Here is a 106033-nt window from a genome sequence, read left to right on the forward strand (position 1 = left end):
AAAAAAAAAAAAAAGCCATTTTAACCTTTTGTGTCATTATTATTATAACTTTTCACCATTAGGTGAGGGGAAGCCATCTGCTACAGTAGAAGGAAGGAATTAGGTTTTATAGTCATAAAGTCCTGGGTTTAATTATGCTAGGCAAAGTTCCTGGGTATGGTAATATGTTGTTTATGATCTAATAAAGCTTGCCTGGTGATCAGAATGCAAAGCTAGTCACAGCCATAGAAGCTGGGCAGTGGTAGCACACACCTTTAATCCCAGGACTCAGGAGACAGAGGCAGATGGATCTCTGTGAGTTCAAGACCACCCTGAGCTACATGAGATTGAATCAGTCTAAAAGAGAAACAGAGCTCACACAAAGGTGATCCCAGTAATTGGGATCACAGGCCTTTAATCTCAGTACTAGGGAGGTGGAGACGGGTGATTTGGCAAAGGAGAGAGGACTATAAAGTGGGAGGAAGTGAGAGAGAGCCGTCTGAGGATTCAGAGAGACCGGTGCAGTCTGAGGCAGCAGTCTGAGGACAGGATCACCCCTTTGATTTGAGCATTGGTAGAAATAAGAACTCTCTAGTGCCTGGCCTCTCTGCTTCTCTGATCTTTCAGTTTTTAGCCCCCTGATAACTGACTCTGAGTTTTTATTATTAAGACCAAAGAGAATTTGTGTACAAATCCCAGCACTGAGGAGGTAGAAGCAGGAACCAAGAAAGCCATTCTTTGGCTATAGCAATTTTTGAGGGCAGCCTGGCTGCGTGAAACCCTTACTCTAAGACTGACCATCTTTGTATTTTGTATTTTGTGATGTGTATGTGGGATGTAGGATGGGGTGTAAGGCATAGGTGTCCTGGGATCAAACCCAGGGTCTTAGTTATGCTAGGCAAGTGCCCTACCACAGAGTTTCACCCCGCCCCTCCCATTTATTTTAGGCCAGGGACTTCTCTTTTTTACACACAGTGCTGGGGGATGGTCATCCCCACATCTGGAGCTAATATCTGTAGTGCTGCAGAGGAAGCTGCAGCTATTTCTCTGGCTAGTGTGCTCCACAAAACTAATTCGGCTCAATAAAATCTCAGCCTTAAAGATGTCAGCATGAATTGGAAAAAAAAACAAGATCATGCGGTTTCTTCTGGAGTGATGAGCCACACACACATTAGTGTCAAAGTGAGAGCGCACAGCTCTTCCCACCAACACAATTTAAAAAATACTGTAATGGGGGCTGGAGAGATGACTCAGCAGTTAAGAACACTGGCTGCCTTCCCAGAGGTCCTGAGCTCAATTCCCAGCAACCACATGACAGCGCACAACCATCTATAGTGGGATCCAATGTCTCTTCTGGCATAAAGTTGCACATGCAGATAAAGCACTCATATACATAAAATAAATAAACCTTCAAAAAATAAATTTCTAAAAAAAAAATCTCCATACAGTGTGACACCATTTGATGAGACTGTTGTCAACACAAAAATAATGGCGCTTTATGCAAAATTAGCCACGACCCAGGCTCAAGACCTGAATGTATATGACTTTGGGTAGAGAGGACCTCACTCCTTTCCCCATTTCTCCAAATCTCAAACAAGACTGTTATTTGTTTAGAGCGGCTTACCAGATTGCTCAGTCAGTAAAAACAGCTGACAACTGACTTGAGTTCAGCCTTCAGAAGCCAGGATGGAGGGAGACAACTCCTGGAGGCAGTCCTCCGATCTCTACCGTGGGCACTGTGGCATAAGTGCACCAATACACACACAAGACAACAATGACAATAGCAAGTTTCTAAAGAGCACAACTTCGTTTATAAGACAATCCGTCTTCCTGTATCCTGCGATCTAGAGTTTTTACTTTATCAGGTCCCCTCAGGAGTCACTGCAGATAATAACCTACCCAAATCCTATATATCACTTGTAAGGACAGCAGCCCTCCCTCTCAGAGAAGTCCACGTGAATGCTCAGGGGTGTGTCATATTTACTGAGTGTTGCCCTCTCTTTCATACTGCAGAATCCAAACTCTCTCTTCTAAGTTGAAGCTACAATCTCCATTTGGCCCGAGTCGAGGTCCCTAAAAGATTTGAGAACTCTAGCTGGAGTAGGTGACAATGAAATGTAGCTCCTGCCTCTGTCCCCTACATCATTGACACAAAACCTCCAAATCTTCCAGAGCCTAAAGTGTTAATTGACAGCCAGGCGTTGGTGGCGCATGCCTTTAATCCCAGCACTTGGGAGGCAGAGGCAGGCAGATCTCTGTGAGTTTGAGGCCAGCCTGGTCTACAAGAGCTAGTTCCAGGACAGCCTCCAAAGCCACAGAGAAACCCTGTCTCAGAAAAAAAACAAAAACAAAAAAAACAACAAAAAAAAGAGTGTTAAGTGACTGGATTGTCGGCCAGTCAGAGTCAAACACATGGAATGGAATGAGGCTTGAAAAGCATTTTCACAATCACAGTTCTCACGTCTCTAAAAATAACAACTTCCAACAAGCAGAGTGGAACTTACCAGTAAACCTCAGCTGAAATCTTGGCTGTGATTCATGAGACAAGTTGTTTAGACTAGAAAGAAACTCGGCATGTCTACAAAGGGCAAACACAAGAATAGAGGACGGAGTCTTCGTATTTATAGCTTGCTAGTGTCAGGGATCTTTTTCCAGATAGAGGGCGGTTAACACTCAAGACATTACAACCTTGAGTCCAGTTAATTTTGAATGTCTGGCCATATCTCTTCACACATTCGAGCGTCCAGGCAGCCACCGCTTTCACTCACCATGGGCCCCAGCTGCTATTGCAGCCCCCGTGAATCCCACTCACACTCCTAATGCTGAGCACAGACGAACCCTCTGCTGCCCAGAGGGCTTTGCAAAGTGTCCAGTGCTGTTTGCACAGGGCCATCTGACCCGTTGCTGCCGCACCTGATGTGGGGACCATCCCAAACCACCTGTAAACAGAGTAATGTCTACCAATCTATTGGTCTTTTACACCTCTTTTTTAAAATGAAGTATGTAAGTGATAGTAAAGTTGGACATGATTGTTTAAATAATGTTTTATGGGGGTGGGGAAATGACTCAGCAGCTAAGAGCAATTGCTGCTCTTTCAGGGGAACCAAGTTTGGGTCCCTGCACACCTGTCAGGTGGCTCACAACTGCCTTTAACTCCAGCTCCAGGGGATCCAGCATCCTCTGGACTCCTGACGCACCTGCGTTCACTTGGCAGACACACAAAGAGACACACATGAACCCAAGTAATAAATATTTTAACTTAAAATTCTGAACAACACTACCCATCACCATTAGGGCACGTAGAAGAGTGTTTGGCAGGAGAGACAGATGTAACGCTGGGTAACACCGCCTTTGCCTCTAGGCATTGTAAATACACCCTTGTTTGTTTTGTGTTGTTTTCCAGACAGGGTTTCTCTGTAGCTTTGGAGTCTGTAACTCACTCTGTAGACCAGGCTGGCCTCAAACTCACAGAGATCCACCTGCTGGGATTAAAGGTGTGCACCACCAATGCCCGGCTAACAGTAGCAAGTTTTACAGTTATTAAGTAGCAATGAAAATAATTTTATGGTTGGGGGGTCACCACAACATGAGGAACTGTATTAAAGGGTCACAGCATTAGGAAGGTTGAGAACCACTGGTCTAGAATCTGCTCCAGGAACCTTAAACTTGGTGAGATTGCACCAAGATGCACCATTGCCCCCTCCTCAGGAGTCAATGCAAGCAGGCCTGTCAATCACCGCCTAGACAGAACCAAGTCCCTTGGGAAAGGCTGCTTGTTCTGGGGACTGGTGCAGTCGAGGTCCCTTCAGCTGGTGTCCAAGCCCTTCAGAGTGTGCTAACCTCTACTTTTTGATAAATTCTGCCCATATTTCACACTGTGTTGTGCGTCTTGTCTTTCGTTGAAGATGACAAAGTGTGAGGAGCTAAGGCCAGTCCAGCCTGAGATCGCATTAATACATGCTGTGTAGGCAGGTACACGCATTAATACATGCTGTGTAGGTAGGTACATGCATTAATACATGCCGTGTAGGTAGGTACATGCATTAATACATGCTGTGTAGGTAGGTACACGCATTAATACATGCCGTGTAAGTAGGTACACCTTATCTCCAAGATAAAGAAACAAACAGAACCTACATGCAAAGGTTTGCTAAAAATTGCCGACTGGTGGTGGCTCAAGCCTTTAATCCCAGCATTTGGGAGGTAGAGGCAGGCTAATCTTTGAATTCAAAGTCATAATGGTTTACAAAGTGAGTTCCATCCAGGACAGCCAGGGCTACAGAGAAAAATCCTAACCCCCCCAAAAAAAAAGTTTTGCTAAAAATAAATTTCCTATCCCTCTTTAGTTCACAAACCTACCAGAGATCCCAAAACAAAATCAGCTTAAAGAGACCATGATCATTCATGTAAGCCAGGGCTGACATTGTCGTGCCTGGCTACCTACCCATTTGGCCATTTCACTTAGCTCTGACACCCTTCTTCCGGATGATATATGCCTTCTGCTGTGAACTTCCAGCGGAAAAGGGGAAGAACTAGAGTATCTCAGAAGACCTCAGGGCTCTCGTTAGACTCCGCCATAGCAGATAATTGGCTGCTGGTGATGGGGCGAGCAGGTGCCAGGAGCTCATCCAGTCGGCAAGTCCTCAGCAGTGCGTTCTCAACGCCACACAGGAGTTGAGCTCACTGAGAGTGGTGGACAGCGCGGTGACAGGGTACCAGCTACCTGGTTTCTAATACAGAATGACAGGACATGGGGTCACTCGCTCTTTCTCCATACCTGCCTATCGTGTACGTATACCTGGAAAGGCAACACTCTGCCGCTCCGACTCATGTCCCGACAGCCACTCATCCCTATCTCACCCCTCTTCCTGGCTAACTCATCAGCTGACTGAACCCTGAAAACGCCATCTTGGGCAGGGTATGTAGAAACCCCAGGGGCAGGGCCACCTCGGCACTCAAAGGCACTTGCTGAGCCACCCCAGCCCCGCCATATGTATTTATTATGTGTCATAAAATGTCCCCAGAAAAGCAAGCCAAAGTCAAGGCTAGGGGTGTATGCAGGTAGTGGAACATGCATTCCGAATCTATGAAGCCCTACATTCAGTTCCCAGTGCCCCCAAATTAATGAATCAATTTAAAAATTGACCATTTTTTCCAGCTCTTAATTTGTCTGGGTTTTTGTTTGTTTATTTGTTTGTTTGGTTGGTTTGGTTTGGCTTGTGTTGTTCCTGTTGTTTTGTTTTGGGTTTTGTTTTTGTTTTTCCAAGACAGGGTTTCTCTGTGTAGACCTGGCTGTCCTGGAACTCACTTTGCAGACCAGGCTGGTCTTGAACTCACAAAGATCAGCCTGCTAAAGGTGTGAGACACCACTGGCCAGCTTGTCGGTCTTTTCTAATCCTTGGAAAAGAGTGCCACCCCAAACTCCTGTTCATGTCCCGTTTATGAGCCATATATTAGAGTCTGCAGAATAACCTGTGCTGTACATTCAGCACTCAGGAGGGTGGGAACGGATTTTGAGTTAAGGCCAGCCTGGTAGTGTGTTGTGTGTGTGTGTGGGTGGTCCTGTTAAAAAAAAAAAAAAAACAACCTGCTCTAACACCTGTCTTTTCTTGGGCTTCAGAAGAAATCTGCGGGAAGGGCCCCCTGCAAACCTCTTCCATGGCAGCTACACTCTCCACTTGCCCACCAAGTCCAGACACCTCTACCTATCTTTACACTTGTAGGAATAACACATTCTGCCTGCGGGCCCCTGCCTCCGAGGTGCTGGTGTTACAGCTTGCATTACCACGCCCAGTGTTTGCTGTGCGGGCCTATCAAGCTATGACAGCACTCTACCCCCTGAGTCTCGCATCCATCCCAACCCACTAAAATACCAGGTTTTTTCCAAGGTTGTGCTCTCTCCAAAAAAGGAATACTATTTTTTTGTATGACTTCAAACACTGATAAACTTGTTGAACAAAATAGGTCAAAGGAATATTATGTTAGATATATGTCCAAGGTATTATTTTTGTTACATCATCCATTCCTGGAAGGAGGCCTGGAAGGAAAGCGAGCCTGAACGCCAGGTCTTTACTGTACCTACTACGCACTAGCCACACTTTTAGGACCTTGTCAGTGTAAACCGTTGATCAAAACTAAAATGTTCGTTTCCTGGAATCGCGGCTGGAACTCAAGTGATAGCGCGAGGAGGGGGGCGGTTGCTAGGCAACTAGAGAAGCAAACAACAGGCGTTCTTTGACTGAGACACCGAGCGTGAGCGAGCGGATAGACCAGGTGAGGGGATTCCGGTGGTGGGAGCCTCCTATGACCACCTCCTAACCCAGACCTTTGGCCGGTGTATTGATTGAAGCCCCAAAGGCGGAGCCTGAGTAGGGGAAGGGTCCTGCTGGGCACTAGACTCTGACCCCGGCTCCTCCTACCCGGCAGCCAACCCGCTCCTCCTCCGTACCAGGGCGGGGCAAGGGACCTGGTGCCCTCCCTACCCAGGTAGCTGGTTATACCATCCTGGAAAGGAAACAACACTTCTTCCCCCAGCTCCCCCGTGGGCCTGGCCCACAGCCTGGGAAAGAGTGATTGTTGGAAGTAGGGGGAAACAGGACTAGGGGTACGTTCTCTGCCATCCCTTCACTAGGCACACACACACACACACACACACACACACACACACACACACACACACACACACGCTCTCTTCTTTCCACGCCCCTGGATCTCCAGGCTCCAGGGCTGAAGATGGACCACCGAGGAAATACAGCTGATTGTTAATTCCTCACAGGAAGTTGAGCTGGGGACTGAATTGGAACGCTTCCCAGCAGACTTCGGGAAAGGGCTTAGCGCCAAAAGGACAGAATGGCACTTTGCTTTTCTTCTGCAGGTGGTGACCTGGAATAGGCCAAGGGTTTCAGACCCGCGGCTCCGTCCGTAGCCATGGCTACACTCAGCCTCAAACCCAGCCAGCGCTACCAGCTCTCGGACTGGCGCACCAATAGCTACCTGTTGTCCACCAATGCCGAGAGGCAGCGGGATGCTTCCCACCAGATCCGCCAGGAGGCCCGGGTCCTCCGCAATGAGACCAACAACCAGGTTGGGGGACCGCTCAACCCCATGGGCCATGGGATAGCCCTCAACCACAGACACCCATTTTATTTGGTTCTGTCTCTTCCAGACTGTATGGGACGAGCATGACAACAGGGTTCGCCTGGCAGAGAGGATCGATACTGTCAACCGGTGGAAGGAGATGCTGGACAAGTGTCTGACAGACTTAGATGCTGAGATCGACTCCTTGGCACAGGTGTCAACACCCGGGCTGGGTAGCAGTAGGCTCTGATGCGTAGGCCTGCCCCTCCCACCCCACTTCCGGGTCTGGGACGCCATGCTCGCCTCTGGCGAAGTGAGGATCGGAGCGATCTGGCAGTGCAGGGCTCCACCAGTCCCTGTGCCCTTCCTTTCTAGGTGAAAGAGTCTGCCGAGCAAAACCTGCAGGCCAAGAACCTGCCTCTGGATGTGGCCATCGAGTGCCTGACCCTGCGGGAGAGCCGGCGAGACATTGACGTCGTGAGGGACCCTGTGGAGGAAGAGCTGCTGAAGGAGGTGGAGGTCATTGAAGCCACCAAGAAGGCCCTGCAGCAGAGGGTCAGCCAGGCCTTCCAGCAGCTCTGGTGAGGCAGAGAAGGGCCTGCGCACGCTCACGTGCACTCGAGGCATCACCGGGTTGTGGGCAAGGAGCACCTGGCTGGATGCTGCTTTCTGTCCGTCCTGGCCTTGTGACAGAAAGCACTGGTGGTTTACCGCATGCTTTCCACGGCCTACTCCTCGTTAGGATGCTGCTCTAGGCAGCCACTGCTCCGTGGCTGAAAGCACCCTCTCAGTGCGTGCACGCACGCGATGCCACGTCCCAGCGCCTTGTGTCCGAGGTTCAGCGGCACCTGCGCTGTCATCCTCACACGCCACAACCCCTCAAGTACCCTCACTGCATCCGGGAGCCCCGGGGGATGGCTCCAAGGCAGTCTCCTTCCCCAGTCTCTTGCAGGAAGTCCGGCAGCAGCTCTGCTCTGACCACCGGGACAAAATGGAGTCACTGGATATCGACAGGGGCTGCCTCTCTCTCAACCTCACTTCCCCAAACATCTCTCTGAAGATTAACCCCACACGAGTCCCCAAAGAGTAAGAAGATTATGCCGGCCAGCCCCTCCTCTGCCCCTTGGAGGCTGCACCCTGCAACCCGTTGTCCCCTTGCTCCCACAGCTCCACCACGCTGAAGGAGTGGGATGACTTCAGCAGGTTCAACAAGAACCACGCAGACGCTGAAATAAAAGCGTCCATAGAGCTGAGAGAAGCCGTCGCCCTAACTATTGCTCAGGTGCCTGAGCCCAACGCGCCCTTTCTCTTTCCTTCCGCGCTGACCCTGTTAGTCCTTCACAAGGCCATGACCTCGCTCTTGTCACACAGACCAACAACGAACTTGAAGCTCAGCGGGTTGCAACGGAATTTGCCTTCAGGAAGCGGCAGCGGGAGATAGAGAGTGTGTACAGCGAGCTCAGGTGGCAAGAGAAAAATGTGAGTCTCACCCTGCCCTCCCTGCCTGCTGTGAGGCAAGGCTCAGGGGGTGTAAAGCTCACAGCTGGGGGCCCAAGTGTGAGTCTTGCTGGTGGAGAACAGTGTGTCTGCCACAGACCTTAGAGGAGATAGAGCAGCTGCAGGAGGACATCCGGCGCCTGGAGGAGGACCTGCGCAGAAAGATGATGAACTTGAAGCTTGCACATACCCGGCTGGAATCCAGGACCTACCGGCCCAATATTGAACTCTGCCGGGACCAGGTATGAGGGTCCCAAGTGGGAGCCGCCCTCTGCTAAGAAGTCCTCATAATTATCCCCGCACAGCTGAAGGGCAGTGTGGCCGGACTACAAATCCCACCCTGCCCCTCTGCTTCCAGACACAGCATGGCCTCATTGATGAACTCCACCAGTTGGAGGCAACCATCAGTACCTTGAAGCAGAAGCTGGCCCAGATTCAGTAGGTTTAGAGAGTGGGCAGGAAGGGTGGGAGACATTGCCCAATCATGGGACCTCACTGGCTGCTGGTCCCTCTGGGCTTTACGCTGGTGAAGTGGTCTGGCCCTTGAAGCCTCACACAGGGCTGTGAGCTCTCGATGCCTCCTCTACAGGGATGCTCTGGATGCCCTGTTCAAGCACCTGGCCCGGCTGCAGGCTGACATTGCGTGCAAGACCAACACCATGCTGTTGGACACCAAGTGTATGGATGCCCGACGCAAGCTGACCGTGCCGGCTGAGAAGTTTGTGCCCCAAGTGGACACCTTCACGCGCACGACAAACCGTACACTGAGTCCACTCAAAACCTGCCAGCTGGAGCTAGCCTAGCCTGGCTGACTGAGGGAAGAGAAAAGGGTGGGTGGGAAGTGAGGAGGGGCAGTGAACCTAATAAAGATGGAGTTCTCGGGTCAGGCTCTTCTCTGCTACCCATTAGGGTGTCATGAGACACTCCACTTGGGGGATGGAGTGGCCTAGGCTTCATAGGCGTCAAGAGTCCAAAGAGACTCCAGAAGAAGTGTGGACAGGGGTTTTCACCCGCGGGCAGCAGCGGCTTGAAGTAGGCAACCTTCTTGTTCAGGTTCTTTTCAAAGGGTCCTTCACGATGCTTTACGGAGCTATCAACCCGATTTGTGGCACCCTTTACAAATGAGAGAGTAACCGGGCGGTGGTGGCGCACGCCTTTAATCCCAGCACTCGGGAGGCAGAGGCAGGCTGATCTCTGTGAGTTCGAGGCTGGGCTGGACTGACAGCCTCCAAAACAATACAGAGAAACCCTGTCTCGTAAAAACCAAAAAAACAACAACAAAAAACAAATGAGAGAGTAGGGGGCGCCAAAGCCAAGCGTGCGGGGAGCGCGGAGCGCAGCGGCTCCGAGCCGCTGGGTGGCGCTGTAGGGGTGGGACGCTTGCTGAGACTCCAGGCCACGAGAGGGAGCTGTGGGGATGCGAGGAAGGATGACCGCGGAGGCGTCGGCATCGGAGCCGGAAGTGACGACAAGTCCTGCGCAGATGGCGGCGGCGGCGGCGATGACGGCGGCGGGCGGCGGCGGGGCTGGTACGGCCCGCTCTCTCTCGCGCTTCCGAGGCTGCCTAGCCGGCGCGCTGCTGGGAGACTGCGTGGGCGCCGTCTACGAGGCACACGACACCGTCAGCCTGGCGTCAGTCCTGTGTCACGTCCAGAGCCTGGAGCCGGACCCGGGCACGTCGGGCAGCGCGCGGACAGGTGGGCGGGGCGCCACCCGCGGGGTCCCCACACCTGGTCGAGGGACGAGTCGGAGGGTCCCCGCAAAAACTGCAACCTGAGTCTGGGTGCTGGCCCTAAATAGGGGAGTGGCAGCAGGCGACGGGTGGCTGATGGTTACCGTCTGATAAGGCAGGAGGGCAGTCACCTGGGCTGGGACAGAAGCAAGGTGGCTCCCTCAGGAAGATCAGGGCACAGTGAGCAAATGGAGAACATCGTTCCCCTCACCCACAGGGACGTGACTGGGGATAGCAGACCAGGACAAAGAGCCTGCCCCAGTGGACTGCCATGGCCTTGACCCGCTACCAGGCTGGGGGAGACTGGGAACATGGTTACTTCTATGAAGTTAGGATATAGAGGCCACCGGAGAAGAGGGGAAATGGAAGGAGTGAACTGTCTATTTGAAGGATGAGGGAGGCGCTCATCAGGAGAGTCCATTCTCTGTAATTGTCTTTTCTCTGAGTGAGTCCAAGTTGCTGTCCCCAGCAGGTTAGGAGCCTCTTGAGTGTGGCATGTTAGAAATGTCAGAACGCAACTGTGTAGGGTGTCACACACCTCTAATCCCGGTATTTACAGCAAGTTTGAGGTCAGCCTGGTCTACACAACTGGTCTACAGTTCTAAGCCAGACAGAACTACACAGTGAGACCCGTCTCAAAGACAAAACAAACAGGGCTGCAGAGATGTTGCAGCAGTCAAGAGCACTGGCTGCTCTTCCAAAGGACCCAGGTTCAATTCCCAGCACCCACATGGTGGCTCACAGCAATCTGGTAACTCCAGGCTCAGGGGATCCCACACCCTCTTCTGGCTTCCCTGGGCACCAGATGTACAAGTGGTACACAGACATACATGAAGGCAAGGATAGGCAAGTAGATTCTAGAATACCTGCAGTTAGGGGGAAAGGCGGTGGGGGATGGGGCAGCCCTTGCTGAAGGACTTGACCCAAGTGCAAGAGGACCAGTGAGATGGAAGGTGCCGAGGGAGAGGGGCCGAGCTGGGAAGGATTTGGATACCGAGCTGAGGCCTCTTCCTGAAGGCACCAGACAGCCGTTTTCATCGGAATGAAAGGAAGAGGGCAGCATCTTACTGAGGGATTTGGCGGCGCTGGGATTGAGAAGCGGTGGAGCCCGAGCGGGCCGTACTGAGATAATTAGTAGTGAAGGGAGAAGGGAGCGGAAGGTTCCCCTCAGAAATCTGCAGGTCTTGACCGCTGTGTCCGAGGCGGTTGCTGAAGACTAAAATCTGAACAACCCGAGCCTGCAGGAGGAAGGGGAGAGAGGCCCAGCGGGGTCATGAGGAGTGAGTGGGCATCGGGCCTGAGCCCTGTGGGTTGCTCTCACCCCACCACCCTCTTTCCTGCAGAGACACTGTACTACACGGATGACACCGCCATGTCCAGGGCCCTGGTGCAGTCCCTGCTGGCCAAAGAGGCCTTCGACGAGGTAGACATGGCTCACAGGTAAGGGATGTAACACTGGCATGAGGTCCCTCAAGAGAGACGTAACACCTGTGCATACTCAGTACCCCCTTTCTCAAGGCTGACAGCAGCTCCCCAGCCAAAAATTGCAATGCTGTTGGTACAGGCGCCCCAGGCACCTAGCCTCCCCTTTCAACCCAGCCCAGACTTTTCTTCTAGCCGAGAGAGACATCTTTGAGACTCTCGTCTGCCTTCTCTCTCTTCACCAGGTTTGCACAAGAATACAAGAAGGACCCTGACAGAGGGTATGGGGCTGGAGTCATCACTGTCTTCAAGAAGCTCCTGAGCCCCAAGTGCCGTGACGTCTATGAGCCTGCCCGGGCCCAGTTCAATGGAAAAGGCTCCTATGGCAATGGGGGTGCCATGCGGGTAGCAGGCATCCCCCTGGCCTATAGCAGTGTCACAGATGTACAGAAGGTACTGGGCAGGCTGGTCACAGGTGCCCCTTTCCCTCCTGATCTGTAGAGACGTGACAGTGACTCCTCCTCTCCGCAGTTTGCACGGCTCTCAGCCCAGCTGACCCATGCCTCCTCCTTGGGTTACAACGGGGCCATCCTGCAGGCGCTGGCTGTGCACCTAGCTCTGCAGGGTGTGTCATCCAGTGAGCACTTCCTTGAGCAGCTTGTGGGCCACATGGAGGAGCTGGAAGGTGATGCCCAGTCGGTCCTGGATGCCAAAGAGTGAGTATGGGCTGGAGCCAGGGGTGGGGTGGGGCGTCTGGCGCTGCTGCACAGCTAACTCTTCCTGTCTTCACTGGGAACCGTATGGAGTGGGAGAAAGAGTCCCCTTTGCCTCAGTGGATTTCTGGCCCTCAGTGTCCCAGAGAACAAAACGTTTCTGGCCCTCTCCCAACACTGTTAAGGCGTGTGCACCTGGGTGGGACCTGATGCCCCTGATTCCTCTTCTGAGTCCCTTCCCCTGTGTGTCTGCCTGCTCACTCTGACCTCTGAAATCGCTTCCCAAACCCCAGGTTGGGTATGGAGGAGCGTCCATACTCCAGCAGGCTGAAGAAGGTTGGAGAGCTGCTGGACCAGGACGTGGTGAGCCGAGAGGAAGTGGTGTCTGAGCTAGGTGGGTGGCCCCTGGCTAATGTGTACCCCAGCTGACCTCAGAGAGGCTGCGGGACAGCTAGAGCTCCTCGTTGCAGGGCCCTGGCAGGCCTGTGACCATGGTGCCTGCAGCCTGAAGGATGGAGTCCCCAGAAAGGGCCAGTGTGATTACGGGTGTTGGTTTACCTGGTGCCATGGGCACGTGAGGAGTGCTTCAGTGACCCGCTCTCAACAGCTCTGGAAGGGAGCAGGAGTCAAAGCCAAGAACAAGACTAAGTGGGACCGTGCCTTGTGTGGTCCGGGTGTAGAGCCTGGCATCTCAGGCATGGCCCTGCACAGAGCTGGGAGTGCTGGCTCTTGACAAACGGCAGGAAGCCTGTGGCAGGGAGGGAAGTCAGGTTCCTAAGCCCAGCTTTCCCGCAGGGAATGGCATCGCCGCCTTCGAGTCTGTGCCCACCGCCATCTACTGCTTCCTGCGCTGCATGGAGCCTGACCCTGACATCCCTTCCGGCTTCAACAGCCTCCAGAGGACCCTCATCTACTCCATCTCTCTTGGTGGAGACACAGACACCATAGCCACCATGGCTGGGGCCATTGCTGGAGCTTACTATGGGATGGAGCAGGTACCAGAGAGCTGGCAGCAAAGCTGTGAGGGTTATGAGGAGACAGACGTCCTGGCCCAGAGCCTGCATCGAGTCTTCCAAGAGAGAGTGTGAGCTTCAGTTTCAGCAGTCCTGTCAGGCCCCTCAGGACCAAGGACAACTCAGACTGCAACCAGAGTCTTCTGAAGCTGGCTTTCCTGCCCCAGCATTCCCGAGGGCAGGCTGAGGGCACCCTTGGGGCTGGAGTCTTAGGCCAGTCTGTGGAACAGTGAGGAGCTGGTGCCTTCTTGGAGTGGCAGCTCTGGCTTGCTGCAGGGCTGTGTGACACCTGGGGTCCTCAGAAATATGAGGGGTCAGGGCAGTTTGATTTTGGAGGGGTATTGTGGCATTCTTTCCATCTAGGACATGGGACTTGTTAAGGTGGAAATGACCTGTGTTTCCTGTTGGGTTTTAACCAATGTGACTGGAAGCCTCAGGTCACATGACTCTTGAGACTGACATCTACACCCAGTCCATTCATTGCCAACTGGCCTAGCCCCCTCTGGAATGGGGCTCTTTGACAGCTTCTAGTGGAAGTCACAGCAATAAATGTTTTTTATAAATCCCAGCATATCCTGTTTGTTCCCACTGGTGGATTGTCTTAAGTAGTGACTCCTTGCCTGGACTGTATTTTTCTAGTCCTGGGACCCCAAGGCAGTAGCTTTTGTGTTGTGGGGCAGTCTTCTACTTCCTACTGGGAGGAGCAGAGTAGGCCAGATCAGTGACTTTTCTTACTAGAGGTCATACAGTGCTGTCAAGGCATCTAGACAAATGCTTTGCTTGAGACATTGAATAGAAACAGGCCAATTGTTCTGACCTGGCTGAGCCAAGAGCATAGTCCCTGTAGAATGGTGCAGAGCACCCACCTTTGATGGAGTGGGGTGTCACCCCAGGTGTCCCCGTGGACTGTATTGTATGCCTCCTGTATCTTGGGGTGCAGGCTGAAGGCCTTGGCTTGCAAGGAAGTTTTGTACAGATGGGAGTGAGGTGCATGCATTTAATCCCAGCACTCAGGAGGCAGAAGCCAGTGAATCTCTGAGTTCAAGGTCAGCCTGGTCTATGTAGTGAGTTCTAGGAAAGCCAGGTCTACAGAGTGAGTTCCAGGACAGCCTCCAAAACAATACAGAGAAACCCTGTCCTGGAAAACCAAAAAGAAAAAAGAAAAAAAGAAAAGAAAAGACACCTTCCCGCAAACCATGAGAATGATCTCAGGTCCTTCCAGATTCAGTGACGGGACAAGCATGCGCAGCTAGCTCAGTAGTTGGCCTGGGGCTTCAGGAACATCAGGCAGCTGGCTTCCAGCCAAGATGAGGTTCTATCAGGGTAGGCCGATGGCAGGGCATGACTCTTATCATGCCCACTCTCCCAGATCCCCTGAGCCAAGGGCACGAGCATGCTGTTACAGGGCATGGCAAGCTATGAACAGGTGCTTTCTGGGCAGGACAACTCCCCCTACCCTGTCCTCAGCCCTGGGCTCCACCCTCAGGACCATAGATTCACAGTTTCACTCATAATTTGTATCAGATGTTGTAACTTGGCCCTTGGGATCCTGAGCCAACTATCATGCCCCACTGCTCCTGAGAGCTTGTTGGAATGTTCCAGCGAAGTTCAGTCCGGCTCCAGCCACTGCCCTGCTTTGGTTTCACAGAATGGCTCCAAGTTTGCCTGGTGGTGCTGAGGCAGCAGGGAGGAAGGAGTGACTAAGGCCTGAGTGGGAAGCCGAACTCCTCAAGAGGCCTGAGGAGTGCCTGGATGCCCATGAGATATCTCTGTATTGAGGCCAGTGTGGCTGCTGTGTTTCTACAATAGGTTTTATTGGGCGTAGTCAATACAGTCAATACTGTAGTTTTCTTTTCAAAAAGAAATCCCATTTTCCTGATTCCCCAGAGCATTTTCCCTGAACCTGACATGGGGGCACATGATAAGTAGAGAGAAACTTCCTACACCAGGTTAAAAATGTAGTCACTAGTGGAAAAACCTTAATCTTAAAAAAAATTATTAAAAGAGCCAGAATACAAAAATGCACAAGGTAAGTGTAGTTGTCATAGTTAAAACCTGATAATGTTTGTCAAAATTGGTCAGTGACACCTACAGCTCCAATCCACAAACATTTCAAAATCGCCAGTCCTTCCCTAAAGGCTTCAGGGTGGTGGAGTCTGGCGGCTCTGCTCCGGTATAGCTTTTTGGGCTCCCTGGTACCTTATTCAACCCCCAGGGCTTCCTCTGAGAGCTGATTAGAACCCATCCCTAACATCAGATTAGTGGCTTCCACCCAGGAAAGGAGGAGGCTGAGCAAAAAGCCCTACAGGATGCTGAGACACTAGCTGGTTCTCTTGGGTGTAGCAGAAAAGCCGGCTGAGCTCCCTCTCGCTGTCACACGCGGGCTGCCCCCTGGGGGCTGAAGGAAGCTTCACCTAGGCTGCTATGCAGAGGAGGAGGCCCATCTGCCCAGGCAGGTGGATGGGCCCATACTGGAGCTCGAGAAGGGTTGCCTATGGAATGTCCCAGTTTCACAGTTGGCACGTTGACGTGGGCTGACTAGGTGAGGACTGAGGAAGGTCTTGGACCACAGAGAAAGCAGCCATCCTTACACAGGCAGGAGTATCTACCACCCCTGCCCCCAGCACTGATCCCAGCCTGAGCTGGCCAAGGGGCTGGGAAGCAAGCGCACCTGTCTCCTTGCAGGAGAGGGTGTGGGGGCCTCCAGAGCCAGCTCATTCCAGTGGGGCCTGCGGGCATCCCTTCAGAGCCTCGGTCTCCTGGGCCCTACACTGCTTAGAACAGGAAATTGGAAGCAGAGAGCCAAGAGAGAGGAAGCACCCACAGATGAGCCCCTCCAGTAGACACTAAATATCCACAGCGTGGTTCTTACTAAGGAGAAACAGAAGTCTTTACCCACAACCTTGTGTGCCTCTGTGCAGAGGGCCCAGACAGAAGCACTCTGCTTGAAGACACTTAGTTTGGGGTTGGCAAGGGTCCCCTAACAGTGGGCTAGTGAGAAGATGAGCCCACCCCCAGCAGGTGAGAGGAGAGAGGGAGGGGCACTCATGTTTGCCGACCAGCAGTCCTGGTTGGCTCTGCAGTATGTAGAGACATTACAGAGTTCCATCTCAGCCCAGGGCTGTCCACCCTCATGCTGAAAAGCCAGAGTCAATGGGGAGATCCAGGGACATAGAAGAGCTACCAGCCTGCCTCAGAATCCACACCTCTGATGCCTCCCAGGTCCCCACAGACAGCTGCTTCTGGAGTCTTTCAGGGGCCAGTAGCAAGGGCCACACAGCTGTCCCCACCAGGACTGGCCTGAGTCCACAGCATGAGTCCAGGGGTCTAGCCACACTGACCACCTCCATGGTCCCCATTCCCTTCTTCCTTTACCCCAAAAGGAAACAAAAACCTCAGGGAACCTCATATCATATGCTGGAGGCCCCTGGGGGGCTGGAAGAGGCCCTGCAAACACAGGAAGCGCCCCTAGCCCCTTCCATGCCATCTACGGCCAACAGGAAAACCAACTCTCCCAGCAGCTTCCAGGACTCACGAGGGGGCCAGGTTGAGTGCTCTGGGGTGCTGCCTGCAGACCAGGCAGGTCCAGAAGAGGGAACAACCCCCACAGTGCACCGGGGGAAAGGAAATTAGGCCAACCTCTTCCAGAAACGACTTCAGCCTACACACGGGGAAAACAGGTCAGTCTCCTCCAGCCAAGGCCACCGCCGCCTCTGTTCAGCTTTTTGTCGTTTCCTTCAAATGGAGATCTCTGTAACCGGAAAGGTCTCGCTATCACTAAAGAGGAGGCCAGGGCAGCAGGGTCCCCCACGGGTTATGTGGGACAGAGCAAGAATCCTGAGAAGGAGGAGTGGATGTACTCGGTGGAATAGAGGCCGTTGGCCTGGTCTGAGGGCATCTGCACCCACACCTGGTCGTTGGGCCGCAGCTGGAGCACAGCCCCTCCAGACGCCTGGTCCAAATAGCCCTTCTTGTACTCATCGTAGGTGTAGGTGGCTGGCACGTTGTTCTTGTACAAGGCCACCCACACATTGGTGCCCTTGACATGCACATGGTAAGCAAAGTAGTAGACGCCTCCCACGGGACAGGTGAAGATGCCCGTGGCTGGGTTGTAGCCGCTGTGGCCATTGTAGAGGGTCCGGTCAAACCTAACTGGCATGCCTGAGGCAGGGAAGGGGGAGGTGAGCACAGCGGTGAAGGCGGGCGTGGCCGGTGCCGACAGCTCCCCCAGTCCAAACTGTGGCTTCCCTCCCTTGCCCAGCACAGCCCCCTCCACTCCACCACTGGGCAGATGCAGCCCTGCAATACCAGTCTCATCGAAGGCCCCGGGGGCACCAGGAGGCCCAGGCGGCCCAGGGGGTCCGGGAGGACCTGTGAGTCCTGGGGAACCAGGAACTCCAGGGGGTCCTGTGGGCCCAGCAGAGCCAGGTTCCCCCACTTTACCCTCTCCGGGCGGCCCTGGAAGGCCTGGCTCACCCTTCAGGCCTGGCAGACCCTGGGGCCCAATAGGGCCAGCTGGGCCCTGGAGACCTGGAATTCCAGATGGGCCCCTCAAGCCAGGCTGTCCAGGAAGCCCCAAGTCACCTTTCTGTCCTAGGGCTCCCGCCACCCCTGGTCCTCCGGGGCGACCTGTAAAACCTGGCTCACCCTTGGGCCCAGTTGGTCCAGGGGGCCCATGGGCTCCGGGAAGTCCTCTCTCACCAGGGAGTCCAGGCTTCCCTGCCAGACCATTAGGCCCTTGGTCACCCCGAATGCCAGGCACTCCTGGAGGACCTCCAGGTCCCACTTCTCCCTTGGGCCCAGGGGGCCCACGCCTACCAGGAAGCCCTGCAGACCCAGGAAGGCCAGGTGGACCCCCGAGGCCCTGTGGGCCCTGTTCCCCTGGCTCCCCATCCTCTCCTGGCTCACCTCTGTCCCCCAAGAGCCCTGGAGCCCCAGCTGGACCCCTGTCTCCCTTAGGTCCTGGTTTTCCAGGCATCCCATAGCCAATAGGGCCTATCAGACCAGGGGGGCCCCGGAGACCTGGCTCCCCTTTAGCTCCTGCTGGGCCCTGTGGCCCTGGTACCCCTGTTGCCCCTGGCACCCCCACACCATCTACCCCTGGAGGGCCCTTTGGACCTACAACTCCTGGCTCTCCCCTAGAGCCTGGAACCCCAGGGGGCCCAGAATCACCTTTGTCTCCTGGGGCTCCTGGTAACCCATCCAAACCTGGTTTGCCCAAACCAACAGGACCAGGCAACCCAGGGGGTCCAGGAGCACCTGCCTGCCCGGGGGCCCCAGGAAGCCCTGGTTGGCCCACTCCATTATCCCCCTTGAGGCCCCTATCTCCTTGGGGTCCAGGCTCTCCCTGGGGTCCTGGCTCCCCCCTAAATCCTGGAGGCCCTGGTACCCCCTGGGCACCTGGTTTTCCAGGGACAGTAATGCCTGAAGGGCCAGGAAGGCCAGGGGGCCCTGGGGGCCCCCGGAGGCCCTGGTCCCCTCGTATCCCTGGCTCTCCCCGCAGCCCTGGCTGTCCTGGTGGTCCAGCCTTGCCTGGGAGCCCTGGGGGACCAGCCTTGCCCATCCGGGAGAAGCCAGGGGGGCCAGCAGGGCCTGGCTGTCCATGAAGCCCAGGTTTTCCAGTGCCTGGCTTTCCGGGGAAGCCAGGAGGCCCAGGAGGACCCCGAGGTCCCGGCTTCCCAGGAGGACCTGGCTCTCCTTTTAAGTCCATTGGCAGCAGTGGTAGAGGCATTTCTGAAAGAGAGAAGGGGACAGACAGTCAGGGGCTTGGACAATGGAGCTGGGACCCTCATCTACCCATCCCCCATGGCAGTGTGTGGAACACTGGGAAGAAGCAAGGCTTTGGATCTGCTCACTCCCAGAGCTGCCTCTCCATGAAGGAAGGAGTCCAGAGTGGTTCCATTGTTGTTCTGGGAATTGCTATAGGTGTCCTCCTCCAGGGCTCCCAGTATCCAACTAACCAGCCAGGCCCTGCCCAATGAACTTAGAATACTTAGGCCTGTAAGAACTGATGGTGAGATGGCCACCAGGTGGCACTAGTGGCCCACTTTACAGACCAGTCAATCGGCTTCATAACCTGTCTACCTTCCTGCACCCGCATATGAAAACCACCTGCACCAGACAACCAGAGGCAGCTTCTGACCCTCTAAGGCTGGTAGGCTCTGACCTAGCTGTAGGAAGAAAAAGTGGAGTGGGGATTTCTGCTGGTCACTGAGAAGCTGTGGCCTGGAGGGGCCTGAGGGGCTTAGGGAGCTGAGGGTTTGTTTTAGGGAGTGTGGAGTAGGGAGGCTCTCACCCAAGTACTGGCCCTTGCCCTCTCGGAAAGGTGGTCCCACTGGTCCTTTCTGCATGGGCTGCACGTACTTTACCGGGGCATAGCCTGCTGCGCCCCCAGCTCCGCCACCAGAGGACACTCTTGGCCCACACGCCAGCAGCAATAACAGCAGTGCTGGCAGAGCCCCCTGCATGGTGTCCGAGGATGTGCTGCAGGGAGAAGAAGGTGTCACCAAACCAGGACCAGGGGCTCAACTGGAAACTTGGTTGTTATCCAAAAGCAAATCTCAAAGGCAGGGATCTGAAAATACTCTCCGCTAAACCTCTCCCCAGCATCTCCCATAGGCTAGACTCGGCAACCAGACAGAAACTTCTGGAAATTCAGCTTGACCTCAGCACATTCCATGTGCAGACCAGCTTTTGCCAGGTACCACTGGGGCTCTTCAGAGATGTAAATCCTGTCATCCCAACACCAGCATACCGGTGTCAGTCGCCCCCAGATTCCAGATGGAACAGGGGAGGAAGGTCGGTCTAGGATTAGGTCCTCATGACCCCCAGCCCCATCATGTCGACATCATTCTGGATTCCACCCTGCCAGAGCCAAGGCCCTCATTTCAGCATAGCCATCCCTTCCTCCCCCACCAAACTTTACCGTCAGCCAGGACTCTGTACAGGACAACGCCCAGGCTTCGAACTCACAGAGCTCTGCCTGCCTCTGCCTACGGAGTGCTGGGATTAAAGCAGCATGCCACCACTGCCTGGCCACTGCTGCCTCCTCCTCTTCTTCCTCCTCCCCCTCATAGGTTCTTGTGTAATCCAAGCTGGTATCAACTTAGAAGATAGCTGAGGATGACTTAGAACTCCGGATCCTCCTACCTCTACCTCCTGAGGGTTGAGATTACAGGTGGAACCCAGCACACTCAGTTTTATAGGGTGCTAGAGATTGAACCATGGTTTTGTGCATCCTAAGCAAGACCTTTATCAACTAAGCCACACTTCCAGCCTATAGAAGTGCACTTTTTGAAGAGTATGTCCTTAAGAGACGTCCCTGTCACAAAACGCTACCAGCAGAAACATTAACGGGAAAGAATATATAAGGACATTTGTCCCAAAGACACTCCCTTGGAACAGAAGATAAATAAGATAACTGCAGGGGCCTGTGACTCAGCTGCTAAGAGCACTAACTGTTCTTCCACTGGACCTATACTGTGGCTTACAACCAGCTGTAACTTCAGTTCCAGGGGATCCATTGCCCTCTTCTGGCCTTTGTGGGTACTGCATACACACGGTGCACAGCTAAACATGCAGGCAAAACACCCATATACATGAAATAATACTTTTTTTTTTCGAGACAGGGTTTCTCTGTGGCTTTGGAGGCTGTCCTGGAACTATCTCTTGTAGACCAGGATGGTCTCAAACTCACAGAGATCTGCCTGCCTCTGCCTCCCGAGTTCTGGGATTAAAGGCATGTGCCACCAACACCTGGCAAAATATTTTTTTTTTTGGTTTTTCGAGACAGGGTTTCTCTGTGGCTTTGGAGGCTGTCCTGGAACTAGCTCTTGTAGACCAGGCTGGCCTCGAACTCACAGAGATCCGCCTGCCTCTGCCTCCCGAGTGCTGGGATTAAAGGCGTGCGCCACCAACGCCCGGCTCCGGCAAAATATTATTTCTAAACATGTTTAAACTTAAAAAATAGCAGGGCAGCCGGGCGGTGGTGGTGCATGCTTTTAATTCCAGCACTTAGGAGGCAGAGGCAGGCAGGATCTCTGTGAGTTCGAGGCCGGGCTGGACCAACAGCCTCCAAAACACTACAGAGAAACCCTGTTCTCGTAAAAACCAAAAAAAAAAAAAAAAAAAAAAAAGCAAGGCAATGGCACATGTCTTTAATTTCAGCACTTAGGAAGCAGAGGCAGGCAGATCACTGAGATTAAAGCCAGCCTGGTCTACAGAGTAAGTTCCTGGATAGCCAGGGCTACCCTGTCTTGAAAAAAAAAATTAAATCCAGCCATGGCCACGCCTCCTCTGGCCTCCGCATGCATGCATTCATCATCCCTCTCTGCCTAAAATCACCCAGAGCTTGACAGGAATGGAACGAGGGCTGCAGGGAAGGTCCATGGAGCCAGAGCCCAGCTCTGGGGTTCAAATCCCAGCTCCACCACTCACCAGTTCTGTGACCTCAAAGAATCCCTTATTCTCCATGAGCCTCAGCCTGACAGTAGTACCTGTTACTGTAGGTCCCTGGGTGCCAAGCTCAAGCTGACCCTTCTCACGGAGCCCAGTGAGTTCATGCAAAGGCAACCCTTGTGCTATAGATGTGGAAAGAGAATCTTAGAGGCTACTGTGCAGCTTGGTGTTAGGAGGCTTCCCTAGCATTTGTGAGGGCCTAGGTTCCATCCTTAGCAGAGGGAAAAGAGGAAGGAAGGAAGGAAGGAAAGAAGGAAGGAAGGAAGAGAAGGAGGGAGGAAGCGAGAGAGAGGGGAGTGAAGCTACTTAGACTATAAGGGCTTGCTCAGGGGCTGAGGCCTCATCGGGAACCTTCCCTGAGCACGGGTCACCTGCCTCATTGGCTGGGACTGACACCAAGACTCAGGGTCCCTGTGCTGCACAGGTCTGGCTCTTCTTAGACGCTGGTGGTGAATCAGACCAGAAACTTCCCCAACAGCTCACAAATAACACTCACTACAGCCTGTGAGGATGCCTCTGTGGCTCAGAGGAGCGGAGAAGGGTGGAAAGTCTTAATCAACAAGACTACAGTCAGACCCTAACCCTGGGCAGGGACGCCCTTCCCTCTCCCTGCCTCACCTCTCCTGAGCGGGCAGGGCAGGGCCTCTTGCACTGGTTGTGTGAACCAGGGCCCTCAAGAGGGCTGTGCATACCTGTCTAGAGCCAGTTTTGCCTGGTGCACGGACAGGGACTGGGGGGCAGAGGGAAAGCATAGGGGAAGGGACTGAATGAAAAGCAGGTAACAGAGGGAGCCAAGATGGCTTCTGGCTAATTTCAGGCCAGGGTCAAGGTCCATGACACCATCACAAGAGACCTGGAACAGATCTGGCTCTGGAAAGACCAGACCTGTTTCCCACACATGGGAAGTGGTAATGGAGGGCAGAGTCAGGAAGGCACCCAGGCAGGCATGGCACCCAAGGAAACACCCCAGTGCTAGCCAGGAGCAGGGCCTCCAGCACACAGAGCCATCCATCCTTGACTTCTGCTCAGTGTGGATCCTACAGAAGCGCCTTTCCCTCCTCCCCACAGCTCCTACACTTGCATTCCACAAACGTCTACCAACACTAGAGTGTGTGTGTGTGTGTGTGTGAGAGAGAGAGAGAGAGAGAGAGAGAGAGAGAGAGAGAGAGAGAGAGAGAGAGAGAGAGAGAGAGAGAGAGAGAGAGAGAGAGAGACTCCCTCCAGGAGATCAGGACAGATCTGATCCAGGCATATATTTGCAGAGTAAGGAAAGTAATGCAGGAGACATGGCCTAGAAGGTTTTTTGCCCAAAAAATGAGTTACTGTTTGTGGCTCTCTCCACGAGGAAGATGCTGACTGTCAGACCTGTCTGCAGAAGAGGACACAGACGTCCAGAGAAGCACAAGGATGCTTGCACAGGTTGGGGGACATCAACCTGCAACAAGGCAAAACTTCAACCACTGGGATTTCCTGCCATGGAGCCAGGAGCATTCAGGGAGCCAGGCTAGCCAGCAAAGCAGCTAGGGGCAAGCGGGGTCTTTCTTTCAGGCAGGCTGGGCCCGGGCTGGGGAGTGGAGGCAACCCAGTAGGTGGAGCCTGTTCAGGAGCTGAAGGAAGAGGCAACAACCTGGAGGTGACACTGTATGAGCCTGTGAGCCAGGCCCGGGGACACTGCGGGCTCTGCTTACATGCTGGAGACGCCAGGCCCATTGGCTGCCTCACCCGGCCTCTGTCTGTGGGGCCAGGCTCAGCCCTTATGTCCTTGCTTAGTTCTCCTGCTCTCCCGCCCCCTCGTGGCCAAGCTGGCACATAGCGAGGCCCCACAATGTGTGACCAACTCAGTTCAGCATCGAACCTAAAGAACACGTGATGCTAGATATGGTGGCACACACCTGAAAACGGGAGACGGGAGGGAAGCAGAAATGTCATCCTGCCTGCTCAGCAGGTCTGAGGTGAGCATATGTCAATCAGTCATGGAGAACACGGCGGTGTTGCCCTGGCCTTTAATCCCAGCGCTTGGGAGGCAGAGGCAGGAGGATCCCTGAGTTCGAGGCCAGCCTGGTCTACAGAGGGGGTGCCAGGACAGCCAGGGCTACACAGAGAAAGTCTGTCTCGAAAAAAAGAAAAAAAAAAGAGAGAAAACATAGCAAAACTCGCTCCAACCTTTCCCCAGTGACAACCTGAAGAGTGTCTGTCTCCCGCCAGAAGAGTGGCGCAAAGGGGACAATTCATCTGTTACTAGTTCTCCCAGAAGGGACGGTTGGCCAAGTTAGAGGATCAAAAATAAGGTGGAGTCTTGAGGCTCCAGCCATCTCCGCCCACGACTGGCTGTGTGACCTTGGGCAAGTCATCACGCTCTCTGGTGACCTCTCTGGAGGTGTGGGCAGACCGAGGCAGGGCTGGCAGGGGTGCGGAGCCTCGGAGGTGGAACGCGTTCAGGAGACGCTGATTCAGGGGATTGAGTCCTGGCGGCGGCGGGACAGACGCGGTGTTTGGACAGCTGCAAGTCCTTAACGGGGATTTCCCCCCTTTTCAACAAATCTCCGTAAAACACCATTTCGTCCAAGTCAGCGTTTTGGGGCAGCCTGGCCTCCTCCCAGGGAGGCGGAGGAGACGGGCTGTGAGCGGGCGACCCGGGGCTTCCAGACCCAGGCGGGAGAGGGCACTGGCCGACCCCTCCCCAGGGCCGGCCCCAGGTGTGTCCCCGCTGCACCCCCCCACGCCCCCGCGCGCCCCAAACCCGGCCGAGCCGAGGTGCAGAGGGGCCCGAGGGAGGGCACAGGGTGAGGCTGGTGTGACCCCGCCCCGGGGTGGGGGCGGGTGGAACCCGACCCGAGCAGAATCCAGGCCCCAGCACCGCAGACGCCGGCTCCGCGAGCAGCGGCGGGGAGGCGCGGCGGCCGGTCCGCCAAACCACAGGTATGCTGTGAGCCGCTTCCTGTGGTGGAGACGTTCTGCAGAGCCCCTGCCTGGTGCCTGCCTGGTCCGCACTCCCCAGCTTCCCCTCCCTCCCCTACCCCCCCGTCTTCCCTCACCTATCAGGTGAGAGCATTTCCCAGCCCCTCCTAGAGCCAGGCAGCCCCAGGCCTCCCAGAGCAGCTGCTTGGAGCTGGTGACACTGGGCAAGTGACTTAACCTATCTGAACCTCACACGAGTCACCAGACCCTCCAAGTGCTGCCTTGGCTTGTGCTTCATGGACAGGAAGTCCTCCCTTCAGTCCAACCACATACCCTCCTGATGCAAAGTGACATCCTGCCTCCATCCAACGCCTAAGGTCTCGAGGAATGAAGTCTAAATGTCCATTTCCTGCCCTTCTAGAGCTTTCTCTGGTTAGCTGAGAGAGAGAGAGAACACTGACCAGGTTAATCCGTAGAGATCGGGGTACAACTGAACTAAGGATAGGGGTGAGTACAGGAGATGACCCCCAACCTCAGGCCCTCAGCCTCCACTGCAAACTCTAAGCCCTCCCCATTCCCCGAGTCCCGAAAGAAAGGTAGTCTCCTTCTCAAGGCAGACCCTGCCCCAGGGGCTCAGGGTGGACATCAACCCTGTGGCTTCCAGCCTCTTGCCCACGTCCACCCACAGTCCCGCCACACCCCTGCCCTAGCTGAGGCGGGGTCTCTTCGCCCGTTCTCTAACGAGCTTTGCCCCTCCTCCTCTGCCCGTCTGCAGAGCCAGGCTTCCCCCAGGCTGGCTCAGGCTCATGGCCTCTGGACTGTCCTTGCGGTTCCAAGTGTCCCTGTGCCGGCTGTCCACAGCCAGCTCGTTCCAGCACCCAGTCTGGCTCACCTGTCTCCAGCTCCCCCTCCCACTCTTCTGTAGCCCCGCCCTCTGCTGCCATCTCCTCCCACTGCTTCCTTCGCCCGCAGCCCAGGCGCCCAGGATGAAAATCTGAACATCATTGCTGGCCCTTCCTTCCGTCCTTATTTGGGAATGCAGACTCTACACCCCTGCATTGCCTTGGCAGGGTTAGCAGAGACTGCCCCCTTCCTAGAGGCTGTTGTGAGGCAGCCTCCCTGCAAACTACATGCAACACCCCTATCCCTTTCCCTTCAAGCCACACGTCAGTCCTGTGGCCTTTGTCCCCCCATCCCTTTCACTCCTCCCCCACGGCCTCTGCCTGCATAGAGACCCCATACTCCAGAGTGCAGACCAGCCTTTAATCCCAGCGCTTGGGAGGTGGAGACAGGAGAACCAGACATTCAAGGTCATCCTTGACTACATAGCGAATTCAGGAGACTAGGCTGGGCTACATGAAACTCTGTCTCTCTCTGTCTGTCTGTCTGTCTGTCTCTGTCTCTCTCTGCGTGTGTGCGTGCGTGCGTGCGTGCGTGCGTGCGTGCGTGTGTGTGTGTGTGTGTGTGTGTGTGTGTGTGTGTGTGTGTGTGTGTGTGTAACTTTGCCAGAGCCCACTGGAACAGCCACAGGGCTCTCTCATTCTGCCTCCACTTAACTCTGCCCGCCGTCCTCCACATTTTCCTTATGGACTTCAACAACGCTTCTTAAACCATAGTCTGTACCGGGTCATCAGGATGGACGTGGCTGGTGTAGACCCAGCATCTTGGCAAGCTCCTAGGCTATGCCCATGGGTCCTGTCTGTAGACCAGGTTACCACAGCTCTGCCCATGGCTCTCACAGACTGTCTCCTGACAGACTGTCTCCTGACTCCCTAGCACTCACAGGATAAATCCATGTTGTTCTGCCGTCCGTGTGGCTTCCGGAAGAGGGTGCACAGGGTGGGTGGAGCGGCCATCGATGGACTAAACAACCACTGAGGTCCCACTAAGGAGCATACTCCAGGTCTTAGACCTGGGGCGGTGGCTCTGAGGACCATTCCATCCTCTTCCATGTCTGTTGTCACCTTCACATCCCAGTATCTGTCTGTCCTTCCACTCAGCCCTGTGTGCCTGTCACCCCACATCCACCTGTGACTCCTTCCATCCTCTCCCATGCCTTTGTGACAAACTTAGATTGAGTTCCATCTCTGCAAATTGTGTGGCGCTTTGACAAGGACTTCTGCAAGACCAGTGTGGACAGGCCATACCCCTTTTTGCTGGACCTCAGCTGTGTCTGCCTCCATGGAAGAGGTCTGGCTAGAAGTGTGGAATATGTGTATGGGGGCGTGTCTGAGTGTCTACATCTCACTGACTCCGCCCCCTAATTTAAATGTGTGGGTTAAGCTTGAGAGCTACCTGCCACTGACCTCATTGCCCAGGTGGGTGTCAGCTCAGGAATACCCCTCTGTCTGTAAGGGAGACTTGAGGGAGACTGCAGGGTCACTAGGGGGTAGGTGTAGCCATATCTTGCCTGTGCCGTGCCTTTTGGAGGTGGTTTCAGGTGGGCCGTTTAAGATAGAGGAGCGGGAAGGAAGCCCCTTGGGTTTTGGAGAGCATCGGGGAGGCAGGGTCTGCATCCTTGGAGCAGGAAGGCTGTGACCATTACTTATTGTTATCTGTGTAAGTTCATCCCCAACAAACACCTAGTTATCATTCATCTTGGTTTGGTGAACTGATTACAATCCCTCGCCTTCAGGTAGTGACAGATCCTGGAAGTGCTCTGCCATGTCCCATCAGGGAAGGCTGTGCATGCTCAGAAAGCACGAGTTTCTAGAGTGGCAATAGCAGAAAGGCACTAAGTGCAGGTGAAGCCTGGCCTTGTGGGTAGAGTTGGCAGCCATGCTTCCACCTTGGGGGTAAGACAAGCCCACCACAGCCCCGGACACCCTCACCTTCCCATAATTGCCTACATCACCCCTTTTCTCCCTTTGTCTTCCAAGCAAACTTCTCATTAAGTCTCTCCTGAGTGCCTCTTCCTCCAAGCAGTCTTCCCAGCCTCCTGACCTTAGAGCTTGCCTCAACCCTCAACCCTCCCTTCAACCTACTCAAGGGAGCCTGCAGCTGTGGGGATGGGGGTGTGGCCATCTAGCGCTGGTCTCTGTTGTCCTTCCTGGCAGGCCTGGGCCACAGAAGGCTAGCCAAAATGCCCTCCCCCCCTCCCCCTTACAGGTGACTACATTTAATGCCCGGCCCCTGGCCTCTGCCCACTTGAGTCTAGACACCTGCTATCCCCTGGAGGAACATCTTCCTGCCATCCAGGGAGGTAAGAATGTCCAGGCTAAGACAGATGACCCCACGGCCACCGCACCCTCAGGCAGGTGGCCAAGAAAGCTGGCTCCTTCCTTCAGGGGCTATGGGCTCAGCGGGTGGCACGCTGTGCTGGCTTCCAGCAGAGGTCTTGAGCCTCTGACCAAAACAGACTGGAGGGTCTCCAGACGCCTCAACCCCGGCAGGCCGGACCTCCTCAGCCTCCAGCTCTTCGCCTTCTGGTTCCCATTTGCAGCCTTTTCCGGAGCGCCACCCTTGGCCGCTGTCGCTCCAGTCGGCCAAGATTCCTGGGCCTGAGGCTTCCCTGCGTGGTGGCGGCGGCGGCAACAGGAGAGGCCGAGTTGGGCAGGAAGGGAGCCGGCGGGAGTGCGGCCAGGCCACTGCGCTCAGGCAGGGCCAAGCAAACACGGCCGCGCCAAGGAGCCGGGCGAGATAGTTCACAAATGAGAAAAAGCTGCTTCCGACTTGGGCCGGGTTTTTACAGCACTAAGAGCTGAGGTCACCTGCCGGAGAAGCCATGGGCAAGAGCATCCTGGGCCTGGGAGGGGCTGCAGCAGCAGCAGGAGCCAGTGAGTTTACAGAGCGACACACACCTTCCCTTCCAACCTTAGCGTCAGAAAACCCCGCCCAGATCTAGCTTACCTTGTTTGTTTGTTTGTTTTGTTTTTTAGGTGGGAGGGTCCACAAAGGTCTTTCACAGAAGCAGGGCCTGGAACAGGAACGAAGGGAACAGTGAGAGAATGCCTGGAGAAATCGAGGGAAACTCCCACCGGTCCTCATCCTCCCCCATCCTCCCCCAGCTAGTCATGGCACCTGACCAGAAGCCCTGCTGGAGTGGCCCCTCCTCAGCTGGGACTCTCAGGCAGTGCCACACCCATCTTCTCCTCTTTCACTTAGTGACAGTCCTGCCATGAGGCACTAAGGAAGCCCTTTCTGTGCGCCCACTTGCTCTGGCCAGTCTTGTCTGTATGTTAGGACTGGCTGGAGGGACCCCTAAGTTGGGGAGGTGATCTGGCTAGAGAAGTTCATACAAGAAGTTCATTCTCCACTGCCCTGGGAGAGCTGAGAGCATCAATCAAAAGGCCATCACATGATTGACTGGTCCTTAATCTCAGTACTCAAGTGGATCTCTGTGAGTTCGAGGCCAGCCTGATCTACATAGTAAGACCCTGTCTCAAATAAACAAACAACATCCCCCCAACACACATACAATTGGCTAAGGTCCCTGAACAGCACAGAACAGAGATCACTGTCCCTCCACCTCAGAGCGCTCTCCCCTAAGGCTTCATGGAGGAAGGGACATTCCAGCTGGATTCTGAAGGATGAATAGAAATTGGAGCAGCAGATGGGGTGAGTGAAAGAAATTCAGGTGGTAGGAAGCTGCTTGGGAGATACAGGGATGGCCTAGAAGTCTTTGGTGTCAGCAGGGCGGCGGTGGAGCACACCTTTAATCCCAGCACTCGGGAAGCAGAGGCAGGCGGATCTCTGTGAGTTCGAGACCAACCTGGTCTATAAGAGCGAGTTCCAGAACAGCCTCCAAAGCCACCGAGACACCCTGTCTCGAAAGAAGAAGAAGAAGAAGAAGAAGAAGAAGAAGAAGAAGAAGAAGAAGAAGAAGAAGAAGAAGAAGAAAAAAAAAAAGAAGTCTTTGGAGTTAGACACAGGCAGGAACTGGGAGTCAGGTATCAGGGAGATGAGCTTTGAAAACCACACTTGGATCCACTAGGAATCAATAGGGAGCCATTGAAGGTAGTGGAGTGGGGGAGGTAGGTGTGGCCAGAGCTCTGGATGTCAGAACCCAACTAAACATGGTACCAGGTTCTGTCAAAAGCCCTAGTTCAGGTCCAGGATGTAATGTAGTTGGTAGCGTTCTTGCCTAACACACCCGAGGCACTTGGTTCGATTCCCCAGGACTGTGCAAACTGATACTGTGGTCCATGCCTGTCAACCCAGCACTTGCAAGCTAGAGCAGTAGAATCAGGAATTCAGGTCACCCTCATTCACGTAGGCCAGCTTGGGCTACATGAGACCTTGTCTCAAAATATTTGTCAGAATCCCTAGTCTAGGTACATAGAGGAGTTGAGGCTATTGTCCAGACCCAGACATGACTCCTGGGCAGATAAAGAGGGGACACCCAGCCAGCCCACCTGGCAGGAAGAACGGAGGCTTCGTCACTCTCTCCCCCAGCTGCTTGCTTGCCTCTGCCCGATCCCATGGAAACTTTGACAGCCTGGCCTTCTCTGTGGCTGCACAGTCTGATGCCAAAGCCTGCGCTCCTGGCCGACTCCCCCACCTTGCTGAGCCCTGGCTTCAGTAAACACCAGTGGAGGCCACTTTCTGAGCTCCTGGCCTGGCTGCTGGGGCCCGGGTGCGCAGTCTCAACCTCAGTACAAACTACCCGCCCACCCTCCACACTGGGTTTGATCTAGGTTGGATCAGAGTTTTGGCTACTAACATGAAGTTTAGACCTGAAGGTGCGGTGTGTGGCAAAACCCTGAACTTACACAAGAGACAAAGAGGATTCAAACAAACAAGCAAACAAAAAAACCTAGGGAGACAGGATAGTGCTCACTGGCCAAGCATAAGACTTGGGTTCACTCCCCAGCACGACACACATCCGTACACATATACAAACTAGTGCTGGGATGCAGTTTGGTTGGTAGGGTGTTTGCCTAGAATGCTCAAAGCCCTGCATTCAGTCCCAACACCGAATAAACTCAATGTGGTAGCACATGCCTGTAATCACAGGACTCAAGAGGCAGAAGATCAGAAATTCAGGGGCCTCTTCAGCTACATGGTCTACACATGGAGTTCAAGGCCAATGCTGTTTATCACTGAGCCAGCAGCACCCCCTTTAAATCTGTGCCCAGGCTTACATGTACACTCACTCGCTTGAGGTCAAAGGACAACCCGGAGGAATTGATTCTCTCCTCCCACCATGGATTCTGGGGATCAAACTCAAGTCACCGGGCTTCTACTGCAACGATTCACACCTGCTAAGCCATCTCGCTGGCCCAGGCTTCGAACCACCGTCTGTATAGATGACTTCACCTGAGAGCGCTGCCTGGGATCAAGTGAGGAAGGCCTTGAGTATCAGGCCAGAGACCTGGGTCCATCCAGCCCAAAGCTGGCTCCCTTCCTCTACCCATGCCTGCCTAATAACAGGCTCTAAATCCCAAGCACACCTAGAATGATCAAGTCCGAGGCTCGGTCTCCGGCACCACAAATAAATAATAGACCTTAAATCCATAGTATACGCAGAACAGCACTGACCACATCCCAGGCATAACTTTAAAAAACACTTTTATTACATTTTTATTATGGGGGGAGGGTCATGCATGCCACAACTCACGAATGTGCAGGTCAGAAGTAATTCTCTCTCTCTCTCTCTCTCTCTCTCTCTCTCTCTCTCTCTCTCTCTCCCTCTCTCTCTCTCTTTCTCTGTGTGTATGTGTCTGTCTGTCTGTCTGTCTCTCTCTGTCTCTGTCTCTCTCTCTCTCTCTTCAAGACAAGGTTTCTCTGTGTACCCTGGCTGTCCTAGAACTCACTCTGTAGACCAGGCTGGTCTCAAACTCTGAGATCTTCTGCCCCCAGAGGACTAGAATCAAAGGTGTGCGCCACCACACCTGGTGATCAGACATGATTTTCAAGAATTGAATCTCTCCTTCCATCATACGGATCCTGAGATCAAACTCAGGTTGCCTGGCTGGGGTGAAAATAGCCACTGAACCATCTCAACCTCCCCCTTAGTCCCCTCCCCTCTGCATAACTTTATCAACACCTCCCTCAGCCCTGCAAGACTGGGACTGCTCTCCAGTTTCACTGGGGAGGAAATGGAGGCCCAGAGGGGGCACAACCACTCTCCAATGTCCACCTCAGGGAAGGCAGATCTGGCCAGTCCTTCAGGGCCACAGCCCCTATACTTGGGCTTCCGATAGATTAGGGTTCTGCTGTCACCTCCACCCTGTCTACACTACCCATGCTGTCACCTCCACCCAGGTACTAATCTCTAGATAGACAATGCTGGGCACAGAGTGATCAGCTCTACTGAGGGCCTCAGGAGCCCCCTCCCAAGATGCTGCAAAGTAGGAAGCTGGGTGACCGGGTGCACCAGGGCCCTGTCTGAGCCACCTTCAATGGGACTCTGTTCTCAATGCCCTAATCCTCTTCTTCCACCCATCCCCTGGTGACATCTCCCCTTTGCACAACTAAATCCCACACCAGATATGGGAGGCATGGTCTGAATCCCCATCTAGCAGCTTCTGGGAGCTGTAGAGTCCCCAAGTAGGCTAGCCTGGTGTCAGGCTGGGTTCTCACTACAACCTTCTGGACCTGAGGGAAGAAAACTCAGCCCCAGACTGAGGTGGTGCTCACGGCTCATCAGAAGAGGGTCCATTTCTATGGCCCTCTGTGGGCAGGTTTTCCCTACCACCTCAGTTTAAAAGTTCTGGGTTGAGACTTACTTCTTTCTTTTTTTTTTTGAGACTTATTTATTTCTATATGTGTGTTTTGCCTGCAGGTAAATATGCGCACCACCTACACATCTGGTGCCCATGGAGGCCAGAAGAGGGAGCTTGGTCCTGGAACTGGAGTTATGGGTGACTGTGAGCCAACAACCCTGGTCCTATGCAAGAGCAACAAGTGTTCCTAACCACTCAGCCATCTCCCCAGACCCCACAGTCTCATTTGTAAAACTCGTGGGTTCAAGAACTACTCAAGGGCTGCACAACTGTGGTTTTGTTTTGTGTTTTGTTTGAGGCAGGGTCTCCTTACCCCAGTTGGCTCCCAACTCAGCTGTAGCCAAGGATGACCCTGAACCCCTGAAATTCCTGTTCCACATACCGGGAATCTGGTTCTTTTGATTATTTGTTAGTTTGTTTTGAAGCAGAGTCTTGCTATGCAGCCCAAGCTGGCCGCAAGTCCACGATAACCCTCCTGTGTCAGCATGCCGATTATACTGTACACCTTATTTTTTAAACCGCCAGTGTGGCAGTCAGAGGACAACTTTTGGGAGTCAGATTTTTTCCTTCCACCATACGGTCTTGTGCATCCAATTCAGGGCATCAGACACGTTTACTTGCTGAGCTGTCTCGCCAGCCCCCTGAATGTATTCTTAGGACCTCACCAGCCAGTGTTTTGACTCCTTCATCAGCGACATGTAAACAGTCTCTGCTTTGGAGAATTTGTGTGAGGATTAAACATGCTATTTTTGAGTGCACGCCTTTAATCCCAGCACTCGGGAGGCAGAGGCAGGCAGATCTCTGTGAGTTCAAGGCCAGCCTGGTCTACAGGGTGAGTTCCAGGACAACCAGGGCTATACAGGGAAACCCTGTCTTGAAAACAAACAAACAAAAGCCCCCATAAAACCTACTTTTGTATCCTGGGCTTAGTGTAAATTGTCACACAGGAACTCAATACATGTCCACTATAATTATTTAAAGCATCACCACCATGACACCTCCCAGCAGACATGGGCAGTATTCTAAACCCCACTTTACAGATGAGAAACTGAGGCACAGGGGGTCCCTTGCCCAAGTTCATCAACAAGTCAGAACAGGATGGTCCCAGAGCTTGGAGCCAAGCTGGGGTAAGTCCAAAGACAGCCTTCCATCTGGCTCCTCCAGCTGAGACTTAGTGCTCCAGGAGGGGAGGGGATGTCTCCACATCCCCTCAGCACATCTCCAGCTTGGCTAACCCCCAGCACCTCCACCCCCTCCCGGGGCCACGCTGCCACTGCAGGAGGGACCTCCGCATTCCTGGCTAAGCAGCAGATTTGCTGTGCCCCAGGAACTATGAGAAGAATGCCTGCCGCGAACTAATAAGCCCGTGGTCGCCCGTCAGGAGTGTGGCCTGGAGGGCCCACGAAAGCTCTGCAGCAGCCAGCACAGTGGGAGAGAAGGAGGCTAGACAGGAGGGAGAATTTCCTGGTCTTAAGCACTGGGATGCTGGAAGGGGTGGGTGCCAAAAAGTTGGCCTCAGCCAGGCGTGGTGGCTCACGCCTGTAATTCTATCTCTCAAGAGGCTGGGGTAAGAAGATGTCGAGTTTATGGTCAGCCTAGGCTACACAGAGAGATCCAGGCCAGCCCGAGGTACATAGGGCCCCCCCCCAAAAAAAAGGAGAGACGAGTGTAGGCTCCTGTGAGCTCGCAGAGGAAGAATGGCTTCCCACCCCAGTTTCCGGGGAGAGCCAGGCCAGCCTCACAAGCCCGGCTCAGAAGAATGGCCACTGAGGCCTCACAGCAGTCAGTCAGGACTGACAGGTGAGGCCAAGAACCTGGGCTCAGAGCTCCTTGCTTGAAGGAACTGGTGTCCCTCACTGCCAGATGACCCTGCCAGGGGCCACTAGGTGGTCTCAGATACCCTTCCTTTCCAAACCCTCCCATAGGCTTGACTTTCTGGTACCTGCTGCTTCCTCTCTGAAAACCAAAACAAAGCAAAAAACAAAAACAAAAACAACAACAACAAACAAAAACAAAAACAAAACCCTGGGTTAGAGAGAAGCCTAGCATACTAAAGATGCTGAGCCTGAGTGTCAGTTTTCTCCACTCCTTTTCCCAGAGGGAAGGACTAGAGCTGATGCCCTCACAGACCTGAGCAGGAATTCCAGCCACGCACTCAACAAATAGGCTGACAACTGACCCAGCACCCCTTACCCTACTCTTTAGATGAGCCATCTGTCCCTGCCTTGTACTATTGCTACAGGGTTAGAAATACATAACAAGGGATTTAACAAACAATAAACTCTCAACAAACTCTTAACTGTTACATTCTCTCAAAGATACAGAAAGAGAAATTGAGATCACAGGGTGTCTGGCCTGGAGAGATGGCTCAATGGTTAAAAGCACTAGCTGCTCTTCCAGAGGACCTGTGTTCAGTTCCCAGCAACACACGTGGTAGCTCACAACTGTCTGTGACTCAAGTTTCCTGGGATCCAACATCCACTCTGGCTCCCAAGGGTACTGCAAGCATGTGGTGCACAGACATATATTTGGGCAAAACATCCATACAATAAATACTTTTTTACTTATTTTTATTTTATGTGCATTGGTATTTCGCCATGTCAGGTCCCCTGGAATTGGAATTACAAACAGTTGTCAGCTGCCGTGTGGGTGCTGGGAATTGAACTCAGATCCTCTGGAAGAGTAATCAGTGCTCTTAATCACTGAGTCATGTCTCCAGCCCCAATAAATACATTTTTTACAAAAGAGCCGGGCAATGGTGATGCAGACCTTTAATCCCAGCACTAGGGAGGCAGAGGCAGGCGGATCTCTGTGAGTTTCAGGCCAGCCTGGTCTATAGATCAAGTTCCAGGACAGGCTTCAAAGCTACATAGAGAAACCCTGTCTTAAAACAAACAAACAAACAAAAAAACAGAAACAAAAAAGGAAGGAAGGAAAGAAAGAAGGAAAGATTAAGAGTATCAGGTAGTATGATAAGGTTCCCTCCGCCCCAGGCCCCTGCTAACCTGTGAAAGAGGGCAGACTTGTGGAAAACGGCCTAAGCCCAAGGTCTTAGGCTCTGGCTGCTGTGTGACCTTAGGTGGTCCATCCTGAGTCTCTAACCCATCCCGGAGATGGTCAGCAAAGCTGGCCTTGCTCTCCCCATGAGGTGTTCATCAGCTCCCCGCCCCCCTCATAGGCCTTTCTACTCACCAAGAACAGGCACGCCCATCCATAGTTAGTGTCCCCTTCAAAATTTCCTAAGTTTTGTATCTGGATGATACGGAGTCGGTACTCCTATATACTCCAAGATCCAACCAGAGAGGTGGGATCCACACTGGTCAGAGAGTTCTGGGACCACCCTTCCCTCCATCTTTCCACAGGTAAAAAAAAATGGTCGCAGAAAGGGGTTTTGTCGATAGGGAAACTGAGGCACGCAGACAGGCAGTCGCAGGGCCCACTCTTCAAACTGCATGTGTGCTGTCTACACCCTCCTACTCTGGAAATGAGCAGAGAACACAGAGGTCAAGGCTCCTCTTTCAGAGGCCTCGGCTTCCCTGCTCACATCTGTGCACGGGTGAGCACTTTCTGGCCTTGCAGACACACCCGGGCTGCTGTACAAACTCAGTGACCCCCAACTCACGACCGCACCTAGCTCCAGTCCCCAATCATTTACAGTGTATAAGACTGGGAGCCAAAGTCATGTGCTCTGCGCACCTGTCTCCTGTGGGGACAGGTACAGTGCTGCAGCGCAAGGCTCCCAGCCTGCCTCAACTGACTCCACAATTAGAAGAGAGCATCCTCATGACCCCCTCCTCCCATCATCATGGCATCACCCACTTCAGCCCCATCACCCTTCTCCTCACACTGTCCGGCCCTCCAAGATCTCCCTGCCCGGAAGATGAAAATGAAGATGAAAATGCCCCCTCGTCTTTACACAGAGCATCCAGTCACTCCCAGCTCCCTCCCGGTGTCTGAATAATAACCTTAGAAACCTGATGTCAAAATGGTATGGTCCCGCACGGCGGTGGCACACACCTTTGATCCCAGCACACAAATATCCCAGGCGGATCTTTGTGAGTTCGAGGCCAGCCTGGTCTACAGAGCGAGTTCCAGGACAGCCAAGATAAATAAATAGATAAATAATAAAAATAGCATGGTCCCCATTCTCTACTTTGGGGCCCAGCTGACAAAAGCCTATCTTTGAAAGGCTGGCAGAGTCACCCCTGACCCTCTCTCCTCATAAGCACGGCCTTGCCTTTTGGTTCGCATTGTATCTCACCTCCTTGTGTAGCTCAGTGGGCACCCAGGGACCACAGTGGCACCCCATATTTGAGACGTCTGTGCCTCTAGGTTATCCCCCAATTTTGTAAGTGCTTTAGGACTGGCTCCTCTGAGGCCTTCCTTCCCTCTGAACCCCAATGCCTGTCACTGGGGTTCTGGAGTAAGCTCAGGGCCAACAGGGCAGGGAAGTTGGGCTCACATACTTTGGTCTGGCTGGGGCCCAGAGCAGGGAAGCAGTGGGTTTGGGGGCTTGGGCTGACAGCCCTGTGTGTTTGGTATCTTCCCCCCTCCCTCTTGCTAAGGGACACATTCCCTTCCCATTCTTTCCTTTCCTCTGAGCCAGAGTGGAAACACTCATGCTCACTGGGGTAGGCAAAGTGAAACCAGAGAGACCCTAGTGAACATGAAGAGTGTGAACCCGTGTGTGTGCACTATCCTGCGGAAGTATGTCTGGCTGGACCACATGGGGCTGGCTGTATGTCTGTTGGAGACCGCGTGTGCACATGCATGTCATTGTTTTAGCATTTGTGGTAAGAGTGTGGTCGTGTCGTGTGTGTCTAATGAGTCTTTTATTCAGTGTGTGACTGTTTGCGAGTCTCGGGGGAGGGAGGGTGGCTGAATGTGACAGTGGTTTGTGTTCCTTTTCTTTTTAGGGGATTTGTGTCCAAGTCTCTGTCTGGGTTCATCAGTCCAAGGAGAGGCCAGCCCTGAATCTTTGTTCCCACCAAGCCTGCTAGCTCTCTCTGTGGCCCCCACAAAGGGGGTAGGTCCCTTCCCTCAGGATAGTGAGGGTCTGCTATCTTCACTATCTCTACTGAGAGACCCCACCTGGACACCCTCCAGCACCACTGCCCCACGGCCCCCCTCGACTTCTGGGAAGTTGTTTTGCTACGGCAGGTAGGTGCCACAGCAAGGAAGACTGGGCTGAGAGAGGCATTTCTGTGAGAGGAATCTAGCCTGTTCTTCCGTACAAGGTGTCTCTAGGAGATATACTAACACACACAGGTGTGCGCGCACGCACGCACGCACACACACACTCCAAGCAAATTCAGAGGGGTCTGTCATTCTGGGTGCAACTCCAGAAGCCTTCGGTCTGGATAGCTGTTCACTACCTGGGAGTTTCCTGGGACCCATGTGGTGCTGACACCAGAAGCTGTTCCAAGGACCTGGGACCCCAGCCACTCCTGGCCAGGCACAACCCCATCAATCCCTTCAAGTCTCAATGGGAGTGGGGGTGCAGAGCCTCTGGCAGGGACATTCCTCAGAACCTCAGTCTCTGGTGTCGGGTAGAGGCTGCCAGGTTACCCAAAATAGAAAGAACTTGGGGTAGAGACAGAAAACCCAAGTAACTAGGAGGTCGCTGGAGAAGCAGAATGACAGAAAGATGGGGAGAGAGGGCGAGGTGGAAGCTGAGTCCCTCACCTCCCCCTCTCCATTCCCATTTTACAGGTGAAGTGAAGTGACACACCCCGAGTCACTGTCCAGTTTTGGAGAAGGAGGAAACAGGGGATTCTATCTTCATTACAATCCAAGGAATGGGTGGGCTTCTCCCTCATGCTCCGGCTAACCCCCAGCACGAATCACCTCCTGGTCCTGTCCCAGCACTGAGGCCTGAGGCGCCGCGCCCCGTCGGGGCGGGACACCTGACCACATCTGGTCCACGGGTCCCCCAACCTGAACCCCAACAACACTGTCCGCCTTTACCTGCAGGGCTGCCTCAGGGCGACGCTCCAGCGCTCGAGGGCGACCCAGATAGCGCAGGCTCCGGGCTGGGGCGTCGTCGGGGACCTTGCCGCAGGAGCTCCGCGTCGCTCTGCCCACTGCCCCGCGCCCGGGCCGAGTGGGCGGGCGGCGGGAGGGGCGCGGTGGGGCGGGGCCTCCGCCCTGCTCTTTCCACAGCCCCAGCCAAGGGCTCAGGCCCCGCCCGCAGCGCGGCCGGGCCCGCAGCCTCGGAGCTCCGCAGACCCTCTTCCCTAGACGGCTGCCTGTCAAGGGAGGAACACCGGCACTGCAAAGGGGTGGCGTGCATGGAGTGGTCTGTGGAATCCAGAGGAATCCGCACAAGACTCTCCCAACCCCGTGACCTAGGCTGGGCCAGGAAGACTAAGGGAAACAAGAGGAGGTCGTGATGAGCCAGCCGGTTGGCTTTGGGGAGCTGAGCCGGTGTAGCCACGAAGGCAGGCAAGGGCTTTGCTGAAACTGGTTAGATGTCACCTGCAGGGAAATGGGGACCCATGGACACTCTGGAGGGATCAGGTTTGTGAGTGATCAAGTTTGTGCTTTAGAAAGCCTGCTCGCTGCTGTGCAGATAACAGAGAGGGCTACGGGGAGTCCTGCGATGGCCCAATGAGCTAGGCGTGGAATTCGAGGGAGGGTCAACTCTGAGAGGAGTTGAGATAATGACACAGTCAGGATTTGGGTGTTGGGGGAGGTGTCAAAAGGGGGCATCACATGTCACATGTCCCAGCACTTAGCTGTGAATTCGAGGCCAGCCTGGTCTATATAGTGAGTTCTAGGAAAGCCAGGATTACAGAGAGAGACCCTGTGTGCTGACTAGTCTGTGTCCACGTGACACGAGCTGGAGTTATGTGTTCATGAGATCTAACTGGGAGGTGTTTTCTTAATTAGTGATTGACGGGGGAGGGCTCAGTCCATTGTGTGTGGTTTCATCCCTGGGATGGAGGTCCTGGGTTCTATAAGAAAGCAGGCTGAGCAAGCCGTGGGGAGCAAGCCAGTAAGCAGCACCCTCCATGGCCTCTGCACCAGCTTCTGCCTCCAGGATCCTGACTGCTTGAGTTCCTGCCTTAACTTTCCTCAGTGATGAACTATCACTTGGAAGTGTAAACTGAAATAAACCCTTTCCTCCCTTCCCAAGCTGCCTTGGTCATGGTGTTTCATCACAGCAACAGAAACCCTAACACACCCTGTCTCAAAAAAAAAAAAGTCTGAGTTTCTGGTTAGTGGCCTGGGAATGGCGGTTAGAGCCCAGGAAAAGGCCGGGCGTTGGTGGGGCATACCTTTAATCCCAGCAGAGGCAGGCAGATCTCTGTGAGTTCAAGGCCAGCCTGGTCTACAGAGCGAGTTTCAGGATAGCCTCTAAAACAATACAGAGAAACCTGTCTTGAAAAACAAAAAACAAAACAAAACAAAAAGAGCCCAGGAAAAGGAGGGTGGTGGGAGTCTGTGAGATGCACAGAAACCTCTGGGCTAGTATGAGGAACACTTATTGACTTCAGGCACATGTTGCCATGGGGTGTGGAGAATGGGGGCAACTCCACCAGGACACAGCATCCACCCATCACCCATCTAAGGGCAGACAGAAGCCGGGAGTCGGCAAAGCACCGAGAGATATGAGTGAGGTGGGAACCAAGAGCCAGAGAGCAGCAGTCACAAACCAGTGTTTTACAGAAGGCCAAAGAGGCCCACAGGGCCAGGGTTCTCTCCCGCTCCCTTTCGGCTATGGGCAGGTGGTTGGAGTCCGGGACAGGGGTGGCAGCCAGGCTGCAGAGGTTGAAGAGGCACCCAGCAGAGGGTGGGGACAAAGATCGCAGTGGAGGGTTTTAGAGGAACCTAAGCGAGGCAGGGAGAGGTTTGGGTGGGTGCCTCTTCTAAGTTGGAAAGAGCTGAGCGACCCCAGGACAGCAAAAGGAACAGAGAGAGCCCAGGGCCCTCAGTCGCCCCTCCCCCTCCCCCCTGCCCTCCAAGGGCCTCCCACTTCGCTGTCCCCCAGCCAAGGTACACAGCAGCCCCACCACTACTCGGCAGGGCCTCTCACCCCCACCACTCCCGAGCCTGGGCCTGCTCTAGCCCACCCTTCAAATTGGGGGAGCTACCAGGGAGGTCTTTGGGTCTTGCTTCCTGGCCTGAGCCAGCCCAGGGGAAGTCAAGCTGGAGCCTGGCTCGAGGAAGGGGAGGAGGCCTGGGTGAAGGCAGAGCGGCTACGAGGACACTGGCAGGAATAGGAAGCTGGCGTGAAAACCAAGCTCAAGCTGAGGTTAGGGTGGGGGCTGAGGCTCACACAGGGAATGGAAGCTAAACAGCGGGGATTGACAATGACACCGCGGACTCTGCTTGTCTGGGTTGAAGTCCAAGGGCCACCACATTGCTATGTGCCATGGGACCAACCACTGAACATCTCCTGCATCAGTTTCCTCATTCAAAAAGCTCTCATGGACTGCTGTGAGATTCACATTTATTAATCCATGTAGATCCCTCGGTTGTGCAAATGATATGGACAGATAAGGACACGCTGCTGGGAAGGAGGCTCCCACGGGGCTTCAAGAAGGACACACCCTCACTCAACTACAAACCCAGATGGCCCCCCACCCCACCAATTAGGATGTCAATACCGAGTCTCCCTAGAAACTAATTCCCTCCGCTTGTCCCAAGCCCCTCAGACCTGACTTACAGTACCACACACCTAGGGGGCCCTTTCTCCTGACTTGCCCAGAGCTCTGCAACCAGTCCGAAATATGCCACTCTTGGGCCTTGACCTTGGCCAGGCCCTATATCCCTAGATCTCACTAAGCTTAAAGAGCCCCTTATCCATGGGCTCCTGCTGCCCTACTGCCCAGAAACTGAGACAGCCTTGTCCTGACTTCATGGCCATGGTCTCCTCGTCCACCAGTCATTTATTTGTCCTGGGTGAGGCAGAGGCAGTGAACTGTCCCAAGGCTCACCCCTGGGCTGGGCTAGGCCAAACTCCTGACCAGACTGTCCAGCTCACAGCGAGAGGACTCCACCAGACTGTGCAGCTCACAGCGAGAGGCCACCACCTTTGTCTCCCTCTGGTGGCGTCTGGACATCTGTGGGTCAGCTCTGCCTCTGGTAACCTGCTGCATGGCCCTCTCCGAACTTTAATTTCCTTAGCTACAAAAATGATATGAAGCTGGGGCTGTCAATGAGTAGAAGTCTTCCCGTGCAAGACTGACAGCCTAAGTTTGATTCTGGAACCCATGTTTAAAGGGTGGGGGACAAAAACAAAATTTTCCCGTGAAACTGCATAGATGGCAGAGGTACAGAGCCACCTGGATGCCACTGTGGCCTAGCAGGTACTGCTGGGTCAGAAGGGGTGGTTGGGTACTTGGAGGGCATTGACATGCCTGGGAATTTCCACAGAAACAAGTCAAAGTACCTGGCCTTCCTCTGAAAGCTGATGACCACCAATCCCTCTGGAGGCCTGACCACTTCTGAGGCCTGAGTCTCGTTTTCTGGCTCACTGCACTGTGTGAGGCATGCTGTCACACAAGACCAAACGAGGCCAGCCCTGGAACGCCTCAAGGTGTTAGCTGGGCCCTCTGCCTTATGACAAGAAAAAGTGGGTGGTGGGCCCTGTAGCCCTCAAGGTTGTGTAGCTGACGCCTACCAGAAACTTTGCATACCTGGGGCGTCTGGCTCAGGAGGTTGGGTGGAAATACCAAGCAGTTACAGCCACTCTGGAGGAGAAAGGGAAGGAAAAGGCCACGATCCACTATCGAAGAGGCAGCTGTGGAGAAGAAAACCAGCAAGTTCACAGAGGTCCTCAAGACCAACTGGCCCCTGGTGTAAGTCCAAACTAAGTCTTTATTGGGCTATTTGTGCCTCGTGACTGCCCTTCCTCCACCACTGATGGTGGGGGGGAGGTGCCTTAGTCACTGCTGCTGTGGGAAGAGGAACTTTTAGACACCTCTGAGAGCACACCACCTGCTTGTTGAGTTTTGTTTGTTTGTTTGTTTTTGTCTTTTGTTTTTCGAGACAGGGTTTCTCTGTATGTGTTGTTTTGGATCCTGACTGGTCTCCAGCTCACAGAGCTCCACCTGCCTCTGCCTCCCTAGTGCTGGGATTAGGTGTATGCCACCAACGCCCAGCTGCTTGCTGAGTTTAATTGAAGTGGTGACTGTGGAATTCCTTGGGCTTCACCTTTTTTTTTTTTTTTTTTTTTTTTGGTTTTTCGAGACAGGGTCTCTCTGTATTGTTTTTGAGGCTGTCCTGGAACTCACTTTGTAGACCAGGCTGGCCTCGAACTCACAGAGATCCGCCTGCCTCTGCCTCCCGAGTGCTGGGATTAAAGGCATGTGGACCAACGCCCGGCTGGGCTTCACCTTAAAAATGAAATAATGATGGGGCCTGTGACCCAATGCCTTGTTCTGCAGCTGTGAGAATGGGGGCCACACTCCCGGGCTGCCATTTAGAAGTGCACACAGGGAGACAGCCAAGTCACAGGCACAGCCTCTGCTCCTTCCCAAAGCTGATCAGAAAGCATTTTCTTTCTTTGTGCAGGGTATTTATCTGCTAATTAATTATTTGATGTTTAAAGGAGGACACTATGGGGGCAGTCTCTAATGACTGTGACGCTCTGTGAGCACTTTGCCTGTGTTAACTCATTTAGTCCTTAACAACAACCTATGAGGTCAGTGGTATTAATGTCTCCACTTGGCAGATGGGAAAACTGAGGCTCAGAGGGGTTGACCGACTCATTTATGGTCGTGCAGAGGAGAAGGAAGTGAGATGGCTTCCCAAGGGACTTCCCCTGAAGCACTGTGCTAGAGGGTCTCTTTGAAGAGAAGGTAAGCTGTGCCCATTACCCAAGGCTACAAGAAGTTAGTCTATAAGCCCAAACCTGGAAGGTTCCACCAAGAACTTGACTTCCAACCTTCAGAACTGTGAGAAACGAGTACTGTTCAAACAAGAAGGAGAGAGAAAGAGACGGGGAGGGGGGAGGTAAGGATAATACAGGGTTTAATAAAGTCTGGTGCATAGTAATGGTTCAAAAATAATCAGGCACTGAATTGCAATAAATGTCAGGAATCATTACCACCAACATTTAATAACAATTCATGTCAGGAATCCTCATTTCCATGACCATGGTTCCCCATTCCTTCTAAATCTGTTCTGTTTTACCAGTGTAACCCCACAACCCCCAACTCCAGACACTGGAGTTGGAGCCTGTGAAGGACCTGGGTGAGACCCCTTTGCCACCCTTCTGTTTGGCAAACTCAGGGAGGGATGTTTGCACAGATGTGTGGCCCGGGGCAAATAGTGTGGGGAGGGGGTGTGGTGCTGGTTAATGCCTGGTCCACCAGGGTCCAGGGGAGGGGGTGTGGCGCTGGTTAATGCCTGGTCCACCAGGGTCCAGGGGAGGGGGTGTGGTGCTGGTTAATGCCTGGTCCACCAGGGTCCAGGGGAGGGGGTGTGGCGCTGGTTAATCCCTGGTCCACCAGGGTCCACCCCAGACTCCCACATCTGCTAGAGGACCGGACTCCGGGTTCCGAGATTCCTAGGAAGTTCTCTAGGAAGCTGCTTTCAGCCATTTTGGTTGCCAGGGGCCTGTTTCTCCACCGTTGGGGAAAATGGAGACCCCCCCCTTGTACAACTTGCACCGTTCTCTCAGCTTCCACCCCAGGGGCTCTCTTAGCTCCAGCTTCAAAAATCCCAGCAACGCAGTGCAAATTAAAGTTACCTTAACTATTCTAATCTTATAACAATTTTGCTTCAGTCAACATCTAAATGTGACCACATGTGCCCAGACCACCCGGTGGCGTGGGTGATGGTGGGGGGTGAGTTCTAGGGGGATGAAAGGCAGAGGGAGGCTCTCAGGCATGGGCCTGGCTCTGGAGGGGGTCTTCTGGGGAGGGTTGGCCACTGGGTCTCTCTTCTGCTGTCTTCTGACCTGCCCACACTGAGCAGCCCTCCTCTCCTCATGCTCCCTGGGGCAGGCCCTCTACTCTCCTGCTCAACAAGTTGGCAATTGTCCCAGAAGGACCAGGTGATATTCTACACACACCTGGTGTAGTTAGAGATGACTTTGTGGGGGTCCTCTCAGGGCTCCCCATTCACATGGGCATGTGGCCCCGCCAGTCATCTTGAATAAGACAATTTCTGAACAGTGTTCCAATCTCTCTCTCCCTCCCTCCCCCATCCCGTGCGTGCATGCAGGCATGCATGTGTGGTGTGTGTGTGCGTGTATATGTGTGTGTGTGCGCATGCATGTGTGCATGTGTGGTGTGTGTATGCGCGTGCGTGCGTGTGGTGTGTCTATGGGTGCGTGCGTGTGTGGTGTGTGCGTGTGTGTGTGTGTGTGTAGTGTGTGTATGTGTATGTGTGTGTGGGCGTGCATGTGTGGTGTGTGTGTGTGTGTGCGTGCGTGCGTTGTGGTGTGTGTGTGTGTGTGTGTGTGTGTGTGTGTGTGTCTTGGGTGTGCATATGCCATGGTGTGGAAGTGGAAGTCCAAGGATAACCTCTGCTATCTGTCCTTGCCGTCTACTTGACTGAGACAGGGTCTCCTGCTGTTGCACTATCCGCACCGGGACTGTCAGGCCTGCACCATTGCATCTGGGTTTATGTGAGCTTTCCACGCAAATAAACGTGAGGACTTTACCCACTGAGGCATCTCCCTGGCCCCACATTTTCATTTTGCACTGAGTCCCCCCAATTATGCATCTGGTCCTGTGGACCTGCCCACTACTCCTCTTCCCGAGAGCCTTTTCCACAGCCTTATACACAGTCAGTACCCAGTCAATGAACACTTACTGAGCACACACTTGGCACTGGAAAGCTATGCTAGGTGCTTGGGGATACAGAGATGAGCAACATAGATATGGCATCTTCACAAGACTATGCTCCCACAACCCTCCTACACTCGTAAATCCACATAGTGGCTTTGCAAGACAGCTCCCTGGTAACAGCCATAGTAATTATAGGGAATACTCCGTATATGCCAAAGTCCACATATTTTCTTTTGTTTCACCTACCAAACAGCAAGGTAGGCGTTTTCACCCCCACTTTCCCTAAAAACACAGAGGTTCAGCATTCACAACAGCTGTCCAGTGGTCACAAATGGCAGAACTGGGACTTGCTTATCACTAACTTTCTTTCTTTCTTTCTTCCTTCCTTCCTTCCCTTCTTTTTGTTTTTTGACAGGGTTTCTCTGGGTAGTCCTGGAGCCCTCTCTGTAGATTAGACTGGCCTTGAACTCACAGAGATCCGCCTGCCTCTGCCTCCCGAGTGCTGGGATTAAAGGGGTGCACCACCACCGCCTGGCACTTATCACTCATTCTCAGCCTCTCCTCCTCTTACATTGCTTTTGGCTGCTTTCTCATGGGCAGAAGTCTTGGCAAGTAGAATGGAGTCTAGACCAGCTACATGTCCCCAGCCCCTACCATATGGGGTCTACTCTTTTAAAATAAATATCTACTTATTTATTCTTTCTCTGTGTGTGCCTGAGTGCATGTATATGAACCACATGCCTGCAGGCACCCAAGGAGGTCAGGGAAAAAGCACTTGATCCCCTGGAAATGGATTACAGGCAGTTGTGAGCCACCATGTGGATGCTGAGTATTGAACCTGGGTCTTAGGCAACAGCAGTAAGCACTCTTAACCTCTGAGCCCCTTTAATCCCAGGCAGAGGCAGGCGGATCTCCGTGAGTTCGAGGCCAGCCTGGTCTACAGAGCGAGTTCCAGGAAAGGCTCCAAAACAATACAGAGAAACCCTGTCTAGAAAAACAAACAAACAAAAAACCAAAAGCCTCTGAGCCATCTCTCCAGCCCCACAGGTCTATATTTTTATTATATAATGAGTCTTTCTCCATCCTGCCAGTTAGCTCCCAAATAATGATACAAAGCCGTATTATCAATTATGAAAGCCCAGCCTTAGTTTAGGTTTGTCCCACTTGCTCTTATAACTTAAATTAACCCATATTTCTACTAATCTATATTCTACCTTGTGGCTTTTAACTCTCTTTATCTTGCAACTCCTGTTTCCCCTCCCTGTCTGTCTGGCTTCTCTGCCTCTCTTCTTCCCAGAGTTCTCTCTGTGTCTGGAGTCCCCCCTATACCTCCTGCCTAGTTACTGGTCATTTGGCTCTTTATTAAGCCAATCAGAAGACGCCTTGGCAATGACACATCTTCACGGTGTACAAAAAGATTATTCCACAACATGTTTGTTTGTTTGTTTGTTTGAGATAGAGTCTTCTATAACCCAAGCTGGCCTCAAACTCAATAGGTAGCCAAAGATGACCTTGAATTCATGATTCTCTGCCTCCACATCAGAGATACTAGGATTACACATAGAGGTCAAGACACCCATTGCCATCAAGTCTACATTGCTTGTTTTTCATATTTTTGTTTTTATTTTGTTTTGGAGACAGGATTTCTTTGTGTAGCCCTGGCTATCCTAGAAATCACTCTGTAGACCATGCTGGCTTCGAACTCACAGAGATCTGCCTGCTTCTGCTTCCCACCAGAAGTCTGGGATCAAAGGTGTTCACCATCAACTACCCAGGCATTTGGGGGGGTTGTTTGTTTTTGTTTTGTTGTCCCCCCAAACTGGGGTTTCCCTGTGTAACAGTCCTGGCTGTCCTGGAACTCACTCTATAGACCAGGCTGGCCTCAAACTCACTGAGATCTGCCTCTGCCTCCGAGTGCTGAGATTAAAAGCATTCGCCACTCCCACCTGGCTCAATTTTTGTTTGTTTAATTTTATGTATATGGGTGTTTGTCTGAACGTATGTCTGTACAGTTGAGGAGTGAAGTACCCAACCCAGAAGAGGGTATCAGACTCTTTTGGGACTGAAGTTACAAATGGTTGCGAGCCACTCTGTGGGTGCTAGGAACTGAACTCAGGTCCTCTGGAAGAGCAACCAGGGCTCCTAACCACTGAGCCATCTCTCGATCCCCTATTTTCATTTATTTATGTGTATGTGTGTATGTCTGTGAATGAATGCTGCATGTGTGCAGGTGCTCTCAGAGGCCAGAAGGTGTTGGATCCACCATGGGCGATGGGAATTGAACTCTGGTCAACAAGCAACAAGCACCTGTCTAATCCCTGGTTTTTTGTTTGTTTGTGGTTTTGTTTATTTTATTTGAACAGGGTTTCTCTGTGTAGCCGTGATTCCCAAGTTCTAGGATTAAAGGTGTGTGTCTCCACTGCTCTGTTAAAATTTATTTTTTATGTGTATGGGTATTTTGCTGGCATTAAATCTGTGCACCATGTGCATATTTGGTGCCTGTGGAAGTCGGAGGACTCCTATCTCCTTAGAAAGTTGTGAGCTGCCGTGAGGGTGCTGGGAATTGAACCCAAGTCCTCTGGAAGAGCAGCCAGTGCTCTGTATCACTGAGTCATCTCTCCAGCCCTCTGGGCTTTTACATTTTTTATTGTGTGTCGTAGTGCATGTGTGGAGGTCAGAAAACAATTTTCAGGAATTGATTGTCTCCTTCTAGCACATGAGTTTCAGGGGTTAAACTCAGGTTGCCAGGCTTGGTGGCCCATGTCTATGCACACTGAGCCATTGTGCAGGTCTGAGTCTACATTTTTCCAGTATTTTTGCTTGTTTGTTTGTTTGTTTTTCGTTTATGAGACAGGGTTTCTCTGTGTAGCCTTGACTGTCCTTGAATTCGCTCTGTAGACCAGGCTGATCTCGAACTCAGAAATCCGCCTGCCTCTGCCTCCCAAGAGCTTGAATTAACAGCATGTACCACCACTGCCCAATTTACATTTTTATTAAGTGAAAATATTCAAACTGGGTGTGGTGGCACATGCCTGTAATCCCAGCACTTGGGAGATGGAGGCAGAAGGAGCAAGAGTTCAGGGCCACCCTCTACTACATGGTGAGTTTGAGGCCTGAGGCCATTCTGAATTACATGAAACTGCCACAGTAAAGTACAAACTAAAACTTTTAAAGGCTCACACAAAGACAAGCACAAGGAAACAAACTGGTACAAGACAGTGAAATGTTCAAGTCCTGATTATTTGGGTTCAAATCCTTCATTTACCATGTGTTAGCGTCTACCTCAGTTTCTTATTTTGCATCATGGAATAGTGACTAGGTTGTTGTAGTGCTCAGTGAACCTGCTTACCTAGCACTGGCATACAACCACTCTGCCATAAATATTAGCAATTGCTAGAGACCATGTTGGTCAATGCTCACACCTGCTCTCCTCCTGGCCCTTCCTCTGACCCAGCTCATTTGGCGATGCTGGTTCAGGTTACAGTCCTGTCCAAAACCATTAGAAAGAACAGCTGCTTCCCTGCACCTCCTGGGCTAACCTGGGCTAGCCTGAGTGGTAGCAAGGCACTTTGAATACCATCAGAAACTTCCTGGAGGAGGCCTCCACCCAAGCCAGGTAAGGGAGCCAGGTACAGCAAGAGGGTGCTGCCCTGTGCTCTGTGCATTGGCTCCCTTTGCAACTCTTCCCCCCAACCTTTCTGCGGTACCCTCTCCCTTCCCCAGCAGAAACTTTCCTCTACGCCTGCCAGAGTGTAAATTGCCCTCAGGAATGTGCTGCACCCCATCGCTCCCTTAGCAGTGGCCAGCGGCTGTCCTGGGGTCAGGCCTGGCCCCACATCAAAGGCTCGGGAGCGGTAACAGCAGTAACAGCGTGTCTCCGCCTGCCGCCGCTGCCCTCCCCTCCCTCCCACTAGCATTGGCTTCCGAGGCACGGCACATGGTAGCACTTAAACTCCAGGAGGACGGAGGATGCTTTCTCTCCACCCCACCTCCCACCAGCCACAATGAGCTACTTGTTAGGAGACTATTTTAATTTTACTTAATGCGATTTCAGCTCCTAAGGCCTCTGCTGCCGTCACTTCTTGGATCCGGATACTCTGCATAAATGTAAGGGAAGCCAACCTCCCAGGAGGTGTAGCCTAAATATGGAGACTTCACAGAGGTGGGATCTGGGACAGGAAGAGGACTGTTACATCAGGGTCCGGGGTTGGGGCCCTGGACTCCTCTGAGGAACTAAGGGGGACTGGTTAAGGGAGGGCTCAGAGCTAGCTTGTACAATTCAGGAGGCCAACCTGACTTTGGAGTGTGTGCCACCAGACAGCCTTGGCCAACAGATTCTTCCAATGCCTTGAGTTTAGCAGGCAGACAATTAGCCTAGTGGCCATGTGAGCTTTACTGTTGGGTCTCCTGGGGCTAAGTAGAGGAGGATACTCCAAGATCCGGGAAGCTGCTAAGATTTATTCCACTAGGCGCATCTTCTTCTTTTTTGTTTTTGTTTGTTTGTTTTGGGTTGTTTTGTTTTGTTTGAGACAGGATTTCTCAGTGTAGCTTTGTAAACCAAGCTGGTCTCAAACTCACAGAGATCCGCCTGCCTCTGCCTCCCAACTGCTGGGATTAAAGGCCTGCACCACCACCGCCCCGCTTCAGGTGCATCTTCTAACAACAACAACAAAAAAAGAGTCCGTTCAAACAATCACTTCCTGGGACAGTAAGGCAGTGGTCTGGAGACCTCTGGTGGCTAAAGGCTGCAAACTGTGACTTGTCCAAAGCTCTGCCCAACCAGCCTGATCTGAAGGCTGTCCTCTAGAATTCAGTCTCAAGCTGGGCTCCCCAGAACCCCTCCCGACTAGTCAGCCTTTCCCGGAAGAGCTCTTCTGTCATGCTTCATTTTTCTGGAAGAGAGTATACGGCACACCAGGGAGGGCGAGGAATGGCTGAGGGGTGCCCAAACTACATTCCACTAGCTACAGGTGAGTCAGGGCTGGGGCAGCCCCTTTTTCCTCTGGTATCCCCGGTGTGCACGCCACTCAATTGTGGGACTGTAGGTGGGGAAAACCACTAGGGATGCCTGGTTTCCACAGCTTGCAACCCCCATGATGTTTAAGTTATTTCTGGGAAAGGAAATACCCAAAACCTCATATGGAAATGGCTGCTGGGAAGCAGAATGTGGCACACGGAGAGGAAGAAACGGGCAGGGTGGTTGATCTTTTGACAGGGTCCACGAACGCCACACAGGACTTTCCCTGTGAGTCCCAAGCCACCTCCTCAGCCCTTTCATTCTTTCGAATCTGGTATGACCGGACCCAGAATTATATATACTGAATCCTAGCATTCCAGTTACCAAAACAAAGTGCCCAGACTGTATCTGTGGGAAGAGGACAAGAGGCCCTAAGGATGGGCTCCTAGAGGTTAACCCTCCCCCTAGTTGGGAAATAAACATGAGATCACTCCCCAGTGGCCCAACCCAGCGGTGGGGCAAGTCTTGGGCAAACCACCGCCTTGCTGAGGCCTCAGAGTACTGACCCTGTCCTCAGGAATCAGTCACATTTCCAGCAAGATGCACATGTAACTGGCTCTCTTCAGGTCTGTTAACTGAGGAAAGCCTCAAGTCCAGTGTCCCAGTAGCTTCTCCAAGCTCAAGGCCCTGGGCTGTCCCAAAAAAACTGGCCTGAGACAGCCTCTGCCTCCTCCCTTTAAGAGCTGCCTAAGGTCTGGAGAGATGGCTTAGTGGTTAAGACCATTACTCAATGGTTCTTCCAGAAGCCTGTAATTCAATCTCCAGAACCCACAGTGTGGTTCACATACAGACAAAACACTTATACACATAAATCAATTTTTAAAAAATAATTTATCTTATGAGAACTGGTGTGAGGGTGTCAGATCTGCTGGAACTTGAGTTACAGATAGCTGGAAGCAGGGAATTGAACCTGGGTCCTCTGGAAGAGCAGCCAGTGCTTTTAACTACTGAGTCCATAAATCAATTTTTTTTAACTAAAACAGCTGACAATTTTGTTTTCATTTTTCACAATATGAGTGAGAGCAACACTTTTTTTATTATCCCACTTCTCCGCTCTAAAACTGTTCTCTGTTCAGAGGCGGGAAGCCTTCCTTGTCATGCAGCTAGAAAACACTCAAGTTCAGCACCGTGTTGAAACAAAACACGAAGTACCAAACTGATATAGAGCCTTTCTGCTCTTATCTGTCTGGCCGAGTGGGCACCATCATGGGGCGAGCAGGCATCATGGGCGTGTGGCCAGCCATGGGTGGCATCATCCCAGGAGGAGGGGGGCCCATCATTGGCATCATGGGAGGGCCTCCCCTGTGGGGTGCAGGCATCATGCCAGGGTGAGGAGGACCCGGGAGACTGGGGGAGGTGGGATCATGTCCCTGGCGGGAGAAGGAGCAGAGAATGGGCTGGCGGGATACTTCCTTGTGGAAATGCAGCCTTTGTTTAGTCAGCCAGGCTCTGGGCCTGCTCTCCCATCCATTTCTGTAGTAATCATTCACACTTTGTGTGTTTCCCACCACTGCAGTGCGCCTCTCACGGATAGAGAACCACAGGTAAGATACTATCACAGTGTGTCTCTCACTGCAGTGTGTCTCTCACGGATAGATACTACCACAGTGTGTCTCTCACTGCAGTGTGTCTCTCACAGATAGAGAACCATAGGTAAGATACTATCACAGTGTGTCTCTCACTGCAGTGCGTCTCTCACGGATAGATACTACCACAGTGTGTCTCTCACTGCAGTGTGTCTCTCACAGATAGATACTACCACAGTGTGTCTCTCACTGCAGTGCGCCTCTCACGGATAGAGAACCACAGGTAAGATACTATCACAGTGTGTCTCTCACTGCAGTGTGCCTCTCACGGATAGAGAACCACAGGTAAGATACTACCACAGTGTGTCTCTCACTGCAGTGTGCCTCTCACGGATAGAGAACCACAGGTAAGATACTACCACAGTGTGTCTCTCACTGCAGTGTGCCTCTCACGGATAGAGAACCACAGGTAAGATACTATCACAGTGTGTCTCTCACTGCAGTGTGTCTCTCACAGATAGATACTACCACAGTGTGTCTCTCACTGCAGTGTGTCTCTCACGGATAGATACTATCACAGTGTGTCTCTCACTGCAGTGCGCCTCTCACGGATAGAGAACCACAGGTAAGATACTATCACAGTGTGTCTCTCACTGCAGTGTGTCTCTCACGGATAGATACTACCACAGTGTGTCTCTCACTGCAGTGCGCCTCTCATGGATAGAGAACCACAGGTAAGATACTACCACAGTGTGTCTCTCACTGCAGTGTGCCTCTCACGGATAGAGAACCACAGGTAAGATACTATCACAGTGTGTCTCTCACTGCAGTGTGTCTCTCACAGATAGATACTACCACAGTGTGTCTCTCACTGCAGTGTGTCTCTCACGGATAGATACTATCACAGTGTGTCTCTCACTGCAGTGCGCCTCTCACGGATAGAGAACCACAGGTAAGATACTACCACAGTGTGTCTCTCACTGCAGTGTGCCTCTCACGGATAGAGAACCACAGGTAAGATACTACCACAGTGTGTCTCTCACTGCAGTGTGCCTCTCACGGATAGAGAACCACAGGTAAGATACTATCACAGTGTGTCTCTCACTGCAGTGTGTCTCTCACGGATAGATACTACCACAGTGTGTCTCTCACTGCAGTGCGCCTCTCATGGATAGAGAACCACAGGTAAGATACTACCACAGTGTATCTCTCACTGCAGTGTGCCTCTCACGGATAGATACTACCACAGTGTGTCTCTCACTGCAGTGCGTCTCTCACGGATAGAGAACCATAGGTAAGATACTATCACATTAAAACTACCTGGTTCCGCTGGGAAATCCACATAAGTCAATTTTAAAACATTAAAAAAAAAAAAAACCAACCCAGCCAGGAAGTAGTGGCGCACGCCTTTAATCCCAGCACTCAGGAGGCAGAGGCAGTAGGATCTCTGTGAGTTTGAGGCTAGCCTGGTCTACAGTGTGAGTTCCAGGATAGGCTCCAAGACTACACAGAGAAACCCTGTTTCCAAAAACCATAAGTAAGTAAGTAAATAAATAAATAAACAAACAAACAGACAAGATAAAATCCTAGCCAGGCAGTGGTGGCACACACCTTTAATCACAGCACTTAGAAGAGACAGGCAGGAGGATCTCTCTGAGTTTTGAGGCTAGCCTGGTCTACAGAGCTAGTTACAGGACAGTCTTAAAAAACAAAAACAAAACAAAAAGATTCTATCTGGGACCATCGAGATGGCTCAGGAGATGAGGGTACCCACTGCCACACTTGGCCGCCATTTGATCCCCAGAGCCCAGGGGGTGGTAGAAACCAACTCTCAAAAGCTGTCCTTGCTTCAAAGCCTGGTATCCCCCACTTGACAGCTTCTTGAACTCACGCCTGACCTTGGCTCCTCCATGAAAACAGAATCACCAACCAGATAGTACTAGAGCAGATCCAGCATCTGTGGAGTGCTCCCCGAGTGCTGAGTGCTCCGAGCAGGATCCAGCACAGAGCTCACCTGCTCTTTTCTACTCAGATGTCACATGCTGAGCAGAAGGAAAACGTGACACGACTGGGATTTCACTCAAGAATGCATCTTTATTGAAGAATCTGTAAGAAAAAAGGATGGGCCCTCCATAAAAAGAGGAGATGTTGCCTCCAAACAGCAGGGAGGAATGAGACCTGGGTGGCTTCCCAGAAGCCAGTGCTTCCGGCATGACTGGCTTCCGTGGCCTGGCAAGACTACAGTGTGTCACTACAGCCAACAGTTCTTACCCACCCCTCCCCTCCACAACCCAAACTTCCCACAGCCATTTGCCAATAGTTGCATGAAGGTTCATGGGGAGGTGTGTCAGGTTGTCTCTTAAAGGGGTCAAAGTGGCTTGTGTTCTGGAAAATTCACAGGAATGTAAAATGTTAACTCTTTTAGTCCAACCAGGGCAAGTACCTCCTGCCCCTCTGAGGGGAAATGGAGCAGAGACTCCCCCTCTGAAGTGCACACTCGTAGGGAAGCAGAGTAGCCGTCTGCTCTTTATTAGCATGAAGAATGGAAATAAAGTTAGAAGAATATATAACATCGGCTGAAAAGTCACTGAGTCCCGGGGCAGAGGCAGCAGGACCTTTCTCACCCCGGCAGGCGCTGCTCCCGGCTGCTCCAAGCTCTAGAGCTGCTTATTCTTCCCCAGCCGGGAGATTGTCTTCAATCCGCCTGAGGAACCTCATTCTGATCTCTGTCACACCATCTCCCTTCAGAGTGTCCTGGACAAACTTGGCCTCCACAGCCATCTGGACCTGAGGAACAGAAAGGGTGCACGTCTAACCACAGCCCTGGGGAACCCCTGAGGGTGAGGCTAGATCAGAAATGTCCATGGACTGGAGTGTGGGAGTATAAATGACTAAAATTCACTATATAAACTACATATATGTATGAAACTTCCAAAAAAATTTTTTTGAGACAGGGTTTCTCTGTGTAGCCTTGGCTGGAATTCCTTCTATAGACCAAGCTATCCTCAAACTCAGAGACCCTCCTGCCTCTGCCTTCCAAATGCTAAGATTAAAGGTGTATGTCACCACTGCCTGGCTCATTTCCACAGGGATGGGGTTGCCAGCCCCAGTGTTCTAACATCGAAGACAGTGGCCTCAAACTGGGTGTGGTGTCATTTACCTATAGTCCCAGCACTTGAGGAAGGGGCTAGAGGCAAATTCAAAGATATCCTGGTCTACATATTGAGCAAGCTGAGTCCTAAGCTAAGCTAATTGGGGCTAGACTGAGGCTGTCGAAGAAGGAGGAGGGGAAGAAAGAGGAAGAGAAGGAGGAGAAGAAGGAAGAAGAGAGAGAGAGAGAGAGAGAGAGAGAGAGAGAGAGAGAGAGAGAGAGAGAGAGAGAGAGAGAGAGAGAGAGAGAGAGAGAGAGCTGCCTTGGCCCCTGTATGAGCAGCACTATCTCCTTGGACAGCAAGGGGCTGGGGAAAGTCAAAGCCTTTTCTCTCCCATTGAGACAGCATGAACCAAACACCACCAAGCTGGGAGAGGGCTGCACTCACCATCTCCAAGGCTCCCCGCAGCACCCCACACAGGAGGTTGGAGTAAATGAGGGATGAGTGGCTATCGGGAAGCTCCACGAAGTCCACCAATGGGTTATTTTCCAAGATGAGGGAGAATTCATCGCCAGCTGGGCTCCAATTTGTGATGCTTGGAGTGATGCCTAAGTACATCTTGAATGCCACCTGTCAGGGAACGCACAACAGCATTCTGGGGAAGAGTGACAGAACTGTACACCTGGGAAGGTGTTAGCACAGTCACTAGGACAAAACTGTGGCCTCCAAATCTTTAGAGATCTGGGGAAAGAGAAGTGCCCACACGGGACTTCATCTGTCTCCTTCAGGTATCACACAATACTCTAACTCACTATCTGCCCCACGCCTCACCGGAAGGGCAGCTGCCTTCAACGGAAGCCTGAATGAGGACTTAGGCATGAGTCACATCTGGCCCAACATGCGAACTCTCAAGCTTCCTCCACACTCTGCTACACCTCTGTTGTGCTGTTGTTTGTTTGTCTGGCTTTTTGAGACAGGGTTTCTCAGTAGTTATGGAGTCAGTCCTGGAACTCACTCTGCAGTCTAGGCGTGCGCCACCACTGCCTGGATGCGCTATACTTTCAAAATGGAGGAATTTGGGCTTTAATTTCAGTGAGGGACATAGACCTGCTGGCTCTATGTGTTTGTAGGTAGGACCTTGCTATGTAGCCATAGCTGATCTACATACATTCGGTATGTAGGCCAGATGGGCCACAAACTTGCTTCGACTCTGCTGTGTCTGCCTCCCAAGTGCTGGGATCACGGGCATACACCACTACACTCAGCTACAGCAAGGCTGAAATGCACAAGGAAGACCCAGCCTCTTTCATAATCTGTATTTCCAAACCACCAGGAAGGCCTCCTTGATCCAAACAGCTGCCTAATCCGCCTTGGGAGATAGGGACAGTGAGGGTGGTAAGCAGTGCCTCTCAATGGCAAGCTTCGGTGGGGCCAGGTGGCCCAGGTAAATGACCTTAGCAATGACATCCGCAGTCTCCCGAAAGTCATGACATCTTCCAACATTTGAGCGTGCCAAAAAGTCTTCAATTAGCCGGACTCCAATGTTATAACCCCTTGGAAGGAAATCAGAGAACAGATCATTAAGGGGTCAAAATGTCTTTTATACAGACAAAATGTCTTGTACCTAAACATGAGACTGTTGTCAGCTAAGGGGGAGGATGGGGATAACACCAAACACCCTCACAAACGAGCTCAGTGGAAACGGTACCCAAACGCTGGCCTCCCAGGACAGCACGCACGGGGTGTGCTGGGCGCCCGCTGCGCTCTTGTGGGGGAGGCACCCACTCACATTCTGTCCAGCTGCTTGTTGACATCTTCGTCACTCTCATAGTCCTTGCACAGCTGGGTGACAAGAGCGCCATACGTCAGGGTGAACAGCTCAGAACTCTGAAAGACATTCACAAGGCCATCAGGACCCAGCACCACAAACCAAGGTTTAATGAGGGCCTGGATCAGCCTGGCTACAGCCACCAGGGTTCCAAGAGAAGGCCACCTGGATGCCCATGTCTGGAGGCCATCTCCCCGTGGAGTGGCCAGCAGGGCAGGTCTGCAACCACACCTACTACAAATTGCCTACAGAAGGTACATCTTCTAACCCCAAAGGCGGCCTCTGCCAACCCAGGCTACCATGGCGTGGGTCACCTGAACCTGGAGTGGGAGGAACAGCCACTCACTGGATTCTGTGAAAGATGGAGCCAAGGCAGACACTTTCACAGCAGCCTGTGTGTTGGCAGGTGTAGCCAATGGCTTCCTCACACCTTAGAGCAATTGTTCTCAACCGTCAGAAAAAAACAGATATTTACATTCCAATTCCTAACAGCAGCAAAATTACAGTTATGAAGTAGCAATGAAAACAATTTTAATGGTTGGGGGTCACCACAACATGATGAACTGTACTAAAGGGTCGCAGCATTAGGAAGGTGAGAACCACTGCCTTAGAGTGTTCTGACATGGGGCTAAGCTGTGCTCCCGAGGCTTGGGTCTTCTGCTGCTCATGGGAAGAGCTAGCAACTGAGGGACAGACTGGGCTGGCAGAGAAGGAAGTCCTAGAGAGACCATTACCCTAAAGACAACCTCTCCTCAAAGTCACCTACATGGGGGGAAAGTTAACGATCCTTTTGACACATTGCTAAAATATTTCTAAAAAGTGCGTAAATCTAAAAAGAATACAATATTAGAGTGGGGGATAGATCCTCAGTTAAGGGGTCTTATTGCTTTCCCAGAGCACCCAGGTTTGATTCCTAGGGCCCACATCTGGCGGCTCACAACTGCCTATAACTCCATTTCCAAGGGGTCCAACAACCTCTGGCCTCAGCAGGCACCTGCACGCACATGGCGCAAACAGACTCATGCAGGCACACACACACACACACAAGATAATAATAAGTGATCTTTAAAAATAAAATAGTATCCCAGCGGTGGTGACGCATGCCTTTAATCCCAGCACTTGGGAGGCAGAGGCAGGCAGAGCTCTGTGAGTTCAAGGCCAGCCTGGTCTACAGAGCTAGTTCCAGTACAGCCTCTAAAGCCGCAGAGAAACCCTGTCTCAAAACAAAAAAACAAGCTGGGCGGTGGTGGCGCATGCCTGTAATCCCAGCACTCAGGAGGCAGAGGCAGGCGGATCTCTGTGAGTTCAAGACCAGCCACAGAGAAACCCTGTCTCAAAAAAAACAAAAACAAACAAACAAATAAATAAATAAAATAGTAGCCAGGTGGTTTTTGTGCATACCTTTAATGAGTTCGAGGCCAGCCTGGTCTACAGAGTGAAATCCAGGACAGTCAGAGCTGTTACACAGATAAACCCTCTTAAAAAAACAAGTCAAAGCAAGGCAATGGTGGTGCTCACCTTTAATCCTACAACTCCTGACTCTGGGGATCCAAGACCTCGGGCCTTCTTGGGCACCTACACTCAAATGCACATACCCACCAAGGTGGGACACACATACACATAACTAAAAAGAAAGCAAGAAAGAATCCTGCCAGGAATGGGTAGCTTAGTTCAATCCATAGAATACTTGTCTAGTAAGTACTGAGTTGATCCACAGCAACACAAGCGCACACATTAAAAACAGAAAAACGGGGCCAGCAAGATGGCCCAGAGTGTAAACGCCTTTGTCAACGAGCCTGATGACCTGAGTTTGATATCTTAGCTCCCCATGCTGCAAAGAGAGAACAAACCCTACAAATTGTCCTCTGACCCTTGCAACAGACACCATGGCACATGTGTGTGCATGTACATACATAAATAGATAAATGCAAAAAACATTTAGAAAAATCAAAGCCACATATGATTTCAATGTGAGTTCTACCTAGCTCAGCCTTCAGTTCATTCTGAACTGGTGCTGCACCCAGTGATATATTACATGCCCATGGGTTTTGGTTCCCAGTGCCACACACACACAGACACAAACCCACATGCACACACCCATGTGTGCACGCGCACATACACACACACACAGAGTAGTGCAAATACTAAGACTCCAGAATAAAAACACCAGGACTGCTGGCAATAAAAAAGGCACTATTGGCCGGGCATTGGTGGCGCACGCCTTTAATCCCAGCACTTGGGAGGCAGAGGCAAGCGGATCTCTGTGAGTTCGAGGCCAGCCTGGTCTACAGAGCTAGTTCCAGGACAGCCTCCAAAAAAAACAATACAGAGAAACCCTGTCTCGAAAAACCAAAAAAAAAAAAAAAAAAAAAGGCACTATTGGAGTTACAATGAAAAATGTGCTTGTGTCCATGGTGCCCAGGATGAAACCCAGGGCACTGGGCATGCCAAGGCAAACCCTCTACCACTGAGGTACATGCCCATCCCTGAGAAACATATTAACAGCACATTGAGTCCAGTAAAGCAGAAAGCACAGTAATCAATCTGGAAGAGACACCAAGACCAGAACGAGGGATGATGAGCTCAAGGTTAAACAGCTAAGTATTGGAAAAGGAATCTGGGGAGGACAAAACCCAAATGTGTCCCAGGCAGTGTTCACCATATCCACTCTATCCCATGATTGCAATATTAAAAAGCCCCCTCAATCAAAACACATCTTAGATGCACTAGACTCAAAGAAAATCAATTTTGGGAGCAGGAGGTTCTCTGAACTCAACTAAAACAGTCAGATGAGGGCACCTCCAGGAGACCATTTGCCAAATATGGCAATTGAAAGGAAGCTATTAAGGAGGAATGATTTCTTAGTAAAGTCAAGGGTTTGGCACTAGAATGGCCTGAGTATGAATGGATGGAGGCAATCCAGCAGTTACCAGTCCGGAGAGTTGGCACGAATGCATTCAATCAGGAGAGCTTTCCTTCCATTATTAATAAGCCCTTGGATGAAGTCCAAGAGCCTCCGCCCACCACAATTGCCAAATTATATGCAAATCACAACGCTGTGGAGCTAGCTCCCTACACATGCAGCTCCCCAGTTCACCAGCAAGAAAAGGCAGGGTCCTGGACAATTGTGCTCACTGCCACAACACAGCTGTGCCTGGGATCTGGGAATGGGGTTCCTGACTCAGGTTCTCCACATCTATTAATATGCAAGTCTATCTCCAGCTTCAGTCATGAACCTTGCCTATTTAGAACAACAAGTAACATGAATGTATAACTTTAAGGTCTTCATGCATCTAGAACAGAAGTGGTATAGAGCTGGAGAGATGGTTCAGTTAAGAGCACTGGCTGGAGATCCTGGAGTACAATCAAAGTGAGGGAGGAACGATAATATGAACAAAGGAGTCAAGACCACGATGGGGAAACCCACAGAATCAGCTGACCCAAGCTAGTGAGAGATCACTGACCCCAGTCTGACAAATGGGGACCCTGTATAAGACTGAACTAGACTCCCTTAGTATAGGTGACAATGGTGCGGCTGGGACAATATATGATGCCACTGGCAGTGGATCTAAGATCTAACATAATGCACAAAGTGACTTAGTGGAGCCCATTCTATATGGAGAGATACCTTGCTCAGCCTAGACACAGTGGTGTGGGGGTGTTCTTGCCTCAGTGAGATGATGGGACAGACTTAGTAAACTTCCTAGGGAAGGCCTTACCCTCTCAGAGGAGCAGATGGGAGGGGGTATAGGGGGAGCAGGAGGAGAGGAGGGAGGAGGAACTAGGATTGGAATGTAAAAAGTAAATTAATAAATATTTTTAAAAAGTAAGCTGGGCCGGGCGTTGGTGGCGCACGCCTTTAATCCCAACACTCGGGAGGCAGAGGCAGGCGGATCTCTGTGAGTTCGAGGCCAGACTGGTCTACAGAGAGAGTTCCAGGACAGCCTCTAAAGCCACAGAGGAACTCTGTCTCGAAAAACCAAAAAAAAAAAAAAAAAAAGTAAGCTGGTGGTGGTGGTGGTGGTGGTGGTGGTGGTGGTAGTAGTGGTGCACGCCTTTAATCCCAGACTCAGGAGGCAGAGGCAGGTGGATCTCTGCGAGTTCAAGACCAGCCTGTTCTACAAGAGCTAGTTCCAGGACAGGCTCCAAAGCTACACGGAGGAAACTCTGCCTCAAAAAAGCAAAAACAAAACAAAACAAAACAAAACAAAAAAACAGCACTGACTGTTCTTCAAGAGGTCCTGGGTTCAATTCCCACATGAAGGCTTGGAGGTTCACAACTGTCTATAACTCCAGTCCTAGAGGATCCACGGTCACATACATGGTATGCAGACATACATGCTGGCAAAACACATACATAAAATAGAAGTGGGACTATGATATGGTTAAAAACAAAGGAACAACAGAGAAGGGTCACTAAGGTGGTATTTGTGGGAAGACCTGACTGTACACAACGACTAAAAACCCACTAAGATGGCCAGTTGACAATGTCACTTGTGTACTGTCAAGACAGGGTTTTTCTGTGTAACAGCTCTGACTGCTCTGGAACTTGCTCTGTAGACCAGGCTGGCCTCGAACTCATGAAGATCCACTTGCCTCTGCCTCCCGAGTGCTGGGATTAAAGTCATGTATCACCATCACCCAGCTCAGATGGACTATTTCTGTTAGCAGAGACTGAAAAAAAGTAGACATCAGATTACTTGGGTCTCTGAAGGTTTATGTGAAATGCAGCAATTATGTGCTCAAACAGTGAAGAGATGGGCATATCATTACTAGGTACTGGGGCTGGAGAGATGGCTTAGAGATTAAGAGCACTGGCTGCTCCTCCAGAGGTTCTGAGTTCAATTCCCAGCAACCACATGGTAGCTCACAACCATCCATAATGAGATCTGGTGCCCTCTTCTGGTTACAAGCATACATGCAGGCAAAATACCGTATACATAATAAATAAATAAATCTTAAAAAAAAAATACTAGGTACTTTGGCTCGGTAACAGAGGCACCTGATGCAAGCTGTCATCTGACCTCCATACAAATACTGCGGCACGTCCCCATGCACTGGCTAATTTTATAACTGGCTAGAGCCATCTGAAAGGAGGGAACTCAATTGAGAAAATGTCTCCATAAGATCTGACTGTAGGGCATTTTCTTGATAAGGGTTGAGAGCAGAGGGCCCAGCCCATTATAGATAATGCCATCCCTGGGCTGCTGTTCCTGTGTTCTATAAGAAAGCAGACAGAGCAAGCTATGATGAGCAAGCAAGTAAGCAGCACCCTCCATGGCCTCTGCATTAGCTCCTGCCTCCAGGTTCCTGCCCAGCTGGAGTTCCTGCCCTCACTGTTTTTGATAATAAACAGTGAGTGAAATAAACCCTTTTCTCCACAAGTTGCTTTTGATTACGATGTTTCATCGCAGCAATAGTAATCCCTAACTAAGACATCCCCCAATAAATAAGTAAACTTTTGTAAGAAAAAAAAAGGAAGATCTAGGTATGGTGGCACATACCTGCAACCTCAGCTCTGGGAAAATTGAGACAGGAGAAACAGGAGTTGGAAGCAAGTCTGGGATACATAGGAAAACCTTGTCTCAAATGCACACACAAGTGGTGCCTTTAATCCCAGCACTGGAGAGGCAGGCAGAGCTCTGTGGGTTCCAAGCCAGCCTGGTGTACAGAGTGAGTTCATGGTCAGCCAGAGCTATGTAGAGAGGCCCTGGCTCAAAGAAATAAAGCAGAAACAAACAACATCAATACTGATTTCAGGAGAAAAGAAGACATGAAGACTAAGGAATAAATATCTGTCCCTAACTACCAAAAAAACACCTTCAATTTAACACTGTCTCATCTAATCTGAGTATCACTGTCCCCATTTCATAGCTAAGGAAACTAATGTCCCACTGAGAATGCCAAGGAACACATATGCATTTTCTTCGACATCGTTTTCTAACACAGCATTCTCTTCAACTATTATTACTTCTTCCAGGAATTTCGTGTGTGTGTGTGTGTGTGTGTGTGTGTGTGTGTGTGTGTGTGTGTGTGTGTGTGTGTAATGCTTAGCTATATCCTCAATCCCCTGAAAGCAATTCTTAACTTGTAATCCATAGAGTATATTAAGAGGTCTATGATCTCAGTGAGTTTGAGGCCAGCCTGGTCTACAGAGCGAGTTCCAGGACAGCCTCCAAACAAAACAATACAGAGAAACCCTGTCTTGAAAAACCAAAAAAAAAAAAAAAAAGAGGCCCACGAATCCCTGGAAAATGTAAACAAATGTATGCTATGCATATGATGTAAGTTTTTTGCATTTTGTGTTTGCAGTGCTAGGATCAAACCCAGCTTCAGTCACTGAGTATGTGTTTGTGTGTTTAATATTTGTGTAGAGATGATGCATTGCCATCATCGGTTTCTCAAAAGTGGTCTGAGAGAGAAGGGGTTAAAGAACTGGCCTGTAACAGCAGAGCTTCCATGCATTTGTGGTGTCTGTTCCTGGTATAAGATGCGAAGGTTGAGGTGACCTAACCATCCTGTCTACAGTGGAACACCAACACAGGTCCACCTTAGACTGTCCAGCTGGTTTCTGAAGACTGACCTCAACAGTATCCTGCATACGCATGGTGACACTAAGCTACATCCCCACCCTGATGCTCTACCGCTGTGACCCTCGCTCTCCCAAGCCCTCCGTATGTCTGTGTTAAAAAAGATTTCATCTTTTTATGCACTGAAGATGACCCTGAATTCCTGATCCTTTTGCCTCTACCATCCCAGTGCTGGGATTACTGGCATTTGTGACTAAGTCCAGTTCATGTAACGCTGGGAATTAAACCCAGGGCCCTGTACACGTTAGGCAGACACTTGAGCTACAAACTCACCCCAAGATGCTCAATTTTAAATTCCAAAACAAAGTCATAGCAGGGGCAGCATTGCAAAATATACTAAAGAAGCCAGTGGTGGCGCACGCCTTTAATCCCAACATTCGGGAGGCAGAGGCAGGCAGATCTCTGAGTTTGAGGCCAGGCTGTTCTACAGAGTGAGTTCTAGGACAGCCAAGGCTACACAGAGAAACCCTGTCTTGAAGGAAAAAAAAATAAAGAAAAGAAACACCTGCCAGGAAAGCCTCCTATCTTGGAGAAAACTGGTGTCTACCTTACTCTCCAGACCCAGACCAGCCTTAGGGGGGTTATATTCTGTCCCACTACTCCCAGGATGGGAAAGGAACCACAGCGACCCTCCCTTATCCTCTCAACAATAGAGGCTCACCCAGTGCTCAGGCTGGCTCACCCCTTACTGTGTTAGATGGAAAGTCCCCTTCTGACAAGACTGCCATCTAAGCTATTCTCACAACACCCAGAGCACAGCGAGAGACTGTGTACTCAGTCTGAAATATTCTCTCTGGAGGTGGAGAGGCATGGGTTCAAATCCTAACTAACTCTTCCTAGGTGTAAAATTGGGTATCACAATACCTTCCCGGGCTGTAAAAGGCCATAACATTACTCACCTACTAGGGTTTCCTCGTAATGACATAATGTAAGTAATGCCCTAGTGCCAAACACACAGTAAGAGATCAGTAAGTGGTTGTTACTGTTATTGATTACCGTCGCTGTTGTTGGTCTAGTACAGAGCCGCACTCGACCTCGAGACCCCGGCGGAGCGAGCCGGGGCGGAAACTCAGGGGTCCTCCAACCTGCCCCAGCGCTGGACGCTTAGGAACGGACCTATCTCGGGACATCCCCATCCCGCAGCTCACAGCCGGACCCTCTGACAATCTCCTGGAGAGCCAGCGGCAGGCCCTTTCCCAGGAAGCTTCAATTCCGCCCGGGCCGCCGGGTCACCCGCTCAGAGTTACCATTTTCTTGCTCTCGGTGCCACGGTTCGCCTGCCTCGACATGGTGCCCACCGAGCAACGCCGCCTCGCCTCCCCTGGTGACGCCGATTCAACCCAGCCGCGGCCCCTCAGCCTCTGGGACTGACCGGCCCCACCTCACCACGCCTGCGCAATCTGGCGCGGAGCACCATGGGACTTGTGGTTCGGCCGACCAAAATCAGACTACAGCACCCGACAGTCCCACCGGAAGTCCCGCCCATTGCTCAGCGAGCGATGCTGCTCCCGGAGTGCCGGCCTGGCTGCGCCATTCTGACCACTAGGTGGCATCCGCACCTTGTGATAGTCCCATACTGTCCACAGAGTGTCCTTATTTCCCTCCCCCACGATTGGCTCTGAGAGGCTCTGCAAATTCCTCACCCCGGATTGGTCTTGGAAAGTCCCTGTTTTGAACTGGCTTCTTCTGTTGCTGCAGTTCAGCTCCAGAAGCTCCCAGGACGTCCTGGAAAACTTGCAATGGCTCCCACAGATCTAAGTTCATTATAAAATGTTTAGAGTGGGGCCTGGAGAGGTGGCTCAGAGGTTAAGAGCACTGGTTGTTTTCCCAGAGGACCTGAGTTCAATTCCCAACGCCCACATTCCACATGGAAGCTCACAATTGTCTGTAATTCCAGTTCTAGAGGACCTGACATCTTCATAGAGATACTCATGCAGGCAAAACACCAAGGCACATAAAAATAAACTTAAAAAAAATGTAGAGTGCTTGTCCAGGGAATAGTCATTTATCTCTGTGAGTTCGAGGCCAGCCAGGGTAGTTACACAGGATTTCCCTGTCTGGAATAAAACAAACAAGCAAACAGGAAAAAAAAGTTTGAATGACTACATATTCTGTGTCAGGCTAGTTAATGGCTTTCTCTTCAAAACGCCATCTGTTCCCAAACCCCAAACACAGCTAGCCCTGCGTCCTACCACCTGTGGCCTAAGGATTCAGTCTTTAACTAAACTCCAAGTCACTCGTCACTTTCTCACCCTCCCCTCTCTAAAACAGCCACACTGCCTAGTTCCCAGAAAACAAAGACGCCAGCTGTGGTGCCGGTCAGTGCCGAGTTCTAATCCCAGGCTTGCCATCTGAGGCCAGGTGCTGTAGTTCGAGTTGCTACAAAGATTGATTAGACAGGAGCACAGAAACTAGGCCCAGGAAAAGCACGGAGTAACTGGGATTCCCTTCTAGCTATGCTATCAAAACACAGCCTAGCAAATCAAAACACAGCCCAGCAAACGTTGAGGGATGTGCTAAATGACCAAACCCTCCTCCCCCATCACGCAGGCACAGCGCTGTAGACACTGACCCAGCCCTTTGGGTTTGGCTTCGGCCATCTCTCCTTCGTGGTCAACCCTGAGGGCACTGTGATGGGGATTAAGGCCTGCTCCCTTCAGCCTGCTTGCCTGACTCCACAGCAGCCATATACTGTGGTGGCCCCCCCAACCCGGCCTTCACCATGACAACTGATCTGCTAGATACTGAGCTAGCCAGGCTGGGAGAAGGATGGAGGGGCCTAGGGTTCTTCCAGTCTCTCCCTGGGGGTATAGGGCCCATCATTATTATACCCTTCTCGCTGTGGCACAGACATTCTGGGGCCTCCCTAGAGGCAGAGATCCCTGACTCTCCATCATGAGTCCTGACCTCAGGGCTGAAAACGTGAGGATCTGGGACACGAGGGTCTGTGAAGGGGGCGGAGAGCAGGGGTCTGCAGCCTTGGGATACCAGCGCAACTAGACAAGACCCTTCTACAATCCCAGGAGAGAGGACAGCTGAGGTGAAGATTGCAGTTGGCCAGCCTGTCTGTCGGTCTGGGCTCCTCCCAGCAGGCTGCCTTGGCTGCCCACAGAAACCTGAGTCACAGTCAGGGCCAGCCGCCTGACCCCACCCAGCCTGCTGACAGGCAGGGCGGTTCTGGACCGACGGGAGGCGGAGCCTCTCCCTGCCTTCAGATTATTCAACACTTTGCCTGTGATTCCCGCACTTGGCCCTGCTTTCTCTTTGCGACTCTTGGGACTCATCTCCTTGGAGTCATCAGTTTTGAATTAAGGGTGGGGGTGGGGCCTGTGTATTGATCTATCGGGTCTCATCCCTGCTCACAGCAAAACCTAAAAACTCCTTGGGGAGGGGGTTTGGCTGGCTCAGGAGTCAAGTGCATGCTTTGTATGGGCAAGGTCCTGGGTTTCACCTCCAGAACAAACCAAACAAAACAAACTCCCTACACAGCAGGTCCCAAGTTCTCAGGACTGTTTCCATTATTTTTGAACTCCAACCCTTTCCCACCACCTCTAGGGAGTAGGACATTTAGGAAACCAGATATCCCTTCCCACCCTCAACTCCTGTTCCCTAGAAAAGGCAGCAAGAACATAAGAAACTCAAGGTCATCCTTAGCTACACGGTGTGTCCAAGGCCAGCCTGGGCTACAAGAGACACTGTCTCCAGAAAAAAAAAAAAAAAAAAAAAAAAAAGAGAAGAGAGGAGAAGAGAAAGCTCCAGGGTGGATTTCTCCATTTCTCATCCCTAGTAGGAACTCTGAGCAAAGACTTCCTCCACCTCCACGGCACCCAAGAGCTTGACCTCTGTAGACTGAATTTTAGTTCCTCCAGTCTCCAAACCTCTGTCCTTCCTCCTACTCAAGGGCTGGAGGGAGAGAGGCAGCTGGTCACCACTACCCTGAAGGACATTTCCCAGCCCCAGTCTCAAGCAGTGGGCCCTGGAGGCTAAGGACTGTAAGGGCAGTGACAGCCCCTCCTCGTCTTTGTGCCGTGAGGTGGGGGTGGAGTGGGAATGAGAATCTGGTAGCTGTTCTTTCCGCTGCCCCCCAAAGGCTCCGCCCACTTCCTATTTTGTGGGGGTGGAGGCAACGACCCAGGCCTCTGTCCTGAGACGTCTGAGTCAAATTTCCCAGCCATTTTCTTCAGTGCTGGGTGGGTTCGTCCTGGGCTCTGCCCTGTCAAACCTGGGAGGTTGGGGGCGCCTTTGCTCCAGCCTCCCTCGAAGGACGGACGATCTACAAGGGGACAGGGGATATTGTCCTGATCTCCAATCAGACTTGCCCCAGTCCAGCCTCGTGGAGATACTAATGACTCACTGACTCTTGCCTATTTCCGTGGAGAGGGAGGAGACTGCCCTGGGCAGCAGAGACGACAAAGTCCCTGCCCCTCGCTGAATGGGCAGGATATCCTCTTGGGGTTTCAGCCCCAGACGTTACACAAACCCCTGCTTGCACCTTCTCTGGGAAGACCTGTGGAACCCCAAGACCTCTTACCCCAAACACAAAGATATCAGCCTTTGTTTGTGAGACTTTATTTGACAGTCCTCATTGTCCCAAACTAACTTTGTAGACCAGGCTGGCCTCGAACTCACAGACATCCACCCGCCTCTGCTTCACCAGTGCTGGGATTAAAGGTGTGCGTCACCATGCCCAGCAAGTCTTTACTTGACAAATAAGAAAACAAATCATTGTTAATCTTCAAATGCTGGGCTTGGGAACCCTGGTCAGGTAGGGAAAAAAGAGAAATGTTTGCTCCACCTGTCTACCCCAACTGCATTTTGGGCAGTGGCACTGCTCTGGCTCAGCAAGGGATCCTCCTCCCAGGCTCCCTATGGGCCCATCTGCTGTGCCAGAACCCTCTGGCTCTGACTGGACAGGAAACTTGCCCCTCCCATTGTTTAACTCCCAGATACCCTGCTGGTTTGAAGTACCGAAGATTGTGAAGGAGCAAGGGCTCCTCAACTTTGGTACCCTGAGCATTCTTTTTTTTTTTTTTTTTTTTTTGGTTTTTCGAGACAGGGTTTCTCTGTGGCTTTGGAGGTTGTCCTGGAACTCCCTCTGTAGACCAGCCGGGCCTCGAACTCACAGAGATCCGCCTCTGCCTCCCGAGTGCTGGGACTAAAGGCGTGTGCCACCAACGCCCGGCTGGTACCCTGAGCATTCTATGTGTGCTAATGTTTGTGGTGAGGACAGACCGTGTGTTGTAGGATTTTTAAGCCGTATTCTTGTATCCCATTCACTGGATGCCTGTAGCACCCTCAGTTATAACAACCAAACTGTCATTAAACGTTGACAAATGCCCTCTAGAGTGTGTGTGTGCAAAGCTGCCTTTGGTGGAGGACCACTGATGTAGTCTAACACCAGACCCCGGAGGAGCCCGGTGCAGAGAACTCCTCAAAGTCAATCCTGGATAGTTAGGTGCAACTACAGATTTCCAGTTCTCATACCTGAGGAGCCTGGTGCAGAGAACTCCCCAAAGTCAATCCTAGATAGTTAGGTGCAACTGCGGATTTCCAGGTCTCATACCTAGCCCAGCTCAGAATCTCTTGATCTTAAACACCTCCCCAGGATCTGTATCTGCAAGTCAGTGACATTCAGGTCCTCCCCTCTGTTTAAGTCCAGTGCCCCCTCCTTTACTCTGGAACTGTTGCACTCCAGGACTCTTTTTTTTCCCCTTCGAGACAGGATTTCTCTGTGGCTTTACTAGCTCTTGTATACCAGGCTGGTCTCGAACTCACGGAGATCTGCCTGCCCCTGCCTTCCGAGTGCTGGGATTAAAGGAGTGTGCCAGCACTGCCTGGCTACACTCTGGGACTCTTACTACGCCCTTGGATTGCTCTTTTATCTGTGTAATAACCTCAGGCTAAGAGGTAGAAGAGCCACCCTAGGGGTCGGCCCCTTGCTGGGTTCTGCTCCTGAATTATTCAGTATAAACTCTGCAGGGCTCAGTTCAGGCCTGTATCCAGCTCTGGACGATGCAGACCTTTAGCCCTCTGACCTCACAAAGGACAGTCATGGATTCCATCATTCATTTGGTCATCTCATATCTCAGATGACATGACTAACAGCAAATGTGGAGGTCTTCCTCTCTTTTACATTTGAATTCCCCTCATCATCATTACCTTCATATTTACTCACTCAGCACTCCCTAGGTGCCAGGCTCTATGTGAAGTGTTTCATTTGCTTTGTCTTATTTAATTTTACAATGACCCCCAAAACAACTCATGGCACTATTTTTTAAGATTATTTATTTATTTTTGGTAAAGCAAATCTCATGCACGCCAAGCTGCCCCCTACCCAGGGCTTGTTCTTTGTTATAATGCTTTTTTGTTGTTGTTTTGTTTTTCAGACAGGGTTTCTCTGTGTAGCCCTGGCTGTCCTGGAACTTACAGAGATCAGACTGCCTCTGTCTCTGGAGTGCTGAGATTAAAAGCATGTGTCACTGCTGTCTGCCATTATAAGACTTTTTAAAGAGACTTTTCTTTATTATAGCCCATACTTTTAAAAATTGGTGGCGCCAGGCATTGGTGGCGCATGCCTTTAATCCCAGTACTGGGGAGGCAGAGGCAGGAGGATCTCTGTGAGTTTGAGGCCAGCCTGGTCTACAAAGTGAGTTCCAGGACAGCCTCCAAAACAATACAGAGAAATCCTGTCTCGAAAAAACAAAAACAACAACAACAACAAAAAAATTGGTGGCATGTGCCTTTAATTCTAGCACTAGGGAGAAAGAGGAAGGTGGATCTCTGTGATTCTGAGGCCAGTCTAGTCTACAGCCAGGGCTACATAATGAGACTCTCTCTCTCTCCATATATATGATATTTTTTATTTCCACATACAAGTGTGGAGATCAGAGAACAACTTGCAGAAATTGTGCTCTTCTTCTACCACATGGGATCATCAGGTTTGGCTGAAACAGCCTTTACCCAAGCTAGGCAGTGGTGGCTCATGCCTTTAATCACAGCACTTGGGAGGCAGAGAGGTCTAAAAGAGCTAGTTCCAGGACAGGCTCCAAAGATACACAGAGAAACCCTGTCTCATAAAAGCAAAACAAAAACCAAAAGAAAGAGCCTTTACCCACTGAGCCATCTCCCAAAAGAAGATCTTCTGATCCTCCTGCCTCCACTTCCAAGTGCTGAGATTACAGGCCTGTGCCATCATACCTGGTTCATGAGATGCTGGAGTTCAAACCCAGGGCTTTGTGCATGGTAGGCTGACGCTGTCAACTGAGGTATACCCCAAGCTATTACTTTCTTGACTTTGGGGTTTCAGTTATTTAAGATTAGCTCTAGCTGTCAGCCTTTTAGCATCATCCCTTTCTAACTGTACTCTCAGTCTTCAGTCCTCCCAAAGCCCCCCAGGGTTCGCGGTTCCAGCTACTACACCGTTCTAAAGGGGATGGCTCCTAGGTTGCCTGAAACCTCTACCATCTTATTCGCCACTCTGCCCTCTGAATGACTGCTCCATAGAGGAGCTGCTACAAGGAAGGAGGATCGAATGGGGAAGGGGAAAGAGGGGAACGGAGACAGTGCTCCGCTGGCCCCAATGTGTGGACAACTGGAGCGAGCTCTAGGGAACTGACCTCCGGGTCAGGACAAAGAGCAGGGCCAGGGTAGACAGAGCCCAGCTGCCCCTCCCTCCAGACTGATCCTCCCTGCAGCAGCACCTCTGCTATCGATCCACTTTCCCAGCAAGCTCTCCGCACCCTGTCCCAGGCCGGGCCTGACTTGGCTTGAGGCCCTCCCCTCAGCTGGCACGAACCAGGGACATAGGAGAGCCCACTCCAGAGCGAGCAGGGATGTTTTGGGGGAGGAGGGTGAAGAGAGGTTTACTACCCTTTATCGCGACATGCTACAGCTGCATGCTACTGGAGGGGTGGGAGCCTTCTGCAGAGATGCAGGGAGTTAGGGGTCTTCTGATGAAGGGAGGGGCGGTTCAAGGCTAGGACCACCCAGTTTGGACCTGGGAGGGCCCCAGCAGATTAGAGACCTGAGTAAAGAACATTTCAGGGCTGTAATTACCCCAGAGAAGCAGAGAAGACACCAACTCTAGGGTGCAAGGGAAAAGGCGCCTTCGCAGCCATCACCAAAAAAAAAAAAAAAAAAAAAAAAGAGAGAGAGAAAGGATAGCCCTCTGAGGGGTCTCCTTGAAACCGTTCTTCAGATCCTGCAACGTCCCCCAGGAAGATTTTGTCTGAAGCAGGCTTGGGAGAGAATTTAGACTTGATGCCGGAGCTTCCAGCATTCAGGGTGGCAACTGGGGATCCCAAATCGGCACCCCACTCCCCCAGTCCCAGCAGCGGGTGAGTCACCCGAGAGCTCCCTACATAGTCTTCAGGCGCGCGGCGCGTACCATCGCGCGTCCGCAGGGGGACACAGCGTAGCCAGCATCTGTCGCCCAGCTCGGCGTCCGTCCTGACACGGGAACTGAAGGAGCATATTGAGGTTACGAGACTGCACTGCAGGGCGGAGTCGGGGCCCTCGTGTTGCGCCCGCAGTGCCTCCGTACTCCAACACGGCGGGGGTGGCCGTCCCCTGCGCACTTGGTACGTGCGGAGAGGCCAGACCCAGCCCGGGCTGTACAATAGGGTTGGGCCGCGACCAGGACTGGGCCGGCGCGGGGTAAAGAAGCAGGATCGCGGTTGCGGAGGATCGACACCGGGTAGCCGGCAACTCGTAGCTTCGCTGGCCATCGGCATCTACCTCTCCCACACCGAGCGCGGCCGCCTCTAAGTCGTTGCCCGCAGGGCGGGCCGGGCGGGATGCGCCGCGGGACCCCCGTCCTGGCCTCAGGCCGCCGCCGCCGCCGCCGCTGAGACCCCCAAAACCTCCAGTGACGCCACAGCCATGGAGAACGGCCCGCGTGCGGAGCCCGGGCCGGGCGCACCCGCAGGTAAGCCGGGAACCACGCAAGAACGAGCCCGGAGGGAGGCCGAGCAGCCGCGGGGCGGCTAAGGATGAGGTTGGCGGCTGGGCGGGGACCCCTCCCCCGCCGCGCCCTCTGACCACTTAGAAGTTTAAAAATAAAGGCTGCGGCGGCCGCTGCGGCTCGGGGCCACGGACGCATCTTCTGACAGCTGCCTCCTCCCCCAACCTCGGCGCCGGGACTCACGGGGCATCCGGATCCGTGGGGACCGGGCTAGGGAATCGATGGGGTGACCCTTCTGCCGCAGCCCGGTGCCATCCCCTCTTCCCCACCCCCACTCTCCTTCGAGATCCACCCTAGACTCTGAAGATCCTCTTTTACTGAGCTGGAGCTGTTGTCTCTCTCCATCCTCCGTGGGCACGTGTGACCTTAACCTGAATGTGTGTGTTGGGGGCCCAGATTCTCAGGCCTGGAACCCTGCATACCGAAACTAGGCCCTTGTACCCCCACGCCCAGGCCCTGGCACAGACCTCGCCCCCACCCCATCCGTCCAGCTGCCGCGCAAAGGGCCTGTTGCTGTTGCCGGCCGACCAGGAGGGGAGGGAGACGAGGGGGAGGTCTTTAGCGGTGGCTGCCAAGTAACCCGCCGGATAAAGGCGAGGGGGAGGGGGAGGAGGTATTGTTTGGGGCGCGGGCGGGAGCTGGGGAGTGGGCCGCCTTCCCTGGAGCCAGGCCTGCTTCAGAGCCCACCCAGTCCGATTTAGGACAGGAGTGACAGAGGTAGATCTGCTGACCCTGCCGGCACCACTTCACTTCTTTGGGGCCGGAGTCACATTGTAGAATGAGGCGATGGCTCAAGGATGGCACTCCCGACATGCCACATCATTCCCGAGACTGAGGTTTTTGGATGCTCCCCCCACACACACTCTCGGGTGTACACACACACACACACACACACACACACACACACACACACACACACACACACACACACACACACTTTCCAGGCTCTGGACCACCAAAGCTCTCCTTTTTCACCCCTCACCCCACCAGCCACCAATGCCCTGGACTTCTGCAAATCCCATTCGATCTGGGAGCAGCTGATGAGGGGGTGGGGACAGAATTCTGGTTGGGCCTGGTGTTGGAGGGAGGACTCTTTCTTCCTGGAAGGGGAGGGCAAAGCATGACTACTGAGGACCTAAATCCTGACCCACTGACGCAGAGGGGGGAGGTGGCCCCATCTCCCACACCCCCAGAGAGTCCCCAGACTAATCCTGCCACCTCCCTGCCTCCCCCGGGGGTGTGGGCCTAGGATGAAAGAGTATCTATGGGTGCTCCCGGGATGAGGTGGGGCTGCTTGGCTGTGGGTGGGCTCCTCCCCACAGTGTCAGCGTGGGTGCTTGGAGGGACCGATGAGACGGTGTGAGGACACAGAAGACTGGTGGGTTTCAGGAGGGTTAAAGGTTGTGTTGGCAGCAGGGTGGATGGGTTTGTCCTGGCTCTACAGAGCCTGAGAGGGAACACCTAGGGAGGCCCAGCCTGTCTATCCATCTGCTTACTGGTACTCTGCACCTGCGAGTCCTTGGCACCGGGGTGTGCACAAAAGCCTGAATGAGGCAGTGACACAGCCTCAGCATCGGGTGGGTTATAATTAGGGCACTTGGATGGGTGGCCTCGACTGAGGGCAGGGTGAGATGCGGGGGGGGGGCTGGGCTGGGAAGACTTCTATACACAGCCGTCTAAATGGAGTCACATGAGAAGCTGGATAGGGATCGTGGCTTGTCCCTACACATTGAGAATCTAACAGTGACTGGAGCAGTGGCTTCCTGGGAGTAAATGATGTGCCCATAGTGTGTGCTGGGGAGAGTTTGGGCCAATGGTCTGTGTCTCTGAGCATTGGTGATGTGACCCTGCTGTCTTCACGTGCCTTTTGTGTACTTATAGCTGAGCAATAACAAACAGCAGACAGCATGGGGGTAGGGGACAAGGGTGCCACCCACTTTAGAGTCAAAGGCCTGGATGGAAGTCCCAGGCAGCTGTTTCCTGGCTCCCACAGAGATTCTGCCCCTGGAAACCAGGGGACGGAGTTTGTGCTATGAGCCTCATGTGATTGATGTGAGGGTTGAGAGATGATGAACCTTAAGGAACCTGGCGCGCAGGCACCAGACACCCTCAATAAAGTGTGATTACCATTATTGTGGTTAGACTCATTAGAACTGGTGCCAGCAGGGAGGCATGAGCTATGGGGGCGGGCAGGGCAGGAATTGGGAAGCAGTTTAGAGTGTAGACTTTAGAATCAATTGGAGCTCCGCGTCATAATCTCCACTGTATGATGGGAGCAATTTCTTAACCTGAGTCTCAAATTTTCCCATCTATGAAATGAGAACAGTACTAGCAACGTAGCTTAGACGCATTAGACTCTTCCATGAGATTAATACATACACTCCTAGCCCTGGTACCAGCCTAGGTTGGTTTGCTTTGTTTTTTTGAGGCAGGGTTTCCCTGTGTAGCCGTGGCTGCCCTGGAACTTGCTCTGTAGACCAAGCTGGTCTCACAGAAATCATCCTGCCTCTGCCTCCTGAGTGTTGGGACTAAAGGCCACCAATGCCTGAATTAGGTTTGCTTTTTATTGCTATCATTTCTAATTCTGTCAGAAGTCTGAGGCCCAGAGATGGAGCACCATTAGAACAGTGTGTGTGTGTGTGTGTGTGTGTGTGTGTGTGTGTGTGTGTGTGTGTGTGTAAAAGATAGAATACCAAGGGAGGACTTACAGACAGATGTGAGCAGCTGAAGTGTATCTGGAAAAGAGAAGGTGGGCTGCTATACCTGCTGTAGGGCTGTGGCAGGAGGAGAGAAAACAGGAGTCAGGCCTCACACATTGTCCTGTGGCCCCACCATGTGACAGCAAGGTGCTGGTTGTGCTGAGGTGGTGACCACAGCAATCCCAATCGCTACCTACTGACTTAGTGGGGGAAGCAGATGTGTTCTCTGAAGGGGTGTTTGCCTGCCAGCCTAGTGGTGCAGAGCACGGGACTTGTTTGTGGAAGGCCCCACAGAGCAGGAGGAAGCATTGGAGTGTTTGGACCTGAAAGGCTGAGTAGAAATTGGGGAGACTGGCCCAGTGGTCCACAGCCAGCATGGCTGACACCTCCTACCGGGAGTCCCCCTCCCTGGACTGGCGGGCTTGGTAATGAGGCCCCTAATGAGCCTCTAATATGCAGTCATGCACATGCAAATGAGGAGTAAGGGCACTAGGCCAGCTTAGCCGTTTTCCCCCTAAGGATGGCCACTGGCTATCAGTGGGACAGAGGTGAGGAAAGGAGCCGGAAGCGGAAGGCAGGGCTCCGGACTAGAGTGGTGGCACTTGAGGGTTGCTGGGGCAGGTCTCAAGTATGACCGAGCTTGACCGGAGGTCATAAGCAGCTGGGAATCATGTCCTTGGGTCCCCTTTGGGCCAGAGAGGGAGTCAGAGGCGGGCTTAAATAATGCAGCTTTGTTGGCTGCTGGTGGCTCTGCCTGGCACCCCCGGGGGCACAGCCTCCAGTGTGTCTTCCACCACCCCTCAGCTGCGGCTCTTCCCCGGGCAGTGGGAGCTTGGGGTGGGGAATGCGGTATTGCACGGACCTGGGGAAGGAAGCAATTCCTTGGCCTTCCAAATGAACTGCTATTGTCCCCTCCCCCGGCCCCCCGCCCTGCCATTTGTTCATGACCTTCACTGTGCCAGGCAGCACACCGTGTGTACTCTCTCATTTGCTCCTCATGACCATACCATGAGTTGGCTGCCCATTTTATGTAGATGAGACCCAGAGAGGCAAGGTTGCTCGCCTAAAGTGACCCAGCTAGGAACTGGCAGGGGCAAGATTTGAAGTTTAGGCACCAAATCTTTATACAGAATTATGACCAAGCAAGCCACTGACAGGGTCTGGCCCACCACTTTTCCAGAATTTACTCCCATGGGCATCATGATCCAGGGGACCCCTGGTCATTTTTTCTTTCAGACACTGGTAAAGCCAGCTAGCCAGCCCTTGGGTGCACTATGAATTCTATCAGCTTGGAGACTGAGCAGATTAGACTCAAGTGGTGATGATAGTCTAGCTAAAAGCCCATTCTCCAGGCACTGGGCTGGGGCTAAGGGAGGGACGTGGTGGAGCCTAAGCTGCGGGATGGGGTCATTTCCTGCCGCCTAAAATAACAGGAAGTGGGTGCTCCTGATTGGGGGCTAGGAAACAATGGCCGCCAGCCCTGCCAGGGAGCTCCTTCACTGTCTTACTGAGACTACGGAAGCTTCAGCCTAGCCTAGAATCAGGACCCTGCCTCCTACCTCAGGCGAGGCTGGTCTTTCCCAATGCACTGCTTATAACTGCTGAGTTCCTCCAGGCCAGGCCTGATGCTGCTCTCAGGAAACATGAAGGAACACCTGTCCAGGCCCAGCCAGGCGTCCCTCAGGCTTTGTCCTTCCTAATCATCCCCATTCTCCCAGCCCAGATCTCTCCAGGAGGAGAAATCCGGGAGGCAGCCCCGTATGGTACAGAGTGAGGGTTGATGGAGACAGTTAAACTGAATCCATGCAAGCCTCACCTTTACCCTTCCCCAGCTGTGTGGCTTTAGCGAGTATCTTGATGTCTTGGAATCTGTTTTCCTGATTTGTAAAGTGGGGTAATAGTATCCCCCTCTTAGGATGGTAACAAAGATTGAATGAACTAATGAGGTTATTATATACTTAGCTGCGCCAGCCACAAGCCTTAACTGCTACTGTTATTAATCAGACTTCCTCTGGCCCCAGGTAAAGGAATGCCCTGAAGGGGGAGGGCAGAAGCAACAGAGACAAGGCTGGAGAAATGCACAGGGGAAATTGGCTCTCTCTGTGTGCTGTGTTTCTGAGGCTTTGCCTGTGGTTCAGAGGGAGTACCCGGCTGCCTGTGGGCATGTCTGTGTGGGGACATCTGTGTCTGTTTCAGGTGTGTGTGTTTCTGTGCATGTAAAGTTAGGTATCCAAACCTTTCCTGAGAGAGGCACAAGAATCTCCCTCTCCCTCTCCCTCTCCCTCTCCCTCTCCCTCTCCCTCTCCCTCTCCCTCTCCCTCTCTCTCTCTCTCTCTCTCTCTCTCTCTCTCTCTCTCTCTCTCTCTCTCACTCCCTCTGTCACTCTCTCTCTCACTCCCTCTCTCTCTCTGATGTATATATCTATCTCCCCGTGTCTTTGCTTTCTGTCAGTCTGTCCTGTCTTCATCTGTGTGATCTAATGTTGCACCTCAGAAGCCTTTGCAAGAACAGGAGGTACTTATCTGTCTGTCCTGTCTCCTTCGTCTGCCTCATGCCTCAGTTTCTCTGCTGCTCCCCTAAGCTCTCACCTGGACCAACTTTGCTCTGCCTTGGAGATGGACCTCCCTTCCACTCCTTGGTCTGGGACCTCACTTCCTGCCTCCCGTTGGCCAGCCTGGGCAGGAGCCTGCCTATCCTGCATTCCTGAGCTCTTAGCTCAGGGCCTGTCTGCCCCACCTGCACCCTTCACTTTTGTGGGGGAACCTCCCTGGGGGAGCCACCGAATCACTTCCTTCTTAGGGAATAGGCAGGAGCCTGAGGGAATGATGACATGATACCTGACAGAAACAGTGTGACATAAGGTTTTGTCATCAAACACCACTGGGGTTCAAACCCTCCCTGCCCTGCTGTGAACAATATTTAATATGAGTAACAGTTATCTTACCTAGGAAGGAGGTAGGGGGATGTATGGTACTTTCCCTTTAGGATAACTATAAGAATTGAGTGCCATAAGGGAACATGGCTTAGGAGTTGGCAGAGGACAGCAGGGTCTTGATACAGTCATGACATTTAGAATTTAGAGAAACATCTATGCCTGGGAGCACCTTGGAGGTCTTACTGTATACTCCCTTTTTTACTTTGTGGTTTTTTTGTTTTGTTTTTGTTTGTTTTTTTGTTTTTCGAGACAGGGTTTCTCTGTGTAGCTCGAATTCACAGAGATCCCCCTGCCTCTGTCTCCCGAGTGCTGGGATCAAAGGCATGCGCCACCACCACCCAGCTTTTACTTTGTTTTTTAAGACAGGGTTTCATGTAGCTGAGGCTAGACTTGAACACTTGATTCTCCTGCTTACCTACCAAGTACTGGGACTTCAGATGTGTGCCATCATGCCTAGTTTGACTACACACTGTATAGCTGGTTTTCCACATATGTCCAACTGTCCATTTATCCATCCACCAGTTCAGATGTTCACTCTGTGTGATCTGAGTGTGTCCTGTATGTGCTACAGAAAGGACTAAGGCTCAGTTTAGTTTCTTCTCCCAGTGAGTTTTTCCACTGACGGCATGGGCATGGCATGAAGACACATAGTGAGGCTGAATTGTCAGTGCTGTAAGAGACTGTTGCCCCAGTAGGAGTTGGGGTGGCAGAAGAGAAACCTACATGAAAGGACTTCCAGGAGATGGCACCCCTGTGGCAGGCCCACTGAAGGACTTGGCCCCATCTCTCAGCAGACCCAGATGCAACCTTTTAAGGGCTCTTGGAAAGGCATGACTTTCTGACACCACCACATAACCAGTTCCTGCACCTTTGCCCTGCAAGTGTTCTTTGTGCCAAAAAATAAATACAAATTATCAACTGCTTATCCAGTTCTCAGCAGATACTTGTGGTGGATAGCAACATAGCAGAAAAAACTGGCAGTGGCTGAAACCTCCCAGTCTGGCACAATCCAAAAGCGAGATGAAATAAAGGGATCTAAGGATCATATTTGAGGGAGGTGAATAATCAGAAAAGAATCAACCATATTGAATAGATAATTAACCAGGGAATTAATTTGGATTAACACAAGTTGTCCCAGATAATGCCATCCTGATGACATTTTGCCTGGGTTGGCGTAATTCTGAGGGAATATTTGTATTCGGGGTCAGTAGCCTGCCAGGTCATGGAAGTAGTTCCAAGCGTCCTGTTTGCCTCTTGAGAAGTTTTTCTTGTTCAGCTGTTGGAGTAAACACTCATTATTATTTTTGTTAAAGTCTACCTGAGTACCGTTGTCCAGGGCACCACCCAGACTCCGTTGAGATGGAGGTCCTTTTCTTCCTTTCAAGTGTCCAGCACTTGAAATATATTGCCACACTGTTAGCTCTTCCTTCCTTCCTTCTTTCCTTCCTTCCTTCTTTCCTTTCTTTCTTCCTTCCTTCCTTCTTTCCTTCCTTCCTACTTTCCTTTCTTCCTTCTTTTCTTTCTTTTTGGACAGGCTCTTTCTTTTATATAACTTTGAGTGTCCTGAACTCGCTGTGTAGTCCTGGCTTCGCTTTGTGGACCAGGCTGGCCTGGAACTCACAGAAATCCTCCCTGATGCTAAGAAGAAAGGTATGTGCCACCACACCCAGCAGATCTGTTCTTTATGAGAGGAAAATTTTTCCTTCATATGCACTTGCTTTAGGCTAGGGTGGCCTCATGGTGTGGCATTTTATTGTCATTCAAAGCTCTTTCTGAGGGTCTCCGGGCACGTGGCATTGTGGTAGCTGCTACTGCAGCAACGGTGAGCAAAGCAGACGCGGCCCAGCCCTGGTAGGGCTTCCTCACCATCTAGGAGAAGGAACCCCACAAAGAAGCTTGACAGTCTGTGACAGTGCTCCCAAGAGAAACTCCTGGAGCCACAACTGTGTGTAACAAAGGATTTTGTGCCAATCAGAGAAGCCAGGAAATGCCTCTCAGAGGAGATGGTGACTGAACCAAAGGAGAAGGAAGAGTTAACAAGGAAAAGAAGGGGAAGCGCATATGCAAAGGAGCAAAGGAGCTTGGGTAGTTGTCAGAACTTAAAGGAAGGCGGCAGAGTTATGAGTTCACGGGGCAGGCAAAGATCCAGGAAGACTGAAGACGAATGGCAGAGAGCAGTGGGGCCTTTAGACTGTGCCAGACCTGGAGGCAGCTCTAGTGTCTCAACTTTATCCTCGGAGCAGTGGGACACCATCGTCAAGTGTTCAGTGGAGAGCAGAGTAGGACTGGGTGTGGCAGGACTCTGATGTCCTCCAGGTAAAAAGTGGTGATGCTCTCTGCCAGGGTGGGGCTTCTTCCGTTTCCCTAGTATTTATGGGGCATTTATGTCCCCATCTCTGTTAGTGCTAGCGATAAAAAGAGACAAACAGTTGTGGCCCCTGGGGAGCATAAGCTAACAGTGGGGATGTTGTGGGGTGGGGTTTGTAAATCAAATGTGGTGGTCAACTCCTGTCACCCCAGTTTTCAGGGCACTAAGGCAGGAGGATGCCTGGAGCTCCAGGGGTTGACACCAGTGTAGGCAGCATATCTGAACCCTGTATCTAATAAAAGAGACTTTGGTGGTGACCAGTTCTAGAAGGTCCTGCTTTGCCAGGGAGATCAGATCCCATTGGCCTCTGCCCCTCTCCAACTTCAAGCCTCAGAATAAAGTGATTTTTGCCACAAAACAATAGACAAATATAAATAAAAAAACAAAGGGCTGGGAGAGGTGGTTCAGGGGAAAATTCCCCTTTCTGCTCCTCTAGAGGACTAGAATTTGGTTCCCTGTACCACACATACACATACACACACACACACACACACACACTCGTAAGTGAAAAAAATCTCAAAAAGGAAAAGAAGAAAAGCTTGGTGTCACCAGTTTGTAACCCTAGCTACTCAGCCAGCCGGAGCAGGTGGATCAAGATTGTAAGACTTATCTGAGATCTAGAGTGAGTTCTAAGTCAGGCTGGGCAAGTTACCAAGGCTCTATCTCAAAAAGTGGCAAAAGCTGAGGATACTGCTCGGTGATAGAGTTCTTGCTTAGTATGTCAGAGGCTCTGGGGTCAAGCCTCAGTAGTGAGAAACAAACAAAATGAGGTTGATGCTTGTGTGGAGTGCCTGGTAAAGGAAGACAGAGACAGAGAGGAGAGGGAGTGTACATGTGTGCTCTGACACAGCATGCTGTGGGATCCAGGGGTGAAACTTGCATTATGAGGCTTGCACAGCAATGTGTTAACCCACTGAGCCACCTCACTGGCACCCATTTAAATCAAGGCAGGACTCATGAGAAATGAGACCGGCAGGGGTAAGGGAGTAGGCTTAGCTGAAGCTGGGGACAACGATTTTCATACAGAGGACTTGCAAGTTGCAGCCCAAGGCAGAGGGACATCAGGGACAGTGGCTGGAGGGACTGGACTCCAGGAGAATGGGAAAGGGGAGATAATGTCCAAGAAGTAACAGGCTGGAGAGGGAGGAAGGATCCTGGGCCACTTTGGGTTCTCATCTTCATGAGATGGGGTTATGTTCCGGGGATTTCAGAAAAGAGTGATGTGATGTGACTTACTGTTAATTGATCTCTCCAGCGGTTGTGTTGAGAAAAGAGTAAGGGGGCGGGCAAGGAATGGAACAGGGCCAGGCCAAGGTGATGGAAATGGAGGTAGTTGCTGGGCTGTGGTGGTGCACTCCTTTGATCGCAGCACTCAGGAGGCAGAGACAGGGGTATCTCTGTGAGTTCGAGGCCAACCTGGTCTACAGGGCTAGTTCCAGGACAGCCAGGGCTACCCAGAAAAACGTGTCTCAAAAACAAACAAAGAGAAATTGAAATAGTGAAGAATGATTGGATTTGGAGTATATTATGAAAATAAAGTAAAAAATAAAGGAAGAAAGAAAGAAAATGGAGCCCAAAAGATTGTCTCAGATGATTAGACAGTCTGAAGTGACTCCAAGGTCTGAGAAGCTACTAGCTGAGCTGGGAAAACCTGAGGTGGGAGTGGTAAGTATGTGTGTGACATGTGCGAGACAGCTAGGGTGTCGGGCAGGGAGTTACAGGAGTGAAACTGGTCCTTGGGGAGAAGTCTGGGCTGGAGAAACAAATTTGGTACTGTCAGCACAGGGATGGTTTTTAACACGGTGAGTCTGGATGACATCACCACAGAGTATGGGGCCAGAGAAGAGGTGAACTCCTGGCAGCCCTGGGGCACACAGCAGCCTGGAAAGGTTAGGAAGTCAGGGAGGGCCTAACAGAGCGAAGTCCCTGCTGGCAAAGCAGAAGGAAAGCCCCACCTGAAGGGTGTTGTCTCCACAGTGAGCGAGACAAGGGCTTCAAAGAGCACCGCAGGCCTGCTGCGTGAGTGTGGCTGGTAGGTCAAATGACACAAGTAACAGCTCCCAGACTCAACATCCTGGAGGTCCCTGCTGACCTTGCAGAGAACAGGGTCAAGGCCCAGGATGGAGACCTGACTGGAGGAGGTCTGGCTGAGGGGGCGTGGATGGCTTCTTCAGGACAGGTGCTACTTGAGGAGGCCAGAGATGGTGTGGATGCGGAGGCTCAAATGGGTTCAGGGTTCCCACACATGGGTCAGCCTGTCGTCTCTACCGGCAGACATCGACTCCATCTACCGCTGTACACCTCGCTCCTCCCAGCTCCTCTTCACCCCAGTAGTCGGGCCCTACTTAGACACTCACCATCCTACCTGGTGGGTGTGACTTGCTTGGGTGTAGACAAACACCCGCCTACCAATTTCCTTGCAACACCTGTTAGCACACACAGGTGCTTGAGGAAGGGCCCTATGCAAGCCTCACACTCAGTCTTTAAGCTGAGACTTACACACCCAAATTTTGGCCTCAGGCAGCCGTGGGTTCAAATCCTGCTCCACCAAATACTACTTTTATGACGTTGACCAAATCCTCTCATGGAAGGAGCATTGCTTGCCTCATCTATGGAATGGGGAAAGGCTCTATCCCCTAGTGAGTAGCAAGGCTTCACTGAGTGGCTGCCACTAGTGTTGCCTGGTGAAGGTAGTTGAGAAATTTGCACCTGGCTGGGAAGTGACTAGGCCCAGCTCTGACTGATGTGAAGAGCTGGGTCACCTGTTGTGGGGTTGTCAGGGTTGAGGGTTATGAGGGAAGATGTGGGCTCTTACCTGCACTCTAGGAAGCTGGCCAGGAAGGAATGAGGACAGAGTAGAAACCTGGGGTGGTATAATTACCTAACATCCATGCTGTTTATGCTGATGCTAGAGGTCTGTGGAGAAGGGCCTAGAGCAATGGATCTCAGCCTTGCTCATGCTGCCACCCTTTAATACAGTTCTTCAGCCATAAAATTATTTTTGTTGCTACTTCATAAATACTGTCATGAATTGTAATGTAAATATCTGATATATGACCCCTGTGGGAGTCATGATTGCCATGTTGAGAACCAGTAGCCTAGACTCTGCTGGTGACACTGGGTTCAAATCCAGGCTGGGTCACTTCCTAGCCATGTGATCTCAACTGGGTGTGGTGGCACATGCTTGGAATCCCAACACTCAAAAGGAGGCAAGAGGACACCAGCTCTCACAAGGCCAGGCTAGACCTCTTAATGAGACCGTGTCTCAAAGGGAACAAAAAGGACTCTCCCTAGTCTGTCTGCTTTACTTCTTATCTTTGCGAACATGTCTTCATATGTCCTTTATATGTATAATATGTCTTTATAGCATCTCCTTCATAAACGGTGAGGTTAGAACTAGAGCATGTATATAGCATGTAGCATGAATGTAGGGAACACTCAGTAAAATATGAATGTCACACCTTTAATTTTAGCACTTGGGAGGCAGAGGCAGGTGGATTTCTTGGCAATTTGGGGCCAGCCTGATCTACATAGCAAGTTCCAGGACAGGCAAGGGCTATATAGAAACCCAGTCCTCATTCTTGTGTGTTTGAATATCGGTGGCTGTATCTGATCTCAGGATGCTGTGACGTAGGTAGTGTCCATGCTTTCAGAAGAGCAGCTGTAGCTCAGAGCAAGTCTGCAACTATCCAAGGTCACTCTGTCTGCAGGGAAACTGGGACCCATGCTTGCATTTTCTGGCTTTGAGCCCAAACCATTAGAGGCCTTCCTCCCAGAAAAGGGTATTTAGAGAACCAAAGACAGTTCCCTGGGGTATCTCCTCCCTGCACACAACTTGTTCCAGAGTTCTCAGAACAGAGCATTTAGCATGACAGAGGTCCCCGGGAAGAGTGAAAATGACATCCATGATACTGCCTATGCCCACCTGTCAGTGTTGTGTCCTCCTAAATCCGTAAGTGGCCAGAGGCCCCCTGCAGATGGCACACGGGCTCATGGAGAATTCTCCCTGGGAGAACTGAAAGTTGACACAAGACTACAGGGAAAGGGAAGTAGGAGCACTTACTAGGTTCTTGTACTCGTTTCACACTGGGAAAACAGAAGCTGGGAGCTGGAATAGCATGCCTCCCTGTCTTGCAGAATTAGAACAGGGCAGTTAGCCTGACATCTGGTTTTAACCTATCCTTTGGTGTGACATGCACACATGAATGCATATACATGTGTATTTAACAAGTTCTCTTTTTTGAGACAAGCTGGCCTAGAATTCATTGTGTGGCTAGATTGACCTTGAACTCATAGCGATCCTTCCTCAGTTTTTTTAAAACACTTTTTATTATATATTTATATATATATCATGTCAGTCCCAGTTCCCTCTCTCTCCCCTCCACGCCCACTCCCCCCCACTAGCCTCCCCAGCCCCCTAACCAATCCCCACTCCATTCCTCAGGGAGGGCCCAAGTGTCCAGATTGAGAGAGCATCCCTCATTGTCTCCCTCAGCCTTAGAAGTGCTAGAATTACAGGTGTGTGCCACCATGCATGGATGAATATTTATGCTGTGGGGGAGGGAAGGAAGGAGGTTTGAGTCTCACTGTTTAGCACAGGCTTACTTCAAACTTATTACATAGTCAGGCTGGCCTTGAACTCATAGTGGTCCTCCTGTCTTAGCTGTCCTAGGGCTGGAAATTAGAGGTTTATGCTGTCGCTGTCACCATGTTTAGCAATATTAATATCTTTATAAAAAGATTTGTTTTTATATGTGTGACTGTTTTGTCTGTGTGTGTGCACCACGTGCATGCCTAATGGCAGTAGAGGCCAGAGAGGGTGTCTGATCGCCTGGGGCGAGCATTACACATTGTTGTGAGCCACCACTCAGGTGCTGGGAAGTGAACCCAGCTCTTAGCCACCGAGCCATCTCGATAGCTTCTAATATTCATATCTTTAAAGACTAAATCTAAGGGCTACAAACACACATATCTGTAGTTGGCTGCTCACCCCATCAATGACTTTGGCAATGCTAATATCCTGTGGGTACCATGCTTTTGCCCTTTCTCTTGCCTGGCTCCATGTGCCCACCCCTGACATTCTCTGTGAACTAGCCAGGCTTTGGGTTGCACAGTGTGACCAGAGATGGAGCAGAAAGATGATGATGGAGCAGCTGGGTGTCTCAGCGGGCAAGCCACCTGCCTCGTAGCATGTGTCCTCCCGTACATACGCGCACCCACATACACATAAGCGAATGAATAAAATCTGTTTTCAAACGGAAGAAAAAGAGAGGCAAGACAGGCACACATAGAAACCAGTGGTCACCGTTTGATGCTGTAGTTTTGTTCTCAGTTTCCAACCTGCCTGATGTTCCAGCCGCCCCTTGCAACCTGCTCTCCTTCCCTGCCAGACCCTTTCTTTGCTTTGCCAACTCCTGCATCACAGCCCAGTGGGCACGTCTTCGTGTGCAGGTTAGCCATGTCCGCTGCACTGTGCTGTATGTGGTACTTCCTCTCTGTGAGCTCCCTAGAGGCAGGAATCTGGCTATCTCTCACCATTATGTCATTAATATCTGGAATTATAGTAGGCCTGACACATGGAAGAAGATCCAGGAATGAGTAAGTCCATTGGGCAGATTGCTGTGCAAATCAACAGTGCATGTGTTCAATCTGACTCTCCCTCCTCTCTTTTATTAATCTTTCAGCTGTGTTAGCCAGGATCCCCGCAGAGCCAAGACCTTCTCCAGAAGGTGACCCTTCCCCTCCACCGCCACCAACACCGATGTCAGCCTTGGTTCCTGACACTCCCCCAGACACCCCTCCTGCCATGAAGAATGCTGCCAGTCCTAAGCAGCTCCCACTGGAACCAGAGAGTCCCACTGGGCAGATCTCACCTCGGCCAGCTCCCCCACAGGAAGAGTCCCCATGCTCAGAAGCAAAGAGCAGGGGACCCACCCCACCAGCCACAGGCCCACGGGACTCCAGGCCTTCTCGAAGGAGTAGCCAGCCATCCCCAACAGCAGTGCCAGCCTCAGATAGCCCTTCCAAGCAAGGTATTTATGATGTCCCCAGTGTTGGGCTGTGGGCTGGTCACATGGAGTCTTCCTTGCCACGGAGGATACGGGCAGGAAGGTGGGGTGGGACTAGAGGAAGAGCTGAAGCCAGTTACCCCAGGAGACCTTTTGACTCTGTTCTCCCCTCTGCTCAGATGTAAAGAAGGCAGGAGAGAGACACAAGCTTGCCAAAGAGCGACGAGAAGAGCGGGCCAAGTACCTGGGTGAGTGTTTGACTAGTGTTATCTGCATTGACATTCCCCAGCCTCCTGCGAATAAATAATACAGACTCTTCTAGAATACTGTGTATGTGCTGATCTCACTTACTCCTGAGCACATTTTGAGGAGGAATCGGTTTAAAAGAGATGACATCACTTGCCTAAGAGCTGGTGAAGAGCTGAAATGAGACTCGGACAGACCCTCAGATCCATGTGCTACGCTAGTAGGTCTCAACCTGTGGATCGTGACCCCCCCCACAGGGTCAAATATTTGATGTCCTGCAAATCAGATATTTACAATACGATTCATGACAGTAGTAAAATTACAGTTATGAAGTACTAACGAAATAATGTTATGGTGGGGGTCACCACACCATGAGGAACTGTATTAAAGGGTGGCAGCATTAGAAAGGGTGAGACCCACTGCCCTATACATGCCATCATATGTTGAAATCTGTCCGGTAGGCTCCCAAATCATATACAGGAGGATCTCCCACTGGTGGACTCACTCATCCTCCAGCCTGAGAGATGTGAGGCCAGTAGGGGAAACAGGTTTCCCTAGACCTGCCCTGAAACATGAATAGAGCCCCGGAGAGTGGAGGCCTCACAGAGGCAGGCGGAAAAGGGGTGGCTCAGGTCTAAAGTAGCGGGCCACTGCTGGGAGCTGTTTCAGGCTCAATCACGCCCCCTCCTCTCTACCCCAGCGGCCAAGAAGGCAGTATGGCTGGAGAAGGAGGAAAAGGCCAAGGTGCTTCGGGAGAAGCAGCTCCAGGAGCGCCGCCGACGGCTAGAGGAGCAGCGGCTTAAAGCTGAGCAGCGCCGGGCTGCCCTGGAGGAGCGGCAGAGGCAGAAGCTTGAGAAAAACAAGGTACGTCCTTGGCAATCCCAACCGGGCTCACACAGATCTTCAGGTCTGTGTGCACGTGTGTCCACCGTCTGTGTAGTAGTGAAATGTATACACCCATGTGCTCTGTGCCTAGGCAGTCCCATCTGCATCCACCTCTGTGGCTCTGTCCGGTGTGACAGGCAGATGCATTTGCTCCCACATGTGCTTGTGACAGGCCTGAGGGTCTGTTCTATGTATGTAGATACATATCTGTGGGCAATCCTACTTCCATCACATGGATAGAGCCTAGTTTGAACATTGTTGAGCCTATGAAGGACATGATAGCCAAAAAAAAGGGAAAACAGACCCAAGATCCTCAGTGCTAGGGAGACATGACCCTGCCCAGGAACCCCAGGCAAGGGGAGTCCCACCCATCCCAGGAAGTGACTCAAGCCCAAGAAAAGCTCTCAAGAACTGTGGATAGGATCTGTCCATCGCACATGGGCTTGAATCACAGCAGAGTCAGTAACTTTGGTGCCTGCAGTGAGTCAGGAAGAGCTTAGGATGGGGGAGGACTTTCTTCCAGGTACGCTGGCTGATTCTGAGCCCAGACCTCTCCCTTTTCCCCATTGGATTCCAGGAGCGCTATGAAGCAGCCATCCAGCGGTCAGTGAAGAAGACATGGGCTGAAATCCGACAGCAGCGCTGGTCCTGGGCAGGGGCCCTGCACCACAGCTCCCCCGGACGTAAGACCAGTGAGTGGGCTGGAAGTGCTGGTGGGTGGCCGGGCAGGGCTGAAGCCTAGTGAGGTGGGGGAAGGAACATTTTACACATGAGATGCTCACTACGCCCTGCAGCAGGTGTGTCTTGCTTCATGTATCTTCTGGAATGGTCTGTAAGCCCAATCATGCCTTCCTAAGGACTTCCACTGTCCAGTCAGAGATGGATTCTGTCGACTTGGTTTGCTCCTCAAACCTCTGTCATCTTAGGAGTTGTTTAACATACTTTCTTCCTGTCAGTCACTGTTAGTTGATGATATGTAGAAAGAGCACTTTAATGTCCTGCAAACCCTGGATGCTTAAAGAAAACTGTCATCCTCTGTTTTGGAAGGTAGTTTTTTGTCTGCGTTTTCTTCACATAGGCACATTATGGATCTTGGTCTGATTCCTTGCTGGCATGTATGTACCTCTGTGCTTGGATGTCTTTATGCAATGACAAGGTTCCGTATCTCATGTATCACCTGGTGTATGTACTCATAGATATGTTGTGTAGCCCACTCTGTGAGGTTGGGTTTCAGGGTTTGTGCGCCTCAGTGAGGGCTCCTACGTCAGACATGGGTTCAAACTCTGATACTTGTGTGACCTCTGACTTCTCAAATCTCACTTTCTTCATGTGTAAAATGGGGATAACAGCACTGCTTGCCTTCAAGGTTGTAGGTAGATGTTTGCAGGATCAAGTGAGGTAACATGTATGTGGTTGGCCCATGGTAAGCTGTCGTTGCTGTCATGGCTAGGCTACTTCATTATTTTTCTGCCTGTGTGCATGTCAACATACCTATGTGCATGCATAAGTATCCACCACTCTGTATGCCCGTGTTTGCATGTCTTTGTCTGTGTGTCTAGAGAAATACATAAATACATGGATCTGTGCAACTGTGAACTGTGTAGGTCTTCTGTTTAGGAATGTCTTTGCATTGTCCCAGTATGTGGGTGTTGTATCCATAGCGCCTTGGCTGGGCAGTGTCAGCAAGTGCCAGTTGTTGGGTGGTTGTGGGGAGGGGTTGCAGTACCCAGCCCTAGGCAATGGCTTCCTTTGGTCTGGCCAGGAAGGCTGTAGTTGTAGTTTTCCACCATTATTTCCCTCTGCTCCATCTCCATTGGCTCCCACAATCAAGGTTGTTTTTGATCACCTCCCTTGTCCCTTCCCTCTCCCAGGGCCAAGTCAAGTTCCTCTTCCCCATCCTAGCCCGCTCCTTCCTCTCCCACCCTGCCCTCAGAGCATCCTGCATGGAAGGCCTCAGTGCCCCCCCTGGCTCCCATCCGGCCCGGCCCTAATGCCGTGTCTTTTCCCCTCCAGGTGGGAGCAGGTGCTCCGTGTCGGCAGTAAACCTGCCCAAACACGTGGACTCTATAATCAACAAGCGGCTCTCAAAGTCCTCTGCCACGCTCTGGAACTCCCCCAGTAGAAGTAAGAGGAGGCTCAGCCTTCCCCCTCCAGAGCCCCTTGTAGCCAGCCAGCCCCCTCCAGAGCTCAGCAAGAATACTCATCCCTGGAGCCCCCATACTCCAGGTCCTGCCCGCTCTATCCCACCCAGAGTTCTGTGCGCTTTCCAGGAGCCAGCATTTGGGTCTGGACCCCAGGACATAGTAGTATCCTGTAGGAGAGGAGAACTGAGACAAAGGACAATTGACCTAGAGGGCAGAGAGCCTGGCAGGGCCTCAAGCGAAGATTAGGTTAAGGGCTGGGGTGGTAATGGGCATTCAGCTTCATCCCTAACCACAGCCAGCTGGCTGGGGCCAGCCCCAGACAGGTGGCTTTGCCCCCATGTGTCAGGCTAGCCTGGATACTAGGGTGGGGGTATTCTGTCTCCACCCTGGAGGGCCATGCCACCCTGCCATCTCTGCCTCTAGAGCACCTGCTTTGGCCTTGGCTGGGTCCAAAGTTGGGACCAACCAAGGTGGCACAGCTCCTGCGTTCCCACCATGCTCTGGTGCTTACATATGAAAGAACCGTGGTTAAAGTTATTTATAAGTTTCTCTAGCTTGTATTTGGTTGCTCTGTTGCCCAGCAACCAAATCAGCTGCTGCACCAACCCCACCTGACTGAAGCTTAAAAATAACCCAGCAGCTGAAGGGGCAGAGCAGGGTAGCCTAGGGCAGCCTGGGCCCCCTAGTACACTCTCTGGTACACTCCTAAAGGCTGGTTGGAGGAGCACAATGATCCTCACTACCCCAACTCCAGGAAGCATGCCCCTCCCATCCCCAGGCCAGCATGATGAGAACAGAGGCAGGCCCTACTGTGGGACCTGGGAGAGGGCAGTTAGGTCGTCCCTAGGTCCTGTTATGGCTCCTTCCTTTGCTTACAGCTTTGAGCCCTCTCACCGGGGGAGATGGGTAGGAGGCACTCCTAAAGTGATGCAGGGTGTTGGTCTAGGGCCCTCACCCCATCCCACCCCCCGTTTGGGGAATTGAACCTAGGGCCTCTTGCATGACAGCCAAGCGCTCTACCTCTGAGATATATTCCCAGCCCCTCGCTCAGTGTGTTGTTGCCTGTGTCTGCAAAAGGAGACCAGATCCCAGGGAAGAAATGTGTGACCCCGCGTGACTTGGGGTGGGGGTGACAGTCCTCGTGAGAATCCTTGGGCTCATCATGTGTTCAGTGCCTAGTCTCCACCTGTGCCTCCGCCTGCCTTGACCTGCTCTACCCGGTGTTTACCCCCTAGATCGCAGCCTGCAGCTGAGTGCATGGGAGAGCAGCATTGTGGATCGTCTGATGACGCCCACCCTCTCCTTCCTGGCTCGGAGTCGCAGCGCGGTCACACTGCCCCGAAACGGCCGCGACCAGGGTAGGGGCAGCGGCCCTGGGAGACGCCCCACAAGGGGCCGGGCAGGGGCCAGCCTCGCGCCTGGGCCGCACCCCGACCGCACTCATCCCTCTGCAGCCGTGCCCGTGTGCCCACGCTCAGCCTCCGCCAGCCCGCTAACGCCTTGTAGCGCCCCTCGGAGCGCGCACCGCTGCACCCCGTCCGGGGAGCGCGCGGAGCGACGCAAGCCCGGTGCCGGCAGCAGCCCTGCCTTGGCCCGCCGCCGGCTGGAAGCCGCGCCGGTGAGTGACCAACCGCACGACCGCAGCTCAGGTGGGGACAGGCCCGGCTGGGCTGGAGTGCGGGCGCCGCTGACCTCTCCTCCGCGCTCCTATCCCGCGCCTCCAGGTGCAGAAAAAGGAGAAAAAGGACAAGGAGCGGGAAAATGAGAAGGAGAAGAGCGCCCTGGCCCGCGAGCGCAGCCTCAAGAAGCGCCAGTCGCTGCCAGCGTCTGTGAGACCCAGGCTCTCTACCGGTGCCGAACACAGGTGGGCGGGGCTCATTCCCAAATACTTGAAGTTGCTAAAGCACAGCTTTTCTGTCTTCTTGTCCCTGTTTCTCCCTTTCTCTTTGTCCCCCCTTCCCTTTTTTTTTTTTTTTTTTTTTTTTTTTTGAGACAGAGGCTCCAATTCTTGAGCTCCCAGACTCTTACCTACACGAGCTCCATACTGGGAATAGAATCCCCCAGCCTCCTGCATGCTAGGCAAGCACCCCATCAGTGAGCTATATATATCCCCAGTCCCTTTTTATTTTGTTTGTTTGTTTGTGTAAGACAACATTTCACTAAGTTGCCCAGCCTTGAAGCTGTGATTATCCTAAAGTAGCTCGGGTTGTAACAGACCTGTGCCACCACACCTTCCCAGGAAATCAGGTCTCACTCAGCCATGTAGGTTCCAGGGATTAAACTCAGATTGTCGGGCTTGGTGGCACCTTGACCCGCTGAGCCATCTCACTGGTCCCCTTTTGTTGTTTATTGAGCAGGAATGTCACATCCTAGACTGACCTTTAATTAGCTCTATAGCCAGTGATGACCTTGGATTTCTGATCCTTCTGCCTCCACCTCGGGAGCGCTGGCGTTACAGAGCTCTGTGTATGCTCTGCAAGCGTTCCACCGACTGAAGTTACATCTCTAGCCCTCCGTGTTTTGTTGTTGTTTGTTGGTTTGTTTGTTGTGAGGCAGGATCTCCTTATGCAGTTCAGGATGCCCTTGAACTCATCGTTCAGCCCAGGCTGGCCACGAACCCCTGGCTGCCTGCACTGTCAATTTTTCTTCTTTCTTTCCTTCATCCTCCCCCTTTCTCTTTCATTTTTTGATTATGGACACCCCCACCCCCAGCTCCTAAAACAATAACACCTGATAAGCAGCTCAGTACATACTTAGTCAGTGAACAACTTAACCTTGTGGTGGTCTGGGTGCTGAGGACACTGGACTAAACCAGAACTAGTTTTTGCTCTACTACGTGTACATGCTGTAGGAGAGGCAGATGTCAATCAAGAACTCTCACAAATGAATTTGTAATTGCAAGCTGGGATATGTACAGGGAGAGGAAATGGTGGCACTTTGTGAGTGAATAGGAGGGATGCAGCCAGCCTGCAGAGGTAATATTGGGGGCCGGAAAGATGACACAATGAGTAAAGACCTTTGCTATGCAAGGGTTATGACCCGTTAAATCCCTGGAGTTCATGGAAAGAAAGAGCCACCTCACAAGATTGCCTTGACTCCCACATGTATGTTCACACATGCACGACCCACACAATGATAACAAATAATTTTTTAAAGGGAATACTCCAAAGAAGTGACATGGGGGGGGTGCCTGCCCAGGTGCTCTGCCCTCCGGTTCTAACCCCTTTCTTCTCTCTTAGCCTTAAGTCCAAGGCCCGGCCATCCTCTCCCTCTACAACCTGGCACAGACCTGCCTCCCCCTGCCCCAGTCCAGGACCAGGCCAAGCCCTTCCTCCAAAACCACCATCCCCCCGAGGCACCACTGCATCACCCAAGGGGCGGGTTCGGAGGAAGGAGGACGCAAAAGAGAGCCCCAGCCTATCAGGGCCTGAGGACAAGAACCACAGCAAGAACAGAACCATTGAGGACAAGGAGCCAGTGGCCGCGGCGTCGCCAGCGCCCTCACCAGTGCCCTCACCCACCCCAGCCCAGCCTCCGAAGGAGCAGCCCTCGACAGCGACCCCTGCAGGTGCACAGGAAGTGAGGGTGGGCAAGGCCGAGCTGCCATTTTCTCCCGTGTCTGCGAAGTGGACCCCCAGACATGGTGTTGAGGGACAGGGGGAGGGATCGTCTGTCCATAACAGGGCCAGGTCTCAGACACAGCGAGGGCAGGCAGCAACTGGGCGGAATGGATGGGTCATTGAGGAGGCCCCGAAAGCATCCGGGTGTGTAGGGGTGATGGAGGTGCCTGTACCGGTGTGTGCCGACTCCTGGCCTTGGATCTTCCTCCAGACACCGCTGTCCCCACTGCCCCTCCTACTGCTGCTCCCCCGGTAGCTCCTAGCAAACCTATGGCCGGAACCACAGACAGAGAAGAAGCCACCCGGCTCCTGGCTGAGAAGCGGCGCCAGGCTCGGGAACAGAGGGAACGCGAAGAACAGGAGCGGAAACTGCAGGCGGAAAGGGACAAGTGAGTGTGACCTCAGGGACTGCGGCGGCCCTGTTAGCGCCTGAAGAAGAGGCGCACACACCAAGCTTGAGTTTTCTGGGTCCTCCAGGCGAATGCGGGAGGAGCAGCTGGCACGGGAGGCCGAGGCCCGGGCTGAACGCGAGGCCGAGGCTCGGAGGCGGGAGGAGCAGGAGGCCCGAGAGAAGGCCCAGGCTGAGCAGGAGGAGCAGGAGCGGCTGCAGAAGCAGGTGCCGGGCGGGTCAGTGGGCAGATCTTGGATGGCTCTAAGTGGGTTGGGCCAGGAGGGAGCCCAAAGCTGATAGAGGTCTTTGGCAGAAAGAGGAAGCCGAAGCTCGGTCCCGGGAAGAAGCTGAACGCCAGCGCCTGGAGCGGGAAAAGCACTTCCAGAAGGAGGAGCAAGAGAGACAAGAGCGCAGAAAGGTGTGCAGAGCCAGTGTGGTCTGCGGGCGGGCCGGGCTCTGGCTCCTGTTCCTGCAAATAGTAGCAAGGAACCAATGGGTCTGGGCTTGAATTTGTAGAAGGTAGAGCGGGGAAGTGCTGGTATGGGCTGTGAGGTACCAGCTGGTGAGAAGTTGAGGATTAGGTCTGGGTGGGGCCTAACTACTGTGGGACCTCCCCGCAGCGGCTGGAGGAGATAATGAAGAGGACTCGGAAGTCAGAAGCTGCTGAAACCAAGGTCAGGATTCTCGGGTTGTGGAGTGGGAGCTGGGGAGAGGAGATTGCAGAAAAGCCTCCAGAGCCCAGGAAGAATGTGGTGGAGGAGGCTTTTCCGTGTCGGCTGGGAGGGAGGGGTTCGGTAGAGCGGTAGAAAGGGACCACAGCCCTGCACCTGACGGCTCTTCCTTTCAAAGCAGAAGCAGGATGGCAAGGAGACCACGGTCAACAATTCCGGCCCAGGTAAAGCCCCCAACTCTCCTCATTTCCTTTGCCCTGGCCACCCCGAGCTCCAGTCCCACCCTTCAACAGCCCCTCATTGATGGCCGTTTCTTCACCGTGATAGACCCTGTGAAAGCCGTAGAGACTCGGCCCTCTGGGCTACAGAAGGATTCTGTGCAGAAAGAGGAGCTGGGCCCTCAGGAGCCACAGTGGAGGTACCGGCTCCCAACCCCAGAGACTGAGCCAGGCAGGCAGCTGCATGCTGGAGCTATGGACTGTGGGCTTCTCAGGGAGGTGAAGCACTAACCCTGAACCCCTACATCCACAGTCTGCCAAGCAAGGAGGTGCCAGGGTCCCTGGTAAATGGCCTGCAGCCTCTCCCAGCACACCAGGAGAACGGCTTCTCCCCAAAGGGAACCGCTGGAGAGAAGAGTCTGAGTCGAACCCCAGAGGGACTGCTCCCGTTTGCAGAGGCAGAAGCCTTCCTCAAGAAGGCAGTGGTGCAACCCCCGCAGGTCACAGGTAGGCACTGTAGGGACCCTGGGAAATCCCCCCCCAACCTGGGATTCCCCAGCCCTGACTTTTTCCCATCTCCTTCCCCTCAGAAGTCCTTTAAGCAATTGCCTTGGACCCGGGTGCAGCTTGAAGGTTCCTATGTATCAGCTCTTGGGTGTCTGGAAGAGAAAGAGAACAAGGATGGAAGTGGCCTGGCCCCTCGGGGCGGTCCTCCCTGTTGTTTTTAATCTGCACCTTATAGACTGATGTCTGTGGCGGGAAGCAGGCTCTGCCCCTCAGTGCATTTGTGTGCTCACACACTCTGACACCCATCTTCCCCATACACACATACACTCATAGCCTCTCTGGCCTCCCCCCGGGGAAGGGCCACTTGTAGTATTTGCCTTGGTTTGGTGGGGTACCGCGGATGTGAATACTGTAAATAGCTTGTGCTCGGACACCTCTACATGGAGGAGGCGGGTACAGAAGACAGTCCCTCTTCCCAAGGCTCCCCAGGGATCTTCCTCTATTTAACTGCAACTGAGGGAGAACCCAGGTCTGGGAACGAGGGGGGCACCTTGGGCCACAAAAGACTGGTTGCTTCAGGGGTAATGCCCCCTGCCCTCGCCTGGAATCAGTGTTACTACATCTGATCAGACTTCTCCAGAAATAAAGTGAGAATAATTCTGCCAAACCTGTGTGTCTTTGGAGCGCGTGCTGAGGTTAGGAACAAGTGACCTGAGTTCTGAAACCCTAAGAAGCTTAGGGCTTGGGGCTGTATACCCCTAACTGGTGGTAGCAATCCTGGACTCCCTATGGTCCTTTGGTCTTCTAAGTTTAGTTATGATTTCATTCATTTATTCTCTTAACATATTAATTGCTGCACATAAACCTGGAAGTACAGTAGTAAGAAAAGACATAGCCAGGGCTGGAGAGGCGACTCAGCAGTTAAGACCACTGACTATTCTTCCAAAGGGTCTGAGTTCAATTCCCAGCAAACACATAGTGGCTGACAACCATCTGTAATGAGATCTGGTGCCCTCTTCTGGCCTGCAGTCATACATGCAGACAGAACACTATACACAATAAATTTTTAAAAAATAACATAATAAATAAGTACATAATAAATAATAAAAAGAAAAGACAGCCTTTGTGCTTGTGGAGTTTCTAATCGAGCAGTGAGCATCATAGACACTGGGGGCTACATTCCCAGCATTCCTCCCTGTTGCCCCTTCCTCATTCCCAGTAGACTAGATTTTCTAGAACCTCTCCAGGTCACCAGGCTCTTTTTCCCAGCACTAACCCACACCTCAGCAGAGGTGGTTCCTAGCCCTAGGGGCAGTCACTCATGATTGTGATGAGCCAAAAAAAAAAATGATAATCCTGAATTCCCTGTGAGGGACTGATTGACTTGTGTATGTGTGTGGTATGGTTCCAGCCATCAGGTGTGAAGAGAAGCCTTCTGGGGACTTCTGGAGAAGGCTGCCTTGATTTTAAAAAGAAACCCTGTGTGGCAGTTAGTTTTTGAGATGACCTCCCAGCATCCTGAGTGTTTGACCTGAGCAGCCAATAGAATACAGCGGAAAGAATGGTGTTTCTCTCAGTTGAGACCTCTGCCTTGATTGCTTTATTGTTCTTGGGTCATTCAGGCTGGATTGAAGACTGCATAAAAATAGAGTTCTTATAAAAGAACTGTGTACCCAGAAACTGAAGCTTCCTGCCGGCAGTTATGAGACTAAACTTGGAAATGCTGCCAACAGTTATGAGACTAAACTTGGAAACGGTGTTTCAGCCTCAGGTCAACCTTCAGACCACTTTAGGCCTGGCTGACAATGTGACTGTCACCTTATGGGACACTTAGAGCTAGAACCAGCCAGTTTAGCCACCTCCAAAATCTTAAGTCTTTGAGTACACCACTGAATTAACTAACGGGGAAACAGACCTATCTCAGGCTTGCCATACAAGCCTGACAGAGAAGTGACTGCAGAGTTGCCCTCTGACTCCCACATGCCCACACAGACACCATATACACTCACACACAATAATAAAGTCAAAGTCAAAACATTTTTAAGCAAGTCTGTCTCCAAAGAACTTCCCTTATGGTTTAAGCCAATGCAAACTGAGTTTTCTGTGTGGCCCAAAGCTTCTAACTCATCTGGAGACACATGAAATAAACAAATGCATGAATTTGTTTCCCTTTTGAGAAACAGAAAAGGAAGCGAGCTCTGGGCATATTGACAGGGTCTTAATCCTAGCATTTAGGGAAGCTGAGGAAGGAGGCAGGCATGGCGTACCAAGGGGAGAGCTTCAAGCAGGAGTCAACATGTGGGAGGCTCTGTGGGTGCCTGCAGGAGCTGGTTTGTTGGAACTGTGAACAGTGCTTCTGAGCGTAACTGCAAGGGACTGCGGAGGCAGACAGATTGCAAGGTGCAAGTCACAAGCATGTCATGGCGGGGGAGGCCAGGGAGAGGTGAGCCCTTCGGGGCCGCAGTTGAAGTTCCTTCATACACCATTCCCAGCCCCCCAGCTGAGGCAGGGGCACCAACATCTCCCTAAAAGACAGTGTCCTCTGAGTGCTCTTGGGAAGGCATTTCCTCGTTTGTTCAGTCAATAAATTGTCTGTGGAGCCCCTGCTAAGTGCCAGAGGGATGTAGTGGTGAGCAGAAACCAAGCCTGAGCCCCTGCAGGCGAAGGTGGACGTGAACCACACAAACAAACTCGAAAGCAAAGCATGTGGTTAGTGCCGTGAAAGATCGGATCAGCAGGGCATGTCCCAGGAGTGTGAGCAGGCTGGCTAGCCAGGCCACGTAGCTTTTATTTCAGGGGATGTTGACCAATCAAAGCCAGGAAGGGGGAGAGGAGAAAGAGCCCCTCACCCCCCCCGTTTTTTTTAATGTTTTTTTTTTTTTTAAGACAAGGTTTCTCTGTGTAGCTTTGGAGCCTGTCCTGGAACTCACTGTGTAGACCAGGCTGGCCTAGAACTCACTGATATCCATCTGCCTCTGCCTCCCCAGTGCTAGGAATAAAGGCGTGCACCACCACTGTCCAAAGAAAGATGCACTTTCTAGGTAAGGCCAGGGGAAGGACTGTGTGGGAAATAACTGTGTGCCTGTATCTAAAAGACTGAGGATAAATATGATGGAGCCCAGGCTTCTCCTATGAGAGCAGTGCGCACTGCCTAGCAGAAAAGGAGCTGGCTATTTGTTGAGTTAGACAAGATCCTTGAGATGGAGTTTGCAGGAGGGGACCACAGGCAAGCCTTGGAAGGCTATGCTTAGGAGCTTGGGTTTCATTTCAGGGCCCTGGGGAACTGAGGGCTGTTAAATAGGGATGGTGATGTGGTGAGATTGGAGATCCATTAGCACACTGCTGACTTCTGAGGGGGAACCTCATCGGGAGGGGTCCCTTATACACCCAGAGGCAAGAAGTGGTTGCCAAGTTTCAGACAAAATATGGCACAGGCCTAGCCTGGGAGACAGATGAAGAGGGAGTGGGTTAATCAACTCAGTCTTTGAAGGAACAAGTGGCTGGACGATCTCTGCACACACCTTTAATCCCAGCACTCATGGCAGAGGCAGGTGGATCTGTGAGCTCAGAACTAGTCTGGCAGACATAGGGAGTTCCAAGCCAACTGCAGCTATACAGTGAGACCCTGTCTCAAAAAACAAAAGTGGTCACCCTGAGAGCTGGGGACAGGGGACAACTGGTAAAACACTCACCTTGCAAATATGAGGCTCCAAGTTCAGACCCCAGCATGTGAGCCGCCAAGTCACTCACCTCACCTGCCCTGGAGACTGTTTTTAAGTGGGCAAAACTTAATGCGGTCCTTACCCTAATAGAGGTCTGTTAATAACTAAACAGTGATTCAAGCTAACACATAATTACAGCGCTGACAACCTGTAAGCAGCTGAGTTATGTGGCACTGGAAAATGAGTAAGGGCTCTGACCTAGTCATGGAGATGAATTAGGCCATCCCCGAGAAAGGAGAGCTGGGGTTGAGAACTGAAGGGCAAAGGCATGGGATTCCAGGTAGAGGAAGCCGTGCAAGGCAGGGCCAGTGTAGACGGTGCCTAGAAAGTGAGCGGAACATGGTCTCAAGGAGCTAGGACGGGCCATCCCACTCAGGAAACCTGCCACGCAGGAGTCTGATGTTATTGTGAGTGCAATGGAAACACTGTGTGGTGGCTCATACCCATGATCCCACAATCCCAGCCCTGGGCAGGCAGGCGAAGAATCAGGAGTTGGAGGCCAGCCTTGGCTACTTAGGCTATCTCAAGGAACCCAAAAAGTAGCTAGCGGTGGTGGCACACACCTTTAATAAACCCAGCACTTGGGAGGCAGAAGCAGGTAGATCTCTGTGTGTTCAAGGCCATCCTGGTCTACAGAGTGAGTTCCAGGACATCCAAGGCTATACACAGAAAAACCCTGTCTCAAACAAAACAAAGCAAAAGAACCAAAAAGTCCTGGGGATGCGGACAACATGGAGACTCTCTCTTTTGGTAAAGTGCTTGCTGTGTAAACTTGATGAGTTAGATCCCTGGAACCCATGTAAAGATGCAAGTAAAGAACAGACTCCAAAGCTGTCTCTGACCTCCCCAAGTGTGTATGCGCACATGCACACAAATAACAGTAACTTATTTTTTATTAAAGAGGAACACCAGGCCAGGTGGTGAGTGCACTCCTTTAATCCCATCAGAGGCAGGCAGATGTAGGGGGACACTCCCCAATTATCAGCGCTGTCGCCTGGAAACGGTATTGGAGAAAGTGTGACAGTGGAACTTCAGGAAGTAACAATGGTCCTAGTGAAGAGATGCTGGGCGCTTTTGGCCCAACATGTGGTGGAAACCGAGAGGTGGAAAAACTCACTTGACCTGGGGAATGAAAGGACAGGGATATCAATAGTGGTTCCAAACGTTTCAGGTCCCACCCCGCCGACACTGGCATTCATGAAGAAGGAGCTGGAAGAGGGCTTAGAGGACAAACAAATGTGTCCCACGGAGACCATTCACTGTACAGGAACAACACTGCGGTACATCTAAAGGCAGCAGACTCAGGAGCCTGAGGGTGGCTCCCCTGGCACAACTGAGCTTTTCCGGGAAGTCCTGGGGCAAGCGCCTATTCGACAGAACTGGCTGGGCTCAAAGGAGGCTGGCTTGAGATCTGATTTCCTGGTTTTCTTGCGAGAAAACTTAGGAATGTCCGGTCTACTCCAGGCTCTGAGTGAGCTTCTCTGAGGAGATCGGAGATGAAAGGAAGCAGGGGCCGACTCCTTTAGAGAATCCTCCTTTTCCCTGGTGCTGTCCTTTCCCCCAACACAGCCAGACAAAGCAGAGCCAAGAGGCCCCAAAACGCCCTTGGCTCCTCTTCCAGCCGCCTACGTTCCTGAACCCTGGCTCTCTTACAACACCTTCCCCCACCCCTACACACTCTTTCTGTACCGCGACTCCCCAGGCTCGCTAGCTGTGCCCTCCCACCCACTCCCCTGAGCGCTCCGAGCCACTCTCAAAAGAACATTTCACTGTAATCCCTTGGCGGGTACCCGGACCTCCCTATCAGCGGGCCTCTGGCGCCTCCTGGTGGTCAAATGAGCTTCTTCAGATGGACGAATTGACAGTGGCCAGCGCTGGACATCCTTACTAGGATATTTTAGACTAGCGCCCTGATTTTGTCAGCTTCTGTTTCCTTGCCTGCAGATAAGGGCTTGTGATGGAGCAAAGCCATCCTAGAACGAACACATAAAAATCTTTTTTTTTTTTTTTTTTTTTTGGTTTTTCGAGACAGGGTTTCTCTGTATTGTTTTGGAGGCTGTCCTGGAACTCGCTTGGTAGTTCAGGCTGGTCTTGAACTCACAGAGATCCGCCTGCCTCTGCCTCCCGAGTGCTGGGATTAAAGGCGTGCGCCACCAACGCCCGGCCCGAACTCATAAAAATCTTGATAGTCCAGCTCGGCAGAAAGTGAAGGCAGAAGGATCAAGGGTGCTCTCGTGAATTCGAGACCAGCCTGAGCTACACGTGTCCTTGTTAGTTATGAAGCCTCTCCCCACCTTTAGGGACCATGACATCCTCAACCCCTCTGGTTAATAGCAGCCATTCCCCAGATCACTCAGCTTTGGGCAGTCATACTAGAAATGCCCTGATTGGCCAGAATGTTGAGCGTGAAGGTGTCTTCAGGAGGACCAGGTTCTTGACTTCATTTGCTGGCTAGAAATGGACAGAAACATATAATTATGCTAGGATGTGGCAGGTCAGTGATTAAAACTAGCCAAGAGGTGTTCTAGGATCTAACGGGAAAACAGTTATCTAGATTCCAGAGGGGAGAGTGGCACACAAGGCCTATTGGGGCCTGAAAAGGTCCATTGATCCAAGAGCTGAGGACTTGATGGCCTCCCAGGGGACAAATCCAGCCATTCAGTTCTGGTCAGCAGTTTCCAGGATATATTAGATCCCAAGCTGCTAGGAGGCTCCTCCCTAGGTTAAGGTAATGTGTAAAGTCCACCCTGGGCATTGGTGCTAAAAGTATATCATTGTTAGGATTTGAGAACACATATAAAGGGCTGGAGAGATGGCTCAGTGGTTAAGAACAGGTACTGCCTGTAACTCCAGCTCCAGGGTATGCCTCTGTCCTCCTCAAGCACGCACACAAATAACAAAATATTTTGTAAAAAAGAGCATATATATGGGGTTGGAGAGATGGCTCAGTCATTAAGAGTACTGACTGCCCTTCCAGAAGATCGGGGTTCAATTCCTGATATCCACATGGCAGTTCACAATTGTGAGGGTCCAATACCCTCACAAAGACATACATGCAGGCTGAAAACCAATGCAATAAAATAAAAATGGGGGCTGGAGAGATGGCTCAGAGGTTAAGAGCACTGACTGCCCTTCCAGAGGTCCTGAGTTCAATTCCCAGCAACCACATGGTGGCTCACAACCATCTGTAATGAGATCAGGTGTCCTCTTCTGGCATGCAGACATACATGGAAGCAAGATGTTGTGTTCATAATAAACAAATAAATCTTTAAAAAAATAAAAAATAAGTAAAAAAATAAATAAAAATGAATAAATAATTTAAAAGCCGGGCGTTGGTGGCGCACGCCTTTAATCCCAGCACTCGGGAGGCAGAGGCAGGCGGATCTCTGTGAGTTCGAGACCAGCCTGGACTACCAAGCGAGTTCCAGGACAGCCTCCAAAGCCACAGAGAAACCCTGTCTCGAAAAACAAAAAAAAATTTAAAAAGGACATATCTAGGCGGTGATGGTATATGCCTTTAATCCCAGTACTCAGGAGGCAGAGGCAGGCAGATTTCTGTGAGTTTGAGGCCAGCCTGGTCTACAGAGTGAGTTCCAAGACAACCAGGACTGTCCCACAGAGAAATCCTGCCTCAAACAAACCCCCAAAAAATCAACCCCCCCCAAGAGAACATATATAAAAATTACTAAATTGCTGGTCAGTGGTGGTACATGCCTTTAATCCCAGCACCTGGAAGGCAAAGGCAAGCAGGTCTCTGAGCTGAGTTTGAGGCTAGCCTGATCTACAAAATGACTTCCTGGACAGCCAGGCCTACACAGAGAATCCCTGTTTTGAAAAACCAACAAGGGCTGGAGAGATGGCTCAGAGCTTAAGAGCACTTGCTGCTCTTCCAGAGGTCCTGAGTTCGATTCCCAGCAACCATATGGTGGCTCACAACCATCTGTAATGAGATCTGGTGCCCTCTTCTGACCTGCAGGAATACATGCAGGCAAAACACTGTATACATAATAAATAAATAAATCTTTTAAAAAATTAAAAAAAGAAAAACCAACAAAACAAAACATGAAACAAAACCCTAAATGTTGCTTTCCCCTATTGATGAACACCTTAAACTTGCATATTAAGAAGTGTTGAGGGTTTGGGGTTTTTTGTTGTTGTTGTCTGTAGTGATATATTATTTATAATTTATTAAAGTTTGTCTGAGGATTCAGAAAATCAAAGTCAGCCTCAGGTTATAGAGATCAGGCAGTGGTGGCTCACACCTTTAATCCCAGCAGCCAGAAGCTAGGAGGTGGTGGTACAAACCTTTAATCCTAGGACTCAGGAATAAGGGGTAGACAGATCTCTGTGAGTCCAAGGCCACCCAGATCTACACAAGAGTGAATGAATCAGCCTAAAAGAAAACAATAGCTCACACCTTTAATCCCAACACTAGAGAGGTATAAAAGACAGGAACAAGGATGGAGTATGAGGCATTCATTCTCCAGCCACGCTGAGGAGAGGTTACAGTCTGAGGCTTGGTAAGAGCTTGTGGAGACAGGATCAGTCCATTCAGCCTGAGGCAGAGGTAAGAAGCTAGTGGCCAGATGCTTTCCTTTTCTGATACTCAGCTTGAAGTTTGAACCCCAATATCAGTCCCTGGGCATTTTATTTATCATGTTATGGTTTTTGTTTTTTGAGACAGGGTTTCTCTGCATAGTCCTGGCCCATCCTGGAACTCCCTTTGGATACCAAGCTAGCCTTGAATTCATAGATCTATACTTTAAAAATTAAAAATAAAATTAAGAAGTTTTAAAATACCATTTTAAGTGCTCGGGATGTTTGCCTAGTATACATGAAGCCCTGGATTTGTTTCCCAACACCACATAAAATAAATATGGGGTGCCGGGTGGTGGTGGCGCACACCTTTAATCTCAGCATTCGGGAGGCAGAGGCAGGTGGATCTCTGTGAGTTCGAGACCAAGCCTGGTCTACCTAGCGAGATCCAGGACAGGCTCCAAAACAATACAGAGAAACCCTGTCTCGTAAAAAACCAAAAAAAAAAAAAAAAAGAAAGAAAGAAAGAAAGTCCCTTCCAGAGAACAGGACCAGAAGCCACTAGCCACCCAAGCTAGATGCGGAGATCACCCTTGTCCCTGCCTCACCTCAGCTCTGAGTCTGTCTCTGTTGTCCTCTCCTTACTCCAGGCTGTCATCCTAGAAAGAGCTCTGCACTACACCACAGGATGCCTGGGTGTCCCTCCTCAGAAATCCCCCAGAATCCTCACTGCTCTCAGAATAAAAGGCTGGGTCATTGGAGTAGCTTCCAGTTGGCTTCTGACCTGTGGCTCTTACCGCTCGTCCTTGTGTGTTTCCACCTGGCTGGACTCAAGATCCCTGGACAGGGACTGGGGAGATAACTCAGTGGTAGAGTGCTTGTCCTGAAATAGTCAGACACCGGAGTTCAAACCCCTAGAATCCATATAAAGGCTGGACACAGTAGAGCACCTATCTACTGTGTCCAGCACCCATCTAAAATTCTACTGCTCTTATGGTAAGACTGGGGGCAGAGACAACCAGCCAGCTACTCTCAAGCATGCAGGAATGAACAAGAAGGAGACCTTGTCTTAAACAAGGTGAACAATGAGAACTGACACTTCAAATGACCTCCACATGTGCTACAACATGTGTCTTCACACATATATGCACACACTACGTACCCTTTGACAATCTGTTCCTGTGCCTGGGACACTACCTGCCTGTCCCTGGTGGTTGGATCAAATCTTAACTCACCCTTTATCCCAGCATTCTGGATCACTCTAAGACCACAAGCAGCACCTCCTTGTCACTGTTTGCTTTGCAATGCTTCTCTGCCAGAATGTGAGTCATGGCAGCGTGAATAACCCAGTCTGGCAATCCACAGCATCCTTCCCAGCTCAAGGTTGGCATGCAGCAAGTTCTGTCCATGGGTAATAAAGGACAGACAGAGAAACATGAGCAGCACAATGGAAGCCAGAAGAGGCTGCAGAGCCTGGACACTCATAGGCTGCTAGAATTTCTGCTGTGCACCCTGAAGATGCAAATTGTTGCCACGTGTCCTAGAAGTGAGGCAGTGCTCTGTCTCAATAAGTCAGGAAGCTTACTTTCTGCTGCTTCTACTCCTGCAGAAAACTGGCTGGGTAAGGATAGGTAGAAAAGCCAGGGTGGAGGGAGGGTGGGAGGGATGGAGGGTTGGGGGGTGGCCAGGCAGGAAGACAGGGATGAAGAAAGTTTCCAGGCTCCACCCCAAATGTGAACTAATGCTGACTCCTGAGAGGTTAAATTAAGCCAGGTTAGGGGGATGGCTCAGCAGGTTGAAGCTAGCCATGTGAGCTTTCCATGGCCTTTGTGTGGAGCTCAGAGAACAACTTTCAGTCCCCAGAACCCACAAAAAAAGCCCAATGCTGGCTGGAGAGGGGGCTCAGAGGTTAAGAACATTGTCTGCTCTTCCACAGGTCCTGAGTTCAATTCCTAGACAGCACATGGAGGCCTACAACCATCAGTAAAGAATCTGATGTCCTCTTCTGGAATTCAGGCAATCATGAAGACAGAATTCTGTATACATAATAAATTAATAAACCTTTTTAAAAAAGCCAGGGGGCTGGAGAGATGGCTCAGTAGTTAAGAGAACTGGCTTCTCTTCCAGAGGACCTGAGTTCAATTTCCAGCACCCACATGGCAGCTCACAACTGTCCTTAACTCCAGTTCCAGGGGATCTGATACCTTCACACCAACATATAAAATAAAGTTAAAAAAAATCTAGGCATTGGTGGCCCACGCCTTTAATCCCAGCACTGGGGAAGTACAGACAGGTGCATCTCTGTGAGTTCCAGGACAGCCTCCAAAACAATACAGAGAAACCCTGTCTTAAAGAAACAAAAACCAAAAAAAAAAAAAAAAAAAAAGAAAGAAAGAAACAAACCAACAAACAAAAACCAAAACAAAACAAAAAGCCCAATGCTGCCAGGTAGTGGTGAGGTCCGAGACAGCCAGGTATACAGAGAGAAACCCTGTCTTGAAAAACTAAACCAAGGGCCAGGTGGTGGTGGCGCACACCTTTAATCTCAGCATTCGGGAGGCAGAGGCAGGTGGATCTGTGTGAGTTCGAGACCATCCTGGTCTACAAGAGCAAGTTCCAGGACAGCCTCCAAAGCCACAGAGAAACCCTGTCTCGAAAACACCAAAAAAAAAAAAAAAAAAAAAAGAAAGAAAGAAAAGAAAAGAAAAACCAAGTCAAACCAATTAAAACAAACAAACCAAATCAAAGTAACAAACAAAGCCCAATGCAGTTGTATGTGTCTGTAATCTCAGCACTTCAAAACAAGATATGAGGTAGAGACACAATTTCCCAGGAACTTTCAAGCCAACCAACTGGGAAAGCACACC

General features: G+C 51.8%; 5 protein-coding genes and 2 long non-coding RNA genes across 25 annotated transcripts; 4 read left to right on the forward strand and 3 right to left on the reverse strand.

Annotated features, from left to right (window-relative positions):
* The first annotated feature begins 6149 nt into the window (after nucleotides 1–6149).
* Nucleotides 6150–9439, forward strand: Tekt2 (tektin 2). 2 transcript variants are annotated; one of them, XM_013123842.3, is made up of 10 exons: nucleotides 6150–6252; nucleotides 6854–7062; nucleotides 7145–7270; nucleotides 7432–7637; nucleotides 7999–8142; nucleotides 8224–8338; nucleotides 8428–8535; nucleotides 8652–8795; nucleotides 8912–8991; nucleotides 9143–9439. In XM_013123842.3, the coding sequence occupies exons 2-10, from the start codon at nucleotides 6907–6909 to the stop codon at nucleotides 9354–9356; spliced, it is 1293 nt and encodes a 430-aa protein (XP_012979296.1). In that variant the 5' UTR covers nucleotides 6150–6252; nucleotides 6854–6906; the 3' UTR covers nucleotides 9357–9439. The 2 variants fall into 2 exon arrangements, with proteins under 2 accessions (XP_012979296.1, XP_040612572.1); XM_040756638.1 differs by lacking the exon at nucleotides 6150–6252 and adding an exon at nucleotides 6259–6465.
* Nucleotides 9440–10016: 577 nt separating this feature from the next.
* Adprs (ADP-ribosylserine hydrolase) lies at nucleotides 10017–14001 on the forward strand. The gene is made up of 6 exons (XM_005084380.4): nucleotides 10017–10250; nucleotides 11629–11725; nucleotides 11953–12160; nucleotides 12239–12423; nucleotides 12714–12814; nucleotides 13216–14001. The coding sequence occupies exons 1-6, from the start codon at nucleotides 10037–10039 to the stop codon at nucleotides 13506–13508; spliced, it is 1098 nt and encodes a 365-aa protein (XP_005084437.3). The 5' UTR covers nucleotides 10017–10036; the 3' UTR covers nucleotides 13509–14001.
* Nucleotides 14002–15226: 1225 nt separating this feature from the next.
* On the reverse strand, nucleotides 15227–38558 carry Col8a2 (collagen type VIII alpha 2 chain). Its single transcript, XM_005084379.4, has 4 exons — nucleotides 38423–38558; nucleotides 28638–28704; nucleotides 19729–19916; nucleotides 15227–19166 (listed from the first exon to the last, which is right to left on the reverse strand). The coding sequence occupies exons 3-4, from the start codon at nucleotides 19898–19900 to the stop codon at nucleotides 17248–17250; spliced, it is 2091 nt and encodes a 696-aa protein (XP_005084436.1). The 5' UTR covers nucleotides 19901–19916; nucleotides 28638–28704; nucleotides 38423–38558; the 3' UTR covers nucleotides 15227–17247.
* An 11422-nt stretch (nucleotides 38559–49980) lies between these two features.
* LOC121143934 lies at nucleotides 49981–54012 on the forward strand. 3 transcript variants are annotated; one of them, XR_005881249.1, is made up of 3 exons: nucleotides 49981–50171; nucleotides 51735–53038; nucleotides 53777–54012. It is a non-coding gene; the product is annotated as an uncharacterized LOC121143934 (long non-coding RNA). The 3 variants fall into 3 exon arrangements; XR_005881248.1 differs by lacking the exon at nucleotides 49981–50171 and having other exon boundaries at nucleotides 51168–52027; nucleotides 52062–53038; XR_005881247.1 differs by lacking the exon at nucleotides 49981–50171 and having other exon boundaries at nucleotides 51168–53038.
* Nucleotides 53819–64659, reverse strand: Trappc3 (trafficking protein particle complex subunit 3). Of its 2 annotated transcripts, XM_013123875.3 has the most exons (6): nucleotides 64502–64659; nucleotides 56626–56723; nucleotides 56290–56389; nucleotides 55284–55466; nucleotides 54369–54531; nucleotides 53819–53850 (listed from the first exon to the last, which is right to left on the reverse strand). In XM_013123875.3, exons 1-5 carry the CDS (start codon nucleotides 64541–64543, stop codon nucleotides 54412–54414), a joined length of 543 nt encoding a protein of 180 aa, XP_012979329.1. In that variant the 5' UTR covers nucleotides 64544–64659; the 3' UTR covers nucleotides 53819–53850; nucleotides 54369–54411. The 2 variants fall into 2 exon arrangements, with proteins under 2 accessions (XP_012979329.1, XP_005084434.1); XM_005084377.4 differs by having other exon boundaries at nucleotides 53819–54531.
* A 7386-nt stretch (nucleotides 64660–72045) lies between these two features.
* On the forward strand, nucleotides 72046–95575 carry Map7d1 (MAP7 domain containing 1). Of its 15 annotated transcripts, none has more exons than XM_040756643.1 (18): nucleotides 72046–72180; nucleotides 85903–86250; nucleotides 86406–86474; nucleotides 87173–87336; nucleotides 87935–88049; nucleotides 89371–89481; nucleotides 90737–90859; nucleotides 90956–91119; nucleotides 91226–91365; nucleotides 92741–93069; nucleotides 93333–93510; nucleotides 93599–93737; nucleotides 93826–93930; nucleotides 94133–94186; nucleotides 94362–94407; nucleotides 94511–94601; nucleotides 94715–94908; nucleotides 94992–95575. In XM_040756643.1, the coding sequence occupies exons 1-18, from the start codon at nucleotides 72135–72137 to the stop codon at nucleotides 95000–95002; spliced, it is 2427 nt and encodes an 808-aa protein (XP_040612577.1). In that variant the 5' UTR covers nucleotides 72046–72134; the 3' UTR covers nucleotides 95003–95575. The 15 variants fall into 15 exon arrangements, with proteins under 15 accessions (XP_040612577.1, XP_040612578.1, XP_040612579.1 ...); XM_040756644.1 differs by having other exon boundaries at nucleotides 94365–94407; XM_040756645.1 differs by having other exon boundaries at nucleotides 87935–88040; nucleotides 94365–94407.
* A 3976-nt stretch (nucleotides 95576–99551) lies between these two features.
* On the reverse strand, nucleotides 99552–101689 carry LOC110339767. Its single transcript, XR_002381755.2, has 2 exons — nucleotides 101004–101689; nucleotides 99552–99752 (listed from the first exon to the last, which is right to left on the reverse strand). It is a non-coding gene; the product is annotated as an uncharacterized LOC110339767 (long non-coding RNA).
* Nucleotides 101690–106033: the final 4344 nt, after the last annotated feature.

This window comes from Mesocricetus auratus, unplaced genomic scaffold (assembly GCF_017639785.1).
Source record: "Mesocricetus auratus isolate SY011 unplaced genomic scaffold, BCM_Maur_2.0 Super-Scaffold_100014, whole genome shotgun sequence".
Taxonomy (NCBI): domain Eukaryota; kingdom Metazoa; phylum Chordata; class Mammalia; order Rodentia; family Cricetidae; genus Mesocricetus; species Mesocricetus auratus.

Bases quoted from the DNA above. Each gene is read 5' to 3' on its own strand.
- Adprs (XM_005084380.4), top strand. From the start codon at position 10,037: ATGGCGGCGGCGGCGGCGATGACGGCGGCGGGCGGCGGCGGGGCTGGT. The intron at 12,161-12,238 runs GTACTGGGCAGG...TCCTCTCCGCAG, and splicing joins GTGTCACAGATGTACAGAAG to TTTGCACGGCTCTCAGCCCA. The intron at 12,424-12,713 runs GTGAGTATGGGC...CCCAAACCCCAG, and splicing joins TCGGTCCTGGATGCCAAAGA to GTTGGGTATGGAGGAGCGTC.
- Trappc3 (XM_013123875.3), bottom strand. From the start codon at position 64,543: ATGTCGAGGCAGGCGAACCGTGGCACCGAGAGCAAGAAAATG. The intron at 56,724-64,501 runs GTAACTCTGAGC...AATGTCTTTCAG, and splicing joins GCACCGAGAGCAAGAAAATG to AGTTCTGAGCTGTTCACCCT. The intron at 55,467-56,289 runs GTCATTTACCTG...GTTCCCTGACAG, and splicing joins CTGCGGATGTCATTGCTAAG to GTGGCATTCAAGATGTACTT.
- Col8a2 (XM_005084379.4), bottom strand. From the start codon at position 19,900: ATGCAGGGGGCTCTGCCAGCACTGCTGTTATTGCTGCTGGCGTGTGGG. The intron at 19,167-19,728 runs GTGAGAGCCTCC...TCTCTCTTTCAG, and splicing joins GGGCAAGGGCCAGTACTTGG to AAATGCCTCTACCACTGCTG.
- Map7d1 (XM_040756639.1), top strand. From the start codon at position 72,135: ATGGAGAACGGCCCGCGTGCGGAGCCCGGGCCGGGCGCACCCGCAG. The intron at 72,181-85,902 runs GTAAGCCGGGAA...TTAATCTTTCAG, and splicing joins CGGGCCGGGCGCACCCGCAG to CTGTGTTAGCCAGGATCCCC. The intron at 94,408-94,510 runs GTAAAGCCCCCA...TCACCGTGATAG, and splicing joins GGTCAACAATTCCGGCCCAG to ACCCTGTGAAAGCCGTAGAG.
- Tekt2 (XM_013123842.3), top strand. From the start codon at position 6,907: ATGGCTACACTCAGCCTCAAACCCAGCCAGCGCTACCAGCTCTCGGAC. The intron at 8,339-8,427 runs GTGCCTGAGCCC...CTTGTCACACAG, and splicing joins TCGCCCTAACTATTGCTCAG to ACCAACAACGAACTTGAAGC. The intron at 8,992-9,142 runs GTAGGTTTAGAG...CCTCCTCTACAG, and splicing joins CAGAAGCTGGCCCAGATTCA to GGATGCTCTGGATGCCCTGT.